This window comes from Metopolophium dirhodum, chromosome 1 (assembly GCF_019925205.1).
Source record: "Metopolophium dirhodum isolate CAU chromosome 1, ASM1992520v1, whole genome shotgun sequence".
Classification (NCBI taxonomy): domain Eukaryota; kingdom Metazoa; phylum Arthropoda; class Insecta; order Hemiptera; family Aphididae; genus Metopolophium; species Metopolophium dirhodum.
Window position 1 is genome coordinate 14,495,962 of NC_083560.1, and position 118,206 is coordinate 14,614,167.

Consider the following 118,206-nt stretch of genomic DNA (forward strand, 5'->3'; position numbering starts at 1 on the left):
ATGTATCTTTAACATTATATGTACAATCAAAATACACCAAAATGTCCTCCAATTCTTCAAAAGTCTTTAATGAATTGAATTGTATTGACATCTCTATACAAATTTCAAATACTGACATATATGTAGGTATATACAACAAAAATATTATTTAAAAAAGTTATATTTACTTCTTTTTACAATATTGGTGTTTAGTTTTTCTTGAGTATAAAAATCTTCTTTCATCAAATTTGCATATCGACTCCACATAATATGACCAGTATTTGTTTCACTTGTTTGCCTTACCACCTAAAAGTTACAATTAAAAACATAAATATGCATACATCTATGTATTATTTAATAAATGTTCAACTATTATCATTGATTAATGATTATATAGCCATATAATATATAATAAAATGACTATAGTATATACTAATTAGTTTTTAAATTTGTTTATACTATATATTATAACATAATTATTAATAATATTTCAAAATCTGTCTAGCGTATTTGAAAAATGTTTATAAAGGTGACAAGTTCTTTCATTCATAAACATTTTTTTCTAATAAATTAATTCATTTAATACTCAATTGTCAATAGTTAATTGCTAAAAATAATCAATTATCATAGTATCTAACCTAGGAATCAACTGTCATTCCATCTATATTTTCATTTGTGGATTCTATTTCTATGCCATCAGCTTCTGAAATTAATATTTGTGTTGCAGTTTCAAGTTACCTTGATTTAAAAAAAACTGGCGACTTTAGAGGTAGATCCTAGCTATCCTAGCTATACAGTAGTTTGGTTCTACTTCCAAATGTTCAAATATTGTATGTACTTATGGAATTCACTACCTATTTCAATATACATTTGTTTAATGTTAATAAATGATGTTCGCATTTGGAAGACTTTTTTGATACTTTTAACGATAGGAATTACTTCTGACACAGTTACACTATAGCAGTCCTAATTGCAAAAGTTGCATCATTAAATATTTTTAAAACCAGTTATAAATTTTCCATGGAAAATCCCACTGAGAAGTATTTAGTTCTAATGGTAGTTTATTGTAGAAATTGAGTACAAAATCGCACATTTTTGTTCCAATAATCTAGCATGTTGTCATAGGACAAGTAGCAAGTCGTACCTCAAAAAAGTAATTTGTTCAGGAGACACAAAAACGTGTTTATAAAATCAAGTTTAGCTGATAAACGTTCTATTTATTTTTTCTTATCAAAATAATAATAATCATTGATTGTAATATTACGGCATTTTAATATCAATTTGTAGTTCGAATGTTTTCCATGAGATACAAAGTACCTATTTCAATTATTTTTTTGATATATGACTTATTCTTAGTGTAAAATTCTATAAAAAATAATAAAAAATACAGTTCATAATATTATCAGACATACTTAGTGTATTTCCATCTTTATTGATTTTAAAACTTTTCAGCCTTTTCAGTACCTGATTGGTAAAACTACATGATTTTGTTATTTAAGATTTTTATTTATAAAAACAAGTAAAAATGAATAAATACATATCAAAATTGTTCAAACATAAATATGTTTTCAGTATCTACTTATTAAAACTACATTCCTTTTATTATTTAACATAAATATTTTTTTAGTATTTATTTGCTAAAATCACATTTATTATATTATTTAACATTTTAATTTATGATAACAAGTAACAATTAATAAAATATTTATAAAAATTGTTTAGTACCTACTTGGTAGTTCTACATTTTATAATAATATTATAAAATATATATTATTTAAAAATATGAAGTCAAATAAATAATAACAAACAAAACACAACACAACATTTTTAAAGTGGTTATGTACAAAAAACAAAATCTATTTCAAATTTAAGCTAATTGCTTTTTTAATACTTAATTTTTTTATAAAACTCATGGCAGTCTTTTGGGAGAACAGATTTTAGTTGTTGCAAATGTTCCCACTTGGTTTTCTGATTTTTTAAGTCAGATGTATGAAGTGGCCCTTATATTGTAAAAAATGAAGATTTACTTGTTTTTTTTCTTTGTTTTTGACATTTTATTCATAATCGGATCTGCATGATCAATATGTATTATTTTAAAATATTTAAAGGTTCTAAGCTATTTTGTTAAGACTACTTTTGAAGGCTCTGATTTGTGCGTAATACAGACATTGCAACTATTTGCAATAAATTTGATATCCATATCGATTTTGGCCTACAAAATTATGATATTGCTAAGCTCTGCATTTAAACAAAACCAAGATGTTCGCTACGGAGTTTGGTTAAAAAGAATTTGGTAAATTTAGTTAAACTTTTCCTTTTACATTTAATTCTAATTTACGATTTTAAAAGGTTTTATGTCGTCTGTTACAACATTCAGCCAACTACCTACAACATAAGTGATAATTTTTTTTAAGTAAGGTTTCATGGTTTCAGTTTTAATTTGACAAAAACCAATTACTAAATGTTTTTTAACCCAATTTACTACATCTGAATTTTCATGTTTTTGTACATTATCATTAGTTTTGAACACTAAACAGGACAAACTGTCTGCAACCAGGTTAAGAAAAAATCCACCATTGTACTTTTACTATCGGCAATGTCATTTAATTTCTTTATTACAAATTTGTTTCTTTATTGAGTCATGAACATTTCCATTTTATTTAAGAATGAAGGAAACTATTACATCAAGTTATAATACATTTCTGCTCGTTAATTTTGTTATTTTAAAAGTTTACATTTTATGGTACAATAATTATGAATAACATATTTACATATTTACATATTAACATATTTGGAAAAAATAACGTATGATATCTTTTGTTTCTGAATTATGAATTAAAGCTTTTTACATTAACTACATTTAAAACATTTATTTATAATTCAACATTTTGGAATATTTATTTGATTATATAAATACATAAACCATTAGTTGTGTATACTTCTAATAGCTACTTGTTCTTTGCTACCACATTTGTTTAATATTATGTATGACAACTGTGAGTTTGCCATTGAAAAATCATGGACAAGTTCGAAATAATTATATATTGTACTATTCAACAAATGCATATGTATGAGCCTCTGCTGCGATCTAACCATCCGAAAGCTCATAATTATATAATTGAATGAATATGCTGAATTACAACCAATAATATCAAACACAAATAATGTACATGTTATTTACTTTGCATATTATGTAAAAATAAATCTGGTTGTTCTTAATACACAATATGCATACATTTAATATGTCTACAAAAAATGGAATTCAAGAATACACGGTGTATGGGCTATATAATGTTAATAGGCTTATAAACAAATGTGTTAGTAATATGTTGGTATCAATATGTTACTACATGACACTGCTAAAAAATATATTGATACAATTCAAACAGAGTTCATCAATTGTAAACCGTGGATAATTTTACAAATACTCTCTTTTTTTAAAACATTATAATATCAAACGTGATTTATTTATTCATGAAATAATATGGTTCAAAAGAGTTAAATATTAAACATTAAATAAACACATAATGAGCATAAATATAGTTTTTCTTATCCTTCTTTCTTTATAAGTCAATATTAGACTTGATTTGGTTTTATCAACCTATAACAAAATATAATGAGTTTTTACAATCTAATTTAATATATAATCATCATGTATTTCTTGTCAAAATGAAGTTATCCGCTTTTCGTAATTTTACAATTTTCTTTTATTCATGACTCATTAGCTAACTTTTTGTATTTTTTTAATCTCACTAATTTTTATGTTATTTTGAAAGTTTTTAACATGACAAATTTTCTTTTTAAGCTAATTACTAGCATTTATTTTAGTTTCTGTTAAAAAAGATAAGGAATTTGAACGGTTCTTTTTTATTTACACATAATACTGTATTTGTAGCATATAGTAGATAATATATTTATTTGTTGCAGTAATAATTGATCATCGTAACTATTGTATTTTTATTTATTTATTTTGATCCATTTGATGGTGTCTGAACGATTGGATACCAACATTTTCTTTATATTTCTGTAGTTGTTGTTATTGTGTTACTGTCACTTACAATTTGTTGGAACCTTAATTCCCCTTGAATTGCAACTGCGACCATTGGTATATGCCGAAGGATCTGGCCAATTACTACAGTCTAGTACAAAATTACTGGTCTCACCATCTGTTTGGCCGTTGCTGCTCGTCTTATTATTTTTATTGGTTTTTTCTAGGATTTACCACCAGAAACATTTTTTTTTTTATGAAATTCGTGTGTTATGGGTTAATTCACTTTTCTGGTTAGGGTTAAAAGTATTTATTCGGGTTGATAATGGTTAGTTCGGGTATTTAAAAGAAACCGATGTTGTATATCAATTAACATGAGATTTTAAATGCAAATTTTATATAGTAATATGATTTTATTTTAAAGTAAACATAATAACAAAAAAATTAAAAATTAAAACCATTTTAAATATTAAAATATTAAATAAATACTTATTACTTATTACTTAGTACTTAATCAGTCTTTTTTCTATTTAAGAAAGTTCTTGCTTATTACATATTTTAACTAAACATAATTTTGTTATATTTATTTTTGATGAAGAAGATTAAATACACAATATTTTCATTTACTATTGTCTATTATTGAATATTGTGAAATAAAATAAAACAATGATCTAGCATCTAGGTATTTTTTAATTTTTAATTAAATATTTTGTTAGTTGTTACAAAAAGTAAATGCTTAACAGTGAACACTTTGAAGTTTGAAGTTCTAACAATAAAAATAATAAAATATATACATTGATGATAAACTAAATTAATACATTTTAAAAAAGGAAAACATTAAAAATTAAAATAAAGTATTATTTAATTGTATAAATATGTTATTTCATCGTGTAATCATTATTGTAACTCTGATGAAATGAACTTCAACCCAGAGAAACGATGTTCAACAGACACCTATATAGTATATAAATATAGTTATTTTAATTTTAGTTCTAATAATTAAGTACCATAACATGGGGAGGATAGAAATAAATGCAAATGTAATAACTAAAAGTTTTTACTTTGATATCCATCTTGTATTATCAATATATTAAATATTTCCTTCATATTATGAATTGTCAACCAGTAGCTACACAATTAAAAATTACATCAAATCAAAACCAAAATCATTATATTTTCCATTTATGGCGCATAAACACTAAAAAGTTACACGGGTATCATGATTTTTTTTACTTTTTAGTTTTAAATCAAATAATATTGACAGTTTAATTTTGAGTTTTACATCATTTTGTGAAAAAAACCTAAAAAACAATAAAAATTAATTGAAATTTGAATTTCCTATATACATTTTAAAGTTTTTCTATTTTATTTTACTGAAGAACTGTGATATATAATATAAATCAATAGTAATTTAATATGTAAATAAAATTATAATTTAATATTTATACTATTGTTCTAATTATTAATTATTAATTATAATTAATATTTAATATAAATAAATTAAAATTGAATAATATTAATAATATAAGTTAAAAAAAAATCTAAAATTATTAATAATCTAAAAATATTCAGTACTTACTTGAGTAACAGGAACACTCAGGATTACTAGTGTTAATTTAAATAGCTCTGGTTTAATCAACTTCAAATCCTGTCAATACTGTTTAATACTTGAGCAATAATGTGAAAATTTAATATTATTATAGATTTGTAACAACAAACAAATTGGTATTACTTCAATACTTTTATTTTGTTCATGTATAGAAATAAATGTTTTAGTTTTTATAAAATCTTCCAAATTATCATCTTCAACATTTAACAAATTATGATTTTCCTCAAATGAGTTGCAGATACAATAATTTCATCATTTGAAATTGGCATTGCATTTTTATCTAACCATAAAATCATCTTCCACACATCAACTAAAATATTAATTGGAGTCATCACCTAGGAGACATTGAAATCTTGTGTCTAAATAGATATCTTAAACAGTTAAAATATTCAAATTCACAATAATGAGCATGTAACATTATAATATTTAATAATTATATAAAATAATGTAGGTAGACAGACATGAAAATAACATCTGTCAATTCAATATAATTTAAAATTAGTTATTATATTTATTATTTTTACTACAATGGCAGTAAAAACTTTAAAAAAATGTAACATAATATGAATGTTTTATTTTTAGTTTGTATTTGAAAAAAATAGTAGTTTCAAACTAACCAGCTAAAAAATAGGATTACCCAACAACAATTTTTCTATTCTTTCCATTGAAGTAGATAGAATCTTTAAAAAGCCTATACCTACTTTCTCAGTATCTCTATAACACTTTTCGTAAAAATATCCAAAGTAAGTTCTCCTTTTTGAAGTTGAACTGTCGCTTGCTTTGCAGGTAATAAAGCTTTTACCAGTCAAAATTATCAATATTTGAATATTTGAATTACCTTTATATTAAAAATGTTATAGGAACTTTTTGAAACAAACTAGGAAAAACATTTTAATAATAAGGTTAAACAATAAAATAATAGATCATGAAACATACTAACATTTCTGTTTTCTGCCATTGATCATCAGTTATGTTCAATTCTTTAAATGCATCTTTAAATACATCATTTAACTCTAAGAGATGATTTGACATGTCACAAGGACTACATTATCGAGTCTCGACTCAATGATCTCTTTTTTAGCTTTTGGATGAAGACTTTCTTAGTTTTTTCACTATCAATACGTCATGGTATAGATTTCAGTACACAAATGTCTAACAATATAATTAGGCAAAGTTAAAGATTTAGCTTACATTTGTTGCACAATGCTTCATGAACAACCAAATTTAAAGTTTTCAGAAACAAATTATTCTAATTATTGATCAACGTAACAATTGTACCTTAATTTATTTGGTTTGATCGTCATCAGCCTGTTTTTGAATGAATGGATACAAACTTTTTTATTACATATATTCGAGCCAGATTCACCAAACAAACACTTAAGGCCCCTATATTTTATTTCGAGCATCATAATTTTTGTCCTGTTACGAATTAATTCATACATGACTCGTCATATTTTTTAAAATGTAATTAGTACTGTATAAAAAAATATGTGTCATAAGCTTTTGCATTATGTGCTATGTACGTTGTTCCTTTCATTTTTTTGCTCAGTGCCCATTTACAACATTTATCATTAGCCGAAACAGCGTTGTCTGTAGAAAATACATATTTGTTGCCTTCAAAATCGTGAGCAATAACCATATTTGGTATGTGTATTCTCTTCATATGGCGAAGAAACAAATTCCACTAAACCGTAAAAATGTATATTTTACTTATATAAGGAAAAATTCATAATAGTAGTTCATTAAAATCAATTTTAAAAAATCATTGTTTAAAAATTGTACGTAACAATAAGTGATGTAAATTTCATACTTTACGTGACACATATTGGTTGGTTTCCACTTCAAAACCATTTATATTATGAGACCTAATTATTGACATGGACAATTATTGAGAATAAGTAACAAATCCAAATCCTCTAGACCTACATTTTTAGATATTAAAATGATTAATAGGTAGCTAAATTATTAAACTTAACAAGAAAAAAGATGGTCATCTTTTGGTTATAGAGTCTCTGACGACATAAGTATCTACAATTTCACCTCATTGCTCAAACCTTTTTCGAAGTGAATCATTTGTAACTGTGTAGTCTAAATCACCAATGAGCATTTACCATATTTGGTATTTGTATTCTCTTCATATGGCGAAGAAACAAATTCCACTAAACCGTAAAAATGTATAATTTACTTATATATTCATATTTTTAATTTGATGATTGAAATAAGTATTTTATTATTTATATTTTTACCTGGATGATGAGAATTGAATGTAGTAGCAGCCGGTGGATTAATACTTTTTTTGTTGAATCTCTTAGTTTAGTTTTCAGGAAGTCATCGTTAATCCTGTTAAAGAATTAATATTTTAAAATGATCAAAATTGAAAAGCATTGTATCTGGGGAATTTTGAAAAAATTTAAATTGTATTTAAATCTTTGCATTAGTTTTTACTTCTTAATTAATGAATACAATTTTCAAAACTAGTCTTTTGTTGATCATATTTTGATACAACGAGGGCTTAAACGCTTTATTTAATACCATTTAACTTTAATAATTTAATAATTAGGACTCGTGACTTGTAGCTCTAATAAAAGCCATTAGGAACGCAATAATATTCACTTAAATCATTCATATAAGCACCTAAATATGCACTTAAAATTCTATAATAAGCAGAAAGTTGTTGGTTTAATTTTTATTATTTTTTATTGTTATAAAACTAACATTTTATAACATTATTACTTTCACAAAAATCAGGAACGACTGAAAATATAAATAGGTGTGATTGAGTAATCTTCTTGAATACTATGAAACTATCTATCACTTGGGGGCTTCCTTACAGACAGAATTACGAAAATGGCTGTATTCATTTTTATTGAAGAAACTATATATTTTTACAAATACTACCATTATGGCATTTAGAGTTGCATACAATTCCAGTAGCTTTACATTTGCATCTCCTTGTTTCACATTTTTGACCACGAGTACAGTTGTCATATCCTTGGCCTCCTTGATTTGAAAACAATCTTGCTACTTAGTGATAACTGAATATCGGGTACTTCATCAACACTTACAAACTTCTCCTTGCACATCTCCAATGTTTCCTTCACAAAACCATCTTTCAGAGATAGATTTAATTTTATTTGCTTGCATTTCTAAATTATGTACAGATTAGTTTATTTTTCTGTAAATAGAAAGTTTTTTAGAGTTTAAAGCATTCCCAAAATTGTAATTTTCTTCATTATCTACTGTAATCACTTCATTGTCACTGTTTTTTTTATTAATTTTCTTCATCTTCAAGGCTTTTTCTAAATCTCCTTCCGTTTTTAATTTTGCTACTACATGTATTGGGAGTATACAATTATTTAATCCAATTTTAGTCCTAGAGCCAAACATAGTTTCATACGGTGAAGATTTAATGCCGTGATGATAAGTTTGATTTTTCATAACCAATTTTTGGTCTTATTGTCTTGCAACCACGTTCCTAACATATTCTCGATATCTTGGTTGGCACGTTCTACAGAACCTTGACTTTGCGAATGACGAGGCTTACCACGTACTATTTTCAAGTCTTTCCACATGCTACATAATTCTTCTACTACCTTGTTTGCAAATTCCCTACCGTTATCACTTTGCAATATAACTGGAGCACCAAAAGTTGTAAATATATCCAGTAAAACATAAGCAATTTCTTCTGCGCGTTTATGAGTAAAAGGACGTAAGTTTACAAATTTAGTTAAAGGGTCTTGGTAGACTAAAATAAACTTATAATTACCATCAGGCTGTGCCTGCATGTCAATTATGTCTATTTGACTACTAAGCCCTTTTTGATTGTACTTCCATTTTTTTGACATGACTCGCACAAGTTCAGGTATAACACGATTGCCTCCCTTGTTATATTTTTATATTTATTACTTAACTCGTGTCCATTCTACTACAACCTCCGTGCCCGATTGATAAATGAGTTTCATGGAGGATATTAAAACGATCTTCGTTATGCACGTAATATTTAATTTGGTTACCTTCATGTATTGGGGCAACAAGTCTTTCCACATTACAGACTTTCATTGTATCATACTTCTTTGTCAATGTATAAACATTTGGAATTTACGTTTTTTTTTAAATTTTAATTCTTTTAAATGTAATATAAGTTCATTATATTTACGTTTTCTTAAATATGTACTGTAAGGTTTTTAAACTCTAAAATATTATTTAAACGATTAATAAATGTATTTTTCATTTAAAAAAACACGCATAAAATATTTTACACAATTTTATTACAACACGTAAATGACAGTATGTGTAGGTACTGTCGGCTATAACAAATATGACTTCATAGCATTCTAAGATAATAATAATTGCGATATAAATATTGTTCGTTATAATTACATTTAAATTAAATGAACACTATATTATTATCAAGAAAGTTTATATAATAACTAGTTAGTCTGCATACAATATCAAATTATTGAGAATGGTTAAAGTGTTAAGGTAGATTTTAAGTAGATTATGGTCTACCTAGTGATTTTATAAAATTTTTTTTTTCGAACGACTAGGTCGTAAATTCATCATTCTAGATTAAAAAAAAACAAAAACAAATTGGAAATGAAAATAAATAACTTTTACCTATAATACCTAGCTTAATCGACACGCCACGCGATATTAATCTTCCAATTCACTCAAATATTTAAACTAACAGAGCTAAGCGTGATTTACTGAGCAATTTGCTAAGTTATGCGTTTGTAAGACAGATAGAACGCATGCGGGTGTAGCGCCCTCTTAAACTGTGGCTTTATCATTCGTCGATCGACAGGGGTTAGTTTTTTCAGTTTCTTTGTCATCCGTGTTTTTTGCTGCCGCCAGCTAAACATCTGCCGACGTGGTACATACCGTAGAGACATCGCAGTATCGTACGAACAATATAATTTTTGTACTTTGCCAGTCTAGCCGAGAATCGAGATAAATATGAAATGATAATGTTTTAGTGCACCCAATCCCCAATGTAAATTATTTATTTATCTACCTAGGGTACATATGTCTTTTGTTAAATTATTATTATTATTATCATGTGGTGGGCCATCACATAGTTTCTCCCCGTAGGTAGTTGGTAAGTAATGTACGGACGGTTGGTCACATTGGTTTGATGATGGGAGTCAGACATCACATCGCGATGTATGCGTTCGCCGTTCGTTCTCATTAGTATTTCGCTGTAGCATACGCAAGGCGCACTTCGGTTAGGTACACAGTTTTTTTTAACTGGCTGTTTCTCATTTTTTTCGTCTATGCCATCGCGCATAACCACGTGGCTAATCGTTCGCCGACTAACACCTCTCTTTGCGCCATTAACTTTCTTTTAAGTTTTAACTATATTTTGCAATGACTAAAAAACAAAAGAATTATTGTCTCGTAGTTCGTACATAATAAAACCGTGTCGTAAGTTTATTTTATCCGGTAACGCAAAACATGTTGGTTGAGTCGTCGTTGTGTTAACACGATGACGCGATTCCTCCACAATCATCTCGATACGAATATTATCATTGCGTAATGTTGTCGTGTCACTCGGTTCGTGATGACGCGGTAGGTTCGCTTCGCGGTGTCAACAGAATGAGAACCACTGACAATTGGACCTTGTGAACGTGTGAACGAGTAACGACACGACACAATAACAACCGCAGCCGTCTCCCCACCACGCATTATCTGGCTCGAAACGCCGATTGACGACGTACAATAATAATTGATGTGCACTGCGTAGCGTCGTACGGCATTGGTGCACTGCGGACCGGTCGGCCATTTGTTTCTAAACTTCATTCCTTCCTCGTCGGTACTGCTCTACTCATGACGTGTGCGCACTGTGTTCGTCTCAGCGCCTCCAAACACCGACGACGATCGTTTGCCGTTTGGTACGCCATCGGCCGGCATAAAACTAACGGGTAATAATATTTGGATTAATACAACGCGTTATAATATAATATTATTCTTCTATTTACCGTTCTCGTCGTCCGTCGACGACTATGTCGATTTATCGTATTGGTAGACATTTGCTTGCTTGCATTTTGTTTATTTTATGCATTTTTTATGCTAGGTTTGGTCTCATTTCAATGGCGAGAAATTGTTCATTAGGTAGTGGCAAGTGCAGTACTTCAGTCTCACCATTAAAGCCGGAGCGGTGAACACTGACCACATCCAGGTAAGGACAAGGCTGTTCGTCGTGCAGAGTATCCGGAACTGTTACTGGTTGCTGGTTATTTTTACTCCGGCTGCAAACTCGTGAAACCCGTGTATGACTTCAGAACCCTGAGTATGTATAAAACAATACATCGAACCGTGGACGTTTCGGGCCCGTTAATTTTTAAGATGGGATGTTTAGTCACATGGTATTTTAAATTGCTATTTTTTTTTAATTTGATTCTTTTTATAAAACACAAAACGTCAGTATAACATAAGTAAGTATAATATTGTAAGACATAACGTTCATGGATTGGTTTTTTTGATGGGTACGATACGTATGTTTATTCAATACATCATAATATTTTGCATATTGTTTGAACGCTTTAAACAGCGGTCCGTGGCATTATTGGTAATGCAAACCGTTAATGTTTCCATATTATACTGCCTCTGTGTTATTATTTGCAATGTACCAATCATGCTTACACTTTACTTTTTTTAGGTATGAAATCCTTAGCTGTGGTGAGAGCATTAAATTTGAGACATTTCAATGGTTAACACTTCAAAATAAACCATGTGGTCAGCATTTATATTTTGGTTTCACTATCAAGGTAGGTACCTAAAATTACATAATTTATTAATGTCTTATATAAGTTCTAGTCAAATTGTTATACCTATTGTAGTGTGATAATATATTTATCAGGCTATTTGATATTGCTTGGATTGTTAAAACAACTGGTTTCATATTTATATATTAACACGTTAATACAATTTCTATTATGACAAGATGTTCCGGAATATATTTTTACAATTTTAATTTTTCTCTGTGTGGATCTTGGATTTTTGATATGTTAACCTATGTGTTTTAAATAAGATACAATATCCAATATGCATACCCAGCGATGGAAATGCATTTTTTTTTAGGTTTAGAGCTTATAGTATGTAGATTGTGTTGTCAACATTTATGAACTTCATTAACTGAAATGTATTTCGGAATTATTGTAGTAGAAGTGTGCATTTAGCTTAGTAGAAAATTACAGGTTTCCTTTGAGCGAATACAGTATAATGAGTAACGCTAAATTTTGAAAAATGTATTTGTTATAAATTAATAATATAATTAACTGTAAAAAAGTGTTATCAATATTCATAATCGGTTAGATATGGATCATTTGTATTGTTCTCTTAAAATGATCTGTAGAATATTTAATTGTCCGTACCAGTTTTTCGTATAAAAATGAATAAACAATTAGTATATCATCTGGTTTGTGTTGTGTTAAGCAAGCACTTCTACTATGATGTGTCTCAAGAAATAACACATCTCTTAACCATATACTCTCATAAAGAGTATTCATTTCTTTAGGTGTGTGACATACTTCCGCTATGCACATAGCAAGTATATCAGACAAACATTTATATACAGCTCACATAAGAGGTATATTGTTTTGAAAGATTAAATTATATTAAATTATTATTTATTTAATTAAACAATTATTTCTTATTACAAGTATTAATTAATATACGATTTAATATAATATTATAATACTAGCCATTTTTTTAAAATGGTGTACATACTCTCGGAGAACAACTAATGCGCAGAGTGTTTCGAAGGCGGTGATCAGTTATTCTTGAACAATATTTATTCTTTAAAAACGTCATTTTGAATAATAAAGTTTCTTATAATATGCCTATTGCCATCCTCTGTAATAGAGTTTCATTTCCTTTTTCTTCATCACAAGCATTTTGATTAATTTCTTGAATATTTAAAAATATTTTTTTTTTACATTTTTATTGAAAATATACATTCCGCAGTATATTTCGGCATATTATTTGTTAGATGAAAATTTAAGATTAAGTTTAGGATTTGATGAAAATATTTTGTCTACACATTTTGGTTCAAATATAATTAAAAAAATTAATTTAAAAAATAAAATATTAGAAGTTCTTGTAATATAATAAATAAATCTATTTCTGAACATAAAAGTTCAAAATATATCCACCAAGAAAAGGAACTTTTAGACATTATTAAATGTGATGATAATGGTAATTTTACTATTGAAAATATAATATATATTCTTTTAATTGTTTTTTAAAACTATGAAATCTTGAACGTCAATAATCATCTCCAGCTTCTACGAATAAGAACCATCCTTCATAATGTATCTTATTATACATGAAAAAATGTTTGCTATTTCAATCCATAGTTTTTTTATTTTATTTATTAGAATTATTTTTTATAAACAACATATTTAACTTTGTACAAATTTTAAAATATTATAATAATTTGTTTTATATTAAATGGAATCATATTTAGAAAATAATATGTTGGTGTATAGAAAAAGTTATAACTATTATTCAAAAGTTAGTTTTTACCTGTTAGTGTTCAAACTGATTCTTAGTACAAAATGACCTGTTAATTATTTCTTATTACAAGTATTAACTATCTTTTCCTTAATAAATGGTGTAATTTTATTAAACAAAAGTATGTAAAATAATAAATAAATACACTCATAGTAGGTATAAAATGATAGTGATATTATAAACGATAACTGATTAATTGTAGGTTTCTAGTTCAATTCTACACATATTATAAAATTGTATGCATTTTTTATTGCATAAAATAAATATATTGATATAAAGATAATATAAAAATTTGTTTAAATAGTATTAAAACATATGATTTAGGGTGTAGTGGCTCAATGGTTAAGGCATCAAACTTCTCGGTATGCATACAAATAAGGTGGGAGCGTAATGCTGATAACCATAGTGGTTTAGGCAATTTAATAATACTAATGCGGTATAGCCAGACTTATCACCATGGATATTTCCTATATCAATGCCAAAAGCTCTGACGTTTACGCTCTCTACTATGGTTAGACGGTTTCTGACGTCATTCTTGCTACATACGGACAAACATAAATATATAATTAATAAATAAATATATAATATAATATTATTATTATTATTATTTGATTATTCTTCTATAGAGTTCTGTATTTACTAAACTATTTAAATGATTATCTTCATTGAAAAATGTTTTATCCAACTTTTGAAGTTAAAATGAAATGTTGTTTAGGATTTAAAAACTCTGATTCATTGAATTTGTTGTTTTTTCATAAATAAAAACTATCATAATATCGGTTTTAAATAGTTATACAAAAAAGTATTTTTTAGAGTTTTTAAATGAAACATGGAATTATTATTTTCTGTAGTCTTATAGTATTATTAAAAATTTGTCTTTTGAAGTAATGTTTTATTTGTTTTTTTTTGCAGTAATATTTTATTTATTTTCACTATTCATGTTATTTATTTGCAATTTGAAGATTATCATTATTTGTTTGTTTGCAATATATAGATTTTTTAATAGTGTACACAATGGTCCCTTATACTACTGTATTTTATTATAATATTATTATATTATTATATCAATATTATAGTACTGTATAAAAAACCTATTTATATATTCAAATTATAATTATGTTTCATTAATGGGGGATGTACATAACTTTCTTGTTCTTGGTACTACATTCCGAAGCAGAAAGAATAGATAAAACTATTTTAACATCTTTATAGTATCCCATATAGTTTTCCCATTAGGGAAAAAATAAGTCTTAAAAAATCTTCTCGTATGCTTCCATAGCAAGTCGGTGTGATTATTTGCAGGACAATACTGAACTGATCATTTGGATCAAATCCAAGGTGTAAATACTTACGATCTGCTAAATCAATTGTTCAGTTTGTGCAGTTTATGAGTTTGCACAGTGATGTAGTGGCAATGTATTTGTATTATCGTATCTATTCACTGATTGAACCATGTTTATAGCCTTTTGGAGCGTTGATAGTATTAGTCTTAACTATGGTAAATTCATTACAACATATGGTATTTTTAAAAAGTTTTTCACAAGTATTTCTCCATACTCTACATCAATATTTATCATTCAAGATGCATATTTAAAGTATTGCTTTTTACGATGAATCCCTAAAATGTGAACTACTATAAAACACCTATAACTAATAAACTAAATTATTGTGAATAATGATGGGTAACCTTCTCTAATGCCAGTGTCCAATGGAAATTAAGGACATTCACATTATAATATTATGAGTATTTTTGAATTATAACTTCACCAATTTTTCATTCTTCTTTAGCCTATTCAGATTCCCTAGACATATTATATACCTTTTTCAAACATGGGGAAAAAAAATATTAGCAGACAATAGAGAAGATTGATCAAATTTAATTAACAGCACAATGCATACATTTTGGACACTTAAGATATCCTCTCTCTTCTTCTGGAATGCCCACAACTAACCTTCGTTCCACATTCATCTTCATTATTTTTATTGATGATCAATACCTAGCAACTTGTCAAAATATGTTTCATAACTTATTATTTTGTTGTTGTAATGTACTACAAAAGTTACCTGTTGTTTTAATGACTGGTCACCTTCACACTTTTAAAATTGGTATGATAATTTAATTTCTTTATGACAAATTTGTATTTGTCCAGTCATGAAAATTACCATTTCATTTAAGAATAGTACCAATCTATTATTATATCAAGTAAAAGAAATTTTACGCTTGTTGATGGTTATTAATTTATAAGTACATTTACTGTATAATAGTACCATATTTAGTTAGTTGAAAACAATGAATATATGATATAATTTGTTTCTGAATTAAAGTTTTTTATCCGGTTTTTTTACATAAACTACAATTAAAATATTTTTTAATAAAACAAATTGTTTGAATCTTTATTTTATTATTACATTATAACTAAACTATTCATTTATTTATTTATTTAACAATTTACATAATACATAGTGTATAAATTAGATTAAAAAAAAAAAAAAAATTATTAAAGATAAATAGTTATATACAAGATAGCATATTAAATTAATTATAAAATAAAGAAAAATTAATTGTATATACTTACATAATAGCTATTTGTTCTTAATTTCTTATCTACCACATTTGCATTAACATTGATATACATTTGTTTTAAATAAAAAAAAATGTTGTATACCTGTTAATTATATGACTGTGCATAATAATTGTAAGTTGAAAATTCAACTGATATATGGTCAAGTAAGCTCTGATTTTATGTATTATTCAATAAATATATGTGTGAGCCTCTGGCGTGCTCTAACAATCCGCAAGCTCATAAATGTTTATTTATATACATAACACAAAATCTCAAACATAAAAGTACATGTTAGCTAATTTGCACATATGGTAAAAAATATGTTTGTAATTCAAACAAAACAGATATACAATGGAGTTATAGGAAACACATATTAACAAATACCTACCTAACAAGTTTATAATGCAATGTATAGGTAGTAAAGAATATTTACAAAATAGTTGTTATATAGTGTGTAAAGTTAATTTTATCTTTATTCTGTACTTAAAAATAATTTACTGATCAAATAAATTTTATGTCATTTAATCTATTAATGTTATTCATTAATGACCTGGCAATCTATAAAATAATACAAATTACACTACTTGAAAAATATTGTGTTAAAAAAATAAATAAATATATTTTTGTATTACAATGTTAATAAATACCTATTGAACCATTATTATAAAAAAAAAAAAATATATCTTTTTTCCAATATTATAATATCATACAAGTTTTTTTATATGGTAAGAAAAAATTTAATTTTGAAGGGCTGCAATCGAAGAGAAACATAAATAAAAACATCACAAGCGTAAAATAAATTTTTGTTTGGTAATTTTTTAAAAAATAATTACACTTAGTTTTGCATTATTTTCTTAATATTTTTTATTATTAACAACAAACAATGAATTTTGACAATGAATTTGAGCTAAAGTTATACCATCTTAATCCTAGGTTGTATCTTGTCTTAATCCCTTGTATGTTAGTCATTCAATATTGATGACATTTTGTTTTTATCCAAATAGTCAGATTATATATAATTATCAAATTCAAATAATTTAGAATTAAGTTATTTTTGTATTGTTTGAACACGAACCGAATATGCTATGGTCTTATTCTACATTATCATCTAATAGAGCCAGGGTCGTCAATAAAATTCCATGGGGGTCCAGATAATTTGAACAAAAATGTTTGTGGACCAGAAAATACTTAAATATTAGCTAATATTATGCTTTTTTCGTGTTAAAAATACAGTGTAAGCTATTCAAAGCAAATTATTTAATATAATATTATAATACTAGCCATTTTTTTAAAATGGTGTACATACTCTCGGAGAACAACTAATGCGCAGAGTGTTTCGAAGGCGGTGATCAGTTATTCTTGAATAATATTTATTCTTTAAAAACGTCATTTTGAATAATAAAGTTTCTTATAATATGCCTATTGTCCTCCTCTGTAATAGAGTTTCATTTCCTCTTTCTTCATCGCAAGCGTTTTGTTTAATTTATTGAATATTTAAAAATATTTTTTTTTTACATTTTTATTGAAAATATACATTCCGCAGTATATTTCGGCATATTATTTGTTAGATGAAAATTTAAGGTTAAGTTTAGGATTTGATGAAAATATTTTGTCTACACATTTTGGTTCAAATATAATTAAAAAAATTAATTTAAAAAATAAAATATTAGAAGTTCTTGTAATATAATAAATAAATCTATTTCTGAACATAAAAGTTCAAAATATATCCACCAAGAAAAGGAACTTTTAGACATTATTAAATGTGATGATAATGGTAATTTTACTATTGAAAATATAATATATTATATTCTTTTAAATGTTTTACAATTTAATAATATAAAATTAAATATGATATGATCTAGATGGAAAAAAAAATATGTGGTGATTGTATTGCTTATTTAATTTTAAAATAGTTGTGTACGGGCCGGGAGCCTATGACGATAATACGCGCACCCCGGACACCTTATAATCGCTCACCACTAACACCTAGGTCTTAATTATGCGAGCACTAGCTGGGTGTGTAATGGTGTAATAGTTTGAACAGCAGTGGTCGGGATCGCCGGGCAAATACTGTCGAACTACGTAATGCGTGTAGTGTAATTATGTGTATTATCTGTGTGTTAAGTGTGTATATATGTGGGTGTGTTTATAATAATTAATAATAAGGAAAAATGGTAACACAGTTGCTGGTATAAATGAGTTGCTGTATAATACAATAATAATAATAAATAACAAATAATAAATAAGGCAATAAATCACAGCAACACAATAATGGTGTAAAAAAATATAATATAATGAATCGCAGCCCTTATGGCTAAACGAGATACATGTATGCTATTATGGCCATTCTCACCCAAAACAGAATAAATTATATAAATTAGCCCTTCTGGCTCAACAGAGTTAAGGTTTAATATTATGTGCAGCTATGTGAGCTGTAGGTATATAAATTCGTTAAATAATATTACAATAATATGTAGTCCTTATGACAAATCAGAATAATGATAAATAAATTATACTATGCGGCCCTTCTGGTACAACAAATAATAATTATAATACGAAATGGGTAATAGTAAAAATAATAATAGTAATAAGAATAACTCACAATTTGTGGAGCGCAGACTGGCCAGCTGGTCTCATACTTCTGCTATAACAATAATGTATAAAAAAAAGACAACACTGGCGATACGCACCGGGTAATGATAATAATAATAATAATAATATAACAAGAATTTTATATAATAATTCGTGGCGATTCGCGCCCACGATACAATACTATTTACTATTAAAAAGCCGGCGATTCGCGCACACTCAATATATTATAATAATATGGCAATTTGCGCCGCGGAACTTAAAGTAAATTGAATTACAATATGTATAATAAATGGCCCTTATGGCGCACAATAATAAGATTATAATTAAATACTTGGCTATTCGAGCCTGCAACAAAAATCTGTAAATAACAATACTTTACCGTTTTAGTATAAAAAATATTATAATATTGCGGTACAAAAATGCATGCGTGGATACTGCTGCGAGAACGTTCGGTACGAGACAAAAATCGCGGCGGCCGTGTTAAATAATATTCGCGGAGCCAGCTCGGCGAAGTGCGATAACGCGGTGATAATAAAAATAATTATGTATAATAATACTGTAGGTACAATTACATAATAATTCACTGGACACGTTTGAATAATATATACAAAAATAAAACAATGATTACAGCGGTGATTGTGTGTGTGTGTGTGACCAGCTGTTCCCCCGTGGCCGATATCTTATTTCTGTTATGTTGCGGCGGCAACATTCTCCCCCGCGTTGAAAATTTATTTTTCAACTACCTCTTCGTCTGCATCTATATTTATGTCCTTGTCTGTTGGTAGTCGGCATAGTTTGACTGTCGGACGCTTCAATTCTGCCCCGGATCCGAGGCGCATTGTTACTACTCTTATGATCCCGTCATTACCAGGATGCACGTTAACTACTCTTCCCAGTTTCCATTTTGTGGGTGGTGTGTTTTCATCCCTTATAATAGCAATATCACAAATTTTTAATGGAGTTTTATTACTAGTCCATTTTCCTCTAATTTGTAACTGAGGTAAATATTCGCTAGACCATCTTCGCCAAAAATGTTGCATTAACGCCTGTACATACTTCCATCTTTTAAGACTATTCAATGGTTCCTGTCTCAGGTCGACCTCAGGAGGTAACGAGATAGGACTGCCTACAAGGAAATGAGCTGGGGTTAGTACCTCTAAGTCAGATGGGTCGCTGCTCATTGGGGTCAGCGGTCGTGAGTTAAGGCAAGCTTCTATCTGGCACAATAGTGTTGATAATTCACCAATAGTTAGCTTGGCATCACTCATCATACGGGTTAAATGGTGTTTTGCACTTTTAACCGCACTCTCCCATAGGCCACCGAAATGCGGTGCTGATGGTGGGTTAAATCTCCATTCAATACCTCTCTGGGCTATCTGTGGATGAGCAGCCTTTACATGCATGTACAGCTCTCTTCTTGCTCCAACGAAATTTGTACCGTTATCGCTAAATATTGTTGAACATAAGCCTCTACGCGCCGTGAATAGACGCAACGATGCCAGGAAGGCTTGGCTCGATAGATCTTCCACCATCTCCAAATGAACTGCTCTTGTGGTAAAACATACGAAAACGGCTATCCAGGCCTTCACGCCTATCACTCGCCTTATACCGCTTCTTATGATGATTGGTCCAGCAAAATCGACCCCAGTAACAGCGAACGATCGTGCGACTTGGACCCTTTCCTTGGGTAATGGAGCCATCAAGGGAGCATTAAATGTTGGTTTGGCTCGGGTGCATTTCACGCAACGTGATACCACGGAACGAGCCATCACTCGACTTCTTAACGGCCAGTACCTTCGTCTCACCTCAGCAAGCAAAGCTTGAGGCCCACAATGTAATTGCTCTAAATGTATTTGTTCAAATATTAACCGAGTCACCTTATGATTTGCGGGCAACACGATCGGGTGCCTTTGTAACATTGACAACCCAGAATTGTTCAAACGTCCACCAACCAAGATTAGTCCTTCCTTTATAAATGGACGTAGGGACTTCAGTTTACTTTTTAGGTTCAACTCCCCTTGAGATTCCAGAGATCGTAACTCATCAAGGAAACATTCGGCTTGGACTTGTTTCAGTATACATACTTCGGCCGCTTGCAGTTCTCTTACAGACAAATAAACTTCACTTGGTACCCCTCTTGTTCTCAAATATTCTACAAATCTTTTTAACCAAGCTGTTGCTCTCTTCAGTCGTGACCAGGAGGAGTAATGTTGGACCAACTCTTGATTAGATTGAACTCCAACTAATGCAAATTGTATTGTGCGTTGCTCAGGTATTTCTTCTTCCTTCAATATATTTCTTGGGACCTTTTCCCACAACTCGTCTGATATGCCTAACCAATCAGGTCCATTCCACCAAAGTTTAGAAGCACTTATCTCCGTTACATTAGTACCTCGAGATATCATATCAGCAGGGTTCTTATCTGTTCTTACATAATTCCATTGCGATGCATTTGTAAGCTCTAAGATCTGATTAACGCGATTGCTGACGTACACCTTTAATCGATTGGATTGTGCATTTAACCAACTAAGAACTACAGTGGAATCTGTCCACAAATGACACTTATGACGATCAATTTCCCAAGCATCCGTTAGCTTTTGGAGTAATTGTGCTAATACCAAGGCACCATTCAGTTCAAGACGAGGAATTGTTGAACCCTTTATTGGCGCTACACGACTCCTAGCACACAGCAGTCGAACCTGCCACGTATTTTCAGAACAGTGCGATCGTACATATATGCAAGCCCCATAGGCTTCTTGCGACGCATCACAGAATCCGTGTATTTGGAATTCATTTGGTTTTGGTAGAACCTTTCTTGGGATGGATATATTTTGCAGTTTCTCTAAATCCTTATGGAATGACATCCACCGATCATGAATGTCTGAAGACAAGGGACTATCCCAATCAATTTTCAAAGCCCATACCTGCTGTAAAAATATCTTTCCTTTTACGAGTATTGGGGCTATAAAACCTATGGGGTCAAACACCTTGTTCAAATCGGATAGCAGTGTTCTTTTGGTCAATTTTGATCGTGCTGGAGTTGGTATGACATTGAACCTGAACTCATCAAGTACTGGGTTTCAACATAAGCCGAGAGACTTGACCATTTCTTTATCTCCTAATTCCAAGGTGAATAAGGGGTCCCTGACATTTTTACCAATATGTCCCAAGACGTAAGAGGAATTCGAACACCACTTTCTTAGAGGTAATTTTGCTGAGGCTAGAATTGACGTTATCTCTTGGTGCAATTGAATACATTCAGCTTCGGTTTCACCTCCCGTCATAAGATCATCCTTATAAAAATCCTTCGTTATCGCGTCCGCAGCTCTGGGAAAATGTTCGTACGCTTGTTGTGCCGACGTTACCAAACACTGCGTTGTCATGAACGAGGCTGGTTTTGTACCATAAGTTACGGTGACCAATCGATAGGTCCGCAAAGCGTCACTAGGATTATTTCGCCAGAAAATCCGTTGGAGATCCCAGTCTTGTTCTGCCACAGCTACTTGTCGGAACATCTTCTCAATGTCAGACGAAATCACATATTGATATTTTCTAAAACGCGTAAGAATTGAGAATATGTCCTCCTGCGTCTTTGGGCCTCGCATCAATACGTCGTTGAGTGACAACCCTGAAGAAGTTCTCGCTGAGGCGTCAAAAACGATTCGAATTTTAGTTGTTAAACTTGAGCTCTTGAATACTGCATGGTGTGGTAAGTAGCATGATCGCTTAGGAATATTCGATTCCTTCACAACTTCTTGCATATGGCCCATCTCCAGATAATCTTTCATGAACTTCGTGTACTCAATTCGCAAGTCTGCATCTTGCTGTAGTTTTCTCTCCATACTGAGAAACCTAGATGTAGCTGAGTTGACACTCTGACCTAAATTAGTTAGGTCTGTTTTGACGGGTAATTGCAGCACGAAACGACCTTCCTCATTTCGTCTAAATGTGGACTGAAAATGTTCGAGCGCATGGTTTTCTTCGATAGAACACTGGTTTGCCTTTGATTGTTTGTCGTACAAAACATCCTCGTGGCCGAGAATTGCCTTAGATTCCTTTTCCAACGACCTGCCAACACTTAGCAGACATGTGTGGCTCAACTCACCTGTGACTATCCAACCCAACTTGCTGTCCTGCAGATATCACATCTTCACATCCAGCTGTATACGACTTGGCTGCAATATATCAAAGAATGCACCACCTCCAATCAATAGATCGATTTGTTTGGAATCACAGAAATGAGGGTCAGCTAGCTGTGGTAATAGCTCACTTGGAATTGTCCAGCCTTCCACTGGAGGACGAACAGGTTGTAGTTGTGACATGATAACAGGTAAGGTATGACAAGATAAGTTGAAACTCGATGAACCAAACCTGGATTCAACATGTACATCAACATAGGTACTAGACTGGAGTGTGTTTGCTCCTATGCCACTAACTGGAATCGACGACCTTGCAGCTGGTAATTGTAGTTGTTTTGCTAGTCCCTTGGATATGAAGTTAACCTGCGAACCACTATCTAGTATGGCATGGCATTTCCTACGCACGCCTTGATGGTCCCTTACTAGAACTACTGCTGTTGACAAGAATACGTGGCCATGTCCTTGATGAACTAGTAATACCTTTTTTGAGCCAGTTTGGTTCGAAGACGAAGCTACACCTTCTTCAGGCGTGTCCTCGTCACTCACAGATTTCGAAGATTCCCCTTTTCTTTCATAATGAAGTAAAGTATTGTGCTTCCCCTTGCAGACAAAACAATTATATCTTGATCTGCATTTGTCAGCAAGGGGAAGCACAATACTTTACTTCATTATGAAAGAAAAGGGGAATCTTCGAAATCTGTGAGTGACGAGGACACGCCTGAAGAAGGTGTAGCTTCGTCTTCGAACAACTAAAACTTGTTTAACATTTTTTTTTTATTTATTATATTTTTTAATCTTTTTTAAGTTATTAAATATTTTTTAATCTATTTAAATAATATAATGATGATAAATGTTTCTGCTCATGTTTCATATATATTTGCCTGTTGTCTAACTTCCAGGTCGAGTGGAACTGTTCTGGCTACTACTGCCAGACAGTTCGTGGATGACGTTTTGTAGGCCCCCTTTATGGCCAGTAGCGGTGCCCTCTGAGCGCTGAGGTGTTTCTTTCGATTCTTCTCGAGTTTGGCTCCGTTCGCCCAAATTTCTGAGGCGTAAGTTACCCTGGGCAGGAACACGCCTCTGTAAATCATTCTGGCTGCCGTGTTTTTCATTCTCCAATTGGCGGAGTAAAGGTTCCTGAGTCTCCTATAGAGGCTGGCAGATTTGGAGCTGATGGCCACCACGTGATCCCAATAGCTCTTTCGGGGATCAATGTATTTCGCCGTTGACGCCGAAGCGATTCTCGGGGCTAAATCTGCTGAGCCGAAGCCCACCGAGTAACCAGGCTTGAGGCCACCCTTTAGCGATAGGAACAGATTTTTCTCGGCTGAGAACTCAAGTCAAAAGCAGGCAGCCCACGACTTTAAGTCGTCGAGGTGGCCTTCTGTTCGTTTGAACGCTAGCGGAGGTCTCGCTGCGCCGACCATTATGAGTATGTCATCGTGACTTTCGAGGTCTTCGATTGGAGGAAGTGAGCGTAGATCGGCGTCATGGCGACCTTCCACAACGTCGGACCAAGCTGTGACCCCTGTGGGCAGCCGCGTTCCAATCGGCGGGGCGGTAGTGTACTCCTTCCATTTCGAAGTCAGCTCATCTGTGTTCAAGATATGAGCACACGATTCTCGAAGTCCCTAGCGACGCGCCCATTTCGACCAGCCTTAACAGCAGCGGTGACCATTTGACGTTGTCAAAGGCCCCCGAGATGTCAAGGAAGGTGCCGAATATGTACCGTGCTTTGGATGAATCGACCCACTGGTAGACGCTCTCTAAGGCGCTGATTGTCGATTTACCAGTGGTGAACCCATGTTGCTCATCGTGCGAGTCGAGGTCAGTCTCATCGGTTATATTTTTAATAATCAGGGACTCGAGTGCTTTGCCAAGTGACGGTGGGAGGCTGATGGGTCTGTATGATTTGACCTGACTCGGGTCCTTATCCCCTGGTTTTGGGATTATAATCAATCTGGCGGCTTTCCACGAGTCAGGGAACACGCCGTCCTGTAGGCACCAACCATAAAGTTTGGATACAGGGTCCCTGATGGCTGGCCATGCCTTTCGGAGTATGCCCGCAGTTATGCCATCCGCGCCGGGGGCGCTGTTCAGCACATTAAAGACAGTGATAATGCCTCGCCTAGAATTATGTGCAGCACTGTTGGGTAGCAAGTTGATGACGGTTGTAGTCCAATCGTTAAATGATATTCTTAAATTTGATCGGATTCTAATGTAGTCAGACTCATCTATTGTATTAAGTTGGATTCGAAATGAAGGTGTTACAGATACTTGGAAAATTTTCGTGGCAAATCGTATTGAAGAAATCCGGGAACTAACAAACAAACATGATTGGTGGCACATTTATGGGATGGATAATCCGGTGGATTTCATTTCTCGTGGATTAGGCGTCGCAGATAATATCACTAATTGTACTCAGTGATGGAGTGGACTTCCAGGGATGATACAACCAGAAACCGAATGGACAAAACAAAAGTTATTTAACAATGAAGAGGAACCTGTAAACAGCGTAAGACAGTTAAGGTATTACACTTCCACACCAAGAGTCAAAAGGAATTTCAGGATATCATTAATACATTTTCGAAACTAGAACGGTTGTAACGGATGACAGCGTATCTATTCCGAGCAGTTACTCGAAAGAAATACCGCCTGACTGGACATTTGAATGTCGAGGAAGTAAAACGAGGGTTGATGTACTGGGTAAAAATTATTCAAGCTCAAGCGTTTGCAACTGAAATTGCCCAGTTGAACATTTGAAATGTTTAAATAACAGCAAATTACAATCATAAGTTCCATTCATCGACGACTATAATGTATTGAGGGTTGGAAGTCGGCTACAAAATTCAAACAAGCAATATGAGGCACGTCATCCCATTTTTCTGCCTTCTACAGCATAGTTGGTGGAACTAATTACGGACAGGGAACACTGACGGTTTATCCATGCCAGACCACAGCAAAAAGTAGCTAGTTTGCAAAGAAAATATAAGATTCCGGGCTTTCGCAGTGTTATTCAAAAGATAATTTTTAAATGTATCCCATGCTATAGATGGAAAGTACAAGCTTCCGAGCAGCTAATGGGCTCCCTTCCTGTTAATTGAGCTAATTCATCTTCAATATTTCTTGTGTGTGGAGTCGATTATGCTGGTCCTTTTCAAGTGCACTTCGATTCACGCATATCAAAACATATATATATATAAATCGTATGTCGCCTTATTTGTATGTTTTACGACAAAAGCACTGAATTATTTCACACTGCGTTACGGATATTCATCGAAAGACGCGGGTGTCCATTACATATACATTCTGATAATGAGCGAAATTTCGTTGGAGCATCGGCACAACATAAGAACTTTTTCGGATCAAGGGAATTCAAACAAAATATTAATGCATACACAATTCAAGCTGGAATTGATCGGTCATTCATTCCACCGCATTCCCCACATGTGGGTGGACTATGGCGAGCAGGAGTAAAACCTATGAAATTCCATCATTTACGAAGAAGTTTAGGAGAGTCTATATTAAAAGACCGGGAAGCCAAAACTTTGCTATCACAGATGGAAACAGTATTAAACTCAAGGACTTTAACTCCCGCATCAACACACGATGGTGACAAGAAAGCACTGACCCCGGGTCACTTAATTATAGGAAAACCTTTAACCGCATTACCGGAGACCAATTACCTCGATATAAAAGCTCCGAGCCTTCGTTGGCACATGGTACAGCAACTGATACAAGGATTTTGGAAAAGATGGCGGACGGAGTATCTTCAGTCATTACAAGTACGCCACAAATGGACTCAGACTGAAGCGAATCTCAAAGTTGGTATTATATTATAAAATAAATGTTAAGGATTTCTAAAATTACCGTATTGCCAAATAATTTGATATTGTACACATAATCATGTAATTTTTCCCAAAAAGTTGTGCAATAAGCATCAATTAAGAACGATGAACAGACAGCTAGTGATACCAACACTTTTATAATGGTTTCAATATTAAAAAAAGAAACTGCCAGTAGCCATAAAATAACTGAATGGTGAGACAACAAGGAAGTGAACATAGTGATTGGATACACTATGATAAATCCACATACTTGAAGAGCTCTTATATGTCAAAACAATTAAATCAAATTAATTTTAAAAAACTTTTGCTAGTGATTAATATATTACCTATTGAGTGAAGAAGCACACAAAGACATTATTAATAATGGATTAACCACATAGTGGATATAATGCAGTAGGACAGCACATAGTAAACAAACATTACGATAGAGTCTTATAAAGCGCTTTTCTGGATCTAAACCTGTTAGTCCACTCTGCAAAGCTAGTATATAAAAGAATACTGCAGGAATTGTTCCAATGCTTTTGTCATCCACAACATCCATTAACAGTACCTAAATAAATATTATGTTAAAACATCTGAAAATTGAACTACATGTCCTGCATCTTACTCATTGGATGAATGCCCCTATATAATGACAAAAATATGATACAAAACGTGTCATTCCTAAAACGGCCGTAAATGTGTCGTATCCTTTAATCAACACATTTTTCACAACTCTAACCAAAGTTTCAATTTGTATATCCATATCAGTTATCAGGTATAGAAACTGTTATAGTACTCGTAATGCCCAAAATATTGGTAGAACACTTGAAACGTTGAGACGATTCCATTCCACTTTCAGAACATCAACCACATTCACAACCCATGTTCACTCGTATGCTATATTAATTACGAATTAAATTTGTAATTGTTAATAGATGCAGCCATAATGTTTTCAGCATTGTCATCAGCAATGGAAACAATTCAACAAAACATGTATCCGTGTACCAGGTAAACAATGCAATGGTTAAAGTAGGAATAGTAAAGCTTAATCTGAAAGCCTGAAATATTTAATACATTATTTTTTATGCAGATGAATGTTAGTTAGATTGTAAAGGTACTTTTAATAAACTGTAAAACTATAGTTGAAAATAAATAAATATTATTAAATAATTATCATTATCACATCAGTTTACAATTTATTAAAATCCGAATAAATCTTTCATCTGAATAAAAAATAATGTATTATATATTTCAGGCTTTCAGATTAAGCTTTAGTATTCCTACTTTAACCATTGCATTTTTTACCTGGTACACGGATACATGTTTTGTTGAATAGAGTAACAGAATAATCAACATAATCGCCATTGTTTATCATGCTGAAAACATTATGGCTGCATCTATTTACAATTACAAATTTAATTCGTAATTAATATAGCCGTATACGAGTGAACATGGGTTGTGAATGTGGTTGATGTTCTGAAAGTGGAATGGAATCGTCTCAACGTTTCAAGTGTTCTACCAATATTTTGGGCATTACGAGTACTATAACAGTTTCTATACCTGATAACTGATATGGATATACAAATTGAAACTTTGGTTAGAGTTGTGAAAAATGTGTTGATTAAAGGATACGACACATTTACGGCCGTTTTAGGAATGACACGTTTTGTATCATATTTTTGTCATTATATAGGGGCATTCATCCAATGAGTAAGATGCAGGACATGTAGTTCAATTTTCAGATGTTTTAACATAATATTTATTTAGGTACTGTTAACGGATGTTGTGGATGACAAAAGCATTGGAACAATTCCTGCAGTATTCTTTTATATACTAGCTTTGCAGAGTGGACTAACATGTTTAGATCCAGAAAAGCGCTTTATAAGACTCTATCGTAATGTTTGTTTACTATGTGCTGTCCTACTGCATTATATCCACTATGTGGTTAATCCATTATTAATAATGTCTTTGTGTGCTTCTTCACTCAATAGGTAATATATTAATCACTAGCAAAAGTTTTTTAAAATTAATTTGATTTAATTGTTTTGACATATAAGAGCTCTTCAAGTATGTGGATTTATCATAGTGTATCCAATCACTATGTTCACTTCCTTGTTGTCTCACCATTCAGTTATTTTATGGCTACTGGCAGTTTCTTTTTTTAATATTGAAACCATTATAAAAGTGTTGGTATCACTAGCTGTCTGTTCATTGTTCTTAATTGATGCTTATTGCACAACTTTTTGGGAAAAATTTGAATAAAAGGATAATTTTATTTATTTAGTCAGTGCGGTTGGTGAGGGCTTCTTTAGCAAATACAGTTAATGTTTCGTATGTCCTCTTCGTGGAGAGGAACGTTCCGTCTCCTGGTGGCCAAGGTATGCCTTCTTCTTCGAAGACGTCCTTAAGACTGGCCCTGGCGCGCCTCGTCCTTGGGCAGAACCACAAGACGTGTCTGACCGTCTCTGGCTTTCTGTCGCAGGCGCAGATCGGGTCATTGGATAGCTTGAAACCACGGAGCTTGCCCCTGAAGTCGCCGTGGCCCTTGAGGAACTGGACGATATTATGGTCAAGGACCAGTGGGAGATTGAGTCTATCCCGAACCGAGGGTATCATGAACTTAGTCCATTTTCCTTTTTCAGTCGTGTCGTATCTGGTTTGCCATTCTGTCATAAGATTATTCGATTTGAGAGCCAGCTCTTCTTCGGTGATCTTAACAGTGGCTCTGTGTGTCCTTAAGGCCTGTTGTCTAACTTCCAGGTCGAGTGGAACTGTTCTGGCTACTACTGCCGGACAGTTCGTGGATGACGTTTTGTAGGCCCCCTTTATGGCCAGTAGCGGTGCCCTCTGAGCGCTGAGGTGTTTCTTTCGATTCTTCTCGAGTTTGGCTCCGTTCGCCCAAATTTCTGAGGCGTAAGTTACCCTGGGCAGGAATACGCCTCTGTAAATCATTCTGGCTGCCGTGTTTTTCATTCTCCAATTGGCGGAGTAAAGGTTCCTGAGTCTCCTATAGAGGCTGGCAGATTTGGAGCTGATGGCCACCACGTGATCCCAATAGCTCTTTCGGGGATCAATGTATTTCGCCGTTGACGCCGAAGCGATTCTCGGGGCTAAATCTGCTGAGCCGAAGCCCACCGAGTAACCAGGCTTGAGGCCACCCTTTAGCGATAGGAACAGATTTTTCTCGGCTGAGAACTCAAGTCAAAAGCAGGCAGCCCACGACTTTAAGTCGTCGAGGTGGCCTTCTGTTCGTTTGAACGCTAGCGGAGGTCTCGCTGCGCCGACCATTATGAGTATGTCATCGTGACTTTCGAGGTCTTCGATTGGAGGAAGTGAGCGTAGATCGGCGTCATGGCGACCTTCCACAACGTCGGACCAAGCTGTGACCCCTGTGGGCAGCCGCGTTCCAATCGGCGGGGCGGTAGTGTACTCCTTCCATTTCGAAGTCAGCTCATCTGTGTTCAAGATATGAGCACACGATTCTCGAAGTCCCTAGCGACGCGCCCATTTCGACCAGCCTTAACAGCAGCGGTGACCATTTGACGTTGTCAAAGGCCCCCGAGATGTCAAGGAAGGTGCCGAATATGTACCGTGCTTTGGATGAATCGACCCACTGGTAGACGCTCTCTAAGGCGCTGATTGTCGATTTACCAGTGGTGAACCCATGTTGCTCATCGTGCGAGTCGAGGTCAGTCTCATCGGTTATATTTTTAATAATCAGGGACTCGAGTGCTTTGCCAAGTGACGGTGGGAGGCTGATGGGTCTGTATGATTTGACCTGACTCGGGTCCTTATCCCCTGGTTTTGGGATTATAATCAATCTGGCGGCTTTCCACGAGTCAGGGAACACGCCGTCCTGTAGGCACCAACCATAAAGTTTGGATACAGGGTCCCTGATGGCTGGCCATGCCTTTCGGAGTATGCCCGCAGTTATGCCATCCGCGCCGGGGGCGCTGTTCAGCACATTAAAGACAGTGATAATGCCTCGCCTAGAATTATGTGCAGCACTGTTGGGTAGCAAGTTGATGACGGTTGTAGTCCAATCGTTAAATGATATTCTTAAATTTGATCGGATTCTAATGTAGTCAGACTCATCTATTGTATTAAGTTGGATTCGAAATGAAGGTGTTACAGATACTTGGAAAATTTTCGTGGCAAATCGTATTGAAGAAATCCGGGAACTAACAAACAAACATGATTGGTGGCACATTTATGGGATGGATAATCCGGTGGATTTCATTTCTCGTGGATTAGGCGTCGCAGATAATATCACTAATTGTACTCAGTGATGGAGTGGACTTCCAGGGATGATACAACCAGAAACCGAATGGACAAAACAAAAGTTATTTAACAATGAAGAGGAACCTGTAAACAGCGTAAGACAGTTAAGGTATTACACTTCCACACCAAGAGTCAAAAGGAATTTCAGGATATCATTAATACATTTTCGAAACTAGAACGGTTGTAACGGATGACAGCGTATCTATTCCGAGCAGTTACTCGAAAGAAATACCGCCTGACTGGACATTTGAATGTCGAGGAAGTAAAACGAGGGTTGATGTACTGGGTAAAAATTATTCAAGCTCAAGCGTTTGCAACTGAAATTGCCCAGTTGAACATTTGAAATGTTTAAATAACAGCAAATTACAATCATAAGTTCCATTCATCGACGACTATAATGTATTGAGGGTTGGAAGTCGGCTACAAAATTCAAACAAGCAATATGAGGCACGTCATCCCATTTTTCTGCCTTCTACAGCATAGTTGGTGGAACTAATTACGGACAGGGAACACTGACGGTTTATCCATGCCAGACCACAGCAAAAAGTAGCTAGTTTGCAAAGAAAATATAAGATTCCGGGCTTTCGCAGTGTTATTCAAAAGATAATTTTTAAATGTATCCCATGCTATAGATGGAAAGTACAAGCTTCCGAGCAGCTAATGGGCTCCCTTCCTGTTAATTGAGCTAATTCATCTTCAATATTTCTTGTGTGTGGAGTCGATTATGCTGGTCCTTTTCAAGTGCACTTCGATTCACGCATATCAAAACATATATATATATAAATCGTATGTCGCCTTATTTGTATGTTTTACGACAAAAGCACTGAATCATTTCACACTGCGTTACGGATATTCATCGAAAGACGCGGGTGTCCATTACATATACATTCTGATAATGAGCGAAATTTCGTTGGAGCATCGGCACAACATAAGAACTTTTTCGGATCAAGGGAATTCAAACAAAATATTAATGCATACACAATTCAAGCTGGAATTGATCGGTCATTCATTCCACCGCATTCCCCACATGTGGGTGAACTATGGCGAGCAGGAGTAAAACCTATGAAATACCATCATTTACGAAGAAGTTTGGGAGAGTCTATATTAAAAGACCGGGAAGCCAAAACTTTGCTATCACAGATGGAAACAGTATTAAACTCAAGGATTTTAACTCCCGCATCAACACACGATGGTGACAAGAAAGCACTGACCCCGGGTCACTTAATTATAGGAAAACCTTTAACCGCATTACCGGAGACCAATTACCTCGATATAAAAGCTCCAAGCCTTCGTTGGTACATGGTACAGCAACTGATACAAGGATTTTGGAAAAGATGGCGGACGGAGTATCTTCAGTCATTACAAGTACGCCACAAATGGACTCAGACTGAAGTGAATCTCAAAGTTGGTATTATATTATAAAATAAATGTTAAGGATTTCTAAAATTACCGTATTGCCAAATAATTTGATATTGTACACATAATCATGTAATTTTTCCCAAAAAGTTGTGCAATAAGCATCAATTAAGAACGATGAACAGACAGCTAGTGATACCAACACTTTTATAATGGTTTCAATATTAAAAAAAGAAACTGCCAGTAGCCATAAAATAACTGAATGGTGAGACAACAAGGAAGTGAACATAGTGATTGGATACACTATGATAAATCCACATACTTGAAGAGCTCTTATATGTCAAAACAATTAAATCAAATTAATTTTAAAAAACTTTTGCTAGTGATTAATATATTACCTATTGAGTGAAGAAGCACACAAAGACATTATTAATAATGGATTAACCACATAGTGGATATAATGCAGTAGGACAGCACATAGTAAACAAACATTACGATAGAGTCTTATAAAGCGCTTTTCTGGATCTAAACCTGTTAGTCCACTCTGCAAAGCTAGTATATAAAAGAATACTGCAGGAATTGTTCCAATGCTTTTGTCATCCACAACATCCATTAACAGTACCTAAATAAATATTATGTTAAAACATCTGAAAATTGAACTACATGTCCTGCATCTTACTCATTGGATGAATGCCCCTATATAATGACAAAAATATGATACAAAACGTGTCATTCCTAAAACGGCCGTAAATGTGTCGTATCCTTTAATCAACACATTTTTCACAACTCTAACCAAAGTTTCAATTTGTATATCCATATCAGTTATCAGGTATAGAAACTGTTATAGTACTCGTAATGCCCAAAATATTGGTAGAACACTTGAAACGTTGAGACGATTCCATTCCACTTTCAGAACATCAACCACATTCACAACCCATGTTCACTCGTATGCTATATTAATTACGAATTAAATTTGTAATTGTTAATAGATGCAGCCATAATGTTTTCAGCATTGTCATCAGCAATGGAAACAATTCAACAAAACATGTATCCGTGTACCAGGTAAACAATGCAATGGTTAAAGTAGGAATAGTAAAGCTTAATCTGAAAGCCTGAAATATTTAATACATTATTTTTTATGCAGATGAATGTTAGTTAGATTGTAAAGGTACTTTTAATAAACTGTAAAACTATAGTTGAAAATAAATAAATATTATTAAATAATTATCATTATCACATCAGTTTACAATTTATTAAAATCCGAATAAATCTTTCATCTGAATAAAAAATAATGTATTATATATTTCAGGCTTTCAAATTAAGCTTTAGTATTCCTACTTTAACCATTGCATTTTTTACCTGGTACACGGATACATGTTTTGTTGAATAGAGTAACAGAATAATCAACATAATCGCCATTGTTTATCATGCTGAAAACATTATGGCTGCATCTATTTACAATTACAAATTTAATTCGTAATTAATATAGCCGTATACGAGTGAACATGGGTTGTGAATGTGGTTGATGTTCTGAAAGTGGAATGGAATCGTCTCAACGTTTCAAGTGTTCTACCAATATTTTGGGCATTACGAGTACTATAACAGTTTCTATACCTGATAACTGATATGGATATACAAATTGAAACTTTGGTTAGAGTTGTGAAAAATGTGTTGATTAAAGGATACGACACATTTACGGCCGTTTTAGGAATGACACGTTTTGTATCATATTTTTGTCATTATATAGGGGCATTCATCCAATGAGTAAGATGCAGGACATGTAGTTCAATTTTCAGATGTTTTAACATAATATTTATTTAGGTACTGTTAACGGATGTTGTGGATGACAAAAGCATTGGAACAATTCCTGCAGTATTCTTTTATATACTAGATTTGCAGAGTGGACTAACAGGTTTAGATCCAGAAAAGCGCTTTATAAGACTCTATCGTAATGTTTGTTTACTATGTGCTGTCCTACTGCATTATATCCACTATGTGGTTAATCCATTATTAATAATGTCTTTGTGTGCTTCTTCACTCAATAGGTAATATATTAATCACTAGCAAAAGTTTTTTAAAATTAATTTGATTTAATTGTTTTGACATATAAGAGCTCTTCAAGTATGTGGATTTATCATAGTGTATCCAATCACTATGTTCACTTCCTTGTTGTCTCACCATTCAGTTATTTTATGGCTACTGGCAGTTTCTTTTTTTAATATTGAAACCATTATAAAAGTGTTGGTATCACTAGCTGTCTGTTCATTGTTCTTAATTGATGCTTATTGCACAACTTTTTGGGAAAAATTTGAATAAAAGGATAATTTTATTTATTTAGTCAGTGCGGTTGGTGAGGGCTTCTTTAGCAAATACAGTTAATGTTTCGTATGTCCTCTTCGTGGAGAGGAACGTTCCGTCTCCTGGTGGCCAAGGTATGCCTTCTTCTTCGAAGACGTCCTTAAGACTGGCCCTGGCGCGCCTCGTCCTTGGGCAGAACCACAAGACGTGTCTGACCGTCTCTGGCTTTCTGTCGCAGGCGCAGATCGGGTCATTGGATAGCTTGAAACCACGGAGCTTGCCCCTGAAGTCGCCGTGGCCCTTGAGGAACTGGACGATATTATGGTCAAGGACCAGTGGGAGATTGAGTCTATCCCGAACCGAGGGTATCATGAACTTAGTCCATTTTCCTTTTTCAGTCGTGTCGTATCTGGTTTGCCATTCTGTCATAAGATTATTCGATTTGAGAGCCAGCTCTTCTTCGGTGATCTTAACAGTGGCTCTGTGTGTCCTTAAGGCCTGTTGTCTAACTTCCAGGTCGAGTGGAACTGTTCTGGCTACTACTGCCGGACAGTTCGTGGATGACGTTTTGTAGGCCCCCTTTATGGCCAGTAGCGGTGCCCTCTGAGCGCTGAGGTGTTTCTTTCGATTCTTCTCGAGTTTGGCTCCGTTCGCCCAAATTTCTGAGGCGTAAGTTACCCTGGGCAGGAACACGCCTCTGTAAATCATTCTGGCTGCCGTGTTTTTCATTCTCCAATTGGCGGAGTAAAGGTTCCTGAGTCTCCTATAGAGGCTGGCAGATTTGGAGCTGATGGCCACCACGTGATCCCAATAGCTCTTTCGGGGATCAATGTATTTCGCCGTTGACGCCGAAGCGATTCTCGGGGCTAAATCTGCTGAGCCGAAGCCCACCGAGTAACCAGGCTTGAGGCCACCCTTTAGCGATAGGAACAGATTTTTCTCGGCTGAGAACTCAAGTCAAAAGCAGGCAGCCCACGCCTTTAAGTCGTCGAGGTGGCCTTCTGTTCGTTTGAACGCTAGCGGAGGTCTCGCTGCGCCGACCATTATGAGTATGTCATCGTGACTTTCGAGGTCTTCGATTGGAGGAAGTGAGCGTAGATCGGCGTCATGGCGACCTTCCACAACGTCGGACCAAGCTGTGACCCCTGTGGGCAGCCGCGTTCCAATCGGCGGGGCGGTAGTGTACTCCTTCCATTTCGAAGTCAGCTCATCTGTGTTCAAGATATGAGCACACGATTCTCGAAGTCCCTAGCGACGCGCCCATTTCGACCAGCCTTAACAGCAGCGGTGACCATTTGACGTTGTCAAAGGCCCCCGAGATGTCAAGGAAGGTGCCGAATATGTACCGTGCTTTGGATGAATCGACCCACTGGTAGACGCTCTCTAAGGCGCTGATTGTCGATTTACCAGTGGTGAACCCATGTTGCTCATCGTGCGAGTCGAGGTCAGTCTCATCGGTTATATTTTTAATAATCAGGGACTCGAGTGCTTTGCCAAGTGACGGTGGGAGGCTGATGGGTCTGTATGATTTGACCTGACTCGGGTCCTTATCCCCTGGTTTTGGGATTATAATCAATCTGGCGGCTTTCCACGAGTCAGGGAACACGCCGTCCTGTAGGCACCAACCATAAAGTTTGGATACAGGGTCCCTGATGGCTGGCCATGCCTTTCGGAGTATGCCCGCAGTTATGCCATCCGCGCCGGGGGCGCTGTTCAGCACATTAAAGACAGTGATAATGCCTCGCCTAGAATTATGTGCAGCACTGTTGGGTAGCAAGTTGATGACGGTTGTAGTCCAATCGTTAAATGATATTCTTAAATTTGATCGGATTCTAATGTAGTCAGACTCATCTATTGTATTAAGTTGGATTCGAAATGAAGGTGTTACAGATACTTGGAAAATTTTCGTGGCAAATCGTATTGAAGAAATCCGGGAACTAACAAACAAACATGATTGGTGGCACATTTATGGGATGGATAATCCGGTGGATTTCATTTCTCGTGGATTAGGCGTCGCAGATAATATCACTAATTGTACTCAGTGATGGAGTGGACTTCCAGGGATGATACAACCAGAAACCGAATGGACAAAACAAAAGTTATTTAACAATGAAGAGGAACCTGTAAACAGCGTAAGACAGTTAAGGTATTACACTTCCACACCAAGAGTCAAAAGGAATTTCAGGATATCATTAATACATTTTCGAAACTAGAACGGTTGTAACGGATGACAGCGTATCTATTCCGAGCAGTTACTCGAAAGAAATACCGCCTGACTGGACATTTGAATGTCGAGGAAGTAAAACGAGGGTTGATGTACTGGGTAAAAATTATTCAAGCTCAAGCGTTTGCAACTGAAATTGCCCAGTTGAACATTTGAAATGTTTAAATAACAGCAAATTACAATCATAAGTTCCATTCATCGACGACTATAATGTATTGAGGGTTGGAAGTCGGCTACAAAATTCAAACAAGCAATATGAGGCACGTCATCCCATTTTTCTGCCTTCTACAGCATAGTTGGTGGAACTAATTACGGACAGGGAACACTGACGGTTTATCCATGCCAGACCACAGCAAAAAGTAGCTAGTTTGCAAAGAAAATATAAGATTCCGGGCTTTCGCAGTGTTATTCAAAAGATAATTTTTAAATGTATCCCATGCTATAGATGGAAAGTACAAGCTTCCGAGCAGCTAATGGGCTCCCTTCCTGTTAATTGAGCTAATTCATCTTCAATATTTCTTGTGTGTGGAGTCGATTATGCTGGTCCTTTTCAAGTGCACTTCGATTCACGCATATCAAAACATATATATATATAAATCGTATGTCGCCTTATTTGTATGTTTTACGACAAAAGCACTGAATTATTTCACACTGCGTTACGGATATTCATCGAAAGACGCGGGTGTCCATTACATATACATTCTGATAATGAGCGAAATTTCGTTGGAGCATCGGCACAACATAAGAACTTTTTCGGATCAAGGGAATTCAAACAAAATATTAATGCATACACAATTCAAGCTGGAATTGATCGGTCATTCATTCCACCGCATTCCCCACATGTGGGTGGACTATGGCGAGCAGGAGTAAAACCTATGAAATTCCATCATTTACGAAGAAGTTTAGGAGAGTCTATATTAAAAGACCGGGAAGCCAAAACTTTGCTATCACAGATGGAAACAGTATTAAACTCAAGGACTTTAACTCCCGCATCAACACACGATGGTGACAAGAAAGCACTGACCCCGGGTCACTTAATTATAGGAAAACCTTTAACCGCATTACCGGAGACCAATTACCTCGATATAAAAGCTCCGAGCCTTCGTTGGCACATGGTACAGCAACTGATACAAGGATTTTGGAAAAGATGGCGGACGGAGTATCTTCAGTCATTACAAGTACGCCACAAATGGACTCAGACTGAAGCGAATCTCAAAGTTGGTATTATATTATAAAATAAATGTTAAGGATTTCTAAAATTACCGTATTGCCAAATAATTTGATATTGTACACATAATCATGTAATTTTTCCCAAAAAGTTGTGCAATAAGCATCAATTAAGAACAATGAACAGACAGCTAGTGATACCAACACTTTTATAATGGTTTCAATATTAAAAAAAGAAACTGCCAGTAGCCATAAAATAACTGAATGGTGAGACAACAAGGAAGTGAACATAGTGATTGGATACACTATGATAAATCCACATACTTGAAGAGCTCTTATATGTCAAAACAATTAAATCAAATTAATTTTAAAAAACTTTTGCTAGTGATTAATATATTACCTATTGAGTGAAGAAGCACACAAAGACATTATTAATAATGGATTAACCACATAGTGGATATAATGCAGTAGGACAGCACATAGTAAACAAACATTACGATAGAGTCTTATAAAGCGCTTTTCTGGATCTAAACCTGTTAGTCCACTCTGCAAAGCTAGTATATAAAAGAATACTGCAGGAATTGTTCCAATGCTTTTGTCATCCACAACATCCATTAACAGTACCTAAATAAATATTATGTTAAAACATCTGAAAATTGAACTACATGTCCTGCATCTTACTCATTGGATGAATGCCCCTATATAATGACAAAAATATGATACAAAACGTGTCATTCCTAAAACGGCCGTAAATGTGTCGTATCCTTTAATCAACACATTTTTCACAACTCTAACCAAAGTTTCAATTTGTATATCCATATCAGTTATCAGGTATAGAAACTGTTATAGTACTCGTAATGCCCAAAATATTGGTAGAACACTTGAAACGTTGAGACGATTCCATTCCACTTTCAGAACATCAACCACATTCACAACCCATGTTCACTCGTATACGGCTATATTAATTACGAATTAAATTTGTAATTGTTAATAGATGCAGCCATAATGTTTTCAGCATTGTCATCAGCAATGGCGATTATGTTGATAATTCTGTTACTCTATTCAACAAAACATGTATCCGTGTACCAGGTAAACAATGCAATGGTTAAAGTAGGAATACTAAAGCTTAATCTGAAAGCCTGAAATATTTAATACATTATTTTTTATGCAGATGAATGTTAGTTAGATTGTAAAGGTACTTTTAATAAACTGTAAAACTATAGTTGAAAATAAATAAATATTATTAAATAATTATCATTATCACATCAGTTTACAATTTATTAAAATCCGAATAAATCTTTCATCTGAATAAAAAATAATGTATTATATATTTCAGGCTTTCAGATTAAGCTTTAGTATTCCTACTTTAACCATTGCATTTTTTACCTGGTACACGGATACATGTTTTGTTGAATAGAGTTACAGAATAATCAACATAATCGCCATTGTTTATCATGCTGAAAACATTATGGCTGCATCTATTTACAATTACAAATTTAATTCGTAATTAATATAGCCGTATACGAGTGAACATGGGTTGTGAATGTGGTTGATGTTCTGAAAGTGGAATGGAATCGTCTCAACGTTTCAAGTGTTCTACCAATATTTTGGGCATTACGAGTACTATAACAGTTTCTATACCTGATAACTGATATGGATATACAAATTGAAACTTTGGTTAGAGTTGTGAAAAATGTGTTGATTAAAGGATACGACACATTTACGGCCGTTTTAGGAATGACACGTTTTGTATCATATTTTTGTCATTATATAGGGGCATTCATCCAATGAGTAAGATGCAGGACATGTAGTTCAATTTTCAGATGTTTTAACATAATATTTATTTAGGTACTGTTAACGGATGTTGTGGATGACAAAAGCATTGGAACAATTCCTGCAGTATTCTTTTATATACTAGCTTTGCAGAGTGGACTAACATGTTTAGATCCAGAAAAGCGCTTTATAAGACTCTATCGTAATGTTTGTTTACTATGTGCTGTCCTACTGCATTATATCCACTATGTGGTTAATCCATTATTAATAATGTCTTTGTGTGCTTTTTCACTCAATAGGTAATATATTAATCACTAGCAAAAGTTTTTTAAAATTAATTTGATTTAATTGTTTTGACATATAAGAGCTCTTCAAGTATGTGGATTTATCATAGTGTATCCAATCACTATGTTCACTTCCTTGTTGTCTCACCATTCAGTTATTTTATGGCTACTGGCAGTTTCTTTTTTTAATATTGAAACCATTATAAAAGTGTTGGTATCACTAGCTGTCTGTTCATCGTTCTTAATTGATGCTTATTGCACAACTTTTTGGGAAAAATTTGAATAAAAGGATAATTTTATTTATTTAGTCAGTGCGGTTGGTGAGGGCTTCTTTAGCAAATACAGTTAATGTTTCGTATGTCCTCTTCGTGGAGAGGAACGTTCCGTCTCCTGGTGGCCAAGGTATGCCTTCTTCTTCGAAGACGTCCTTAAGACTGGCCCTGGCGCGCCTCGTCCTTGGGCAGAACCACAAGACGTGTCTGACCGTCTCTGGCTTTCTGTCGCAGGCGCAGATCGGGTCATTGGATAGCTTGAAACCACGGAGCTTGCCCCTGAAGTCGCCGTGGCCCTTGAGGAACTGGACGATATTATGGTCAAGGACCAGTGGGAGATTGAGTCTATCCCGAACCGAGGGTATCATGAACTTAGTCCATTTTCCTTTTTCAGTCGTGTCGTATCTGGTTTGCCATTCTGTCATAAGATTATTCGATTTGAGAGCCAGCTCTTCTTCGGTGATCTTAACAGTGGCTCTGTGTGTCCTTAAGGCCTGTTGTCTAACTTCCAGGTCGAGTGGAACTGTTCTGGCTACTACTGCCGGACAGTTCGTGGATGACGTTTTGTAGGCCCCCTTTATGGCCAGTAGCGGTGCCCTCTGAGCGCTGAGGTGTTTCTTTCGATTCTTCTCGAGTTTGGCTCCGTTCGCCCAAATTTCTGAGGCGTAAGTTACCCTGGGCAGGAACACGCCTCTGTAAATCATTCTGGCTGCCGTGTTTTTCATTCTCCAATTGGCGGAGTAAAGGTTCCTGAGTCTCCTATAGAGGCTGGCAGATTTGGAGCTGATGGCCACCACGTGATCCCAATAGCTCTTTCGGGGATCAATGTATTTCGCCGTTGACGCCGAAGCGATTCTCGGGGCTAAATCTGCTGAGCCGAAGCCCACCGAGTAACCAGGCTTGAGGCCACCCTTTAGCGATAGGAACAGATTTTTCTCGGCTGAGAACTCAAGTCAAAAGCAGGCAGCCCACGCCTTTAAGTCGTCGAGGTGGCCTTCTGTTCGTTTGAACGCTAGCGGAGGTCTCGCTGCGCCGACCATTATGAGTATGTCATCGTGACTTTCGAGGTCTTCGATTGGAGGAAGTGAGCGTAAATCGGCGTCATGGCGACCTTCCACAACGTCGGACCAAGCTGTGACCCCTGTGGGCAGCCGCGTTCCAATCGGCGGGGCGGTAGTGTACTCCTTCCATTTCGAAGTCAGCTCATCTGTGTTCAAGATATGAGCACACGATTCTCGAAGTCCCTAGCGACGCGCCCATTTCGACCAGCCTTAACAGCAGCGGTGACCATTTGACGTTGTCAAAGGCCCCCGAGATGTCAAGGAAGGTGCCGAATATGTACCGTGCTTTGGATGAATCGACCCACTGGTAGACGCTCTCTAAGGCGCTGATTGTCGATTTACCAGTGGTGAACCCATGTTGCTCATCGTGCGAGTCGAGGTCAGTCTCATCGGTTATATTTTTAATAATCAGGGACTCGAGTGCTTTGCCAAGTGACGGTGGGAGGCTGATGGGTCTGTATGATTTGACCTGACTCGGGTCCTTATCCCCTGGTTTTGGGATTATAATCAATCTGGCGGCTTTCCACGAGTCAGGGAACACGCCGTCCTGTAGGCACCAACCATAAAGTTTGGATACAGGGTCCCTGATGGCTGGCCATGCCTTTCGGAGTATGCCCGCAGTTATGCCATCCGCGCCGGGGGCGCTGTTCAGCACATTAAAGACAGTGATAATGCCTCGCCTAGAATTATGTGCAGCACTGTTGGGTAGCAAGTTGATGACGGTTGTAGTCCAATCGTTAAATGATATTCTTAAATTTGATCGGATTCTAATGTAGTCAGACTCATCTATTGTATTAAGTTGGATTCGAAATGAAGGTGTTACAGATACTTGGAAAATTTTCGTGGCAAATCGTATTGAAGAAATCCGGGAACTAACAAACAAACATGATTGGTGGCACATTTATGGGATGGATAATCCGGTGGATTTCATTTCTCGTGGATTAGGCGTCGCAGATAATATCACTAATTGTACTCAGTGATGGAGTGGACTTCCAGGGATGATACAACCAGAAACCGAATGGACAAAACAAAAGTTATTTAACAATGAAGAGGAACCTGTAAACAGCGTAAGACAGTTAAGGTATTACACTTCCACACCAAGAGTCAAAAGGAATTTCAGGATATCATTAATACATTTTCGAAACTAGAACGGTTGTAACGGATGACAGCGTATCTATTCCGAGCAGTTACTCGAAAGAAATACCGCCTGACTGGACATTTGAATGTCGAGGAAGTAAAACGAGGGTTGATGTACTGGGTAAAAATTATTCAAGCTCAAGCGTTTGCAACTGAAATTGCCCAGTTGAACATTTGAAATGTTTAAATAACAGCAAATTACAATCATAAGTTCCATTCATCGACGACTATAATGTATTGAGGGTTGGAAGTCGGCTACAAAATTCAAACAAGCAATATGAGGCACGTCATCCCATTTTTCTGCCTTCTACAGCATAGTTGGTGGAACTAATTACGGACAGGGAACACTGACGGTTTATCCATGCCAGACCACAGCAAAAAGTAGCTAGTTTGCAAAGAAAATATAAGATTCCGGGCTTTCGCAGTGTTATTCAAAAGATAATTTTTAAATGTATCCCATGCTATAGATGGAAAGTACAAGCTTCCGAGCAGCTAATGGGCTCCCTTCCTGTTAATTGAGCTAATTCATCTTCAATATTTCTTGTGTGTGGAGTCGATTATGCTGGTCCTTTTCAAGTGCACTTCGATTCACGCATATCAAAACATATATATATATAAATCGTATGTCGCCTTATTTGTATGTTTTACGACAAAAGCACTGAATTATTTCACACTGCGTTACGGATATTCATCGAAAGACGCGGGTGTCCATTACATATACATTCTGATAATGAGCGAAATTTCGTTGGAGCATCGGCACAACATAAGAACTTTTTCGGATCAAGGGAATTCAAACAAAATATTAATGCATACACAATTCAAGCTGGAATTGATCGGTCATTCATTCCACCGCATTCCCCACATGTGGGTGGACTATGGCGAGCAGGAGTAAAACCTATGAAATTCCATCATTTACGAAGAAGTTTAGGAGAGTCTATATTAAAAGACCGGGAAGCCAAAACTTTGCTATCACAGATGGAAACAGTATTAAACTCAAGGACTTTAACTCCCGCATCAACACACGATGGTGACAAGAAAGCACTGACCCCGGGTCACTTAATTATAGGAAAACCTTTAACCGCATTACCGGAGACCAATTACCTCGATATAAAAGCTCCGAGCCTTCGTTGGCACATGGTACAGCAACTGATACAAGGATTTTGGAAAAGATGGCGGACGGAGTATCTTCAGTCATTACAAGTACGCCACAAATGGACTCAGACTGAAGCGAATCTCAAAGTTGGTATTATATTATAAAATAAATGTTAAGGATTTCTAAAATTACCGTATTGCCAAATAATTTGATATTGTACACATAATCATGTAATTTTTCCCAAAAAGTTGTGCAATAAGCATCAATTAAGAACAATGAACAGACAGCTAGTGATACCAACACTTTTATAATGGTTTCAATATTAAAAAAAGAAACTGCCAGTAGCCATAAAATAACTGAATGGTGAGACAACAAGGAAGTGAACATAGTGATTGGATACACTATGATAAATCCACATACTTGAAGAGCTCTTATATGTCAAAACAATTAAATCAAATTAATTTTAAAAAACTTTTGCTAGTGATTAATATATTACCTATTGAGTGAAGAAGCACACAAAGTTTAATGGATTAACCACATAGTGGATATAATGCAGTAGGACAGCACATAGGTAAACAAACATTACGATAGAGTCTTATAAAGCGCTTTTCTGGATCTAAACCTGTTAGTCCACTCTGCAAAGCTAGTATATAAAAGAAATACTGCAGGAATTGTTCCAATGCTTTTGTCCATCCACAAACATCCATTAACAGTACCTAAATAAATATTATGTTAAAACATCTGAAAATTGAACTACATGTCCTGCATCTTACTCATTGGATGAATGCCCCTATATAATGACAAAAATATGATAACAAAACGTGTCATTCCTAAAACGGGCCGTAAATGTGTCGTATCCTTTAATCAACACATTTTTCACAACTCTAACCAAAGTTTCAATTTGTATATCCATATCAGTTATCAGGTATAGAAACTGTTATAGTACTCGTAATGCCCAAAATATTGGTAGAACACTTGAAACGTTGAGACGATTCCATTCCACTTTCAGAACATCAACCACATTCACAACCCATGTTCACTCGTATACGGCTATATTAATTACGAATTAAATTTGTAATTGTTAATAGATGCAGCCATAATGTTTTCAGCATTGTCATCAGCAATGGCGATTATGTTGATAATTCTGTTACTCTATTCAACAAAACATGTATCCGTGTACCAGGTAAACAAATGCAATGGTTAAAGTAGGAATACTAAAGCTTAATCTGAAAGCCTGAAATATTTAATACATTATTTTTTATGCAGATGAATGTTAGTTAGATTGTAAAGGTACTTTTAATAAACTGTAAAACTATAGTTGAAAATAAATAAATATTATTAAATAATTATCATTATCACATCAGTTTACAATTTATTAAAATCCGAATAAATCTTTCATCTGAATAAAAAATAATGTATTATATATTTCAGGCTTTCAGATTAAGCTTTAGTATTCCTACTTTAACCATTGCATTTTTTACCTGGTACACGGATACATGTTTTGTTGAATAGAGTAACAGAATAATCAACATAATCGCCATTGTTTATCATGCTGAAAACATTATGGCTGCATCTATTTACAATTACAAATTTAATTCGTAATTAATATAGCCGTATACGAGTGAACATGGGTTGTGAATGTGGTTGATGTTCTGAAAGTGGAATGGAATCGTCTCAACGTTTCAAGTGTTCTACCAATATTTTGGGCATTACGAGTACTATAACAGTTTCTATACCTGATAACTGATATGGATATACAAATTGAAACTTTGGTTAGAGTTGTGAAAAATGTGTTGATTAAAGGATACGACACATTTACGGCCGTTTTAGGAATGACACGTTTTGTATCATATTTTTGTCATTATATAGGGGCATTCATCCAATGAGTAAGATGCAGGACATGTAGTTCAATTTTCAGATGTTTTTAACATAATATTTATTTAGGTACTGTTAACGGATGTTGTGGATGACAAAAGCATTGGAACAATTCCTGCAGTATTCTTTTATATACTAGCTTTGCAGAGTGGACTAACATGTTTAGATCCAGAAAAGCGCTTTATAAGACTCTATCGTAATGTTTGTTTACTATGTGCTGTCCTACTGCATTATATCCACTATGTGGTTAATCCATTATTAATAATGTCTTTGTGTGCTTTTTCACTCAATAGGTAATATATTAATCACTAGCAAAAGTTTTTTAAAATTAATTTGATTTAATTGTTTTGACATATAAGAGCTCTTCAAGTATGTGGATTTATCATAGTGTATCCAATCACTATGTTCACTTCCTTGTTGTCTCACCATTCAGTTATTTTATGGCTACTGGCAGTTTCTTTTTTTAATATTGAAACCATTATAAAAGTGTTGGTATCACTAGCTGTCTGTTCATCGTTCTTAATTGATGCTTATTGCACAACTTTTTGGGAAAAATTTGAATAAAAGGATAATTTTATTTATTTAGTCAGTGCGGTTGGTGAGGGCTTCTTTAGCAAATACAGTTAATGTTTCGTATGTCCTCTTCGTGGAGAGGAACGTTCCGTCTCCTGGTGGCCAAGGTATGCCTTCTTCTTCGAAGACGTCCTTAAGACTGGCCCTGGCGCGCCTCGTCCTTGGGCAGAACCACAAGACGTGTCTGACCGTCTCTGGCTTTCTGTCGCAGGCGCAGATCGGGTCATTGGATAGCTTGAAACCACGGAGCTTGCCCCTGAAGTCGCCGTGGCCCTTGAGGAACTGGACGATATTATGGTCAAGGACCAGTGGGAGATTGAGTCTATCCCGAACCGAGGGTATCATGAACTTAGTCCATTTTCCTTTTTCAGTCGTGTCGTATCTGGTTTGCCATTCTGTCATAAGATTATTCGATTTGAGAGCCAGCTCTTCTTCGGTGATCTTAACAGTGGCTCTGTGTGTCCTTAAGGCCTGTTGTCTAACTTCCAGGTCGAGTGGAACTGTTCTGGCTACTACTGCCGGACAGTTCGTGGATGACGTTTTTGTAGGCCCCCTTTATGGCCAGTAGCGGTGCCCTCTGAGCGCTGAGGTGTTTCTTTCGATTCTTCTCGAGTTTGGCTCCGTTCGCCCAAATTTCTGAGGCGTAAGTTACCCTGGGCAGGAACACGCCTCTGTAAATCATTCTGGCTGCCGTGTTTTTCATTCTCCAATTGGCGGAGTAAAGGTTCCTGAGTCTCCTATAGAGGCTGGCAGATTTGGAGCTGATGGCCACCACGTGATCCCAATAGCTCTTTCGGGGATCAATGTATTTCGCCGTTGACGCCGAAGCGATTCTCGGGGCTAAATCTGCTGAGCCGAAGCCCACCGAGTAACCAGGCTTGAGGCCACCCTTTAGCGATAGGAACAGATTTTTCTCGGCTGAGAACTCAAGTCAAAAGCAGGCAGCCCACGCCTTTAAGTCGTCGAGGTGGCCTTCTGTTCGTTTGAACGCTAGCGGAGGTCTCGCTGCGCCGACCATTATGAGTATGTCATCGTGACTTTCGAGGTCTTCGATTGGAGGAAGTGAGCGTAAATCGGCGTCATGGCGACCTTCCACAACGTCGGACCAAGCTGTGACCCCTGTGGGCAGCCGCGTTCCAATCGGCGGGGCGGTAGTGTACTCCTTCCATTTCGAAGTCAGCTCATCTGTGTTCAAGATATGAGCACACGATTCTCGAAGTCCCTAGCGACGCGCCCATTTCGACCAGCCTTAACAGCAGCGGTGACCATTTGACGTTGTCAAAGGCCCCCGAGATGTCAAGGAAGGTGCCGAATATGTACCGTGCTTTGGATGAATCGACCCACTGGTAGACGCTCTCTAAGGCGCTGATTGTCGATTTACCAGTGGTGAACCCATGTTGCTCATCGTGCGAGTCGAGGTCAGTCTCATCGGTTATATTTTTAATAATCAGGGACTCGAGTGCTTTGCCAAGTGACGGTGGGAGGCTGATGGGTCTGTATGATTTGACCTGACTCGGGTCCTTATCCCCTGGTTTTGGGATTATAATCAATCTGGCGGCTTTCCACGAGTCAGGGAACACGCCGTCCTGTAGGCACCAACCATAAAGTTTGGATACAGGGTCCCTGATGGCTGGCCATGCCTTTCGGAGTATGCCCGCAGTTATGCCATCCGCGCCGGGGGCGCTGTTCAGCACATTAAAGACAGTGATAATGCCTCGCCTAGAATTATGTGCAGCACTGTTGGGTAGCAAGTTGATGACGGTTGTAGTCCAATCGTTAAATGATATTCTTAAATTTGATCGGATTCTAATGTAGTCAGACTCATCTATTGTATTAAGTTGGATTCGAAATGAAGGTGTTACAGATACTTGGAAAATTTTCGTGGCAAATCGTATTGAAGAAATCCGGGAACTAACAAACAAACATGATTGGTGGCACATTTATGGGATGGATAATCCGGTGGATTTCATTTCTCGTGGATTAGGCGTCGCAGATAATATCACTAATTGTACTCAGTGATGGAGTGGACTTCCAGGGATGATACAACCAGAAACCGAATGGACAAAACAAAAGTTATTTAACAATGAAGAGGAACCTGTAAACAGCGTAAGACAGTTAAGGTATTACACTTCCACACCAAGAGTCAAAAGGAATTTCAGGATATCATTAATACATTTTCGAAACTAGAACGGTTGTAACGGATGACAGCGTATCTATTCCGAGCAGTTACTCGAAAGAAATACCGCCTGACTGGACATTTGAATGTCGAGGAAGTAAAACGAGGGTTGATGTACTGGGTAAAAATTATTCAAGCTCAAGCGTTTGCAACTGAAATTGCCCAGTTGAACATTTGAAATGTTTAAATAACAGCAAATTACAATCATAAGTTCCATTCATCGACGACTATAATGTATTGAGGGTTGGAAGTCGGCTACAAAATTCAAACAAGCAATATGAGGCACGTCATCCCATTTTTCTGCCTTCTACAGCATAGTTGGTGGAACTAATTACGGACAGGGAACACTGACGGTTTATCCATGCCAGACCACAGCAAAAAGTAGCTAGTTTGCAAAGAAAATATAAGATTCCGGGCTTTCGCAGTGTTATTCAAAAGATAATTTTTTAAATGTATCCCATGCTATAGATGGAAAGTACAAGCTTCCGAGCAGCTAATGGGCTCCCTTCCTGTTAATTGAGCTAATTCATCTTCAATATTTCTTGTGTGTGGAGTCGATTATGCTGGTCCTTTTCAAGTGCACTTCGATTCACGCATATCAAAACATATATATATATAAATCGTATGTCGCCTTATTTGTATGTTTTACGACAAAAGCACTGAATTATTTCACACTGCGTTACGGATATTCATCGAAAGACGCGGGTGTCCATTACATATACATTCTGATAATGAGCGAAATTTCGTTGGAGCATCGGCACAACATAAGAACTTTTTCGGATCAAGGGAATTCAAACAAAATATTAATGCATACACAATTCAAGCTGGAATTGATCGGTCATTCATTCCACCGCATTCCCCACATGTGGGTGGACTATGGCGAGCAGGAGTAAAACCTATGAAATTCCATCATTTACGAAGAAGTTTAGGAGAGTCTATATTAAAAGACCGGGAAGCCAAAACTTTGCTATCACAGATGGAAACAGTATTAAACTCAAGGACTTTAACTCCCGCATCAACACACGATGGTGACAAGAAAGCACTGACCCCGGGTCACTTAATTATAGGAAAACCTTTAACCGCATTACCGGAGACCAATTACCTCGATATAAAAGCTCCGAGCCTTCGTTGGCACATGGTACAGCAACTGATACAAGGATTTTGGAAAAGATGGCGGACGGAGTATCTTCAGTCATTACAAGTACGCCACAAATGGACTCAGACTGAAGCGAATCTCAAAGTTGGTATTATATTATAAAATAAATGTTAAGGATTTCTAAAATTACCGTATTGCCAAATAATTTGATATTGTACACATAATCATGTAATTTTTCCCAAAAAGTTGTGCAATAAGCATCAATTAAGAACAATGAACAGACAGCTAGTGATACCAACACTTTTATAATGGTTTCAATATTAAAAAAAGAAACTGCCAGTAGCCATAAAATAACTGAATGGTGAGACAACAAGGAAGTGAACATAGTGATTGGATACACTATGATAAATCCACATACTTGAAGAGCTCTTATATGTCAAAACAATTAAATCAAATTAATTTTAAAAAACTTTTGCTAGTGATTAATATATTACCTATTGAGTGAAGAAGCACACAAAGACATTATTAATAATGGATTAACCACATAGTGGATATAATGCAGTAGGACAGCACATAGTAAACAAACATTACGATAGAGTCTTATAAAGCGCTTTTCTGGATCTAAACCTGTTAGTCCACTCTGCAAAGCTAGTATATAAAAGAATACTGCAGGAATTGTTCCAATGCTTTTGTCATCCACAACATCCATTAACAGTACCTAAATAAATATTATGTTAAAACATCTGAAAATTGAACTACATGTCCTGCATCTTACTCATTGGATGAATGCCCCTATATAATGACAAAAATATGATACAAAACGTGTCATTCCTAAAACGGCCGTAAATGTGTCGTATCCTTTAATCAACACATTTTTCACAACTCTAACCAAAGTTTCAATTTGTATATCCATATCAGTTATCAGGTATAGAAACTGTTATAGTACTCGTAATGCCCAAAATATTGGTAGAACACTTGAAACGTTGAGACGATTCCATTCCACTTTCAGAACATCAACCACATTCACAACCCATGTTCACTCGTATACGGCTATATTAATTACGAATTAAATTTGTAATTGTTAATAGATGCAGCCATAATGTTTTCAGCATTGTCATCAGCAATGGCGATTATGTTGATAATTCTGTTACTCTATTCAACAAAACATGTATCCGTGTACCAGGTAAACAATGCAATGGTTAAAGTAGGAATACTAAAGCTTAATCTGAAAGCCTGAAATATTTAATACATTATTTTTTATGCAGATGAATGTTAGTTAGATTGTAAAGGTACTTTTAATAAACTGTAAAACTATAGTTGAAAATAAATAAATATTATTAAATAATTATCATTATCACATCAGTTTACAATTTATTAAAATCCGAATAAATCTTTCATCTGAATAAAAAATAATGTATTATATATTTCAGGCTTTCAGATTAAGCTTTAGTATTCCTACTTTAACCATTGCATTTTTTACCTGGTACACGGATACATGTTTTGTTGAATAGAGTTACAGAATAATCAACATAATCGCCATTGTTTATCATGCTGAAAACATTATGGCTGCATCTATTTACAATTACAAATTTAATTCGTAATTAATATAGCCGTATACGAGTGAACATGGGTTGTGAATGTGGTTGATGTTCTGAAAGTGGAATGGAATCGTCTCAACGTTTCAAGTGTTCTACCAATATTTTGGGCATTACGAGTACTATAACAGTTTCTATACCTGATAACTGATATGGATATACAAATTGAAACTTTGGTTAGAGTTGTGAAAAATGTGTTGATTAAAGGATACGACACATTTACGGCCGTTTTAGGAATGACACGTTTTGTATCATATTTTTGTCATTATATAGGGGCATTCATCCAATGAGTAAGATGCAGGACATGTAGTTCAATTTTCAGATGTTTTAACATAATATTTATTTAGGTACTGTTAACGGATGTTGTGGATGACAAAAGCATTGGAACAATTCCTGCAGTATTCTTTTATATACTAGCTTTGCAGAGTGGACTAACATGTTTAGATCCAGAAAAGCGCTTTATAAGACTCTATCGTAATGTTTGTTTACTATGTGCTGTCCTACTGCATTATATCCACTATGTGGTTAATCCATTATTAATAATGTCTTTGTGTGCTTTTTCACTCAATAGGTAATATATTAATCACTAGCAAAAGTTTTTTAAAATTAATTTGATTTAATTGTTTTGACATATAAGAGCTCTTCAAGTATGTGGATTTATCATAGTGTATCCAATCACTATGTTCACTTCCTTGTTGTCTCACCATTCAGTTATTTTATGGCTACTGGCAGTTTCTTTTTTTAATATTGAAACCATTATAAAAGTGTTGGTATCACTAGCTGTCTGTTCATTGTTCTTAATTGATGCTTATTGCACAACTTTTTGGGAAAAATTTGAATAAAAGGATAATTTTATTTATTTAGTCAGTGCGGTTGGTGAGGGCTTCTTTAGCAAATACAGTTAATGTTTCGTATGTCCTCTTCGTGGAGAGGAACGTTCCGTCTCCTGGTGGCCAAGGTATGCCTTCTTCTTCGAAGACGTCCTTAAGACTGGCCCTGGCGCGCCTCGTCCTTGGGCAGAACCACAAGACGTGTCTGGCCGTCTCTGGCTTTCTGTCGCAGGCGCAGATCGGGTCATTGGATAGCTTGAAACCACGGAGCTTGCCCCTGAAGTCGCCGTGGCCCTTGAGGAACTGGACGATATTATGGTCAAGGACCAGTGGGAGATTGAGTCTATCCCGAACCGAGGGTATCATGAACTTAGTCCATTTTCCTTTTTCAGTCGTGTCGTATCTGGTTTGCCATTCTGTCATAAGATTATTCGATTTGAGAGCCAGCTCTTCTTCGGTGATCTTAACAGTGGCTCTGTGTGTCCTTAAGGCCTGTTGTCTAACTTCCAGGTCGAGTGGAACTGTTCTGGCTACTACTGCCGGACAGTTCGTGGATGACGTTTTGTAGGCCCCCTTTATGGCCAGTAGCGGTGCCCTCTGAGCGCTGAGGTGTTTCTTTCGATTCTTCTCGAGTTTGGCTCCGTTCGCCCAAATTTCTGAGGCGTAAGTTACCCTGGGCAGGAACACGCCTCTGTAAATCATTCTGGCTGCCGTGTTTTTCATTCTCCAATTGGCGGAGTAAAGGTTCCTGAGTCTCCTATAGAGGCTGGCAGATTTGGAGCTGATGGCCACCACGTGATCCCAATAGCTCTTTCGGGGATCAATGTATTTCGCCGTTGACGCCGAAGCGATTCTCGGGGCTAAATCTGCTGAGCCGAAGCCCACCGAGTAACCAGGCTTGAGGCCACCCTTTAGCGATAGGAACAGATTTTTCTCGGCTGAGAACTCAAGTCAAAAGCAGGCAGCCCACGCCTTTAAGTCGTCGAGGTGGCCTTCTGTTCGTTTGAACGCTAGCGGAGGTCTCGCTGCGCCGACCATTATGAGTATGTCATCGTGACTTTCGAGGTCTTCGATTGGAGGAAGTGAGCGTAGATCGGCGTCATGGCGACCTTCCACAACGTCGGACCAAGCTGTGACCCCTGTGGGCAGCCGCGTTCCAATCGGCGGGGCGGTAGTGTACTCCTTCCATTTCGAAGTCAGCTCATCTGTGTTCAAGATATGAGCACACGATTCTCGAAGTCCCTAGCGACGCGCCCATTTCGACCAGCCTTAACAGCAGCGGTGACCATTTGACGTTGTCAAAGGCCCCCGAGATGTCAAGGAAGGTGCCGAATATGTACCGTGCTTTGGATGAATCGACCCACTGGTAGACGCTCTCTAAGGCGCTGATTGTCGATTTACCAGTGGTGAACCCATGTTGCTCATCGTGCGAGTCGAGGTCAGTCTCATCGGTTATATTTTTAATAATCAGGGACTCGAGTGCTTTGCCAAGTGACGGTGGGAGGCTGATGGGTCTGTATGATTTGACCTGACTCGGGTCCTTATCCCCTGGTTTTGGGATTATAATCAATCTGGCGGCTTTCCACGAGTCAGGGAACACGCCGTCCTGTAGGCACCAACCATAAAGTTTGGATACAGGGTCCCTGATGGCTGGCCATGCCTTTCGGAGTATGCCCGCAGTTATGCCATCCGCGCCGGGGGCGCTGTTCAGCACATTAAAGACAGTGATAATGCCTCGCCTAGAATTATGTGCAGCACTGTTGGGTAGCAAGTTGATGACGGTTGTAGTCCAATCGTTAAATGATATTCTTAAATTTGATCGGATTCTAATGTAGTCAGACTCATCTATTGTATTAAGTTGGATTCGAAATGAAGGTGTTACAGATACTTGGAAAATTTTCGTGGCAAATCGTATTGAAGAAATCCGGGAACTAACAAACAAACATGATTGGTGGCACATTTATGGGATGGATAATCCGGTGGATTTCATTTCTCGTGGATTAGGCGTCGCAGATAATATCACTAATTGTACTCAGTGATGGAGTGGACTTCCAGGGATGATACAACCAGAAACCGAATGGACAAAACAAAAGTTATTTAACAATGAAGAGGAACCTGTAAACAGCGTAAGACAGTTAAGGTATTACACTTCCACACCAAGAGTCAAAAGGAATTTCAGGATATCATTAATACATTTTCGAAACTAGAACGGTTGTAACGGATGACAGCGTATCTATTCCGAGCAGTTACTCGAAAGAAATACCGCCTGACTGGACATTTGAATGTCGAGGAAGTAAAACGAGGGTTGATGTACTGGGTAAAAATTATTCAAGCTCAAGCGTTTGCAACTGAAATTGCCCAGTTGAACATTTGAAATGTTTAAATAACAGCAAATTACAATCATAAGTTCCATTCATCGACGACTATAATGTATTGAGGGTTGGAAGTCGGCTACAAAATTCAAACAAGCAATATGAGGCACGTCATCCCATTTTTCTGCCTTCTACAGCATAGTTGGTGGAACTAATTACGGACAGGGAACACTGACGGTTTATCCATGCCAGACCACAGCAAAAAGTAGCTAGTTTGCAAAGAAAATATAAGATTCCGGGCTTTCGCAGTGTTATTCAAAAGATAATTTTTAAATGTATCCCATGCTATAGATGGAAAGTACAAGCTTCCGAGCAGCTAATGGGCTCCCTTCCTGTTAATTGAGCTAATTCATCTTCAATATTTCTTGTGTGTGGAGTCGATTATGCTGGTCCTTTTCAAGTGCACTTCGATTCACGCATATCAAAACATATATATATATATAAATCGTATGTCGCCTTATTTGTATGTTTTACGACAAAAGCACTGAATTATTTCACACTGCGTTACGGATATTCATCGAAAGACGCGGGTGTCCATTACATATACATTCTGATAATGAGCGAAATTTCGTTGGAGCATCGGCACAACATAAGAACTTTTTCGGATCAAGGGAATTCAAACAAAATATTAATGCATACACAATTCAAGCTGGAATTGATCGGTCATTCATTCCACCGCATTCCCCACATGTGGGTGGACTATGGCGAGCAGGAGTAAAACCTATGAAATTCCATCATTTACGAAGAAGTTTAGGAGAGTCTATATTAAAAGACCGGGAAGCCAAAACTTTGCTATCACAGATGGAAACAGTATTAAACTCAAGGACTTTAACTCCCGCATCAACACACGATGGTGACAAGAAAGCACTGACCCCGGGTCACTTAATTATAGGAAAACCTTTAACCGCATTACCGGAGACCAATTACCTCGATATAAAAGCTCCGAGCCTTCGTTGGCACATGGTACAGCAACTGATACAAGGATTTTGGAAAAGATGGCGGACGGAGTATCTTCAGTCATTACAAGTACGCCACAAATGGACTCAGACTGAAGCGAATCTCAAAGTTGGTATTATATTATAAAATAAATGTTAAGGATTTCTAAAATTACCGTATTGCCAAATAATTTGATATTGTACACATAATCATGTAATTTTTCCCAAAAAGTTGTGCAATAAGCATCAATTAAGAACAATGAACAGACAGCTTTTTCTCACACACACGACACACACGACGATCCTGCTATGCTTCTAGTGACTGGATGCTCCCCCCGCTCGTGTTCACAGACTTGTCCCTCCTAGTTTTTTCCTCCCCGTTTTGATTGTGTTTCATTGGCTATTTGTGTGTTTTGTGTGTTTTTTTTTCTATGTTGTCTGTGGTTTGTGCTTTTGCTTCATTGCTCACTGTAGGTTAACCTATTGAGTGAAGAAGCACACAAAGACATTATTAATAATGGATTAACCACATAGTGGATATAATGCAGTAGGACAGCACATAGTAAACAAACATTACGATAGAGTCTTATAAAGCGCTTTTCTGGATCTAAACCTGTTAGTCCACTCTGCAAAGCTAGTATATAAAAGAATACTGCAGGAATTGTTCCAATGCTTTTGTCATCCACAACATCCATTAACAGTACCTAAATAAATATTATGTTAAAACATCTGAAAATTGAACTACATGTCCTGCATCTTACTCATTGGATGAATGCCCCTATATAATGACAAAAATATGATACAAAACGTGTCATTCCTAAAACGGCCGTAAATGTGTCGTATCCTTTAATCAACACATTTTTCACAACTCTAACCAAAGTTTCAATTTGTATATCCATATCAGTTATCAGGTATAGAAACTGTTATAGTACTCGTAATGCCCAAAATATTGGTAGAACACTTGAAACGTTGAGACGATTCCATTCCACTTTCAGAACATCAACCACATTCACAACCCATGTTCACTCGTATACGGCTATATTAATTACGAATTAAATTTGTAATTGTTAATAGATGCAGCCATAATGTTTTCAGCATTGTCATCAGCAATGGCGATTATGTTGATAATTCTGTTACTCTATTCAACAAAACATGTATCCGTGTACCAGGTAAACAATGCAATGGTTAAAGTAGGAATACTAAAGCTTAATCTGAAAGCCTGAAATATTTAATACATTATTTTTTATGCAGATGAATGTTAGTTAGATTGTAAAGGTACTTTTAATAAACTGTAAAACTATAGTTGAAAATAAATAAATATTATTAAATAATTATCATTATCACATCAGTTTACAATTTATTAAATTCCGAATAAATCTTTCATCCGAATAAAAAATAATGTATTATATATTTCAGGCTTTCAGATTAAGCTTTAGTATTCCTACTTTAACCATTGCATTTTTTACCTGGTACACGGATACATGTTTTGTTGAATAGAGTAACAGAATAATCAACATAATCGCCATTGTTTATCATGCTGAAAACATTATGGCTGCATCTATTTACAATTACAAATTTAATTCGTAATTAATATAGCCGTATACGAGTGAACATGGGTTGTGAATGTGGTTGATGTTCTGAAAGTGGAATGGAATCGTCTCAACGTTTCAAGTGTTCTACCAATATTTTGGGCATTACGAGTACTATAACAGTTTCTATACCTGATAACTGATATGGATATACAAATTGAAACTTTGGTTAGAGTTGTGAAAAATGTGTTGATTAAAGGATACGACACATTTACGGCCGTTTTAGGAATGACACGTTTTGTATCATATTTTTGTCATTATATAGGGGCATTCATCCAATGAGTAAGATGCAGGACATGTAGTTCAATTTTCAGATGTTTTAACATAATATTTATTTAGGTACTGTTAACGGATGTTGTGGATGACAAAAGCATTGGAACAATTCCTGCAGTATTCTTTTATATACTAGCTTTGCAGAGTGGACTAACATGTTTAGATCCAGAAAAGCGCTTTATAAGACTCTATCGTAATGTTTGTTTACTATGTGCTGTCCTACTGCATTATATCCACTATGTGGTTAATCCATTATTAATAATGTCTTTGTGTGCTTTTTCACTCAATAGGTAATATATTAATCACTAGCAAAAGTTTTTTAAAATTAATTTGATTTAATTGTTTTGACATATAAGAGCTCTTCAAGTATGTGGATTTATCATAGTGTATCCAATCACTATGTTCACTTCCTTGTTGTCTCACCATTCAGTTATTTTATGGCTACTGGCAGTTTCTTTTTTTAATATTGAAACCATTATAAAAGTGTTGGTATCACTAGCTGTCTGTTCATTGTTCTTAATTGATGCTTATTGCACAACTTTTTGGGAAAAATTTGAATAAAAGGATAATTTTATTTATTTAGTCAGTGCGGTTGGTGAGGGCTTCTTTAGCAAATACAGTTAATGTTTCGTATGTCCTCTTCGTGGAGAGGAACGTTCCGTCTCCTGGTGGCCAAGGTATGCCTTCTTCTTCGAAGACGTCCTTAAGACTGGCCCTGGCGCGCCTCGTCCTTGGGCAGAACCACAAGACGTGTCTGACCGTCTCTGGCTTTCTGTCGCAGGCGCAGATCGGGTCATTGGATAGCTTGAAACCACGGAGCTTGCCCCTGAAGTCGCCGTGGCCCTTGAGGAACTGGACGATATTATGGTCAAGGACCAGTGGGAGATTGAGTCTATCCCGAACCGAGGGTATCATGAACTTAGTCCATTTTCCTTTTTCAGTCGTGTCGTATCTGGTTTGCCATTCTGTCATAAGATTATTCGATTTGAGAGCCAGCTCTTCTTCGGTGATCTTAACAGTGGCTCTGTGTGTCCTTAAGGCCTGTTGTCTAACTTCCAGGTCGAGTGGAACTGTTCTGGCTACTACTGCCGGACAGTTCGTGGATGACGTTTTGTAGGCCCCCTTTATGGCCAGTAGCGGTGCCCTCTGAGCGCTGAGGTGTTTCTTTCGATTCTTCTCGAGTTTGGCTCCGTTCGGCCAAATTTCTGAGGCGTAAGTTACCCTGGGCAGGAACACGCCTCTGTAAATCATTCTGGCTGCCGTGTTTTTCATTCTCCAATTGGCGGAGTAAAGGTTCCTGAGTCTCCTATAGAGGCTGGCAGATTTGGAGCTGATGGCCACCACGTGATCCCAATAGCTCTTTCGGGGATCAATGTATTTCGCCGTTGACGCCGAAGCGATTCTCGGGGCTAAATCTGCTGAGCCGAAGCCCACCGAGTAACCAGGCTTGAGGCCACCCTTTAGCGATAGGAACAGATTTTTCTCGGCTGAGAACTCAAGTCAAAAGCAGGCAGCCCACGCCTTTAAGTCGTCGAGGTGGCCTTCTGTTCGTTTGAACGCTAGCGGAGGTCTCGCTGCGCCGACCATTATGAGTATGTCATCGTGACTTTCGAGGTCTTCGATTGGAGGAAGTGAGCGTAAATCGGCGTCATGGCGACCTTCCACAACGTCGGACCAAGCTGTGACCCCTGTGGGCAGCCGCGTTCCAATCGGCGGGGCGGTAGTGTACTCCTTCCATTTCGAAGTCAGCTCATCTGTGTTCAAGATATGAGCACACGATTCTCGAAGTCCCTAGCGACGCGCCCATTTCGACCAGCCTTAACAGCAGCGGTGACCATTTGACGTTGTCAAAGGCCCCCGAGATGTCAAGGAAGGTGCCGAATATGTACCGTGCTTTGGATGAATCGACCCACTGGTAGACGCTCTCTAAGGCGCTGATTGTCGATTTACCAGTGGTGAACCCATGTTGCTCATCGTGCGAGTCGAGGTCAGTCTCATCGGTTATATTTTTAATAATCAGGGACTCGAGTGCTTTGCCAAGTGACGGTGGGAGGCTGATGGGTCTGTATGATTTGACCTGACTCGGGTCCTTATCCCCTGGTTTTGGGATTATAATCAATCTGGCGGCTTTCCACGAGTCAGGGAACACGCCGTCCTGTAGGCACCAACCATAAAGTTTGGATACAGGGTCCCTGATGGCTGGCCATGCCTTTCGGAGTATGCCCGCAGTTATGCCATCCGCGCCGGGGGCGCTGTTCAGCACATTAAAGACAGTGATAATGCCTCGCCTAGAATTATGTGCAGCACTGTTGGGTAGCAAGTTGATGACGGTTGTAGTCCAATCGTTAAATGATATTCTTAAATTTGATCGGATTCTAATGTAGTCAGACTCATCTATTGTATTAAGTTGGATTCGAAATGAAGGTGTTACAGATACTTGGAAAATTTTCGTGGCAAATCGTATTGAAGAAATCCGGGAACTAACAAACAAACATGATTGGTGGCACATTTATGGGATGGATAATCCGGTGGATTTCATTTCTCGTGGATTAGGCGTCGCAGATAATATCACTAATTGTACTCAGTGATGGAGTGGACTTCCAGGGATGATACAACCAGAAACCGAATGGACAAAACAAAAGTTATTTAACAATGAAGAGGAACCTGTAAACAGCGTAAGACAGTTAAGGTATTACACTTCCACACCAAGAGTCAAAAGGAATTTCAGGATATCATTAATACATTTTCGAAACTAGAACGGTTGTAACGGATGACAGCGTATCTATTCCGAGCAGTTACTCGAAAGAAATACCGCCTGACTGGACATTTGAATGTCGAGGAAGTAAAACGAGGGTTGATGTACTGGGTAAAAATTATTCAAGCTCAAGCGTTTGCAACTGAAATTGCCCAGTTGAACATTTGAAATGTTTAAATAACAGCAAATTACAATCATAAGTTCCATTCATCGACGACTATAATGTATTGAGGGTTGGAAGTCGGCTACAAAATTCAAACAAGCAATATGAGGCACGTCATCCCATTTTTCTGCCTTCTACAGCATAGTTGGTGGAACTAATTACGGACAGGGAACACTGACGGTTTATCCATGCCAGACCACAGCAAAAAGTAGCTAGTTTGCAAAGAAAATATAAGATTCCGGGCTTTCGCAGTGTTATTCAAAAGATAATTTTTAAATGTATCCCATGCTATAGATGGAAAGTACAAGCTTCCGAGCAGCTAATGGGCTCCCTTCCTGTTAATTGAGCTAATTCATCTTCAATATTTCTTGTGTGTGGAGTCGATTATGCTGGTCCTTTTCAAGTGCACTTCGATTCACGCATATCAAAACATATATATATATAAATCGTATGTCGCCTTATTTGTATGTTTTACGACAAAAGCACTGAATTATTTCACACTGCGTTACGGATATTCATCGAAAGACGCGGGTGTCCATTACATATACATTCTGATAATGAGCGAAATTTCGTTGGAGCATCGGCACAACATAAGAACTTTTTCGGATCAAGGGAATTCAAACAAAATATTAATGCATACACAATTCAAGCTGGAATTGATCGGTCATTCATTCCACCGCATTCCCCACATGTGGGTGGACTATGGCGAGCAGGAGTAAAACCTATGAAATTCCATCATTTACGAAGAAGTTTAGGAGAGTCTATATTAAAAGACCGGGAAGCCAAAACTTTGCTATCACAGATGGAAACAGTATTAAACTCAAGGACTTTAACTCCCGCATCAACACACGATGGTGACAAGAAAGCACTGACCCCGGGTCACTTAATTATAGGAAAACCTTTAACCGCATTACCGGAGACCAATTACCTCGATATAAAAGCTCCGAGCCTTCGTTGGCACATGGTACAACAACTGATACAAGGATTTTGGAAAAGATGGCGGACGGAGTATCTTCAGTCATTACAAGTACGCCACAAATGGACTCAGACTGAAGCGAATCTCAAAGTTGGTATTATATTATAAAATAAATGTTAAGGATTTCTAAAATTACCGTATTGCCAAATAATTTGATATTGTACACATAATCATGTAATTTTTCCCAAAAAGTTGTGCAATAAGCATCAATTAAGAACAATGAACAGACAGCTAGTGATACCAACACTTTTATAATGGTTTCAATATTAAAAAAAGAAACTGCCAGTAGCCATAAAATAACTGAATGGTGAGACAACAAGGAAGTGAACATAGTGATTGGATACACTATGATAAATCCACATACTTGAAGAGCTCTTATATGTCAAAACAATTAAATCAAATTAATTTTAAAAAACTTTTGCTAGTGATTAATATATTACCTATTGAGTGAAGAAGCACACAAAGACATTATTAATAATGGATTAACCACATAGTGGATATAATGCAGTAGGACAGCACATAGTAAACAAACATTACGATAGAGTCTTATAAAGCGCTTTTCTGGATCTAAACATGTTAGTCCACTCTGCAAAGCTAGTATATAAAAGAATACTGCAGGAATTGTTCCAATGCTTTTGTCATCCACAACATCCGTTAACAGTACCTAAATAAATATTATGTTAAAACATCTGAAAATTGAACTACATGTCCTGCATCTTACTCATTGGATGAATGCCCCTATATAATGACAAAAATATGATACAAAACGTGTCATTCCTAAAACGGCCGTAAATGTGTCGTATCCTTTAATCAACACATTTTTCACAACTCTAACCAAAGTTTCAATTTGTATATCCATATCAGTTATCAGGTATAGAAACTGTTATAGTACTCGTAATGCCCAAAATATTGGTAGAACACTTGAAACGTTGAGACGATTCCATTCCACTTTCAGAACATCAACCACATTCACAACCCATGTTCACTCGTATACGGCTATATTAATTACGAATTAAATTTGTAATTGTTAATAGATGCAGCCATAATGTTTTCAGCATTGTCATCAGCAATGGCGATTATGTTGATAATTCTGTTACTCTATTCAACAAAACATGTATCCGTGTACCAGGTAAACAATGCAATGGTTAAAGTAGGAATACTAAAGCTTAATCTGAAAGCCTGAAATATTTAATACATTATTTTTTATGCAGATGAATGTTAGTTAGATTGTAAAGGTACTTTTAATAAACTGTAAAACTATAGTTGAAAATAAATAAATATTATTAAATAATTATCATTATCACATCAGTTTACAATTTATTAAAATCCGAATAAATCTTTCATCCGAATAAAAAATAATGTATTATATATTTCAGGCTTTCAGATTAAGCTTTAGTATTCCTACTTTAACCATTGCATTTTTTACCTGGTACACGGATACATGTTTTGTTGAATAGAGTAACAGAATAATCAACATAATCGCCATTGTTTATCATGCTGAAAACATTATGGCTGCATCTATTTACAATTACAAATTTAATTCGTAATTAATATAGCCGTATACGAGTGAACATGGGTTGTGAATGTGGTTGATGTTCTGAAAGTGGAATGGAATCGTCTCAACGTTTCAAGTGTTCTACCAATATTTTGGGCATTACGAGTACTATAACAGTTTCTATACCTGATAACTGATATGGATATACAAATTGAAACTTTGGTTAGAGTTGTGAAAAATGTGTTGATTAAAGGATACGACACATTTACGGCCGTTTTAGGAATGACACGTTTTGTATCATATTTTTGTCATTATATAGGGGCATTCATCCAATGAGTAAGATGCAGGACATGTAGTTCAATTTTCAGATGTTTTAACATAATATTTATTTAGGTACTGTTAACGGATGTTGTGGATGACAAAAGCATTGGAACAATTCCTGCAGTATTCTTTTATATACTAGCTTTGCAGAGTGGACTAACATGTTTAGATCCAGAAAAGCGCTTTATAAGACTCTATCGTAATGTTTGTTTACTATGTGCTGTCCTACTGCATTATATCCACTATGTGGTTAATCCATTATTAATAATGTCTTTGTGTGCTTTTTCACTCAATAGGTAATATATTAATCACTAGCAAAAGTTTTTTAAAATTAATTTGATTTAATTGTTTTGACATATAAGAGCTCTTCAAGTATGTGGATTTATCATAGTGTATCCAATCACTATGTTCACTTCCTTGTTGTCTCACCATTCAGTTATTTTATGGCTACTGGCAGTTTCTTTTTTTAATATTGAAACCATTATAAAAGTGTTGGTATCACTAGCTGTCTGTTCATCGTTCTTAATTGATGCTTATTGCACAACTTTTTGGGAAAAATTTGAATAAAAGGATAATTTTATTTATTTAGTCAGTGCGGTTGGTGAGGGCTTCTTTAGCAAATACAGTTAATGTTTCGTATGTCCTCTTCGTGGAGAGGAACGTTCCGTCTCCTGGTGGCCAAGGTATGCCTTCTTCTTCGAAGACGTCCTTAAGACTGGCCCTGGCGCGCCTCGTCCTTGGGCAGAACCACAAGACGTGTCTGACCGTCTCTGGCTTTCTGTCGCAGGCGCAGATCGGGTCATTGGATAGCTTGAAACCACGGAGCTTGCCCCTGAAGTCGCCGTGGCCCTTGAGGAACTGGACGATATTATGGTCAAGGACCAGTGGGAGATTGAGTCTATCCCGAACCGAGGGTATCATGAACTTAGTCCATTTTCCTTTTTCAGTCGTGTCGTATCTGGTTTGCCATTCTGTCATAAGATTATTCGATTTGAGAGCCAGCTCTTCTTCGGTGATCTTAACAGTGGCTCTGTGTGTCCTTAAGGCCTGTTGTCTAACTTCCAGGTCGAGTGGAACTGTTCTGGCTACTACTGCCGGACAGTTCGTGGATGACGTTTTGTAGGCCCCCTTTATGGCCAGTAGCGGTGCCCTCTGAGCGCTGAGGTGTTTCTTTCGATTCTTCTCGAGTTTGGCTCCGTTCGGCCAAATTTCTGAGGCGTAAGTTACCCTGGGCAGGAACACGCCTCTGTAAATCATTCTGGCTGCCGTGTTTTTCATTCTCCAATTGGCGGAGTAAAGGTTCCTGAGTCTCCTATAGAGGCTGGCAGATTTGGAGCTGATGGCCACCACGTGATCCCAATAGCTCTTTCGGGGATCAATGTATTTCGCCGTTGACGCCGAAGCGATTCTCGGGGCTAAATCTGCTGAGCCGAAGCCCACCGAGTAACCAGGCTTGAGGCCACCCTTTAGCGATAGGAACAGATTTTTCTCGGCTGAGAACTCAAGTCAAAAGCAGGCAGCCCACGCCTTTAAGTCGTCGAGGTGGCCTTCTGTTCGTTTGAACGCTAGCGGAGGTCTCGCTGCGCCGACCATTATGAGTATGTCATCGTGACTTTCGAGGTCTTCGATTGGAGGAAGTGAGCGTAGATCGGCGTCATGGCGACCTTCCACAACGTCGGACCAAGCTGTGACCCCTGTGGGCAGCCGCGTTCCAATCGGCGGGGCGGTAGTGTACTCCTTCCATTTCGAAGTCAGCTCATCTGTGTTCAAGATATGAGCACACGATTCTCGAAGTCCCTAGCGACGCGCCCATTTCGACCAGCCTTAACAGCAGCGGTGACCATTTGACGTTGTCAAAGGCCCCCGAGATGTCAAGGAAGGTGCCGAATATGTACCGTGCTTTGGATGAATCGACCCACTGGTAGACGCTCTCTAAGGCGCTGATTGTCGATTTACCAGTGGTGAACCCATGTTGCTCATCGTGCGAGTCGAGGTCAGTCTCATCGGTTATATTTTTAATAATCAGGGACTCGAGTGCTTTGCCAAGTGACGGTGGGAGGCTGATGGGTCTGTATGATTTGACCTGACTCGGGTCCTTATCCCCTGGTTTTGGGATTATAATCAATCTGGCGGCTTTCCACGAGTCAGGGAACACGCCGTCCTGTAGGCACCAACCATAAAGTTTGGATACAGGGTCCCTGATGGCTGGCCATGCCTTTCGGAGTATGCCCGCAGTTATGCCATCCGCGCCGGGGGCGCTGTTCAGCACATTAAAGACAGTGATAATGCCTCGCCTAGAATTATGTGCAGCACTGTTGTGGTAGCAAGTTGATGACGGTTGTAGTCCAATCGTTAAATGATATTCTTAAATTTGATCGGATTCTAATGTAGTCAGACTCATCTATTGTATTAAGTTGGATTCGAAATGAAGGTGTTACAGATACTTGGAAAATTTTCGTGGCAAATCGTATTGAAGAAATCCGGGAACTAACAAACAAACATGATTGGTGGCACATTTATGGGATGGATAATCCGGTGGATTTCATTTCTCGTGGATTAGGCGTCGCAGATAATATCACTAATTGTACTCAGTGATGGAGTGGACTTCCAGGGATGATACAACCAGAAACCGAATGGACAAAACAAAAGTTATTTAACAATGAAGAGGAACCTGTAAACAGCGTAAGACAGTTAAGGTATTACACTTCCACACCAAGAGTCAAAAGGAATTTCAGGATATCATTAATACATTTTCGAAACTAGAACGGTTGTAACGGATGACAGCGTATCTATTCCGAGCAGTTACTCGAAAGAAATACCGCCTGACTGGACATTTGAATGTCGAGGAAGTAAAACGAGGGTTGATGTACTGGGTAAAAATTATTCAAGCTCAAGCGTTTGCAACTGAAATTGCCCAGTTGAACATTTGAAATGTTTAAATAACAGCAAATTACAATCATAAGTTCCATTCATCGACGACTATAATGTATTGAGGGTTGGAAGTCGGCTACAAAATTCAAACAAGCAATATGAGGCACGTCATCCCATTTTTCTGCCTTCTACAGCATAGTTGGTGGAACTAATTACGGACAGGGAACACTGACGGTTTATCCATGCCAGACCACAGCAAAAAGTAGCTAGTTTGCAAAGAAAATATAAGATTCCGGGCTTTCGCAGTGTTATTCAAAAGATAATTTTTAAATGTATCCCATGCTATAGATGGAAAGTACAAGCTTCCGAGCAGCTAATGGGCTCCCTTCCTGTTAATTGAGCTAATTCATCTTCAATATTTCTTGTGTGTGGAGTCGATTATGCTGGTCCTTTTCAAGTGCACTTCGATTCACGCATATCAAAACATATATATATATAAATCGTATGTCGCCTTATTTGTATGTTTTACGACAAAAGCACTGAATTATTTCACACTGCGTTACGGATATTCATCGAAAGACGGGGTGGTCCATTACATATACATTCTGATAATGAGCGAAATTTCGTTGGAGCATCGGCACAACATAAGAACTTTTTCGGATCAAGGGAATTCAAACAAAATATTAATGCATACACAATTCAAGCTGGAATTGATCGGTCATTCATTCCACCGCATTCCCCACATGTGGGTGGACTATGGCGAGCAGGAGTAAAACCTATGAAATTCCATCATTTACGAAGAAGTTTAGGAGAGTCTATATTAAAAGACCGGGAAGCCAAAACTTTGCTATCACAGATGGAAACAGTATTAAACTCAAGGACTTTAACTCCGCATCAACACACGATGGTGACAAGAAGCACTGACCCCGGGTCACTTAATTATAGGAAAACCTTTAACCGCATTACCGGAGACCAATTACCTCGATATAAAAGCTCCGAGCCTTCGTTGGCACATGGTACAGCAACTGATACAAGGATTTTGGAAAAGATGGCGGGACGGAGTATCTTCAGTCATTACAAGTACGCCACAAATGGACTCAGACTGAAGCGAATCTCAAAGTTGGTATTATATTATAAAATAAATGTTAAGGATTTCTAAAATTACCGTATTGCCAAATAATTTGATATTGTACACATAATCATGTAATTTTTCCCAAAAAGTTGTGCAATAAGCATCAATTAAGAACAATGAACAGACAGCTAGTGATACCAACACTTTTATAATGGTTTCAATATTAAAAAAAGAAACTGCCAGTAGCCATAAAATAACTGAATGGTGAGACAACAAGGAAGTGAACATAGTGATTGGATACACTATGATAAATCCACATACTTGAAGAGCTCTTATATGTCAAAACAATTAAATCAAATTAATTTTAAAAAACTTTTGCTAGTGATTAATATATTACCTATTGAGTGAAGAAGCACACAAAGACATTATTAATAATGGATTAACCACATAGTGGATATAATGCAGTAGGACAGCACATAGTAAACAAACATTACGATAGAGTCTTATAAAGCGCTTTTCTGGATCTAAACATGTTAGTCCACTCTGCAAAGCTAGTATATAAAAGAATACTGCAGGAATTGTTCCAATGCTTTTGTCATCCACAACATCCGTTAACAGTACCTAAATAAATATTATGTTAAAACATCTGAAAATTGAACTACATGTCCTGCATCTTACTCATTGGATGAATGCCCCTATATAATGACAAAAATATGATACAAAACGTGTCATTCCTAAAACGGCCGTAAATGTGTCGTATCCTTTAATCAACACATTTTTCACAACTCTCTAACCAAAGTTTCAATTTGTATATCCATATCAGTTATCAGGTATAGAAACTGTTATAGTACTCGTAATGCCCAAAATATTGGTAGAACACTTGAAACGTTGAGACGATTCCATTCCACTTTCAGAACATCAACCACATTCACAACCCATGTTCACTCGTATACGGCTATATTAATTACGAATTAAATTTGTAATTGTTAATAGATGCAGCCATAATGTTTTCAGCATGTCATCAGCAATGGCGATTATGTTGATAATTCTGTTACTCTATTCAACAAAACAATGTATCCGTGTACCAGGTAAACAATGCAATGGTTAAAGTAGGAATACTAAAGCTTAATCTGAAAGCCTGAAATATTTAATACATTATTTTTATGCAGATGAATGTTAGTTAGATTGTAAAGGTACTTTTAATAAACTGTAAAACTATAGTTGAAAATAAATAAATATTATTAAATAATTATCATTATCACATCAGTTTACAAATTATTAAAATCCGAATAAATCTTTCATCTGAATAAAAAATAATGTATTATATATTTCAGGCTTTCAGATTAAGCTTTAGTATTCCTACTTTAACCATTGCATTTTTTACCTGGTACACGGATACATGTTTTGTTGAATAGAGTTACAGAATAATCAACATAATCGCCATTGTTTATCATGCTGAAAACATTATGGCTGCATCTATTTACAATTACAAATTTAATTCGTAATTAATATAGCCGTATACGAGTGAACATGGGTTGTGAATGTGGTTGATGTTCTGAAAGTGGAATGGAATCGTCTCAACGTTTCAAGTGTTCTACCAATATTTTGGGCATTACGAGTACTATAACAGTTTCTATACCTGATAACTGATATGGATATACAAATTGAAACTTTGGTTAGAGTTGTGAAAAATGTGTTGATTAAAGGATACGACACATTTACGGCCGTTTTAGGAATGACACGTTTTGTATCATATTTTTGTCATTATATAGGGGCATTCATCCAATGAGTAAGATGCAGGACATGTAGTTCAATTTTCAGATGTTTTAACATAATATTTATTTAGGTACTGTTAACGGATGTTGTGGATGACAAAAGCATTGGAACAATTCCTGCAGTATTCTTTTATATACTAGCTTTGCAGAGTGGACTAACATGTTTAGATCCAGAAAAGCGCTTTATAAGACTCTATCGTAATGTTTGTTTACTATGTGCTGTCCTACTGCATTATATCCACTATGTGGTTAATCCATTATTAATAATGTCTTTGTGTGCTTTTTCACTCAATAGGTAATATATTAATCACTAGCAAAAGTTTTTTAAAATTAATTTGATTTAATTGTTTTGACATATAAGAGCTCTTCAAGTATGTGGATTTATCATAGTGTATCCAATCACTATGTTCACTTCCTTGTTGTCTCACCATTCAGTTATTTTATGGCTACTGGCAGTTTCTTTTTTTAATATTGAAACCATTATAAAAGTGTTGGTATCACTAGCTGTCTGTTCATTGTTCTTAATTGATGCTTATTGCACAACTTTTTGGGAAAAATTTGAATAAAAGGATAATTTTATTTATTTAGTCAGTGCGGTTGGTGAGGGCTTCTTTAGCAAATACAGTTAATGTTTCGTATGTCCTCTTCGTGGAGAGGAACGTTCCGTCTCCTGGTGGCCAAGGTATGCCTTCTTCTTCGAAGACGTCCTTAAGACTGGCCCTGGCGCGCCTCGTCCTTGGGCAGAACCACAAGACGTGTCTGGCCGTCTCTGGCTTTCTGTCGCAGGCGCAGATCGGGTCATTGGATAGCTTGAAACCACGGAGCTTGCCCCTGAAGTCGCCGTGGCCCTTGAGGAACTGGACGATATTATGGTCAAGGACCAGTGGGAGATTGAGTCTATCCCGAACCGAGGGTATCATGAACTTAGTCCATTTTCCTTTTTCAGTCGTGTCGTATCTGGTTTGCCATTCTGTCATAAGATTATTCGATTTGAGAGCCAGCTCTTCTTCGGTGATCTTAACAGTGGCTCTGTGTGTCCTTAAGGCCTGTTGTCTAACTTCCAGGTCGAGTGGAACTGTTCTGGCTACTACTGCCGGACAGTTCGTGGATGACGTTTTGTAGGCCCCCTTTATGGCCAGTAGCGGTGCCCTCTGAGCGCTGAGGTGTTTCTTTCGATTCTTCTCGAGTTTGGCTCCGTTCGGCCAAATTTCTGAGGCGTAAGTTACCCTGGGCAGGAACACGCCTCTGTAAATCATTCTGGCTGCCGTGTTTTTCATTCTCCAATTGGCGGAGTAAAGGTTCCTGAGTCTCCTATAGAGGCTGGCAGATTTGGAGCTGATGGCCACCACGTGATCCCAATAGCTCTTTCGGGGATCAATGTATTTCGCCGTTGACGCCGAAGCGATTCTCGGGGCTAAATCTGCTGAGCCGAAGCCCACCGAGTAACCAGGCTTGAGGCCACCCTTTAGCGATAGGAACAGATTTTTCTCGGCTGAGAACTCAAGTCAAAAGCAGGCAGCCCACGCCTTTAAGTCGTCGAGGTGGCCTTCTGTTCGTTTGAACGCTAGCGGAGGTCTCGCTGCGCCGACCATTATGAGTATGTCATCGTGACTTTCGAGGTCTTCGATTGGAGGAAGTGAGCGTAGATCGGCGTCATGGCGACCTTCCACAACGTCGGACCAAGCTGTGACCCCTGTGGGCAGCCGCGTTCCAATCGGCGGGGCGGTAGTGTACTCCTTCCATTTCGAAGTCAGCTCATCTGTGTTCAAGATATGAGCACACGATTCTCGAAGTCCCTAGCGACGCGCCCATTTCGACCAGCCTTAACAGCAGCGGTGACCATTTGACGTTGTCAAAGGCCCCCGAGATGTCAAGGAAGGTGCCGAATATGTACCGTGCTTTGGATGAATCGACCCACTGGTAGACGCTCTCTGGCGCTGATTGTCGATTTACCAGTGGTGAACCCATGTTGCTCATCGTGCGAGTCGAGGTCAGTCTCATCGGTTATATTTTTAATAATCAGGGACTCGAGTGCTTTGCCAAGTGACGGTGGGAGGCTGATGGGTCTGTATGATTTGACCTGACTCGGGTCCTTATCCCCTGGTTTTGGGATTATAATCAATCTGGCGGCTTTCCACGAGTCAGGGAACACGCACGTCCTGTAGGCACCAACCATAAAGTTTGGATACAGGGTCCCTGATGGCTGGCCATGCCTTTCGGAGTATGCCCGCAGTTATGCCATCCGCGCCGGGGGCGCTGTTCAGCACATTAAAGACAGTGATAATGCCTCGCCTAGAATTATGTGCAGCACTGTTGGGTAGCAAGTTGATGACGGTTGTAGTCCAATCGTTAAATGATATTCTTAAATTTGATCGGATTCTAATGTAGTCAGACTCATCTATTGTATTAAGTTGGATTCGAAATGAAGGTGTTACAGATACTTGGAAAATTTTCGTGGCAAATCGTATTGAAGAAATCCGGGAACTAACAAACAAACATGATTGGTGGCACATTTATGGGATGGATAATCCGGTGGATTTCATTTCTCGTGGATTAGGCGTCGCAGATAATATCACTAATTGTACTCAGTGATGGAGTGGACTTCCAGGGATGATACAACCAGAAACCGAATGGACAAAACAAAAGTTATTTAACAATGAAGAGGAACCTGTAAACAGCGTAAGACAGTTAAGGTATTACACTTCCACACCAAGAGTCAAAAGGAATTTCAGGATATCATTAATACATTTTCGAAACTAGAACGGTTGTAACGGATGACAGCGTATCTATTCCGAGCAGTTACTCGAAAGAAATACCGCCTGACTGGACATTTGAATGTCGAGGAAGTAAAACGAGGGTTGATGTACTGGGTAAAAATTATTCAAGCTCAAGCGTTTGCAACTGAAATTGCCCAGTTGAACATTTGAAATGTTTAAATAACAGCAAATTACAATCATAAGTTCCATTCATCGACGACTATAATGTATTGAGGGTTGGAAGTCGGCTACAAAATTCAAACAAGCAATATGAGGCACGTCATCCCATTTTTCTGCCTTCTACAGCATAGTTGGTGGAACTAATTACGGACAGGGAACACTGACGGTTTATCCATGCCAGACCACAGCAAAAAGTAGCTAGTTTGCAAAGAAAATATAAGATTCCGGGCTTTCGCAGTGTTATTCAAAAGATAATTTTTAAATGTATCCCATGCTATAGATGGAAAGTACAAGCTTCCGAGCAGCTAATGGGCTCCCTTCCTGTTAATTGAGCTAATTCATCTTCAATATTTCTTGTGTGTGGAGTCGATTATGCTGGTCCTTTTCAAGTGCACTTCGATTCACGCATATCAAAACATATATATATATAAATCGTATGTCGCCTTATTTGTATGTTTTACGACAAAAGCACTGAATTATTTCACACTGCGTTACGGATATTCATCGAAAGACGCGGGTGTCCATTACATATACATTCTGATAATGAGCGAAATTTCGTTGGAGCATCGGCACAACATAAGAACTTTTTCGGATCAAGGGAATTCAAACAAAATATTAATGCATACACAATTCAAGCTGGAATTGATCGGTCATTCATTCCACCGCATTCCCCACATGTGGGTGGACTATGGCGAGCAGGAGTAAAACCTATGAAATTCCATCATTTACGAAGAAGTTTAGGAGAGTCTATATTAAAAGACCGGGAAGCCAAAACTTTGCTATCACAGATGGAAACAGTATTAAACTCAAGGACTTTAACTCCCGCATCAACACACGATGGTGACAAGAAAGCACTGACCCCGGGTCACTTAATTATAGGAAAACCTTTAACCGCATTACCGGAGACCAATTACCTCGATATAAAAGCTCCGAGCCTTCGTTGGCACATGGTACAGCAACTGATACAAGGATTTTGGAAAAGATGGCGGACGGAGTATCTTCAGTCATTACAAGTACGCCACAAATGGACTCAGACTGAAGCGAATCTCAAAGTTGGTATTATATTATAAAATAAATGTTAAGGATTTCTAAAATTACCGTATTGCCAAATAATTTGATATTGTACACATAATCATGTAATTTTTCCCAAAAAGTTGTGCAATAAGCATCAATTAAGAACAATGAACAGACAGCTAGTGATACCAACACTTTTATAATGGTTTCAATATTAAAAAAAGAAACTGCCAGTAGCCATAAAATAACTGAATGGTGAGACAACAAGGAAGTGAACATAGTGATTGGATACACTATGATAAATCCACATACTTGAAGAGCTCTTATATGTCAAAACAATTAAATCAAATTAATTTTAAAAAACTTTTGCTAGTGATTAATATATTACCTATTGAGTGAAGAAGCACACAAAGACATTATTAATAATGGATTAACCACATAGTGGATATAATGCAGTAGGACAGCACATAGTAAACAAACATTACGATAGAGTCTTATAAAGCGCTTTTCTGGATCTAAACCTGTTAGTCCACTCTGCAAAGCTAGTATATAAAAGAATACTGCAGGAATTGTTCCAATGCTTTTGTCATCCACAACATCCGTTAACAGTACCTAAATAAATATTATGTTAAAACATCTGAAAATTTGAACTACATGTCCTGCATCTTACTCATTGGATGAATGCCCCTATATAATGACAAAAATATGATACAAAACGTGTCATTCCTAAAACGGCCGTAAATGTGTCGTATCCTTTAATCAACACATTTTTCACAACTCTAACCAAAGTTTCAATTTGTATATCCATATCAGTTATCAGGTATAGAAACTGTTATAGTACTCGTAATGCCCAAAATATTGGTAGAACACTTGAAACGTTGAGACGATTCCATTCCACTTTCAGAACATCAACCACATTCACAACCCATGTTCACTCGTATACGGCTATATTAATTACGAATTAAATTTGTAATTGTTAATAGATGCAGCCATAATGTTTTCAGCATTGTCATCAGCAATGGCGATTATGTTGATAATTCTGTTACTCTATTCAACAAAACATGTATCCGTGTACCAGGTAAACAATGCAATGGTTAAAGTAGGAATACTAAAGCTTAATCTGAAAGCCTGAAATATTTAATACATTATTTTTTATGCAGATGAATGTTAGTTAGATTGTAAAGGTACTTTTAATAAACTGTAAAACTATAGTTGAAAATAAATAAATATTATTAAATAATTATCATTATCACATCAGTTTACAATTTATTAAAATCCGAATAAATCTTTCATCTGAATAAAAAATAATGTATTATATATTTCAGGCTTTCAGATTAAGCTTTAGTATTCCTACTTTAACCATTGCATTTTTTACCTGGTACACGGATACATGTTTTGTTGAATAGAGTTACAGAATAATCAACATAATCGCCATTGTTTATCATGCTGAAAACATTATGGCTGCATCTATTTACAATTACAAATTTAATTCGTAATTAATATAGCCGTATACGAGTGAACATGGGTTGTGAATGTGGTTGATGTTCTGAAAGTGGAATGGAATCGTCTCAACGTTTCAAGTGTTCTACCAATATTTTGGGCATTACGAGTACTATAACAGTTTCTATACCTGATAACTGATATGGATATACAAATTGAAACTTTGGTTAGAGTTGTGAAAAATGTGTTGATTAAAGGATACGACACATTTACGGGCCGTTTTAGGAATGACACGTTTTGTATCATATTTTTGTCATTATATAGGGGCATTCATCCAATGAGTAAGATGCAGGACATGTAGTTCAATTTTCAGATGTTTTAACATAATATTTATTTAGGTACTGTTAACGGATGTTGTGGATGACAAAAGCATTGGAACAATTCCTGCAGTATTCTTTTATATACTAGCTTTGCAGAGTGGACTAACATGTTTAGATCCAGAAAAGCGCTTTATAAGACTCTATCGTAATGTTTGTTTACTATGTGCTGTCCTACTGCATTATATCCACTATGTGGTTAATCCATTATTAATAATGTCTTTGTGTGCTTTTTCACTCAATAGGTAATATATTAATCACTAGCAAAAGTTTTTTAAAATTAATTTGATTTAATTGTTTTGACATATAAGAGCTCTTCAAGTATGTGGATTTATCATAGTGTATCCAATCACTATGTTCACTTCCTTGTTGTCTCACCATTCAGTTATTTTATGGCTACTGGCAGTTTCTTTTTTTAATATTGAAACCATTATAAAAGTGTTGGTATCACTAGCTGTCTGTTCATTGTTCTTAATTGATGCTTATTGCACAACTTTTTGGGAAAAATTTGAATAAAAGGATAATTTTATTTATTTAGTCAGTGCGGTTGGTGAGGGCTTCTTTAGCAAATACAGTTAATGTTTCGTATGTCCTCTTCGTGGAGAGGAACGTTCCGTCTCCTGGTGGCCAAGGTATGCCTTCTTCTTCGAAGACGTCCTTAAGACTGGCCCTGGCGCGCCTCGTCCTTGGGCAGAACCACAAGACGTGTCTGGCCGTCTCTGGCTTTCTGTCGCAGGCGCAGATCGGGTCATTGGATAGCTTGAAACCACGGAGCTTGCCCCTGAAGTCGCCGTGGCCCTTGAGGAACTGGACGATATTATGGTCAAGGACCAGTGGGAGATTGAGTCTATCCCGAACCGAGGGTATCATGAACTTAGTCCATTTTCCTTTTTCAGTCGTGTCGTATCTGGTTTGCCATTCTGTCATAAGATTATTCGATTTGAGAGCCAGCTCTTCTTCGGTGATCTTAACAGTGGCTCTGTGTGTCCTTAAGGCCTGTTGTCTAACTTCCAGGTCGAGTGGAACTGTTCTGGCTACTACTGCCGGACAGTTCGTGGATGACGTTTTGTAGGCCCCCTTTATGGCCAGTAGCGGTGCCCTCTGAGCGCTGAGGTGTTTCTTTCGATTCTTCTCGAGTTTGGCTCCGTTCGGCCAAATTTCTGAGGCGTAAGTTACCCTGGGCAGGAACACGCCTCTGTAAATCATTCTGGCTGCCGTGTTTTTCATTCTCCAATTGGCGGAGTAAAGGTTCCTGAGTCTCCTATAGAGGCTGGCAGATTTGGAGCTGATGGCCACCACGTGATCCCAATAGCTCTTTCGGGGATCAATGTATTTCGCCGTTGACGCCGAAGCGATTCTCAGGGCTAAATCTGCTGAGCCGAAGCCCACCGAGTAACCAGGCTTGAGGCCACCCTTTAGCGATAGGAACAGATTTTTCTCGGCTGAGAACTCAAGTCAAAAGCAGGCAGCCCACGCCTTTAAGTCGTCGAGGTGGCCTTCTGTTCGTTTGAACGCTAGCGGAGGTCTCGCTGCGCCGACCATTATGAGTATGTCATCGTGACTTTCGAGGTCTTCGATTGGAGGAAGTGAGCGTAGATCGGCGTCATGGCGACCTTCCACAACGTCGGACCAAGCTGTGACCCCTGTGGGCAGCCGCGTTCCAATCGGCGGGGCGGTAGTGTACTCCTTCCATTTCGAAGTCAGCTCATCTGTGTTCAAGATATGAGCACACGATTCTCGAAGTCCCTAGCGACGCGCCCATTTCGACCAGCCTTAACAGCAGCGGTGACCATTTGACGTTGTCAAAGGCCCCCGAGATGTCAAGGAAGGTGCCGAATATGTACCGTGCTTTGGATGAATCGACCCACTGGTAGACGCTCTCTAAGGCGCTGATTGTCGATTTACCAGTGGTGAACCCATGTTGCTCATCGTGCGAGTCGAGGTCAGTCTCATCGGTTATATTTTTAATAATCAGGGACTCGAGTGCTTTGCCAAGTGACGGTGGGAGGCTGATGGGTCTGTATGATTTGACCTGACTCGGGTCCTTATCCCCTGGTTTTGGGATTATAATCAATCTGGCGGCTTTCCACGAGTCAGGGAACACGCCGTCCTGTAGGCACCAACCATAAAGTTTGGATACAGGGTCCCTGATGGCTGGCCATGCCTTTCGGAGTATGCCCGCAGTTATGCCATCCGCGCCGGGGGCGCTGTTCAGCACATTAAAGACAGTGATAATGCCTCGCCTAGAATTATGTGCAGCACTGTTGGGTAGCAAGTTGATGACGGTTGTAGTCCAATCGTTAAATGATATTCTTAAATTTGATCGGATTCTAATGTAGTCAGACTCATCTATTGTATTAAGTTGGATTCGAAATGAAGGTGTTACAGATACTTGGAAAATTTTCGTGGCAAATCGTATTGAAGAAATCCGGGAACTAACAAACAAACATGATTGGTGGCACATTTATGGGATGGATAATCCGGTGGATTTCATTTCTCGTGGATTAGGCGTCGCAGATAATATCACTAATTGTACTCAGTGATGGAGTGGACTTCCAGGGATGATACAACCAGAAACCGAATGGACAAAACAAAAGTTATTTAACAATGAAGAGGAACCTGTAAACAGCGTAAGACAGTTAAGGTATTACACTTCCACACCAAGAGTCAAAAGGAATTTCAGGATATCATTAATACATTTTCGAAACTAGAACGGTTGTAACGGATGACAGCGTATCTATTCCGAGCAGTTACTCGAAAGAAATACCGCCTGACTGGACATTTGAATGTCGAGGAAGTAAAACGAGGGTTGATGTACTGGGTAAAAATTATTCAAGCTCAAGCGTTTGCAACTGAAATTGCCCAGTTGAACATTTGAAATGTTTAAATAACAGCAAATTACAATCATAAGTTCCATTCATCGACGACTATAATGTATTGAGGGTTGGAAGTCGGCTACAAAATTCAAACAAGCAATATGAGGCACGTCATCCCATTTTTCCTGCCTTCTACAGCATAGTTGGTGGAACTAATTACGGACAGGGAACACTGACGGTTTATCCATGCCAGACCACAGCAAAAAGTAGCTAGTTTGCAAAGAAAATATAAGATTCCGGGCTTTCGCAGTGTTATTCAAAAGATAATTTTTAAATGTATCCCATGCTATAGATGGAAAGTACAAGCTTCCGAGCAGCTAATGGGCTCCCTTCCTGTTAATTGAGCTAATTCATCTTCAATATTTCTTGTGTGTGGAGTCGATTATGCTGGTCCTTTTCAAGTGCACTTCGATTCACGCATATCAAAACATATATATATATAAATCGTATGTCGCCTTATTTGTATGTTTTACGACAAAAGCACTGAATTATTTCACACTGCGTTACGGATATTCATCGAAAGACGCGGGTGTCCATTACATATACATTCTGATAATGAGCGAAATTTCGTTGGAGCATCGGCACAACATAAGAACTTTTTCGGATCAAGGGAATTCAAACAAAATATTAATGCATACACAATTCAAGCTGGAATTGATCGGTCATTCATTCCACCGCATTCCCCACATGTGGGTGGACTATGGCGAGCAGGAGTAAAACCTATGAAATTCCATCATTTACGAAGAAGTTTAGGAGAGTCTATATTAAAAGACCGGGAAGCCAAAACTTTGCTATCACAGATGGAAACAGTATTAAACTCAAGGACTTTAACTCCCGCATCAACACACGATGGTGACAAGAAAGCACTGACCCCGGGTCACTTAATTATAGGAAAACCTTTAACCGCATTACCGGAGACCAATTACCTCGATATAAAAGCTCCGAGCCTTCGTTGGCACATGGTACAGCAACTGATACAAGGATTTTGGAAAAGATGGCGGACGGAGTATCTTCAGTCATTACAAGTACGCCACAAATGGACTCAGACTGAAGCGAATCTCAAAGTTGGTATTATATTATAAAATAAATGTTAAGGATTTCTAAAATTACCGTATTGCCAAATAATTTGATATTGTACACATAATCATGTAATTTTTCCCAAAAAGTTGTGCAATAAGCATCAATTAAGAACAATGAACAGACAGCTAGTGATACCAACACTTTTATAATGGTTTCAATATTAAAAAAAGAAACTGCCAGTAGCCATAAAATAACTGAATGGTGAGACAACAAGGAAGTGAACATAGTGATTGGATACACTATGATAAATCCACATACTTGAAGAGCTCTTATATGTCAAAACAATTAAATCAAATTAATTTTAAAAAACTTTTGCTAGTGATTAATATATTACCTATTGAGTGAAGAAGCACACAAAGACATTATTAATAATGGATTAACCACATAGTGGATATAATGCAGTAGGACAGCACATAGTAAACAAACATTACGATAGAGTCTTATAAAGCGCTTTTCTGGATCTAAACCTGTTAGTCCACTCTGCAAAGCTAGTATATAAAAGAATACTGCAGGAATTGTTCCAATGCTTTTGTCATCCACAACATCCATTAACAGTACCTAAATAAATATTATGTTAAAACATCTGAAAATTGAACTACATGTCCTGCATCTTACTCATTGGATGAATGCCCCTATATAATGACAAAAATATGATACAAAACGTGTCATTCCTAAAACGGCCGTAAATGTGTCGTATCCTTTAATCAACACATTTTTCACAACTCTAACCAAAGTTTCAATTTGTATATCCATATCAGTTATCAGGTATAGAAACTGTTATAGTACTCGTAATGCCCAAAATATTGGTAGAACACTTGAAACGTTGAGACGATTCCATTCCACTTTCAGAACATCAACCACATTCACAACCCATGTTCACTCGTATACGGCTATATTAATTACGAATTAAATTTGTAATTGTTAATAGATGCAGCCATAATGTTTTCAGCATTGTCATCAGCAATGGCGATTATGTTGATAATTCTGTTACTCTATTCAACAAAACATGTATCCGTGTACCAGGTAAACAATGCAATGGTTAAAGTAGGAATACTAAAGCTTAATCTGAAAGCCTGAAATATTTAATACATTATTTTTTATGCAGATGAATGTTAGTTAGATTGTAAAGGTACTTTTAATAAACTGTAAAACTTAGTTGAAAATAAATAAATATTATTAAATAATTATCATTATCACATCAGTTTACAATTTATTAAAATCCGAATAAATCTTTCATCTGAATAAAAAATAATGTATTATATATTTCAGGCTTTCAGATTAAGCTTTAGTATTCCTACTTTTAACCATTGCATTTTTTACCTGGTACACGGATACATGTTTTGTTGAATAGAGTTACAGAATAATCAACATAATCGCCATTGTTTATCATGCTGAAAACATTATGGCTGCATCTATTTACAATTACAAATTTAATTCGTAATTAATATAGCCGTATACGAGTGAACATGGGTTGTGAATGTGGTTGATGTTCTGAAAGTGGAATGGAATCGTCTCAACGTTTCAAGTGTTCTACCAATATTTTGGGCATTACGAGTACTATAACAGTTTCTATACCTGATAACTGATATGGATATACAAATTGAAACTTTGGTTAGAGTTGTGAAAAATGTGTTGATTAAAGGATACGACACATTTACGGCCGTTTTAGGAATGACACGTTTTGTATCATATTTTTGTCATTATATAGGGGCATTCATCCAATGAGTAAGATGCAGGACATGTAGTTCAATTTTCAGATGTTTTAACATAATATTTATTTAGGTACTGTTAACGGATGTTGTGGATGACAAAAGCATTGGAACAATTCCTGCAGTATTCTTTTATATACTAGCTTTGCAGAGTGGACTAACATGTTTAGATCCAGAAAAGCGCTTTATAAGACTCTATCGTAATGTTTGTTTACTATGTGCTGTCCTACTGCATTATATCCACTATGTGGTTAATCCATTATTAATAATGTCTTTGTGTGCTTCTTCACTCAATAGGTAATATATTAATCACTAGCAAAAGTTTTTTAAAATTAATTTGATTTAATTGTTTTGACATATAAGAGCTCTTCAAGTATGTGGATTTATCATAGTGTATCCAATCACTATGTTCACTTCCTTGTTGTCTCACCATTCAGTTATTTTATGGCTACTGGCAGTTTCTTTTTTTAATATTGAAACCATTATAAAAGTGTTGGTATCACTAGCTGTCTGTTCATTGTTCTTAATTGATGCTTATTGCACAACTTTTTGGGAAAAATTTGAATAAAAGGATAATTTTATTTATTTAGTCAGTGCGGTTGGTGAGGGCTTCTTTAGCAAATACAGTTAATGTTTCGTATGTCCTCTTCGTCGAGAGGAACGTTCCGTCTCCTGGTGGCCAAGGTATGCCTTCTTCTTCGAAGACGTCCTTAAGACTGGCCCTGGCGCGCCTCGTCCTTGGGCAGAACCACAAGACGTGTCTGACCGTCTCTGGCTTTCTGTCGCAGGTGCAGATCGGGTCATTGGATAGCTTGAAACCACGGAGCTTGCCCCTGAAGTCGCCGTGGCCCTTGAGGAACTGGACGATATTATGGTCAAGGACCAGTGGGAGATTGAGTCTATCCCGAACCGAGGGTATCATGAACTTAGTCCATTTTCCTTTTTCAGTCGTGTCGTATCTGGTTTGCCATTCTGTCATAAGATTATTCGATTTGAGAGCCAGCTCTTCTTCGGTGATCTTAACAGTGGCTCTGTGTGTCCTTAAGGCCTGTTGTCTAACTTCCAGGTCGAGTGGAAACTGTTCTGGCTACTACTGCCGGACAGTTCGTGGATGACGTTTTGTAGGCCCCCTTTATGGCCAGTAGCGGTGCCCTCTGAGCGCTGAGGTGTTTCTTTCGATTCTTCTCGAGTTTGGCTCCGTTCGGCCAAATTTCTGAGGCGTAAGTTACCCTGGGCAGGAACACGCCTCTGTAAATCATTCTGGCTGCCGTGTTTTTCATTCTCCAATTGGCGGAGTAAAGGTTCCTGAGTCTCCTATAGAGGCTGGCAGATTTGGAGCTGATGGCCACCACGTGATCCCAATAGCTCTTTCGGGGATCAATGTATTTCGCCGTTGACGCCGAAGCGATTCTCGGGGCTAAATCTGCTGAGCCGAAGCCCACCGAGTAACCAGGCTTGAGGCCACCCTTTAGCGATAGGAACAGATTTTTCTCGGCTGAGAACTCAAGTCAAAAGCAGGCAGCCCACGCCTTTAAGTCGTCGAGGTGGCCTTCTGTTCGTTTGAACGCTAGCGGAGGTCTCGCTGCGCCGACCATTATGAGTATGTCATCGTGACTTTCGAGGTCTTCGATTGGAGGAAGTGAGCGTAGATCGGCGTCATGGCGACCTTCCACAACGTCGGACCAAGCTGTGACCCCTGTGGGCAGCCGCGTTCCAATCGGCGGGGCGGTAGTGTACTCCTTCCATTTCGAAGTCAGCTCATCTGTGTTCAAGATATGAGCACACGATTCTCGAAGTCCCTAGCGACGCGCCCATTTCGACCAGCCTTAACAGCAGCGGTGACCATTTGACGTTGTCAAAGGCCCCCGAGATGTCAAGGAAGGTGCCGAATATGTACCGTGCTTTGGATGAATCGACCCACTGGTAGACGCTCTCTAAGGCGCTGATTGTCGATTTACCAGTGGTGAACCCATGTTGCTCATCGTGCGAGTCGAGGTCAGTCTCATCGGTTATATTTTTAATAATCAGGGACTCGAGTGCTTTGCCAAGTGACGGTGGGAGGCTGATGGGTCTGTATGATTTGACCTGACTCGGGTCCTTATCCCCTGGTTTTGGGATTATAATCAATCTGGCGGCTTTCCACGAGTCAGGGAACACGCCGTCCTGTAGGCACCAACCATAAAGTTTGGATACAGGGTCCCTGATGGCTGGCCATGCCTTTCGGAGTATGCCCGCAGTTATGCCATCCGCGCCGGGGGCGCTGTTCAGCACATTAAAGACAGTGATAATGCCTCGCCTAGAATTATGTGCAGCACTGTTGGGTAGCAAGTTGATGACGGTTGTAGTCCAATCGTTAAATGATATTCTTAAATTTGATCGGATTCTAATGTAGTCAGACTCATCTATTGTATTAAGTTGGATTCGAAATGAAGGTGTTACAGATACTTGGAAAATTTTCGTGGCAAATCGTATTGAAGAAATCCGGGAACTAACAAACAAACATGATTGGTGGCACATTTATGGGATGGATAATCCGGTGGATTTCATTTCTCGTGGATTAGGCGTCGCAGATAATATCACTAATTGTACTCAGTGATGGAGTGGACTTCCAGGGATGATACAACCAGAAACCGAATGGACAAAACAAAAGTTATTTAACAATGAAGAGGAACCTGTAAACAGCGTAAGACAGTTAAGGTATTACACTTCCACACCAAGAGTCAAAAGGAATTTCAGGATATCATTAATACATTTTCGAAACTAGAACGGTTGTAACGGATGACAGCGTATCTATTCCGAGCAGTTACTCGAAAGAAATACCGCCTGACTGGACATTTGAATGTCGAGGAAGTAAAACGAGGGTTGATGTACTGGGTAAAAATTATTCAAGCTCAAGCGTTTGCAACTGAAATTGCCCAGTTGAACATTTGAAATGTTTAAATAACAGCAAATTACAATCATAAGTTCCATTCATCGACGACTATAATGTATTGAGGGTTGGAAGTCGGCTACAAAATTCAAACAAGCAATATGAGGCACGTCATCCCATTTTTCTGCCTTCTACAGCATAGTTGGTGGAACTAATTACGGACAGGGAACACTGACGGTTTATCCATGCCAGACCACAGCAAAAAGTAGCTAGTTTGCAAAGAAAATATAAGATTCCGGGCTTTCGCAGTGTTATTCAAAAGATAATTTTTAAATGTATCCCATGCTATAGATGGAAAGTACAAGCTTCCGAGCAGCTAATGGGCTCCCTTCCTGTTAATTGAGCTAATTCATCTTCAATATTTCTTGTGTGTGGAGTCGATTATGCTGGTCCTTTTCAAGTGCACTTCGATTCACGCATATCAAAACATATATATATATAAATCGTATGTCGCCTTATTTGTATGTTTTACGACAAAAGCACTGAATTATTTCACACTGCGTTACGGATATTCATCGAAAGACGCGGGTGTCCATTACATATACATTCTGATAATGAGCGAAATTTCGTTGGAGCATCGGCACAACATAAGAACTTTTTCGGATCAAGGGAATTCAAACAAAATATTAATGCATACACAATTCAAGCTGGAATTGATCGGTCATTCATTCCACCGCATTCCCCACATGTGGGTGGACTATGGCGAGCAGGAGTAAAACCTATGAAATTCCATCATTTACGAAGAAGTTTAGGAGAGTCTATATTAAAAGACCGGGAAGCCAAAACTTTGCTATCACAGATGGAAACAGTATTAAACTCAAGGACTTTAACTCCCGCATCAACACACGATGGTGACAAGAAAGCACTGACCCCGGGTCACTTAATTATAGGAAAACCTTTAACCGCATTACCGGAGACCAATTACCTCGATATAAAAGCTCCGAGCCTTCGTTGGCACATGGTACAGCAACTGATACAAGGATTTTGGAAAAGATGGCGGACGGAGTATCTTCAGTCATTACAAGTACGCCACAAATGGACTCAGACTGAAGCGAATCTCAAAGTTGGTATTATATTATAAAATAAATGTTAAGGATTTCTAAAATTACCGTATTGCCAAATAATTTGATATTGTACACATAATCATGTAATTTTTCCCAAAAAGTTGTGCAATAAGCATCAATTAAGAACAATGAACAGACAGCTAGTGATACCAACACTTTTATAATGGTTTCAATATTAAAAAAAGAAACTGCCAGTAGCCATAAAATAACTGAATGGTGAGACAACAAGGAAGTGAACATAGTGATTGGATACACTATGATAAATCCACATACTTGAAGAGCTCTTATATGTCAAAACAATTAAATCAAATTAATTTTAAAAAACTTTTGCTAGTGATTAATATATTACCTATTGAGTGAAGAAGCACACAAAGACATTATTAATAATGGATTAACCACATAGTGGATATAATGCAGTAGGACAGCACATAGTAAACAAACATTACGATAGAGTCTTATAAAGCGCTTTTCTGGATCTAAACCTGTTAGTCCACTCTGCAAAGCTAGTATATAAAAGAATACTGCAGGAATTGTTCCAATGCTTTTGTCATCCACAACATCCATTAACAGTACCTAAATAAATATTATGTTAAAACATCTGAAAATTGAACTACATGTCCTGCATCTTACTCATTGGATGAATGCCCCTATATAATGACAAAAATATGATACAAAACGTGTCATTCCTAAAACGGCCGTAAATGTGTCGTATCCTTTAATCAACACATTTTTCACAACTCTAACCAAAGTTTCAATTTGTATATCCATATCAGTTATCAGGTATAGAAACTGTTATAGTACTCGTAATGCCCAAAATATTGGTAGAACACTTGAAACGTTGAGACGATTCCATTCCACTTTCAGAACATCAACCACATTCACAACCCATGTTCACTCGTATACGGCTATATTAATTACGAATTAAATTTGTAATTGTTAATAGATGCAGCCATAATGTTTTCAGCATTGTCATCAGCAATGGCGATTATGTTGATAATTCTGTTACTCTATTCAACAAAACATGTATCCGTGTACCAGGTAAACAATGCAATGGTTAAAGTAGGAATACTAAAGCTTAATCTGAAAGCCTGAAATATTTAATACATTATTTTTTATGCAGATGAATGTTAGTTAGATTGTAAAGGTACTTTTAATAAACTGTAAAACTATAGTTGAAAATAAATAAATATTATTAAATAATTATCATTATCACATCAGTTTACAATTTATTAAAATCCGAATAAATCTTTCATCTGAATAAAAAATAATGTATTATATATTTCAGGCTTTCAGATTAAGCTTTAGTATTCCTACTTTAACCATTGCATTTTTTACCTGGTACACGGATACATGTTTTGTTGAATAGAGTTACAGAATAATCAACATAATCGCCATTGTTTATCATGCTGAAAACATTATGGCTGCATCTATTTACAATTACAAATTTAATTCGTAATTAATATAGCCGTATACGAGTGAACATGGGTTGTGAATGTGGTTGATGTTCTGAAAGTGGAATGGAATCGTCTCAACGTTTCAAGTGTTCTACCAATATTTTGGGCATTACGAGTACTATAACAGTTTCTATACCTGATAACTGATATGGATATACAAATTGAAACTTTGGTTAGAGTTGTGAAAAATGTGTTGATTAAAGGATACGACACATTTACGGCCGTTTTAGGAATGACACGTTTTGTATCATATTTTTGTCATTATATAGGGGCATTCATCCAATGAGTAAGATGCAGGACATGTAGTTCAATTTTCAGATGTTTTAACATAATATTTATTTAGGTACTGTTAACGGATGTTGTGGATGACAAAAGCATTGGAACAATTCCTGCAGTATTCTTTTATATACTAGCTTTGCAGAGTGGACTAACATGTTTAGATCCAGAAAAGCGCTTTATAAGACTCTATCGTAATGTTTGTTTACTATGTGCTGTCCTACTGCATTATATCCACTATGTGGTTAATCCATTATTAATAATGTCTTTGTGTGCTTTTTCACTCAATAGGTAATATATTAATCACTAGCAAAAGTTTTTTAAAATTAATTTGATTTAATTGTTTTGACATATAAGAGCTCTTCAAGTATGTGGATTTATCATAGTGTATCCAATCACTATGTTCACTTCCTTGTTGTCTCACCATTCAGTTATTTTATGGCTACTGGCAGTTTCTTTTTTTAATATTGAAACCATTATAAAAGTGTTGGTATCACTAGCTGTCTGTTCATTGTTCTTAATTGATGCTTATTGCACAACTTTTTGGGAAAAATTTGAATAAAAGGATAATTTTATTTATTTAGTCAGTGCGGTTGGTGAGGGCTTCTTTAGCAAATACAGTTAATGTTTCGTATGTCCTCTTCGTCGAGAGGAACGTTCCGTCTCCTGGTGGCCAAGGTATGCCTTCTTCTTCGAAGACGTCCTTAAGACTGGCCCTGGCGCGCCTCGTCCTTGGGCAGAACCACAAGACGTGTCTGACCGTCTCTGGCTTTCTGTCGCAGGTGCAGATCGGGTCATTGGATAGCTTGAAACCACGGAGCTTGCCCCTGAAGTCGCCGTGGCCCTTGAGGAACTGGACGATATTATGGTCAAGGACCAGTGGGAGATTGAGTCTATCCCGAACCGAGGGTATCATGAACTTAGTCCATTTTCCTTTTTCAGTCGTGTCGTATCTGGTTTGCCATTCTGTCATAAGATTATTCGATTTGAGAGCCAGCTCTTCTTCGGTGATCTTAACAGTGGCTCTGTGTGTCCTTAAGGCCTGTTGTCTAACTTCCAGGTCGAGTGGAACTGTTCTGGCTACTACTGCCGGACAGTTCGTGGATGACGTTTTGTAGGCCCCCTTTATGGCCAGTAGCGGTGCCCTCTGAGCGCTGAGGTGTTTCTTTCGTTTCTTCTCGAGTTTGGCTCCGTTCGGCCAAATTTCTGAGGCGTAAGTTACCCTGGGCAGGAACACGCCTCTGTAAATCATTCTGGCTGCCGTGTTTTTCATTCTCCAATTGGCGGAGTAAAGGTTCCTGAGTCTCCTATAGAGGCTGGCAGATTTGGAGCTGATGGCCACCACGTGATCCCAATAGCTCTTTCGGGGATCAATGTATTTCGCCGTTGACGCCGAAGCGATTCTCGGGGCTAAATCTGCTGAGCCGAAGCCCACCGAGTAACCAGGCTTGAGGCCACCCTTTAGCGATAGGAACAGATTTTTCTCGGCTGAGAACTCAAGTCAAAAGCAGGCAGCCCACGCCTTTAAGTCGTCGAGGTGGCCTTCTGTTCGTTTGAACGCTAGCGGAGGTCTCGCTGCGCCGACCATTATGAGTATGTCATCGTGACTTTCGAGGTCTTCGATTGGAGGAAGTGAGCGTAGATCGGCGTCATGGCGACCTTCCACAACGTCGGACCAAGCTGTGACCCCTGTGGGCAGCCGCGTTCCAATCGGCGGGGCGGTAGTGTACTCCTTCCATTTCGAAGTCAGCTCATCTGTGTTCAAGATATGAGCACACGATTCTCGAAGTCCCTAGCGACGCGCCCATTTCGACCAGCCTTAACAGCAGCGGTGACCATTTGACGTTGTCAAAGGCCCCCGAGATGTCAAGGAAGGTGCCGAATATGTACCGTGCTTTGGATGAATCGACCCACTGGTAGACGCTCTCTAAGGCGCTGATTGTCGATTTACCAGTGGTGAACCCATGTTGCTCATCGTGCGAGTCGAGGTCAGTCTCATCGGTTATATTTTTAATAATCAGGGACTCGAGTGCTTTGCCAAGTGACGGTGGGAGGCTGATGGGTCTGTATGATTTGACCTGACTCGGGTCCTTATCCCCTGGTTTTGGGATTATAATCAATCTGGCGGCTTTCCACGAGTCAGGGAACACGCCGTCCTGTAGGCACCAACCATAAAGTTTGGATACAGGGTCCCTGATGGCTGGCCATGCCTTTCGGAGTATGCCCGCAGTTATGCCATCCGCGCCGGGGGCGCTGTTCAGCACATTAAAGACAGTGATAATGCCTCGCCTAGAATTATGTGCAGCACTGTTGGGTAGCAAGTTGATGACGGTTGTAGTCCAATCGTTAAATGATATTCTTAAATTTGATCGGATTCTAATGTAGTCAGACTCATCTATTGTATTAAGTTGGATTCGAAATGAAGGTGTTACAGATACTTGGAAAATTTTCGTGGCAAATCGTATTGAAGAAATCCGGGAACTAACAAACAAACATGATTGGTGGCACATTTATGGGATGGATAATCCGGTGGATTTCATTTCTCGTGGATTAGGCGTCGCAGATAATATCACTAATTGTACTCAGTGATGGAGTGGACTTCCAGGGATGATACAACCAGAAACCGAATGGACAAAACAAAAGTTATTTAACAATGAAGAGGAACCTGTAAACAGCGTAAGACAGTTAAGGTATTACACTTCCACACCAAGAGTCAAAAGGAATTTCAGGATATCATTAATACATTTTCGAAACTAGAACGGTTGTAACGGATGACAGCGTATCTATTCCGAGCAGTTACTCGAAAGAAATACCGCCTGACTGGACATTTGAATGTCGAGGAAGTAAAACGAGGGTTGATGTACTGGGTAAAAATTATTCAAGCTCAAGCGTTTGCAACTGAAATTGCCCAGTTGAACATTTGAAATGTTTAAATAACAGCAAATTACAATCATAAGTTCCATTCATCGACGACTATAATGTATTGAGGGTTGGAAGTCGGCTACAAAATTCAAACAAGCAATATGAGGCACGTCATCCCATTTTTCTGCCTTCTACAGCATAGTTGGTGGAACTAATTACGGACAGGGAACACTGACGGTTTATCCATGCCAGACCACAGCAAAAAGTAGCTAGTTTGCAAAGAAAATATAAGATTCCGGGCTTTCGCAGTGTTATTCAAAAGATAATTTTTAAATGTATCCCATGCTATAGATGGAAAGTACAAGCTTCCGAGCAGCTAATGGGCTCCCTTCCTGTTAATTGAGCTAATTCATCTTCAATATTTCTTGTGTGTGGAGTCGATTATGCTGGTCCTTTTCAAGTGCACTTCGATTCACGCATATCAAAACATATATATATATAAATCGTATGTCGCCTTATTTGTATGTTTTACGACAAAAGCACTGAATTATTTCACACTGCGTTACGGATATTCATCGAAAGACGCGGGTGTCCATTACATATACATTCTGATAATGAGCGAAATTTCGTTGGAGCATCGGCACAACATAAGAACTTTTTCGGATCAAGGGAATTCAAACAAAATATTAATGCATACACAATTCAAGCTGGAATTGATCGGTCATTCATTCCACCGCATTCCCCACATGTGGGTGGACTATGGCGAGCAGGAGTAAAACCTATGAAATTCCATCATTTACGAAGAAGTTTAGGAGAGTCTATATTAAAAGACCGGGAAGCCAAAACTTTGCTATCACAGATGGAAACAGTATTAAACTCAAGGACTTTAACTCCCGCATCAACACACGATGGTGACAAGAAAGCACTGACCCCGGGTCACTTAATTATAGGAAAACCTTTAACCGCATTACCGGAGACCAATTACCTCGATATAAAAGCTCCGAGCCTTCGTTGGCACATGGTACAGCAACTGATACAAGGATTTTGGAAAAGATGGCGGACGGAGTATCTTCAGTCATTACAAGTACGCCACAAATGGACTCAGACTGAAGCGAATCTCAAAGTTGGTATTATATTATAAAATAAATGTTAAGGATTTCTAAAATTACCGTATTGCCAAATAATTTGATATTGTACACATAATCATGTAATTTTTCCCAAAAAGTTGTGCAATAAGCATCAATTAAGAACAATGAACAGACAGCTAGTGATACCAACACTTTTATAATGGTTTCAATATTAAAAAAAGAAACTGCCAGTAGCCATAAAATAACTGAATGGTGAGACAACAAGGAAGTGAACATAGTGATTGGATACACTATGATAAATCCACATACTTGAAGAGCTCTTATATGTCAAAACAATTAAATCAAATTAATTTTAAAAAACTTTTGCTAGTGATTAATATATTACCTATTGAGTGAAGAAGCACACAAAGACATTATTAATAATGGATTAACCACATAGTGGATATAATGCAGTAGGACAGCACATAGTAAACAAACATTACGATAGAGTCTTATAAAGCGCTTTTCTGGATCTAAACCTGTTAGTCCACTCTGCAAAGCTAGTATATAAAAGAATACTGCAGGAATTGTTCCAATGCTTTTGTCATCCACAACATCCATTAACAGTACCTAAATAAATATTATGTTAAAACATCTGAAAATTGAACTACATGTCCTGCATCTTACTCATTGGATGAATGCCCCTATATAATGACAAAAATATGATACAAAACGTGTCATTCCTAAAACGGCCGTAAATGTGTCGTATCCTTTAATCAACACATTTTTCACAACTCTAACCAAAGTTTCAATTTGTATATCCATATCAGTTATCAGGTATAGAAACTGTTATAGTACTCGTAATGCCCAAAATATTGGTAGAACACTTGAAACGTTGAGACGATTCCATTCCACTTTCAGAACATCAACCACATTCACAACCCATGTTCACTCGTATACGGCTATATTAATTACGAATTAAATTTGTAATTGTTAATAGATGCAGCCATAATGTTTTCAGCATTGTCATCAGCAATGGCGATTATGTTGATAATTCTGTTACTCTATTCAACAAAACATGTATCCGTGTACCAGGTAAACAATGCAATGGTTAAAGTAGGAATACTAAAGCTTAATCTGAAAGCCTGAAATATTTAATACATTATTTTTTATGCAGATGAATGTTAGTTAGATTGTAAAGGTACTTTTAATAAACTGTAAAACTATAGTTGAAAATAAATAAATATTATTAAATAATTATCATTATCACATCAGTTTACAATTTATTAAAATCCGAATAAATCTTTCATCTGAATAAAAAATAATGTATTATATATTTCAGGCTTTCAGATTAAGCTTTAGTATTCCTACTTTAACCATTGCATTTTTTACCTGGTACACGGATACATGTTTTGTTGAATAGAGTTACAGAATAATCAACATAATCGCCATTGTTTATCATGCTGAAAACATTATGGCTGCATCTATTTACAATTACAAATTTAATTCGTAATTAATATAGCCGTATACGAGTGAACATGGGTTGTGAATGTGGTTGATGTTCTGAAAGTGGAATGGAATCGTCTCAACGTTTCAAGTGTTCTACCAATATTTTGGGCATTACGAGTACTATAACAGTTTCTATACCTGATAACTGATATGGATATACAAATTGAAACTTTGGTTAGAGTTGTGAAAAATGTGTTGATTAAAGGATACGACACATTTACGGCCGTTTTAGGAATGACACGTTTTGTATCATATTTTTGTCATTATATAGGGGCATTCATCCAATGAGTAAGATGCAGGACATGTAGTTCAATTTTCAGATGTTTTAACATAATATTTATTTAGGTACTGTTAACGGATGTTGTGGATGACAAAAGCATTGGAACAATTCCTGCAGTATTCTTTTATATACTAGCTTTGCAGAGTGGACTAACATGTTTAGATCCAGAAAAGCGCTTTATAAGACTCTATCGTAATGTTTGTTTACTATGTGCTGTCCTACTGCATTATATCCACTATGTGGTTAATCCATTATTAATAATGTCTTTGTGTGCTTTTTCACTCAATAGGTAATATATTAATCACTAGCAAAAGTTTTTTAAAATTAATTTGATTTAATTGTTTTGACATATAAGAGCTCTTCAAGTATGTGGATTTATCATAGTGTATCCAATCACTATGTTCACTTCCTTGTTGTCTCACCATTCAGTTATTTTATGGCTACTGGCAGTTTCTTTTTTTAATATTGAAACCATTATAAAAGTGTTGGTATCACTAGCTGTCTGTTCATTGTTCTTAATTGATGCTTATTGCACAACTTTTTGGGAAAAATTTGAATAAAAGGATAATTTTATTTATTTAGTCAGTGCGGTTGGTGAGGGCTTCTTTAGCAAATACAGTTAATGTTTCGTATGTCCTCTTCGTGGAGAGGAACGTTCCGTCTCCTGGTGGCCAAGGTATGCCTTCTTCTTCGAAGACGTCCTTAAGACTGGCCCTGGCGCGCCTCGTCCTTGGGCAGAACCACAAGACGTGTCTGGCCGTCTCTGGCTTTCTGTCGCAGGCGCAGATCGGGTCATTGGATAGCTTGAAACCACGGAGCTTGCCCCTGAAGTCGCCGTGGCCCTTGAGGAACTGGACGATATTATGGTCAAGGACCAGTGGGAGATTGAGTCTATCCCGAACCGAGGGTATCATGAACTTAGTCCATTTTCCTTTTTCAGTCGTGTCGTATCTGGTTTGCCATTCTGTCATAAGATTATTCGATTTGAGAGCCAGCTCTTCTTCGGTGATCTTAACAGTGGCTCTGTGTGTCCTTAAGGCCTGTTGTCTAACTTCCAGGTCGAGTGGAACTGTTCTGGCTACTACTGCCGGACAGTTCGTGGATGACGTTTTGTAGGCCCCCTTTATGGCCAGTAGCGGTGCCCTCTGAGCGCTGAGGTGTTTCTTTCGATTCTTCTCGAGTTTGGCTCCGTTCGGCCAAATTTCTGAGGCGTAAGTTACCCTGGGCAGGAACACGCCTCTGTAAATCATTCTGGCTGCCGTGTTTTTCATTCTCCAATTGGCGGAGTAAAGGTTCCTGAGTCTCCTATAGAGGCTGGCAGATTTGGAGCTGATGGCCACCACGTGATCCCAATAGCTCTTTCGGGGATCAATGTATTTCGCCGTTGACGCCGAAGCGATTCTCGGGGCTAAATCTGCTGAGCCGAAGCCCACCGAGTAACCAGGCTTGAGGCCACCCTTTAGCGATAGGAACAGATTTTTCTCGGCTGAGAACTCAAGTCAAAAGCAGGCAGCCCACGCCTTTAAGTCGTCGAGGTGGCCTTCTGTTCGTTTGAACGCTAGCGGAGGTCTCGCTGCGCCGACCATTATGAGTATGTCATCGTGACTTTCGAGGTCTTCGATTGGAGGAAGTGAGCGTAGATCGGCGTCATGGCGACCTTCCACAACGTCGGACCAAGCTGTGACCCCTGTGGGCAGCCGCGTTCCAATCGGCGGGGCGGTAGTGTACTCCTTCCATTTCGAAGTCAGCTCATCTGTGTTCAAGATATGAGCACACGATTCTCGAAGTCCCTAGCGACGCGCCCATTTCGACCAGCCTTAACAGCAGCGGTGACCATTTGACGTTGTCAAAGGCCCCCGAGATGTCAAGGAAGGTGCCGAATATGTACCGTGCTTTGGATGAATCGACCCACTGGTAGACGCTCTCTAAGGCGCTGATTGTCGATTTACCAGTGGTGAACCCATGTTGCTCATCGTGCGAGTCGAGGTCAGTCTCATCGGTTATATTTTTAATAATCAGGGACTCGAGTGCTTTGCCAAGTGACGGTGGGAGGCTGATGGGTCTGTATGATTTGACCTGACTCGGGTCCTTATCCCCTGGTTTTGGGATTATAATCAATCTGGCGGCTTTCCACGAGTCAGGGAACACGCCGTCCTGTAGGCACCAACCATAAAGTTTGGATACAGGGTCCCTGATGGCTGGCCATGCCTTTCGGAGTATGCCCGCAGTTATGCCATCCGCGCCGGGGGCGCTGTTCAGCACATTAAAGACAGTGATAATGCCTCGCCTAGAATTATGTGCAGCACTGTTGGGTAGCAAGTTGATGACGGTTGTAGTCCAATCGTTAAATGATATTCTTAAATTTGATCGGATTCTAATGTAGTCAGACTCATCTATTGTATTAAGTTGGATTCGAAATGAAGGTGTTACAGATACTTGGAAAATTTTCGTGGCAAATCGTATTGAAGAAATCCGGGAACTAACAAACAAACATGATTGGTGGCACATTTATGGGATGGATAATCCGGTGGATTTCATTTCTCGTGGATTAGGCGTCGCAGATAATATCACTAATTGTACTCAGTGATGGAGTGGACTTCCAGGGATGATACAACCAGAAACCGAATGGACAAAACAAAAGTTATTTAACAATGAAGAGGAACCTGTAAACAGCGTAAGACAGTTAAGGTATTACACTTCCACACCAAGAGTCAAAAGGAATTTCAGGATATCATTAATACATTTTCGAAACTAGAACGGTTGTAACGGATGACAGCGTATCTATTCCGAGCAGTTACTCGAAAGAAATACCGCCTGACTGGACATTTGAATGTCGAGGAAGTAAAACGAGGGTTGATGTACTGGGTAAAAATTATTCAAGCTCAAGCGTTTGCAACTGAAATTGCCCAGTTGAACATTTGAAATGTTTAAATAACAGCAAATTACAATCATAAGTTCCATTCATCGACGACTATAATGTATTGAGGGTTGGAAGTCGGCTACAAAATTCAAACAAGCAATATGAGGCACGTCATCCCATTTTTCTGCCTTCTACAGCATAGTTGGTGGAACTAATTACGGACAGGGAACACTGACGGTTTATCCATGCCAGACCACAGCAAAAAGTAGCTAGTTTGCAAAGAAAATATAAGATTCCGGGCTTTCGCAGTGTTATTCAAAAGATAATTTTTAAATGTATCCCATGCTATAGATGGAAAGTACAAGCTTCCGAGCAGCTAATGGGCTCCCTTCCTGTTAATTGAGCTAATTCATCTTCAATATTTCTTGTGTGTGGAGTCGATTATGCTGGTCCTTTTCAAGTGCACTTCGATTCACGCATATCAAAACATATATATATATAAATCGTATGTCGCCTTATTTGTATGTTTTACGACAAAAGCACTGAATTATTTCACACTGCGTTACGGATATTCATCGAAAGACGCGGGTGTCCATTACATATACATTCTGATAATGAGCGAAATTTCGTTGGAGCATCGGCACAACATAAGAACTTTTTCGGATCAAGGGAATTCAAACAAAATATTAATGCATACACAATTCAAGCTGGAATTGATCGGTCATTCATTCCACCGCATTCCCCACATGTGGGTGGACTATGGCGAGCAGGAGTAAAACCTATGAAATTCCATCATTTACGAAGAAGTTTAGGAGAGTCTATATTAAAAGACCGGGAAGCCAAAACTTTGCTATCACAGATGGAAACAGTATTAAACTCAAGGACTTTAACTCCCGCATCAACACACGATGGTGACAAGAAAGCACTGACCCCGGGTCACTTAATTATAGGAAAACCTTTAACCGCATTACCGGAGACCAATTACCTCGATATAAAAGCTCCGAGCCTTCGTTGGCACATGGTACAGCAACTGATACAAGGATTTTGGAAAAGATGGCGGACGGAGTATCTTCAGTCATTACAAGTACGCCACAAATGGACTCAGACTGAAGCGAATCTCAAAGTTGGTATTATATTATAAAATAAATGTTAAGGATTTCTAAAATTACCGTATTGCCAAATAATTTGATATTGTACACATAATCATGTAATTTTTCCCAAAAAGTTGTGCAATAAGCATCAATTAAGAACAATGAACAGACAGCTAGTGATACCAACACTTTTATAATGGTTTCAATATTAAAAAAAGAAACTGCCAGTAGCCATAAAATAACTGAATGGTGAGACAACAAGGAAGTGAACATAGTGATTGGATACACTATGATAAATCCACATACTTGAAGAGCTCTTATATGTCAAAACAATTAAATCAAATTAATTTTAAAAAACTTTTGCTAGTGATTAATATATTACCTATTGAGTGAAGAAGCACACAAAGACATTATTAATAATGGATTAACCACATAGTGGATATAATGCAGTAGGACAGCACATAGTAAACAAACATTACGATAGAGTCTTATAAAGCGCTTTTCTGGATCTAAACATGTTAGTCCACTCTGCAAAGCTAGTATATAAAAGAATACTGCAGGAATTGTTCCAATGCTTTTGTCATCCACAACATCCATTAACAGTACCTAAATAAATATTATGTTAAAACATCTGAAAATTGAACTACATGTCCTGCATCTTACTCATTGGATGAATGCCCCTATATAATGACAAAAATATGATACAAAACGTGTCATTCCTAAAACGGCCGTAAATGTGTCGTATCCTTTAATCAACACATTTTTCACAACTCTAACCAAAGTTTCAATTTGTATATCCATATCAGTTATCAGGTATAGAAACTGTTATAGTACTCGTAATGCCCAAAATATTGGTAGAACACTTGAAACGTTGAGACGATTCCATTCCACTTTCAGAACATCAACCACATTCACAACCCATGTTCACTCGTATACGGCTATATTAATTACGAATTAAATTTGTAATTGTTAATAGATGCAGCCATAATGTTTTCAGCATTGTCATCAGCAATGGCGATTATGTTGATAATTCTGTTACTCTATTCAACAAAACATGTATCCGTGTACCAGGTAAACAATGCAATGGTTAAAGTAGGAATACTAAAGCTTAATCTGAAAGCCTGAAATATTTAATACATTATTTTTTATGCAGATGAATGTTAGTTAGATTGTAAAGGTACTTTTAATAAACTGTAAAACTATAGTTGAAAATAAATAAATATTATTAAATAATTATCATTATCACATCAGTTTACAATTTATTAAAATCCGAATAAATCTTTCATCTGAATAAAAAATAATGTATTATATATTTCAGGCTTTCAGATTAAGCTTTAGTATTCCTACTTTAACCATTGCATTTTTTACCTGGTACACGGATACATGTTTTGTTGAATAGAGTTACAGAATAATCAACATAATCGCCATTGTTTATCATGCTGAAAACATTATGGCTGCATCTATTTACAATTACAAATTTAATTCGTAATTAATATAGCCGTATACGAGTGAACATGGGTTGTGAATGTGGTTGATGTTCTGAAAGTGGAATGGAATCGTCTCAACGTTTCAAGTGTTCTACCAATATTTTGGGCATTACGAGTACTATAACAGTTTCTATACCTGATAACTGATATGGATATACAAATTGAAACTTTGGTTAGAGTTGTGAAAAATGTGTTGATTAAAGGATACGACACATTTACGGCCGTTTTAGGAATGACACGTTTTGTATCATATTTTTGTCATTATATAGGGGCATTCATCCAATGAGTAAGATGCAGGACATGTAGTTCAATTTTCAGATGTTTTAACATAATATTTATTTAGGTACTGTTAACGGATGTTGTGGATGACAAAAGCATTGGAACAATTCCTGCAGTATTCTTTTATATACTAGCTTTGCAGAGTGGACTAACATGTTTAGATCCAGAAAAGCGCTTTATAAGACTCTATCGTAATGTTTGTTTACTATGTGCTGTCCTACTGCATTATATCCACTATGTGGTTAATCCATTATTAATAATGTCTTTGTGTGCTTCTTCACTCAATAGGTAATATATTAATCACTAGCAAAAGTTTTTTAAAATTAATTTGATTTAATTGTTTTGACATATAAGAGCTCTTCAAGTATGTGGATTTATCATAGTGTATCCAATCACTATGTTCACTTCCTTGTTGTCTCACCATTCAGTTATTTTATGGCTACTGGCAGTTTCTTTTTTTAATATTGAAACCATTATAAAAGTGTTGGTATCACTAGCTGTCTGTTCATTGTTCTTAATTGATGCTTATTGCACAACTTTTTGGGAAAAATTTGAATAAAAGGATAATTTTATTTATTTAGTCAGTGCGGTTGGTGAGGGCTTCTTTAGCAAATACAGTTAATGTTTCGTATGTCCTCTTCGTGGAGAGGAACGTTCCGTCTCCTGGTGGCCAAGGTATGCCTTCTTCTTCGAAGACGTCCTTAAGACTGGCCCTGGCGCGCCTCGTCCTTGGGCAGAACCACAAGACGTGTCTGGCCGTCTCTGGCTTTCTGTCGCAGGCGCAGATCGGGTCATTGGATAGCTTGAAACCACGGAGCTTGCCCCTGAAGTCGCCGTGGCCCTTGAGGAACTGGACGATATTATGGTCAAGGACCAGTGGGAGATTGAGTCTATCCCGAACCGAGGGTATCATGAACTTAGTCCATTTTCCTTTTTCAGTCGTGTCGTATCTGGTTTGCCATTCTGTCATAAGATTATTCGATTTGAGAGCCAGCTCTTCTTCGGTGATCTTAACAGTGGCTCTGTGTGTCCTTAAGGCCTGTTGTCTAACTTCCAGGTCGAGTGGAACTGTTCTGGCTACTACTGCCGGACAGTTCGTGGATGACGTTTTGTAGGCCCCCTTTATGGCCAGTAGCGGTGCCCTCTGAGCGCTGAGGTGTTTCTTTCGATTCTTCTCGAGTTTGGCTCCGTTCGGCCAAATTTCTGAGGCGTAAGTTACCCTGGGCAGGAACACGCCTCTGTAAATCATTCTGGCTGCCGTGTTTTTCATTCTCCAATTGGCGGAGTAAAGGTTCCTGAGTCTCCTATAGAGGCTGGCAGATTTGGAGCTGATGGCCACCACGTGATCCCAATAGCTCTTTCGGGGATCAATGTATTTCGCCGTTGACGCCGAAGCGATTCTCGGGGCTAAATCTGCTGAGCCGAAGCCCACCGAGTAACCAGGCTTGAGGCCACCCTTTAGCGATAGGAACAGATTTTTCTCGGCTGAGAACTCAAGTCAAAAGCAGGCAGCCCACGCCTTTAAGTCGTCGAGGTGGCCTTCTGTTCGTTTGAACGCTAGCGGAGGTCTCGCTGCGCCGACCATTATGAGTATGTCATCGTGACTTTCGAGGTCTTCGATTGGAGGAAGTGAGCGTAGATCGGCGTCATGGCGACCTTCCACAACGTCGGACCAAGCTGTGACCCCTGTGGGCAGCCGCGTTCCAATCGGCGGGGCGGTAGTGTACTCCTTCCATTTCGAAGTCAGCTCATCTGTGTTCAAGATATGAGCACACGATTCTCGAAGTCCCTAGCGACGCGCCCATTTCGACCAGCCTTAACAGCAGCGGTGACCATTTGACGTTGTCAAAGGCCCCCGAGATGTCAAGGAAGGTGCCGAATATGTACCGTGCTTTGGATGAATCGACCCACTGGTAGACGCTCTCTAAGGCGCTGATTGTCGATTTACCAGTGGTGAACCCATGTTGCTCATCGTGCGAGTCGAGGTCAGTCTCATCGGTTATATTTTTAATAATCAGGGACTCGAGTGCTTTGCCAAGTGACGGTGGGAGGCTGATGGGTCTGTATGATTTGACCTGACTCGGGTCCTTATCCCCTGGTTTTGGGATTATAATCAATCTGGCGGCTTTCCACGAGTCAGGGAACACGCCGTCCTGTAGGCACCAACCATAAAGTTTGGATACAGGGTCCCTGATGGCTGGCCATGCCTTTCGGAGTATGCCCGCAGTTATGCCATCCGCGCCGGGGGCGCTGTTCAGCACATTAAAGACAGTGATAATGCCTCGCCTAGAATTATGTGCAGCACTGTTGGGTAGCAAGTTGATGACGGTTGTAGTCCAATCGTTAAATGATATTCTTAAATTTGATCGGATTCTAATGTAGTCAGACTCATCTATTGTATTAAGTTGGATTCGAAATGAAGGTGTTACAGATACTTGGAAAATTTTCGTGGCAAATCGTATTGAAGAAATCCGGGAACTAACAAACAAACATGATTGGTGGCACATTTATGGGATGGATAATCCGGTGGATTTCATTTCTCGTGGATTAGGCGTCGCAGATAATATCACTAATTGTACTCAGTGATGGAGTGGACTTCCAGGGATGATACAACCAGAAACCGAATGGACAAAACAAAAGTTATTTAACAATGAAGAGGAACCTGTAAACAGCGTAAGACAGTTAAGGTATTACACTTCCACACCAAGAGTCAAAAGGAATTTCAGGATATCATTAATACATTTTCGAAACTAGAACGGTTGTAACGGATGACAGCGTATCTATTCCGAGCAGTTACTCGAAAGAAATACCGCCTGACTGGACATTTGAATGTCGAGGAAGTAAAACGAGGGTTGATGTACTGGGTAAAAATTATTCAAGCTCAAGCGTTTGCAACTGAAATTGCCCAGTTGAACATTTGAAATGTTTAAATAACAGCAAATTACAATCATAAGTTCCATTCATCGACGACTATAATGTATTGAGGGTTGGAAGTCGGCTACAAAATTCAAACAAGCAATATGAGGCACGTCATCCCATTTTTCTGCCTTCTACAGCATAGTTGGTGGAACTAATTACGGACAGGGAACACTGACGGTTTTTCCATGCCAGACCACAGCAAAAAGTAGCTAGTTTGCAAAGAAAATATAAGATTCCGGGCTTTCGCAGTGTTATTCAAAAGATAATTTTTAAATGTATCCCATGCTATAGATGGAAAGTACAAGCTTCCGAGCAGCTAATGGGCTCCCTTCCTGTTAATTGAGCTAATTCATCTTCAATATTTCTTGTGTGTAGAGTCGATTATGCTGGTCCTTTTCAAGTGCACTTCGATTCACGCATATCAAAACATATATATATATATATAAATCGTACGTCGCCTTATTTGTATGTTTTACGACAAAAGCACTGAATCATTTCACACTGCGTTACGGATATTCATCGAAAGACGCGGGTGTCCATTACATATACATTCTGATAATGAGCGAAATTCCGTTGGAGCATCGGCACAACATAAGAACTTTTTCGGATCAAGGGAATTCAAACAAAATATTAATGCATACACAATTCAAGCTGGAATTGATCGGTCATTCATTCCACCGCATTCCCCACATGTGGGTGGACTATGGCGAGCAGGAGTAAAACCTATGAAATACCATCATTTACGAAGAAGTTTAGGAGAGTCTATATTAAAAGACCGGGAAGCCAAAACTTTGCTATCACAGATGGAAACAGTATTAAACTCAAGGATTTTAACTCCCGCATCAACACACGATGGTGACAAGAAAGCACTGACCCCGGGTCACTTAATTAAAGGAAAACCTTTAACCGCATTACCGGAGACCAATTACCTCGATATAAAAGCTCCGAGCCTTCGTTGGCACATGGTACAGCAACTGATACAAGGATTTTGGAAAAGATGGCGGACGGAGTATCTTCAGTCATTACAAGTACGCCACAAATGGACTCAGACTGAAGCGAATCTCAAAGTTGGTATTATATTATAAAATAAATGTTAAGGATTTCTAAAATTACCGTATTGCCAAATAATTTGATATTGTACACATAATCATGTAATTTTTCCCAAAAAGTTGTGCAATAAGCATCAATTAAGAACAATGAACAGACAGCTAGTGATACCAACACTTTTATAATGGTTTCAATATTAAAAAAAGAAACTGCCAGTAGCCATAAAATAACTGAATGGTGAGACAACAAGGAAGTGAACATAGTGATTGGATACACTATGATAAATCCACATACTTGAAGAGCTCTTATATGTCAAAACAATTAAATCAAATTAATTTTAAAAAACTTTTGCTAGTGATTAATATATTACCTATTGAGTGAAGAAGCACACAAAGACATTATTAATAATGGATTAACCACATAGTGGATATAATGCAGTAGGACAGCACATAGTAAACAAACATTACGATAGAGTCTTATAAAGCGCTTTTCTGGATCTAAACATGTTAGTCCACTCTGCAAAGCTAGTATATAAAAGAATACTGCAGGAATTGTTCCAATGCTTTTGTCATCCACAACATCCGTTAACAGTACCTAAATAAATATTATGTTAAAACATCTGAAAATTGAACTACATGTCCTGCATCTTACTCATTGGATGAATGCCCCTATATAATGACAAAAATATGATACAAAACGTGTCATTCCTAAAACGGCCGTAAATGTGTCGTATCCTTTAATCAACACATTTTTCACAACTCTAACCAAAGTTTCAATTTGTATATCCATATCAGTTATCAGGTATAGAAACTGTTATAGTACTCGTAATGCCCAAAATATTGGTAGAACACTTGAAACGTTGAGACGATTCCATTCCACTTTCAGAACATCAACCACATTCACAACCCATGTTCACTCGTATACGGCTATATTAATTACGAATTAAATTTGTAATTGTTAATAGATGCAGCCATAATGTTTTCAGCATTGTCATCAGCAATGGCGATTATGTTGATAATTCTGTTACTCTATTCAACAAAACATGTATCCGTGTACCAGGTAAACAATGCAATGGTTAAAGTAGGAATACTAAAGCTTAATCTGAAAGCCTGAAATATTTAATACATTATTTTTTATGCAGATGAATGTTAGTTAGATTGTAAAGGTACTTTTAATAAACTGTAAAACTATAGTTGAAAATAAATAAATATTATTAAATAATTATCATTATCACATCAGTTTACAATTTATTAAAATCCGAATAAATCTTGTTAAGTATATCCATAAAGTTTGGATACAGGGTCCCTGATGGCTGGCCATGCCTTTCGGAGTATGCCCGCAGTTATGCCATCCGCGCCGGGGGCGCTGTTCAGCACATTAAAGACAGTGATAATGCCTCGCCTAGAATTATGTGCAGCACTGTTGGGTAGCAAGTTGATGACGGTTGTAGTCCAATCGTTAAATGATATTCTTAAATTTGATCGGATTCTAATGTAGTCAGACTCATCTATTGTATTAAGTTGGATTCGAAATGAAGGTGTTACAGATACTTGGAAAATTTTCGTGGCAAATCGTATTGAAGAAATCCGGGAACTAACAAACAAACATGATTGGTGGCACATTTATGGGATGGATAATCCGGTGGATTTCATTTCTCGTGGATTAGGCGTCGCAGATAATATCACTAATTGTACTCAGTGATGGAGTGGACTTCCAGGGATGATACAACCAGAAACCGAATGGACAAAACAAAAGTTATTTAACAATGAAGAGGAACCTGTAAACAGCGTAAGACAGTTAAGGTATTACACTTCCACACCAAGAGTCAAAAGGAATTTCAGGATATCATTAATACATTTTCGAAACTAGAACGGTTGTAACGGATGACAGCGTATCTATTCCGAGCAGTTACTCGAAAGAAATACCGCCTGACTGGACATTTGAATGTCGAGGAAGTAAAACGAGGGTTGATGTACTGGGTAAAAATTATTCAAGCTCAAGCGTTTGCAACTGAAATTGCCCAGTTGAACATTTGAAATGTTTAAATAACAGCAAATTACAATCATAAGTTCCATTCATCGACGACTATAATGTATTGAGGGTTGGAAGTCGGCTACAAAATTCAAACAAGCAATATGAGGCACGTCATCCCATTTTTCTGCCTTCTACAGCATAGTTGGTGGAACTAATTACGGACAAGGAACACTGACGGTTTATCCATGCTTATTGTACAACTTTTTGGGAAAAATTTGAATAAAAGGATAATTTTATTTATTTAGTCAGTGCGGTTGGTGAGGGCTTCTTTAGCAAATACAGTTAATGTTTCGTATGTCCTCTTCGTCGAGAGGAACGTTCCGTCTCCTGGTGGCCAAGGTATGCCTTCTTCTTCGAAGACGTCCTTAAGACTGGCCCTGGCGCGCCTCGTCCTTGGGCAGAACCACAAGACGTGTCTGACCGTCTCTGGCTTTCTGTCGCAGGCGCAGATCGGGTCATTGGATAGCTTGAAACCACGGAGCTTGCCCCTGAAGTCGCCGTGGCCCTTGAGGAACTGGACGATATTATGGTCAAGGACCAGTGGGAGATTGAGTCTATCCCGAACCGAGGGTATCATGAACTTAGTCCATTTTCCTTTTTCAGTCGTGTCGTATCTGGTTTGCCATTCTGTCATAAGATTATTCGATTTGAGAGCCAACAGTTGAAATGTTGAGACGATTACATTCCACTTTCAGAACATCAACCACATTCACAACCAATGTTCACTCGTATACGGCTATATTAATTACGAATTAAATTTGTAATTGTAAATAGATCCAGCCATTGGTTATACTATACTCAACGTAGTACACCAGGTCCTATCACATGTTCAGATTCACTTGAAAAACTCCAAATAGAAATCACAACTGTGGGTAGAATAACAATTTCTAAATCTTGTAAAATAAACATCGATAACTCCATGTTTATAGCAGAGAGTAAATTCAATAGAAATGTTAAATTAGATATTATATCAAACAATGTTAGAAACATAACTCAACCTGAAATTACAGAAAACCGTATGGGAATAGTACCTCAGAACCTCACAAGCACGATGTGCATAAAAAATTTAAATATTCTTGCCAGCAAAGCAGTAGAATTAAGTAAACTTATAGATGTACTACCAAATTCATTGTTCATCCTAAAAATAGAATTGTATGTAATATTTATTTATGTAATTTTTTTTTGTTTTTGGAATAACAATAATAATATTTATTAGTAAACTAAGGAAACATTTAATAAGAATGTACAACCCTAAAATATCAGAGGAACACTCGAATGGTATTCAGGAAAACATTAGAGTATAATATTTTAATTTTTTTTTCTTTTCTTTCTCATTGTCATAAATACATTTTATTATAAATATTGTAATTTAATTATGCTGAACTAATCTCCAACATTCCATGTTACAGACTCTTTTAGATTAGATGAAACACGGTGATCATAGAACCCCCGTGTCTCATTTAGTGTGGGGGGTGTTGTAAACCCCTGAATAATATTATATTATATTGTGTTCACATATAATATAATATTAACAGTTTAAGGATAGTGTGTTGGTCGACAGCTCGTTGACAGGGATCCGCTGACTAGGCGATCCGGCGTCCGGCTGAACCGTAGGCCGACACACAGGGAGGAGGTTAGTCAATCGTATTAGAACAGAGCATTATACATAACGTATGTTTAAGAAGAGCATTTTATAATATTTACACAACTAGTTAAAGTTAATACCTGACATAAAACATATAATTAATATTGATCTAATCAGGCGTTGAATTATTTGTGTTGGAACCACGGTTCCACAACCGCCCATATATGCCATATTTACAATAGTTGTAGCCCGTAGGAATGTTTTTATCGTTTCCAAATTCCATTACTCACCTACATAAATATTATGATGTTAGAAGTTTTATAATACGCGTTTACTTAGCCCACACACTAGCCCCGTGATTTTTTTCTAATTCAAATATTCTATAAATATTGTATACTATACTATTATAATTTCACATAATACTAATAATCATTATGTAGATATATTACACACATACTGATTATGATTTAATTGATTTTTTTTTAAATCGCCTTCCCCCTTGAGCAATCTTTAGATCCACTACTTACATCCACTTACCCACCTTTTTTAGTTTTTTTTCTATAAATATCAATAAATTGTTGTTTGTTGTGTAAAAAGGCGTGAAAATTTAATGCAAGGCACCTGATATATTGTTACAATAGAAGTTGAAAAATATTAGAAATACATAGGCATGATTTTTTTTATGAGCATTTAAAGTTCAAATTTTGACAAAATGTCTCAAATTTAAAATTTAATAATTATTTTGTAGTTAAAATGTAGAAAATGTTCAACTTTTATAGATAAGGATTGAAAATTTAAAACAAGGTTCCACGTAAATAAGTTATAAATAAATTATTTTATTCACAAAAATTGTACCAAATATACTTAGAAATAAAATCATAGGCCGTTTAACCGTCTTCGCTCAGAATTATTTTTCTTATATAATGATATCATATCATTAAATTCAAATTTAACAACATCCATAACAATGACCCACTTGCAACCTACTGTACAGCTGAGCGACATCCACTTACCCACCTTTTTTTAATTGTATTTATTATTAAAATGAATATTATCATATGCATTTCAAGTTTTTCTACTGTGAATCTGTGACGTTTATTGGTTAACATATTATTAAAGACTGAGAACGAACATATTAACGTTCTACGTTAACTGAAGTTGTTGGGGCATATTTGAAGCAACTTGGTATTATCTGGTCTTGATAAAGATCTTCGAGCTGATTGTTTTCACCTAATAGTATTGCATGAATTTTTCATAGAATTTCCAGACCTTTATTTTTATAGAAAAGCTCGTTTAATTTTGTTGTAAGTGTTGCACCTTTCAATCCAGGAATAGAATAATATTATGACCATTGTAATTTAACAAACGTTAAAGTATTTCTGAACTCGGTAGCTTATCCATACAAAAATTTGAATTTAGATTTTACTAAAAATAATTTCACCTTATTTTATAATATGTATACATCGTTTCAAGAATCGTACTATGAAAAAAGTGTTCATAACCCAATATTGAGTCCTTATACTTTTCTAGCAAACGCACAAATTATAGTTATGGACACTTCAAAACAGAACGATTCAGCCAATTGGAAATTGAAGCTTCAGATTCGAATGCAGGTGTAACAGCTTATTGTTTGTTAATTCATGATCGTATTGTAGAATATGTACCTTTTACTATAGAAGTAAGAAAACTTGTGTAAATATATTAAGACTTAATTTACAACAATAAAAAATCTATTCTTACATAATTTTTGTTCTGTGCTTTAAATAATAATTTCAGTTTTATAATAAGGTTTGTTGGGAATAAAAACATTTTTATGTACACGGTAAATATTTTTGAGTAAGCGGCATAACCGATTTCGAGTGTACAAACTCCCTGTAATTTTAAAATACAGTAAATATTTTGTGTAAGGGCAGAATTCGTGGACAAAAACTGTGAAATCTCCCTGTAAAGTTATATACGGTAAATATTTTTGTATGAGGGCAAATAGGTGGACAACAAGTGTGAAATCTCCCAGTAAAGTTATATACGGTAAATATTTTTGTATGAGGGGCAAATAGGTGGACAACAAGTGTGAAATCTCCCAGTGATTTTTGTCACGGTAAAATCATTGTGTTCAATCAGTTGGACATCCTCCCTTGAACGTTGTGAAATTACCACAGTGAAAACAAAAAAGACCGTGAACATACAAATGTATACTACTCAAGGCTCCTCACTTATGGCAACAATATCAGTTTAAAAATTTTTAAATTACATATACCTACAAAATGTCAACAAAATTTATCAAATTAAAAATTTACAAATTATTTAGCAGTTAAAAATGTATAAAATATTTAATTATTATAACTAAAAACATAAATTTTAAAACAAGGTTCCAGACTTTTAGGACAAGGACACGCTTTTACCAAAAAACCTAAAGAATATATTATAAACACAGTTTTTTATAGTTATTTGAAGTTCAAGTTTAGACGAAATTAGATATTTCTATGAAGAAGAACGATTTTAGTTTTGTGCTATAATCTAATAATATTATTCGTGTGTACTTGAAACTTTAAAAGTATATTATTATATAGGTACCTAAAAATAATATTAATTTAACTTACCAGCTACCGAATTAATAACATTAATACAAAAATAATATAAAAATATAAAATATTATCCTGGACTGACCGTCTCCAATCAGAATCGTTTTTCGTATACAATGAATTTAGATTTAACACCATCCATGCAGTGACCCCATTGTAATCTACTTTACAGCAGAGTGACACCCACACCCACTTTCCACTTTTTTAATATTTTAAGTACCTACATATTTATAAGATAAGTTTTTATAGCATAACTAAACTATAGTTATTGCTAAATAATCAAAAATAGAGTTTAAATTGTATTATTGGTTCAATATAACAAGAGTTCAAACAATAGTAAGTATTACAACTTTGATAAATACTAATTCAATCAATAGCCATTTTTTTATTTAATTTAAATTAATATCGAAAGATTACTGGGCCTCACTGATAAAAACTCGTATGGAGGCCCAGGGTTATCTTGGATTACAAATAATTCTTATTGTTTTAGGTACATATTACATTTTTAAGAGATAAATAAGGAGTTCTTCATAAATAAATCACATAAATAATTTCAGTAATATTACGATTGTTAATTAGTATGTTACATACAATTTTAAGTTTTACACACATATTCATATCGGAGCCAGTGGGTAATTTTTTTTTTGAAAATGGGTAGCGGTAAATTAATCGTATCGTTGGGCATCGAGTTAAATATTTGTGTTCCCAAAAATTAGTAAACTTTTCGGCAACTAGTTTTTGAGTGCCAATCTAAGGAAAATTTACTAGCTGCGTATCTGGTGTTGACCCCATGATTTATAGAATCCAACTGATTATGTTTTTTCAGATATACGGTGATTGTTTTTAGGTATAAGAGTTCTATATTGAGGACATTAAAGTCTTCAAATAATTTTTCGGTTTGATATTTCCAATTTTTTTTATTTACGACCCTGAGTAGGTATAGTGTTTCGGCATTTTTTCAGTGGTAGAAGGGCATTGTTATAGGCACCACCCCATCTGATTATGCCATACGATACTATTGACTCGAAAAGTGTTAGGTATATAGTTCTGATGTCTCTGAAAGATAATATTTCACGTAACTCTTTCATTATGTATATAATTTTTTTTTTTTTTTTTGTTTAATGTTGATTAAATTTATTGTAATTTTTAACTTTTATTAAATATATATCTATTTTGTGTAAAACAAAGATTATGACGTTTATTTTTATAAATATAAAAATGTATTATTAGGGTTCAAAAGTTACACGTTACCTCTTAAATTTTTTAAATCGATAAAAAATTAATAATCATTATCAATGCATACAAATATGTAAACATATTAATCAAAATACAATACAATTACATAATAGTATTTTAGTATATTATGATAGTCTATGATATTAATGCAAGTGTTGAACTGATTCACTTGAGACATTTTCATTTTTTTTTGTTAAACTTGAAAAATTGACTTTTTTCTACATTGCACAAACTTTTAGAAAAATGGAAGTTGTTATCTTAAATCATACGCCGGCAACTCGCTGACCAACTAACTTTTTACTGCACCCTACGAAATGATCCTCAAGGTATTTATAATCTTGAGATTATGTATTTTAAAATTTGATAAAATAAAGTTGTATAATATTTCCATTATACTTTTGATTCTGATGACTACTAAATTCATTGATGAGCGTATTTCAAGTTTCTAATTATATCGTTGCTGATAGTTACTTATAAGTTATAGAATAAGTACTATGCAATGTATATTGAACTTGATTATCATGTTTAATGTGCTCTTCAATAAAAAGTTGAAAAAAACATAGCCTGCATGGGTATAAGGTTGCCGGCTCTCGCCTTAAATAATGTTGCAAAAAATATTTTGGTAATAAATTAAAATTTAAAAATATTTATCACTCATAAAAGTATAAAGTATACAAAACATATACATTCTTAATGTATTGTTTTTAAGTTCTTCAATGTATAGAATTTCTAGTCTTCTATAAATCAAGAATAGAAAATAGAAAATTAGAAAAATATGCAACTCTTAAAACTTCCGAGCACTAATGATCAAACATAATAATTATGTTATTATGGTAATTATTACCTAACTAGGAGTAACCAGACGTCTCACTTAAAGAGGATTGGCCTGGGTTAAAGATTTATGTCTCCCCTTTGCTTCTGTCTTCATGATAGTTCAAAATATTAATATTTTCTATTTAATTTGTATGATAAAAAATAAATATTTTATTATTGGTCCTTTGTTTTAGTTTTAATGTTGACACTATTGATATATTGACTACTATCTTTATTTAATTATTTGTTAAAATATTATATTATAAATACAAACGTAAAGTAAAAGTTGTATTTTAATGTTATTTTAGTATTAAATATTAATGCATAAAAATAAAGTTAATTAGCGTAGTAATAAAGTAGTAAGCATTTTATAATTGTAACCAAATATTTTATCATTGTTAAAATACAATTAGAATGTATCCTCTTTTGGACAATATGGTTACAGTAGTATATGTAGGTAATGCAATTGTTATTTTATAAGTTACAATATAAATATATTTTTTATAGTTTACATAATAGCGTCTACACAATTATGTCTACCTGCATAACATACTATTGCATAACATACCAAAACTTGTGTTCAGTAGTTATTTCTGTGTTGTTAGCTTAAATATAAGTAAGAGTCAATTAACAAAATATTAAACTTAAAGATTAGAGAACTATGTTATTTAGTTTTTATATTTTTTTAATTTTTGAGAAAATGATGTGCGTAAATTAATAAAATATAAAAAATTCTCATCTCTTCTAAAAATTTAAATATTATAAAAGAAACTAACGAGAATACAATTAAAGGTTTTAGCTTAAGGTTCAATAGTCGATAAATTAATTTAAATATTAAATAAAACCACAAATTTGCTATGTTGTCTATGTGTAAGACAGAGAAAACATGTTATGCGGGTGTATTGAAACAGCCTCAACAGTTTAACTAAAATGTAGCCATAACACATTATGCCATTTAAATAGGAATATGCACCATTTATTGTTGCCCTTTTTATTTTGGGATTACTACTGATTTATTTGTTGTTGCTACATATTGCTGAATTCATAGTGTTATATTATATTATAATATAAATAATAATAAATTTACAAATTATCTCAGGAAAATAATATTTGTTATACTCTATAAATGGGTTGTACTTAATTCATTTTTAACTAAAGTTTTCCATTAAATTAAGAAACATGCTTTTTGTGTGCGTGTGTGTGTGTGTGTGTGTTTGTGTTTGTGTGTACATACATTTAATACAAAGTTGAAGTTGAAAAATTGAAAATAGAATAAAAAATTAATTAATTTTTAAATGTTTAGAAACTAGAAAAACTAGAAAATGTTTTAAATACTGATAAGATATATCTACTTTACAATCACCACCATTTTGTCGGTGCAATTCAACTGTTTCTTGACCTCAAGAAAATGCATACTTGTTGATCTATTAAATAAGAAATAACAAAATTAATAATTAAGAAATAATTCAAAAAACACAACTAAGTTTATTTTTTATTTCCTTTGGAGCGTCTCTCAAATAGATAAACAAATTCAAATCATTAGCCGAAATTTTAGAGTCAGTCCCTTGTAAAGACAATAGAAACGATGAATGTATTAAAACAGGTTTTTAGAATCCAAGCTATGAGCAACATCTCTTGTCATTCGAAAATATGGATCCTGTAAAAAAATTGTTTTAACAAACAATTAATTATAACTAAATTAAATGTAATCTCACCTGAACAATAGCACAAGGAACTAAACGAGGAACTTTTCATTTCCAATTAACATAAATGGAAACGTTGAAGACAAGCAAGGAGCAGCTTAAACAGCAGGGAATGCAATTTTTCCGATGACATCACTATCTCCAAATCAGATTGAGTAGTTCTATCCCGAGCTAAAAAGTTTTTGCTATGTTGTACAATTGTAAGATGGAGACAACACATGCGAGTGTAGCGTTAGTGGTGCTTTATGTGCGTCGCCAAAAAATTACTCCCCTCAAGCCTCAACAGGTCGTCGATGGTCGTAGGTTATCGTCGTTGGAACCCATACGCTTCTGAACGGTTTGGGTCCAACCGGAGAGACCGTGATCACGTCGATGTATAAATCTACGATTACAACAAAATATAAAAAAATGTACAACATGGATATAATAGCGATGTTTTGAATAAGCGTCAGCGCTTTACATAATAGAAAAACGTGGTTTTCGCGCGTCGTTACAATACAGAGGTGGTAACACTGGTAGCATCGATGTGTGTTTGACGACGTTTGCTCGGAAAAATCAGAGGAGGGTGAGCCCGCCGGTCGGACGTTACGTCGTGGAGCCGTGGTGGCCAGCGGTGATCGTCGCGTGTAAACAATTATCGTGGGAGAGTGGGCGCACACCTGACGACGGCTAGCGCGCTTATACCGCGGTTACTGCACGATGTGGTGATACGGCGCGGTATCATCACTTCCCCAACGGGAACACGTCATGTCGCGTTCTTGTTTGGGTTACCAAGGGTCGTCCCCGGGCGATCAGCTGTGATTTTTATTTATGTTCCTTGCGGTAATCAACCGCGTCCCCCCCCTACGTTCAACCGGGTTATCGCGCAACCAACACGTTACGGCTGCGACAATCGCAGCTCGTTCTCTTGTCCTACCGACTCCGCGCAAACCGATCGTAACCGTTACCGTTCCATACGCTTTTTGTATTCGTGATCTGTTTTGTCAAAAGTCTGCTTCAGCAAAACAAATCCTTTATTTTTATAAAACTCATTTTTTTTTGGCAGTTGACATCCTAAATAACTGTGAAATAAGTATGTATTGTAAACAATTATGAAATAAATAACAACTAGAAGCTAGATTTGATCAGTTTTCACTGTATCTTCTTTGTTTGATATTTTTTACTTTCCTTGCTTTGAAAATGTCACTTATTAAATCCAATTGGCAAGTTCTCCAACGTTTCATTCTTCAATTTATTTTCATTTGCTCTTTTTTGTAATTTAAGTGATTTCAAAGAAAAGTAATCCTTTAGCAAGGCTCACATCCCCCGATTTTATGTGGTTTACGGGGATATTCATACACATTTAGAAGAGAAAACTTATGTTTTCTTCTGGGGGGGAAGGGTTGCTGTGGCTTGAATATTTAATAATTTTAGGTAGTTGGTTTTTTCTATTCAACAAATACTTATTGTGTTTTATTAATATTATCAACAATTTACTTGATTCTAATTTTAACCTTTCACAAATACCTGTTCAATGTTCCTTTTTATTTTTTTTTAGTCAATCAACAATGGCGGACTTAGAAGACCAATTGTCAAGAGGCTGTATTGATTTAACATCCGAAAATAACACACAAAGTAATGAAGATAGTATGTCTTTTGATTTAATATCTAGCTGTTTTGCTTTTTAATTTTGAGATACAAAACTGAGCAGATCTCCACATGTATTTACAAATAATACCGTAGTTTATTAACACTTAATAAATCTGCACAAGAATTTATAAATATAAATGTTTAGGTGTAATAAATCATTGATGAATAGTATAGATAGCCTAACCTAACCTTACTGCAATACAAAATACACTATGTAAGAAACTTTTCCGATAAGAAATTTTGACAATTACTATGAAATAAAATAATATTATATTTAATCGTTGCTGGCCGCACGTTGCCAGTTGTTAAAAATTCTCTCAGTCAAGTTACAAATGACCGCTTCAGTTGGTAATGGTAAAGTGTATGGTGGAACTTATTACTATTGTTATTAGATAATTTTCTTGTTAGTTTTCTATATTATTACATTACATTTTATTTTATTTAGACATATTAGACAAATATTTTCATGTGATTTATAGATTTATTATATTATTAAGTACCTGTATACAAAGCATAAAAAATGTATTAATAGATAAAACAGAATATGATTATAACATTTTAATTTTATTAGTTATAATAGATTACTGCTGATTGTATGAATAATTTAAGGATATAAATAATAATAAATATGATATAAAATATATTATTTATTATGTTAATTTAAATACTACAATGGCATTATTGATAATAAGTAAAAATAAACCAAAAAAATATTGAAGTACCCACATAATATTATGCTGAAATAAAAAATATATTAATTAAGTGTACCAATTGTTATGACAAAATACCTAACTGAAGTATTCTCAATAATTTAGAGTTTTGTTTCATAAATTTACAAGGCTTTTAGACACATTTTTCGAATTTCAATAATAGTTAATTATAATAATAAATAATGTGTTCTTCAGATTGTAATAATTACAATTATTGTTCCCTGTATGTTTTTTTCTCAAACTCTTAAACCATTATTTTTATCATTTTGTTGTCTACTTTCAGTTTATATGATACAAAACATAGACTAAAAACTGGCAAACCTATTTTATAAAATATATTACCTATATTTTTATAATATTAATTATAAAAAATAACGGTCTTTTTAAACCATTGCTGTCAAAAAAATCATTATGTACAAACGTTTAGTGCATAATTAAATTTGATTAGGTTTCTCAAATTCTTCTGTTACTTCTTCTGTTTTGTTGACTTACAAACTGTACATTTAAAATGGTCAATGCAATGTTATACCAAGTATCCAGGAAAATATATAATTTAACATTCTTCTAGTACCTTAGACTTTGATGAAAATTAACTTTCTGATCAGTTTCAACAATACGTGTACATACATCCTCAGTACAATTTTCAAAGTATTTATTATTTTGCATAGAGAAGTGATGATTATTTATACATCAGATATTAAAACCATTTAAGTTAAATATTAAGAATAAAGTAATAAAAATATGATATTCCTTTATTTATTATTTTGTATTTAAAGATTAATATTTTCTTTTAGTAGCTGCTTATAATTTATCTTACAATGAAGAGACCGAAACTGATAGTAGATCTATCTACGTTGGTAATGTAAGTATATCATTGATGATACAGTTATTGAATATTTTACACCTAAATGTGTTTGTTTTAAAATTGTAGGTCGACTATGCAGGATCAGCAGAAGAATTGGAGAATCATTTTCGTGATTTTGGCCCAATATATAAGGTTACTATGGTGTATAACAAATTTAATGGTCGTCCAAAAGGATTTGCATTTATTGAATTTGCTGACATGTATTCTGTAGCGATAGCCGTGACGATGAATATATCTGTATTCAGAGGTCGTCATATTAAAGTAAGATAATAAATAAGCAATTAAATTAAACAAAATCTAGGACAAGTTAGACAGTCATGGGGTCATAAGGCCAGATATCATAAAATTAAATGTCATAAAAAATCATATATTATAAAAGTTATTTTTCATAAAAATTGTGCTATTAAAAAAAAAAATTTATATAAAAAATATAATTAAATTTTATAAATTATAAGTTAAGGTTCTGTTATAATCTGTTACATATATTTTGTAGTCGATTGGAAATTATGGTCATTAATTTCTTTGGATAGGTGTTCTAGGTTAACTTCTGTTTCCTTCTGCTATTTTTGTAATCCACGGATAAAATATGTATGTAGACTTTAAATAAAATAATTTAAGATAATTAACGATAAAACTACAAAAGGTACTAGTGTGATATATAAGAAGCCTATGACTTTATTATGCAAGCCCCCTGCAAATTTTGAAGTTTTTGAAGTTCCAATTAATGTTCTTGACGACAAGGACATCATATGAGAAGGGAAATATGTAGTTTTCAGTACTCTATTATTTCCATTTTACCAATTTGTTTTAATTTCAAAAATTGATTTTGGCTCTTTACATACCTTACCCACTCTCCGTCGCTTAAATAAACATTTAATAGAGTTCTTAGAAAATAGTGATGAAGTAGAAACAAATGTTGATATTATCGATTATTTATGAATTAATTATGTATTATTAGTTTCATCGGCATATCGTTTGATGCCTTTTATAACTTTTTTAGTTTGTAAATAATATGAATCTGGCCCATGATAATGTCCATTAGTCAAAATCGGTTTCAAGCCCTGCCTTTTGTGTCAATAACATAAATATTATTTTTAATTTCATCTGTATCGTCTGTGCTATGGTGGCGAGAGCGCCAAGACATTCTAAATTGTTTACATACTGGAATATACTGACTAATAATATATTTTCACAATGTACAAAAGTAATTATTTTTAAATTAATTTTATAACACATAATTTTTATGAGACTTAAATTTACGACACATGACTTTCAAACACTTGACATAGTACCAAATTCAACAAGATATTTATAAATGTTTGGGCTTTTTTATAGGTTTACCCAAAAAGAACGAATAAACCTGGGATAAGCATTACAGATCGTCCAGTACCATTCAGGTATAGAGCTGCGTTCCGAGATCACTCAATGGCAAGTTTTGGTGCACAGTCATCATTTTATGGTGGTCACAGACCCTCGTGTAGATCAAGGTTTACATTTTAAAAATTCACATCCAATATAATATGTTAAATATTATAAATTTGTTTACAGAGGTGGTTATTCCCAAAGATCACAGTATTATCCTTACTGACGTTCACAATACATCCAGAGCCACAGTTTATCAGTGGGAACCATCAATATTAAAAAATTCACAAGTTTTACCAAAAGGTGTTTCAAAATAAAAAAATATTTTTTTGTATACATACATCCAAACATTAATTTCATAATCAAGCCCAAAAATTAAGTAATTATTAACTGTAATAACTAATTGGAAATATAAATAATATTGTATGACTGAAAGTTTCTGCAAATTTTTTCAAACACTTTTAAACTCAACATACTTAAACAAGTATTTTATGAACAAAAGTGTGTCTGGTAAAGTAGACTTATAATAATAATAATAATAACAATAATTTATTGTAAAGAGGAAAATTTACAATAAATAATAACACCTTTTAGGACTAAGATTACAGATATATAGAGTAAATACAGACAACATAAAGTAAGAAAATAAATATAGATGATAATCATAAATAATACATATTAAATTAAAATACATTTGAACATAAGTGTAAAACATATTATTATGCAATAAGTAATTACTTAGAACATTTTTTTAACCTGCTTGTTGGATCCAAAAAATAGTCAGTTTTTAATGGAAATCCATTAAACATTGACTCACTTGTAACCTACTCTACAGCAGAGCGAAATCCACTTACCCGCTTTTTTTTATTTTTTTGATTGTATGTACATAAAAAGGTGTTTGGTAAGCGGATAGTGTTGAGTGGTACATTTAGTAGAAGTTTTTCTAAGAGCTCGAGACAATCATTAAGTTATTATTATAACAATTTATAAAGGAAAAAAAAATATCATTATTAAATCGCCTTTCCGCCAGGAATTGCAGCTTAAGTTCTTTATCTAATTTCTATTGATGGGATGTAAGTTCTTCCAAGTTTGTAGCGCATCATATGGAGAAACCGTTTCTGTATCATCTTGTTTTTAGTTATAAGACCAATTTAGTGTGGACTTCATATAATTGAACTATATTCAACTAACAAACAAATTAATGAACAATATAATGTTTTTAAACAAGTCGCGGATCTTTAAATTCACTAGAGTTGTTCCGTTTTGAAAAGCCAAACATACCTCTTGTTTTATTGCACATTAATGTAATATGTTCACTAAACGTTAAGTCACTAGATAAAATTATACCAAGGTTTTTTATATGTGTCTTGATATTTAGCCTATCATTTCAAATAAAATAATTAAAAGTTACCGGATTTTTATGTTTCATGAAGCCTATTTGAGAACAATTTATAACAATCATCTATATAATTTTCCGCAAATAACAGAATTTACAATTAGTAAATATGTACTGAAGATCATTAATAAATATATTAAATAAGATGGGAGATAAATGGGGTACTGAAGCTACATCAATTTTGTTAGACGTAGAATCTTTTATTTGAACTTATTGTTTTCTTTTTGTAAGATAAGATCAGTTATCCCCAGCTGTACTTGTTTCAATATTAATATACAATGATTTACACTATCGAATTATTTCATAAGATCTGTGTATCAGCATCTATTTGCCCTTTTTCATGTATTGTGGATACTAGATCGGTCTAAAAGAATTACAATTTTGTAATTGTTGATTTAGATTTACAAAAGCTGGGTTGCATGTTAGAGAGAGAAATATTTAGTGAAAATGTGATTTTGGGTTCAGAATGCATAGAAATGGTTTACTTAAATGTTGTGTGATTAATTAAGTTGTACGTGTATACTATTGAATATTACATCGAGTTCCGTGATGTACAATGACATACAGGCATACAGTATTTCCCAGATAAACAAATTCGTTGAATTCAATAATCTTGTCGATCACTGGAAAAATATTTAATAGATAAAAGGACTATAGAATTAAGTATAGAATTAAGTATAATAGTATATATGTTATGTCTATATGACGCCACTTGGCTTTTTTATCCTGTCAATAAACACCTTAAAATTACCTTATTTTGATACTTTTACATCCAAATTTCACTACTTTTTTTGTATACAATTTGTATACAATTACATCGATATTTCACATA

General features: G+C 36.3%; 14 protein-coding genes and 1 pseudogene across 14 annotated transcripts; 13 read left to right on the top strand and 2 right to left on the bottom strand.

Annotated features, from left to right (window-relative positions):
* Nucleotides 1–5,525: 5,525 nt before the first annotated feature.
* On the bottom strand, nucleotides 5,526–6,608 carry LOC132932791 (uncharacterized; annotated as a pseudogene).
* Nucleotides 6,609–19,974: 13,366 nt separating this feature from the next.
* Nucleotides 19,975–24,963, bottom strand: LOC132932798 (uncharacterized). The gene is made up of 5 exons (XM_060999160.1): nucleotides 24,901–24,963; nucleotides 24,279–24,683; nucleotides 23,393–23,985; nucleotides 22,346–23,314; nucleotides 19,975–22,303 (listed from the first exon to the last, which is right to left on the bottom strand). Exons 1-5 carry the CDS (start codon nucleotides 24,961–24,963, stop codon nucleotides 19,975–19,977), a joined length of 4,359 nt encoding a protein of 1,452 aa, XP_060855143.1.
* Nucleotides 24,964–25,831: 868 nt separating this feature from the next.
* Nucleotides 25,832–28,309, top strand: LOC132932808 (uncharacterized). The gene is made up of 4 exons (XM_060999171.1): nucleotides 25,832–25,914; nucleotides 26,627–27,213; nucleotides 28,151–28,223; nucleotides 28,306–28,309. The coding sequence occupies exons 1-4, from the start codon at nucleotides 25,832–25,834 to the stop codon at nucleotides 28,307–28,309; spliced, it is 747 nt and encodes a 248-aa protein (XP_060855154.1).
* Nucleotides 28,310–31,522: 3,213 nt separating this feature from the next.
* On the top strand, nucleotides 31,523–34,000 carry LOC132932822 (uncharacterized). The gene is made up of 4 exons (XM_060999178.1): nucleotides 31,523–31,605; nucleotides 32,318–32,904; nucleotides 33,842–33,914; nucleotides 33,997–34,000. The coding sequence occupies exons 1-4, from the start codon at nucleotides 31,523–31,525 to the stop codon at nucleotides 33,998–34,000; spliced, it is 747 nt and encodes a 248-aa protein (XP_060855161.1).
* A 3,213-nt stretch (nucleotides 34,001–37,213) lies between these two features.
* LOC132932834 (uncharacterized) lies at nucleotides 37,214–39,684 on the top strand. Its single transcript, XM_060999189.1, has 3 exons — nucleotides 37,214–37,296; nucleotides 38,009–38,595; nucleotides 39,536–39,684. Exons 1-3 carry the CDS (start codon nucleotides 37,214–37,216, stop codon nucleotides 39,682–39,684), a joined length of 819 nt encoding a protein of 272 aa, XP_060855172.1.
* Nucleotides 39,685–42,929: 3,245 nt separating this feature from the next.
* LOC132932849 (uncharacterized) lies at nucleotides 42,930–45,442 on the top strand. The gene is made up of 4 exons (XM_060999206.1): nucleotides 42,930–43,012; nucleotides 43,725–44,311; nucleotides 45,250–45,344; nucleotides 45,428–45,442. The coding sequence occupies exons 1-4, from the start codon at nucleotides 42,930–42,932 to the stop codon at nucleotides 45,440–45,442; spliced, it is 780 nt and encodes a 259-aa protein (XP_060855189.1).
* Nucleotides 45,443–48,646: 3,204 nt separating this feature from the next.
* LOC132932856 (uncharacterized) lies at nucleotides 48,647–51,118 on the top strand. Its single transcript, XM_060999211.1, has 3 exons — nucleotides 48,647–48,729; nucleotides 49,443–50,029; nucleotides 50,970–51,118. Exons 1-3 carry the CDS (start codon nucleotides 48,647–48,649, stop codon nucleotides 51,116–51,118), a joined length of 819 nt encoding a protein of 272 aa, XP_060855194.1.
* A 3,245-nt stretch (nucleotides 51,119–54,363) lies between these two features.
* Nucleotides 54,364–56,836, top strand: LOC132932873 (uncharacterized). The gene is made up of 3 exons (XM_060999225.1): nucleotides 54,364–54,446; nucleotides 55,161–55,747; nucleotides 56,688–56,836. The coding sequence occupies exons 1-3, from the start codon at nucleotides 54,364–54,366 to the stop codon at nucleotides 56,834–56,836; spliced, it is 819 nt and encodes a 272-aa protein (XP_060855208.1).
* A 3,245-nt stretch (nucleotides 56,837–60,081) lies between these two features.
* LOC132932892 (uncharacterized) lies at nucleotides 60,082–62,552 on the top strand. Its single transcript, XM_060999243.1, has 3 exons — nucleotides 60,082–60,164; nucleotides 60,877–61,463; nucleotides 62,404–62,552. Exons 1-3 carry the CDS (start codon nucleotides 60,082–60,084, stop codon nucleotides 62,550–62,552), a joined length of 819 nt encoding a protein of 272 aa, XP_060855226.1.
* An 8,961-nt stretch (nucleotides 62,553–71,513) lies between these two features.
* Nucleotides 71,514–73,985, top strand: LOC132932925 (uncharacterized). Its single transcript, XM_060999270.1, has 3 exons — nucleotides 71,514–71,596; nucleotides 72,309–72,895; nucleotides 73,837–73,985. Exons 1-3 carry the CDS (start codon nucleotides 71,514–71,516, stop codon nucleotides 73,983–73,985), a joined length of 819 nt encoding a protein of 272 aa, XP_060855253.1.
* A 3,246-nt stretch (nucleotides 73,986–77,231) lies between these two features.
* LOC132932942 (uncharacterized) lies at nucleotides 77,232–79,703 on the top strand. Its single transcript, XM_060999286.1, has 3 exons — nucleotides 77,232–77,314; nucleotides 78,028–78,614; nucleotides 79,555–79,703. The coding sequence occupies exons 1-3, from the start codon at nucleotides 77,232–77,234 to the stop codon at nucleotides 79,701–79,703; spliced, it is 819 nt and encodes a 272-aa protein (XP_060855269.1).
* A 3,246-nt stretch (nucleotides 79,704–82,949) lies between these two features.
* LOC132932950 (uncharacterized) lies at nucleotides 82,950–85,420 on the top strand. Its single transcript, XM_060999295.1, has 3 exons — nucleotides 82,950–83,032; nucleotides 83,745–84,331; nucleotides 85,272–85,420. Exons 1-3 carry the CDS (start codon nucleotides 82,950–82,952, stop codon nucleotides 85,418–85,420), a joined length of 819 nt encoding a protein of 272 aa, XP_060855278.1.
* Nucleotides 85,421–88,665: 3,245 nt separating this feature from the next.
* LOC132932969 (uncharacterized) lies at nucleotides 88,666–91,136 on the top strand. The gene is made up of 3 exons (XM_060999311.1): nucleotides 88,666–88,748; nucleotides 89,461–90,047; nucleotides 90,988–91,136. Exons 1-3 carry the CDS (start codon nucleotides 88,666–88,668, stop codon nucleotides 91,134–91,136), a joined length of 819 nt encoding a protein of 272 aa, XP_060855294.1.
* Nucleotides 91,137–94,381: 3,245 nt separating this feature from the next.
* Nucleotides 94,382–96,852, top strand: LOC132932983 (uncharacterized). Its single transcript, XM_060999324.1, has 3 exons — nucleotides 94,382–94,464; nucleotides 95,177–95,763; nucleotides 96,704–96,852. The coding sequence occupies exons 1-3, from the start codon at nucleotides 94,382–94,384 to the stop codon at nucleotides 96,850–96,852; spliced, it is 819 nt and encodes a 272-aa protein (XP_060855307.1).
* A 7,307-nt stretch (nucleotides 96,853–104,159) lies between these two features.
* On the top strand, nucleotides 104,160–116,204 carry LOC132933003 (uncharacterized). Its single transcript, XM_060999341.1, has 7 exons — nucleotides 104,160–104,221; nucleotides 104,268–104,645; nucleotides 112,950–113,038; nucleotides 114,546–114,613; nucleotides 114,683–114,877; nucleotides 115,952–116,103; nucleotides 116,165–116,204. The coding sequence occupies exons 1-7, from the start codon at nucleotides 104,160–104,162 to the stop codon at nucleotides 116,202–116,204; spliced, it is 984 nt and encodes a 327-aa protein (XP_060855324.1).
* The last annotated feature ends 2,002 nt before the right edge of the window (nucleotides 116,205–118,206 follow it).

Excerpts from the sequence above, each read along its gene's own strand:
- LOC132932798 (XM_060999160.1), bottom strand. The coding sequence starts at position 24,963 with ATGGAAGGAGTACACTACCGCCCCGCCGATTGGAACGCGGCTGCCCAC. Across the intron at positions 23,315-23,392 it reads ATACAGCTGGATGTGAAGAT|GTCGTTGGAAAAGGAATCTA; the intron begins GTGATATCTGCA and ends AAGTGTTGGCAG. Across the intron at positions 22,304-22,345 it reads GGAGATAAAGAAATGGTCAA|GTTCAATGTCATACCAACTC; the intron begins GTCTCTCGGCTT and ends TGATGAGTTCAG.
- LOC132932849 (XM_060999206.1), top strand. The coding sequence starts at position 42,930 with ATGATACAACCAGAAACCGAATGGACAAAACAAAAGTTATTTAACAAT. Across the intron at positions 43,013-43,724 it reads AACAGCGTAAGACAGTTAAG|CACTGAATTATTTCACACTG; the intron begins GTATTACACTTC and ends TTACGACAAAAG. Across the intron at positions 44,312-45,249 it reads TGAAGCGAATCTCAAAGTTG|ATGCAGCCATAATGTTTTCA; the intron begins GTATTATATTAT and ends AATTGTTAATAG.
- LOC132932834 (XM_060999189.1), top strand. The coding sequence starts at position 37,214 with ATGATACAACCAGAAACCGAATGGACAAAACAAAAGTTATTTAACAAT. Across the intron at positions 37,297-38,008 it reads AACAGCGTAAGACAGTTAAG|CACTGAATTATTTCACACTG; the intron begins GTATTACACTTC and ends TTACGACAAAAG. Across the intron at positions 38,596-39,535 it reads TGAAGCGAATCTCAAAGTTG|ATGCAGCCATAATGTTTTCA; the intron begins GTATTATATTAT and ends AATTGTTAATAG.
- LOC132932950 (XM_060999295.1), top strand. The coding sequence starts at position 82,950 with ATGATACAACCAGAAACCGAATGGACAAAACAAAAGTTATTTAACAAT. Across the intron at positions 83,033-83,744 it reads AACAGCGTAAGACAGTTAAG|CACTGAATTATTTCACACTG; the intron begins GTATTACACTTC and ends TTACGACAAAAG. Across the intron at positions 84,332-85,271 it reads TGAAGCGAATCTCAAAGTTG|ATGCAGCCATAATGTTTTCA; the intron begins GTATTATATTAT and ends AATTGTTAATAG.
- LOC132932942 (XM_060999286.1), top strand. The coding sequence starts at position 77,232 with ATGATACAACCAGAAACCGAATGGACAAAACAAAAGTTATTTAACAAT. Across the intron at positions 77,315-78,027 it reads AACAGCGTAAGACAGTTAAG|CACTGAATTATTTCACACTG; the intron begins GTATTACACTTC and ends TTACGACAAAAG. Across the intron at positions 78,615-79,554 it reads TGAAGCGAATCTCAAAGTTG|ATGCAGCCATAATGTTTTCA; the intron begins GTATTATATTAT and ends AATTGTTAATAG.
- LOC132932873 (XM_060999225.1), top strand. The coding sequence starts at position 54,364 with ATGATACAACCAGAAACCGAATGGACAAAACAAAAGTTATTTAACAAT. Across the intron at positions 54,447-55,160 it reads AACAGCGTAAGACAGTTAAG|CACTGAATTATTTCACACTG; the intron begins GTATTACACTTC and ends TTACGACAAAAG. Across the intron at positions 55,748-56,687 it reads TGAAGCGAATCTCAAAGTTG|ATGCAGCCATAATGTTTTCA; the intron begins GTATTATATTAT and ends AATTGTTAATAG.
- LOC132932969 (XM_060999311.1), top strand. The coding sequence starts at position 88,666 with ATGATACAACCAGAAACCGAATGGACAAAACAAAAGTTATTTAACAAT. Across the intron at positions 88,749-89,460 it reads AACAGCGTAAGACAGTTAAG|CACTGAATTATTTCACACTG; the intron begins GTATTACACTTC and ends TTACGACAAAAG. Across the intron at positions 90,048-90,987 it reads TGAAGCGAATCTCAAAGTTG|ATGCAGCCATAATGTTTTCA; the intron begins GTATTATATTAT and ends AATTGTTAATAG.
- LOC132932892 (XM_060999243.1), top strand. The coding sequence starts at position 60,082 with ATGATACAACCAGAAACCGAATGGACAAAACAAAAGTTATTTAACAAT. Across the intron at positions 60,165-60,876 it reads AACAGCGTAAGACAGTTAAG|CACTGAATTATTTCACACTG; the intron begins GTATTACACTTC and ends TTACGACAAAAG. Across the intron at positions 61,464-62,403 it reads TGAAGCGAATCTCAAAGTTG|ATGCAGCCATAATGTTTTCA; the intron begins GTATTATATTAT and ends AATTGTTAATAG.
- LOC132933003 (XM_060999341.1), top strand. The coding sequence starts at position 104,160 with ATGTTGAGACGATTACATTCCACTTTCAGAACATCAACCACATTCACA. Across the intron at positions 104,222-104,267 it reads TTCACAACCAATGTTCACTC|ATCCAGCCATTGGTTATACT; the intron begins GTATACGGCTAT and ends AATTGTAAATAG. Across the intron at positions 114,614-114,682 it reads GATCTATCTACGTTGGTAAT|GTCGACTATGCAGGATCAGC; the intron begins GTAAGTATATCA and ends TTAAAATTGTAG.
- LOC132932983 (XM_060999324.1), top strand. The coding sequence starts at position 94,382 with ATGATACAACCAGAAACCGAATGGACAAAACAAAAGTTATTTAACAAT. Across the intron at positions 94,465-95,176 it reads AACAGCGTAAGACAGTTAAG|CACTGAATTATTTCACACTG; the intron begins GTATTACACTTC and ends TTACGACAAAAG. Across the intron at positions 95,764-96,703 it reads TGAAGCGAATCTCAAAGTTG|ATGCAGCCATAATGTTTTCA; the intron begins GTATTATATTAT and ends AATTGTTAATAG.
- LOC132932808 (XM_060999171.1), top strand. The coding sequence starts at position 25,832 with ATGATACAACCAGAAACCGAATGGACAAAACAAAAGTTATTTAACAAT. Across the intron at positions 25,915-26,626 it reads AACAGCGTAAGACAGTTAAG|CACTGAATTATTTCACACTG; the intron begins GTATTACACTTC and ends TTACGACAAAAG. Across the intron at positions 27,214-28,150 it reads TGAAGCGAATCTCAAAGTTG|ATGCAGCCATAATGTTTTCA; the intron begins GTATTATATTAT and ends AATTGTTAATAG.
- LOC132932822 (XM_060999178.1), top strand. The coding sequence starts at position 31,523 with ATGATACAACCAGAAACCGAATGGACAAAACAAAAGTTATTTAACAAT. Across the intron at positions 31,606-32,317 it reads AACAGCGTAAGACAGTTAAG|CACTGAATCATTTCACACTG; the intron begins GTATTACACTTC and ends TTACGACAAAAG. Across the intron at positions 32,905-33,841 it reads TGAAGTGAATCTCAAAGTTG|ATGCAGCCATAATGTTTTCA; the intron begins GTATTATATTAT and ends AATTGTTAATAG.
- LOC132932856 (XM_060999211.1), top strand. The coding sequence starts at position 48,647 with ATGATACAACCAGAAACCGAATGGACAAAACAAAAGTTATTTAACAAT. Across the intron at positions 48,730-49,442 it reads AACAGCGTAAGACAGTTAAG|CACTGAATTATTTCACACTG; the intron begins GTATTACACTTC and ends TTACGACAAAAG. Across the intron at positions 50,030-50,969 it reads TGAAGCGAATCTCAAAGTTG|ATGCAGCCATAATGTTTTCA; the intron begins GTATTATATTAT and ends AATTGTTAATAG.
- LOC132932925 (XM_060999270.1), top strand. The coding sequence starts at position 71,514 with ATGATACAACCAGAAACCGAATGGACAAAACAAAAGTTATTTAACAAT. Across the intron at positions 71,597-72,308 it reads AACAGCGTAAGACAGTTAAG|CACTGAATTATTTCACACTG; the intron begins GTATTACACTTC and ends TTACGACAAAAG. Across the intron at positions 72,896-73,836 it reads TGAAGCGAATCTCAAAGTTG|ATGCAGCCATAATGTTTTCA; the intron begins GTATTATATTAT and ends AATTGTTAATAG.